Below are 135,495 nucleotides of genomic sequence, written 5' to 3'. Positions count from 1 at the left end.
TTAAAGGCAAATCTTGCCTAACAAATCTAATAGAATTTTTTGAAGAGGTGACTGCGAGGGTTGATGAGGGAAATGCGGTGGATGTTATTTACATGGATTTCAAAAAGGCTTTTGACACAGTACCGCATAAGAGATTAATAAAAAAATTAGAGGCCCACGGTATTAAGGGGACAGTGGCAGTTTGGATTAAGAACTGACTGAGTGACAGAAAGCAGAGGGTGGTGGTTAATGGGTGTTTCTCGAAATGGAAGGAGGTGTGCAGCGGTGTCCCCCAGGGATCGGTATTGGGACCACTGCTCTTTCTAATATATATTAATGATCTGGACTTGGGCATAGGGAGCACTATTTCCAAGTTTGCAGATGATACAAAGTTAGGTCGGGTAGTAAATAGTGAGGAGGACTGTAACCAACTGCAGGCAGACATACACAGAATGGTGGAATGGGCTGACATGTGGCAGATGGATTTCAATGTGGATAAGTGTGAGGTGATACACTTAGGTAGGAAAAATGATAGGAGGCAATATAGACTTGGTAGCTCAATCTTAAGGGGGGTGAACGTACAGAGAGATCTGGGTGTTCAAGTAAGCGAATCATTAAAGGTAGCGGGCAGGTAGATAAGGCAGTAAAAAAGGCATTTGGTGTACTGAGCTTTATTAGTAGGGGCATAGAGTATAAGAGTAGGGGTTATGGTTAATCTATACAAAACACTGGTTAGGCCTCAGCTGGAGTACTGCGTCCAGTTCTGGGCACCTTACTTCAGGAAGGACATTAAGGCACTGGAAAGGGTGCAGAGGAGATTCACGAGAATGATACCAGGAATGGGGAACCTTAGCTATGAGGACAGTGGAGAAGTTAGGACTTTTCCCATTAGAGCAGAGAAGGTTACGCGGGGACCTGATAGAGGTCTTCAAGATCATGAAAGGTTTCGACAGGCGAGATAGGGAAAAGCTGTTTCCGCTGGTAGGTGTGTCTGTGACCCGTGGTCACAGTCTTAAGATATCTACCAAAAGAAGCAGACGGGAGGTTAGAAGAATTTTTTCACTCAGCGAGTTGTTCGAATTTGGAATGATCTGCCTGAAAGGGTAGTGAAGTCCGATTCGATAACAGCTTTTAAGAGAGAACTGGATAGGTATCTGGGGAAGACGGGTTTGCAGGGTTATGGGGAGAAAGCTGGTGATTGGGGTTAGTGAAAGTGACTTGCTCTGTCAAAGAGCCGCACAGACTCGATGGGCCGAATGGCCTCCTCCTGTGCCGTAACATTCTATGAATCTATGAAAAATGTGGCCAAGTGTCAGCTGCACGACATGCTCAGAAGTTACTCGGAAAATGTCCAACCACCTCAAAAGGCGTGCCGAGGTGTGGTGAGATTCATATCTCCTGGTATTAGACACTTTGTAGTAACTGAAGGAGCTCGGTAATAGTCTGCGAAAGGCAATGACGGTCAAGGTACCATCACTGCAGTACAGGAGCGTGAAATGGAGAAGTCTGCTGACAGGATACTTAACAGTCTTTCTGTCTTCCTTACACTGAATGATTAATGAGAATGCTGCAAGGAGAAAGGAGACTGGTGGACAGCAAATTGACTGACTCTTTCCAAGTCTTCCCCACACCCTCACAAACCCCCCCCCCTCCCCCCGACTGGCCATTGCAGACATCTAATCTGTTCAAAGTGTCGCTTGTCCCGTTGCCTCTTTCTCCAACCTCTGACCAGTGGACTCATTAGAAATCTTGGGACTGGAGCAACTAAACAAGCAAAGGTGAAGGGTAAGATATCAGTGACTGGAATGATGGGAACTTTGTCAAATGCCTGAACCAGGGATGATGTGTGGGTTTCAATGAATGGGTGAACCGTGATGTACCACCCCATGCTTCTTTTGCAATCGATGCTCCTTGAATAGAAGTTTCAGCACCTTCTGTTGCTCCAGCTACTCTGCTGCCAACAGCCTCCAAAACGTGATCATATCTGCTGCTTCTTGTGATGTACTGTACATGCTGTTTACGTCCTCGCCCCAAAACGAGCCAATTGAACAAGTAACCCGCTCAGCTGGTGGCAGTAGGATAAGGAGATAATTGATTTGCTGCTAGGACAACAATAAAAAAAAATATTCAGAGGAATGTGATGTGTATATTTGCGTACACCTTACATATTTACTTTCAGTGCCTTGGGACGTGAAAGGCGCTTTACAAATGTAATTTGTGTTGTTGTTGTTACTCCCCAAATTACATGATTATCACATACCTGGGGGCACAACACAAAGCACACCGTTTGCTCCCATAAATCAGTATTTATGTAAAATATAACACTGCACAACATGACATGATGGAAACTGGCATCAGTAGGTTGTATGATGGTGTGTGTGATGAATCTGGTATTTGTTGCAGTAAAGGCTAGATATTCTTTTGACTACTTACTACTTTGACACAAACAATGAAATCAGTTAAGAATAAGAATGATAGCATCACCTGGGTTTAACTTGCTGTAACAAGTCAGTTCAATATTACAATATTGGTTTCAAAATCTTGAAACACATCATTGGTTCAGGATGATATAAGTAATAATAATAATAATAATCCTTGCATTTGATATAGCGCCTTATCACATCGTTGAGACGTCTCAAAGTATTTCGCAGGATATACTGCAAAATTAATTGACTGCGTATTTTGTGGGACAATATGCCTCGGACTCAAGATTACTGTACAAAAGTGACAAAATGAACCTTTTCAGTATTTACAGCGATGTTGTGATTGTACTCTTCAGTCTATGACCTGCACGTGAGAATAAAGATGTGCAATTCAGTCTGCCTCCTGCTGCGAGAGCTGATTCAGGTCTGTGGATCTGCTATAATTAAATAGCCCATTATCTTTTTTCATCCTGGATGAGAGCCATCTGCTTTCACTAATTTTTTGCCAACATCTTACATAGACTTGTGTTTATCGCCGTCTGCTCCATGGACTTTGATTACGATCTACACAAATTCATACAGTGCTGAAAACTGATGAAACAAACAAATATTCTACAGAGAATCTGCCCAATTTTCCAAACGCACAGAAGCAATCAGGACGTGGGAGGGCATTGTTGTCCATTTTGTTTCTGTACGCTGAACAGTGGGTATGTCAACCCCCAGCCCCCACGCACACCCATACACACACACACACACACACACACACAAACACATATATGTCCTTGTTAACTAACACATTGCATATTTGTCGATTTAAGACTTTCTTTGACCAGATTCCTAGAATCGTTTGTCAGGTTACTCCGATATCCTCTCCTAGCCCCTAGCAGAGAGGATGAAGCTGTTTGAGACATTCATTAATAATCCACATTTGGTACAGTGCCTTTTCACTTTGAAACATCTCAACATGAATCATGTTCTGATTTCACCCAGAACCTGTTATCCAGAAAGGTTCACATTTGCTTTGGAAGCAAGCTAGGCACCAGGGTATATGCCAGGCAGTACATCTAGAGTATATCTTGTGCCCTGCTGGGAGTGTTATGTTTTTACTGAACAGAATAGGATGGGAAGTTTATAATAATAATGCTTACATTTGATATAGCACCTTAATATGTCTTTGAGACGTCTCAAAGCGCTTCGCAGGATATACGTAGTGATTTGACTCTGTATTTTGTGGACGAACGCGAAGCAGTGTCCAACAAACAGTCGTGGATTGAGTGAAGAAATTATTATCTCAGAAAAGCGATCCGCCAATCAATTACCAACCAGATTCCTACTGACTGCTAGCTAAACAGAGGCTTGTGGACTAAGGAGACTTGCCCAACGTTTCGCCCTGCAGGGAATCAAACCCAGGTCCTCTTGCGTGCGAGGCGAGTGCTGTAACCACTGAGCTACAGGACTCGAAGTTTAGGAAGAATACTGAATTTCCGTGCAGCAGGTGGTAGAACATTAGCCATCTTACTGATCAGAACCAGAGACTGAGCCATTATATCAATCATTTCATACAAAGTAGTAGTAGCCGAGCCCCTGTTTGTTTCTCAAATGTACTCTTTTATTTTTTTTGTTTTAATTGAAACACTAGATGGAAGTAAACGTCAGCACAATGCCACAGTGAGACAGTCCGACTTTACAAAATGGCACATTTGCATCACCAGGATCTGTGTTGCAATATTAAATACTGGATTGTGTTTCATGCACAGAATATTCAATGCAGTTCTTGAAAAGCCCTTAGGATGACATACAGTATGTCAGACAATTTTGGTAACAGCACTTTTTGACCCAACTTCCAGCCCTTCGCTCTCACCTTTGAACCCATTAGATATATTGCTGCAGGTAGACTGTATGTTTTCATTTGTCATTTTTTTCCTGACCAATCTTAAACCCTTTCCCTCCACAGTTTCTGCCCGAATCCCCCCACTCCCCACAGCCTTAAAAATAACTAAAGCCAATGGGAGAATGAGTATTCATGTACAGTTTCCATATGTGGTAACTACGAGGCTCTTCTGTAATGAGATGAGAAGGAGTCAGTGTGAATGAGTCAGGATTCACAGCTGAGCTGCTGCAAACAAGGAGCATTCTTTGCAGCTCCCTGTTGTGGTACAAACAGCTATTTGAAATGATCGTGCAATTCCTGGACGTGTGTTGATTGAATCAGCCTGGAAGCCATCTGGAGTTTCTCTAATAGCAGAATTTCTGCGCAAGAGGACATTCGAATTCCAAGTGACAAACTTCCAATGTTTTGTTTTCGCTTCGAATACTGTGTGGGAATTTGATTTTCTTTTTGGGCCAGCCAGGTGTCTGACACATGCGGAAACCCATCACCGTACCTGAACGAGTATCCAAACCAAGCTGAGAATTCCATGCATCCCACTTACATGTGGAAATCCCCGAAATAGATTGTTGGAATTTATTGCACGAATGCAATTCCACAGACTCATGACAAAAACATTTCAAGCGTATCGTTGAGGTAATCTATCCAATCGGAAAATAAGGAAGGACAAGATATTGGATAGTCTGAAGATAATTATCTTCAGATTGACCAGTTCATAGAAAAATAGGAAGATGGGAATCTACAAGACTGAAAAATATTTTAGCCTCTTGGCCTAAGTTTTTTTTTAAAAAAGCCTCAATTTCTTGGTTGAAAACCTATCCACTTTCTTATTGAGTTTTCTGAACCAATCTGCATCTGTGGGTAGTCAATTGCACATATTCATCACTCTACGCATCATGTAGTTAAATCTACACTAGTTTTTTTTCTTCATTTACTCGTCAAAGTCTATGCTGTACTTGTGGACTCTTCGATCATGTTCAACATTATTAGAGTACAGTTTACCTATACCCTTTTGAGATCCAAATACTTCAACTATGTTCTCCTCAGCTGTATTTTCTATAGTGTGAACATCAACAGCTTCTATAGACTGTCTTGCAATACTCGAGTATCTACTTAGCTATTTATTTTGTTGTATGTTACATGGCTATTGGAATTGCATGATTTCTCCAGGTGGAGCAGCAGCAATGCTCTGTGCAACTTCAGTATAATGTTATGCGACGTGTACTTAAACCCTTCAGCTACTTTCCCCAGATCTCCTTTGGTCTCCCTACACTGTAATGGTGTTAGTGAGCCATCCACTGGTACATTCCAATCACTTCCCTGTGTTAAATTCTGTAATACAACTAGCCGTCAAGAATGTTTTAGCAGCAGATTGTTTACTCTTACTTGGAGGCTTTTTAATTTCAAACCTAATTCCTCGGCTTCTGTTCTGTCAGCCTGGTTATCATTGTAAAGACTTGGATCATGCCCTAATGAATTGCTGTCCCCAGTGGAAAAAAAGTTAAGCAAGTAGCTCCTAACTTTCTCCCAGTTGCTCCTTTTCAGTCAGTTACATTCACAGGGCTTTGGCTCACCGAGGAGTGAGTGTCTAGTACATTGCGGCTTCAGTTTATCTACAATCAGTGGTATTAGCAAGACAGGGATGTTCTCTTGTGGAGTTCACCCTGTCCATGTCGCTGCACAAGACATGGAAATTTTTTTTTGAATCTTATTAAACTCCTAATATATAAATATAAAGAAGACGCTATCCATTCTTGGGCTCGGTTACACTGGTGTCAGTCACTCTCACCTTGGTGATTGTTATCAAATGAACTTAGACATTGAATGTCAGCAGAGTTTTCAGCAGCTCTGCCTCAGGGACACTTACATCACTTGCTATCCAGTTTGGGATTAATTTACTCTTGTAGGTTGAAGATCGAATGGTGGACCTTCTGGTCAGTGTGACTCAATTCCACACCGGGCAGTGATGTTACCAAATTAGTTATTGGAATGTCGTCTGTCTCTAACGAGCCGGGATAGGCCAAAGTGTCTTGGGCATTTTGCTAAACTTGTTCGGTGAAGGAAGTACAGCCCATACAGTCTCAAGACTTTTACAATTGCACTTGCTGGGATCTAGGCGTGAGGTTTTAAGGGGCCCAGATCAGAAAGAAAGTACACACTCAGCTAAGGTTGGCTTTGTCGTGTCAACGTTTGGCGTTTTACTGTTTCCAGTACGCGGGTCGTAGAGCTCTCTACACACCCGACGAGCCCTTGCGAGCCACAGTCACTCAGGTTGGCACAGAAAGCGATGAGACGAGCGACCAAACAATACCACTGAGCTGAGCGAGTAGCAATACAGAATGACAGGCTGCTTATGAGGAGAGTCAGAAATGACTCACAGGTGTGCCAATCAACAACAAATGTGCACTCATGATGTATCTACTGCCTAACGTGGCTTTTCACAGTTTTTTGATATACTTTACCAGGATATACAGTAAAGAGAACAGCCAACGTATGTTGTCATATAAAAAAAAGTTAGAAAAGTGCAGTTTTTATATTTACAATCAGCCAATAGTGTAGGAGCGCCTGCTAAGACTCCAATCGATTGAGGACAGGTAAGAGACCAACACTTGCCATGTTGAGGAGAGGAGTATTCTCTCCGAACTGCATTCACAGAAAAGTATTCATGTTTATACACGTATTATAGTAAATAACAATCAACAGAGGAGCCAGCCGCTTGTCCTGTACATTTAAAAAGTTTTTTTTACACACTTAAAACATTTAGGTCAAGACGGCATTTACTGGGATTCTGTGTTTGTTTGATTAGGATATAAAGTGGTTGGGTTCACAGCTGCTTCTCAGCTCCTCAGTCAAACTGTCACCTTGAGGACTCCAGCGATCCATCGATTGACGGAGCGATAAATCACTTGGCCAGTGACGTCCGAGAGCGGTGGAACTCGTTTCAAATCAAACAGCGACCGTGGGTCCCTGGAGAGAAGAAGCAGGCTCAAGTTTATTTAGGGGAAAAGGAAACTCCCGCAGATTCCACACCAACACTTAACAGCTGAAAAGTTGGAAATATGGAAATAGTCGCCCACTGGGAGTGAAGCCGCAAAACAAATGTTATCATCCCCTCCTCCCCCATCCCCCCCAAAAAAAAATCCGTTAAAATATTATTAAACCCTGTGTCCCAAACAGCTCCCTCAATCTGCGATTTAGAGTCTTTCAACAAAGATTATCTCAGGACAAATCGTGAGGTGTTAGTGAACTTGTGTTTCCTCAGCCTCAGTCAAGATTAACTCCAAAATGAGCCTGGTAGCAGGCAGGAAGCCGAGTGGGGTATTAGCCCTGATGACAAACCCTTTTACATCCTGCAGCCCCACTGAGCAAACTGTTTATAAACACAAGCACAAAACCTGGTTTGCTAAGAATAGCAAAAGGTTCATTTCATCAGAGAGCCTGATCCTTTCCTCTTCCACGTACTCACTCTCCAGCAGGAGTGATTGAATAACGATTAGAAAACAAACTCTTATCTATTTGCTTTTCCCCCTTAGCTGAGTCTCAATCTTATAAGCGCACTTGCTGCCACTCTCGCTGAGAGTGGCTAACTTGCTGCTATAGATTGGGCTTCCAGTCTTGTGGCTCAATTTCACACTGGAGCCTCCAATCAATAATTCCTCATTGTAATAAAGTGTAAATAAGCTAAAAGGTCGCAACAACATTTTGCTCAGTTGAACCTCTTGATGTCACCTACTAAAGATAAGATAGAGATCCCTAAAGACATGAAAGATCTGGTAAGCTTAAGCTTTGCCTTTTCACATTTTAAGATATCTAGGTACAAGGTATTTAATTAATTCCTTGAACCATTGTCTCTTCAGTTTATTCTTAAGTCAATAGTTGGAAGCATTTAAAGACTCTGTCATCTTGTAGGACAATTGGTTGCCTTTATGTATGTGGTGTTAGTGACGGCCTCAATCAAATAATTACATTATAGTTACAGCAAATCATGTGTGTTCAGGTTTATTTTTAATGTTTGTATTTATAATGCAGGGATTACTGGAAGACACTTCCATATTGTATTAGAAGGTCCGATAAAGCATGTCAATCAACACCAGACACGGTGCGCTTTACAGAACTGTCTGTTGCCCTTAAACTAGTATGAGCTTTCAGCAGTAACTTGCCGTGAGCTCCGAATCAGCTGACAGCTATCTATTGGAACCGGTAATCTTAATAAAGTCCGATGAAGAAATGCTATCACACAGATACTGTGGAACGTTGATCAGACCAGTACGTGCTTGAGATCAGTTGGATCAATTCCAAGTTGGCTCATCCCAAGAGATTAAGAAAATGTGTGTCTGACCGCAATGTTGGTACATCATAGTCAAGAGATATGAAAAAAAAACACCTAAAATCACACAATTTATACTGCACCTTTAAAGAAAATATATCTTGCATGGTCTTAAAGGAGGACTGCAGTCCCAGGGTAAAAACAAATCCCTTTCATTATACCATCACATTGCTCTTTATTAACGTTAACATTTCTTAGCTCCTTATTTCATTTGGTCACCGCATTCTGAACACTTAGTGAGGCCATCTGGACTTCCATGACATCTTTTTCCTCTTGAGAATTAAAGGTACATGATGCCACCCATGATTCAATCCCTCATGACGTTGCTTCCTGGTTCATCACACTCTCGTTAGACAATTTACCTTTAAATATGCCTTTATTGCGTAATCTGAGCAGCAAATCTGCGCAAACCCTTTTTGCGGGGAGGATTACACAGAGAATACAAGTTTCGAGTTAAGTCAATTGCACATAATTCTCATCAGATGCCATAGGAGCCAGATAAACCTAAACGGTACATGTAACCAACAATAGGACCATCCACCCGTATCGGGCAACTGAAATAAGTGCACAATGTTATCTGATCCGAGAAACAGTCGAGAAAGAAATTGAAATGAAAGGATGTTCCCCCCCACCCCTCCCTTCCCAGTGCTGGTTTAGTTCTCCTTTAAGCCTCACTGAATCTATACCTCAGATTCCAGGCTGGAAACCCTTGCACAAGGTTTCCTCAGATAAGAAGAATTATCTATTGTTCTTGAAGATACAAGCTGGCGTTTTCCTCGGGTCCTTATCTGATGGCAGACCATCCTATTCCTGCCTGGTTGAGGCTCCCTGAAATCACTGTCCTCATATGTAGTCCTTTTTTCCAAGTACTTCATCATGAGGCCTTGCTCGCAAGCGAGATGGCCGGGCCTCGCCAGACAGCTGAACATTTCACTGGAATGTTTGTTCAGCTGCTGAGACTCCACATTGCGCTGCCAAATGTAGACGGGTGGGTTGGTGTATGGGTTGAGCCAGGAGTAGTGTCTGTGCACTACAGTGGAGGAGCGACGCAGTGCGGCTGAGCTTTGGAGACAGGCCTCGCTGTACGAGGGCAGCTTTGCAGACTGAGAGTGCTTGAGTCTATGTTGTGGGCCTGCGTGTCTGCAATCTGCATCCAAATGAATGTGGTCCTGTACATAGTTGTCTTGTGCTGTGTCTGAGGGTTGGCTGATGTTGTTTGCGATGGGGTCTAAGATCTCAGGGTTGGTTCTGGGAGCAGTTCTTGTTCTAGGGAATAAGTCTGGGATCTCCCCCTGGACCTTCAGCTTTTCGATGCTTCCACAAACATCTTGTAGCCTCGGTTTTCCTCTCTGCTCCCTTGTGGCTTTGACGTAAGAGGAGCGTCGGCCGAGCCTGTCCCTGCCTAGCAGTGGGATCTCTTCGGGCTCTGACTCGGTGTGGAACCTGAGGCAGGAGTTGCAGTTTGCGTCCATGTTCTGCAGTCGGTTGATGTGAGACATCGACGAGGAGTGATTTCCCAAATATCGCTTCTCGTTCAATCCAACGCAGGACTTGACTGCGTTCATGGTGTCCGCTCCACGCAAGTTGGTGCAATCGCCGAGAGAATAATGGGATAGTTTCCTGCTCCTGGCTAAACAAGGCGAGTGGAGCCTTCTTGGGAAGTACTTCCTGTTATAAATGTCGTGGTAGCACGATTCTTCTGAGCTAGCAAACGGAGTACTGGGGCTCTTGAAATCGTTTTCCCCATAAATCTTTCTGTCGTGCTGTGCACGCGAGTAGGTGATGTTAGTCGGGGTGCATGGGTGGGGATTGTGGATCACAGTAGACCCTGCAGGACATTTGGGGTCCTGGCATTTACCTGGGGAGTGGCTCTTGTATGTAATTATTGGGTGATCTGCCGTTATCCTCTGTGGCTCCATAAACTGCCGTCCAGGTCCCCTGTTCTGAAGAAGAGTCGGCGCTGTGTTTATTGTGCGGGGAATGCAATGGATGTGATTGCTGTTGGAGATGCATGGCACAAAGTGATGCTTGCTCGCAATGCCGCAGGCGTCTTCCATGGGCTGCGAAGTTCGATCGGGAAAACTGCCTCGTACGCTGTCTCCCGCGTGCGTCCAGTTTTCAATGGCCTTTGTGGCGTTTTCCAAAGAATGTTCCACATTGGCTGAAGAAACCATGTCCTTCGCCGTCTGCAGCATCTTCAACATGTTGGCGTGAGCGTAGGCTGTGGGCATCGCGGGAGGCACGATATGCATAGGACTCTCGGCTTCCTGCACGCCATTGAAACAGCTGTAGATCCCCTGAAACACCAGCAGCAGAAATGAAGATGGGTTAAAGAAAAAATGTACATATATTTACACTAGTTTTTTTTTCCTCTTTCTCTTTGGCTTCTATAGGATCTGTGTTCAAACACAGAACAGGGGAAAGAAATGAGAGGTCCTTCTTCTGTTCTGTTTTGGGGTTAGGGTCAGGTTGAGAAACATTTGTACTCAACAAAATGAAGGGAAGTTGGTGCTGGGAATGGAATGTTCTGACATCCAGTGTCTGCAGTGAACACCTCCAGTCAGATACGAAAAGCTCCTCTTCGCCAAGGTCGATCACATAAGATTCAACGGTTTCTGGCAATGTTTGATTTCCCCGCTTTGCTGCGGTTGAATTTGTAAGCACAAATAACGTTTGCTAGAGTTAGCAAACCAGTATTTGTGAAGACTTCACTGCCCCAGGGCAGTTGCAGGTTAAATACAGGATAGAGTTCCATGATACTTGAATTCAGCCTCAGAAAACTATCACAGCGTGACATTTCTATTTCTAACACCGACCTTCTGAATGACTCCTGAGACTAAAACGACGTTAATACACAAAGACTGCTCGCTGGGACCAGTGGAAGCTGCTGTGACAAAGTTGAGCGTGGAAGGTGTCACGGTTGAATAGAGTTCTGTTCATTTATCTTTGATTGATTTAGCAAAGCAGCACAAGAAAACTTCTAGCAGGAAACCAAGTGAATGATAATAATGATCCTTGCATTTGATATAACGCCTTATCGCGTCATCAAGATGCTTCACAAAATATGTTGTTCAGTGGAGTGACTGTGTTCTCTGGGCGAAACGCGGCAGCCAGTGGTTTGCGCACAGCGACGTCCCACAAGCAGGTGTGGAGCGAGTGTGTGAATTCGGGTGAGTATGTGCATGTGTGCTTGTGGTGGATAGGATGGGGAAGACATGTTAGAGAGGAGAGCAACGCAGTAGCTGTGCTCAACTGTGGAAGGAAAGGGTTTAAAGAGCTCAATGGCCTTTTCTTGTGCCAGGCTTTATGTTCTAATCCTCATGTGTGCGAGAACACTGTGAGCTTAAGCCGAGTTGATCTTTCTAACTGCGACATCTAGATAAGGAATGCAGATAGGAGCTTTGCGAGCCTCTCTTTGGGGGCAGGGGGGAGTGGGGGAAGGAATCTGTTAAATAAACAACAATTGATTAGAACGTGGAGATAATGAGGCTCGTTAATCTGCCGCTGAGGAAGATGTAGCCCCAGAAATGGGAATGAAAATCATCCCGATTTCTTCCAAATAAATGAAGGAGAGATGAACAGCTACAACCTATTGAGCCCCACAAGGCTGAATCTATGCACTGCAACATAAGACGCAAGTTCAGCCACTCATTTTATGAGTATGACACTAATATCATCACCCTGAAGGGATAATAATAATAATATTATCACCTGAAGGGGTGATAAACCTCTCCAAAAATAATAATAATAATAATCCCTCAAAAAAAACAATAATAATTTGGTCACTCGATCCACAACTGTTTGTGGGATACTGCTGTACTGCGTTTTGCGCACAAATTACACAGGAAATTCACTTTACAGTATATTCTATGAAGCGCTTTGAGACGTCTCGAAGACGCGTTAAGACATGATTGAGACATCTCGAAGATGTGATTGAGATGTCCTCCCGACGTGAAAGGCGCTATACAAATTAATTTGTATTGTATAAGGCGCTATATCAAATGCAAGAATTATTATTATTAGCATCTCCCTGACTTGCTCTGCTCAGGTACACGTCTCTTTCTCTCTCTCTCTCTCTCTCTCTGGACTGACTGGTCTGTGGTTATAGATTATTACCCTGCTAATTGCAAGAAGAAAATCCATTTTCTTTGATTTCCTCATGTGGTATCTCAGCTTCCAGTAGAAAAGATGCTCCCAGGCAAAAACTAGAAGGCTAAGTCCCATCGCGACCAGAAGCATGTAGAACACTCCGGCCATGTTATCGATGTCCAATTTGCTGCTCATCACTTCGTTCTTCTCATTCTCACAGATTCCAGTCAGCCAGACCGTCTGAAGCTTCTGAGTCTCTCCTGCAGTAGAATGACAACAGAGTACGAAGAAAGTGAAAGATCCATGAACTCATGACGTGCGATGATTGACTCATTTTATTTCATGTTTCAGTTCAGGCTGCGGTGTGTAATTGCATCTGCAGTCAGTGCTTGATCATTTCAAAAACTGCTGCCACTTGTCAGTTCTTGACGAAGATTCTCAGCTTTAGGACATTAGAAATTGTGTACAACTAACTAATCAATCGCAGGATCATTATTCCTAACGTTTAGAATTTTATAGATCCCCACCTCTGGGAATGGTCACTAGGAAGGGTGGTTGAGACTTTGGTTAAGAAAAAAAGGGTGTTTTTTTTTGGTTAAGAAAAAAAAGTATTCTCCAAGGATGAGAACAAAGGTGCCACAAAGGGCCCATTTTCAGCTGAATCTCTCGTGTTCCCTCACTGCTCACTTCTATTTCATTGATGTTATGGCCCGACAGGGTAACTTAATCAGTCTGAATCGCTCAGAGTAAATTGGAAACTGTTTTCTGTCTTTATTTTCTCAATGGGATTTAGAAATATCAATGAGGATGTAAAAACATTAATTGGCTTGATGGTTTAACTAATTGGTTTACCGCGGAAGATTTCTTTGCACAAATATAAGTGCAGAAGCCATTGAATCGTAGCAGAGTGAAGACTACGTTAGCGGAAGGTTTGGATGTTTATATTTAGGTTTGGGTTTCCGCAACTGCGGCAGGAATCTCAGGTGTTTTTCAGACTTTGTCAGCTTGGGACTCAGCGATTTGTGAATTTCACAATATAAATCTTGTAAACTGGACGTTGCAATTCATTTGGGTGGAAGAACAAAATGATCCGTATTCTCCAATCTCATTTACATAGAAATCTGCTTAGTGGAAACTTTACAGAAGCCAGAATGGTCCCTTGATTTTTTTTTAAAAAAAGGAACATTCAGTAAAATCTTTAGTGGGGAAATTAGTCAAAGGAATTGTATAAGATACTACTTGAGTGTTTAGCTAACCAGGTCATAAGGGGCAGGCTGTATGGATTTAGAAGCATTAGTTACACCTCATGAATCTAGTGAAATTGTTTTCGGAGAGAATTACGTTGGTGCAGGAGGAATGTTCAGTGAAAAGAATATACTCAAATGTTTCAAACAAGTTGTCATGTGTGTGAGGCTCCCCCCGTTAATCATATACACACTGAAAGATTTGCTATAAGTGGCAATGGATATGGTCCAATTGAGACTGAAGGACCTCGTCTATTTCCTTCCTCTCCTGTTGAGGCACGCCTCAAGACCCTTCTCTTTGACCGTCCCTTCAGCCACCCACCTACCCTCACTGCCTTCCACCCCTAACTGAGCCCACCCCTTCCCCACTCCCCGCTCAGGTCCTAATCCCTGACTGTTCAGCGCTTTGGGATGTCCTCCCAACATGAAAGGCGCTTTACAAATGTAATGTTGGCTGTACTGGTGGCTGAGAAGAGGCTTTGAACTTTGCAAGTACCTAAGGTTTGGGTTTAACTTAGCTGAGAATGCTGTTCATGCTCCATCCCCTACTCGAACAACAGTCCCAATGAAATGGACAGTAAGATTTACTGAGCACTAACCATCACCAAGGAACTGCAGCAGACCCAGATCTATGGGTCTCTTCCATTTAGACTCCTTCTGCATTGCTATTCCATAACCGGTGGTTGCAAACACCTTCCCACTACCAATTGTCACCAGTTTACACCCTTCATCCTTCCCGGCCATGTAGTTCAGCACAGCTGCATCATAAATAAAGGCATCCAGCTTCCTGAAAGAGAAGAGATAAGTGACTGGAAATGTTTCTAATGGGTTAACCATTCAGAGAAATGTTATTCCAGATCTATAATTAGTAGCGTGTACATAAAGAGACAACAACAGCACAAATTACACTTGCATAGCACCGTTCATATCGGAAAAACGTCCCAGTTCACTGAGCAGTGAGATGGGGCAAATACTCATCTCCATATCTAATGTGTAGTAGCTCCAATCATGGAGACTTGTTGTTTTGGCCCCGTCCTCTCCTGAAAGCATTGACTCATGCTGGAGCACATTTCACATTTCCTTGAGTATTTGTGTCTCTCTGGTTATTGTATGTTTAGACTGTGAATGCTGGCAGGTATTCAATGGAGAGCCCATCACAGTCGAGCCTGATTCAGTTCTTATTCAGTGCCCACACGTTGGCACTTCCAGTAGGGGAGACTGGTGATCAGAAGCGTAACCCTGACTAATTCTCCTCCCTCCCTGGCAGGGATCAGGCTATTGTGACACTGCCCCCACACCCCACAAGAAGCTCAGCTCAACCTCGGACCACCTGGCGTGCGAGACTCGACATCAAACCACGTGATGCACTTATCTGCTGGGTTGCCAAGCGAGCTCAGTGCAGTTAAAGAAACTGATCCAGAACCTGATCCCAGTCAGCTGTGCAAAGTGCTTTCAGGCACCCTCCCAAAGTGAAAGCTGCCATGTTAATATAGATTATTGCTGTGTTTGTCCCCCGCAGCTTACCCTGATTTAAGGCTGTTTAGTGCATCTTCCACGGAGCGCTGGTTGTACTTGGTCATGTGCGAGTGCATGTCCGGGTAGTTGTTTTTGATGTTCCTCTCAGTGCTTCCGTTGGGCACCGTGCCGAAACGGAACGGTGGGTAATGCTCCTGCGGCTTCTGAAACTGTTCACAGAAAGAGTGGCACGTTACGTTAGAAGATGAGAACGTTCGTTAAATATTTCATTCGTTCAACAGAATCAACCTGTAGCTCAGCCATGTAGCTCAGTGGTGAGAGCACTCGCCTCGCAAGCGAGAGGACCTGGGTTTGATTGCTGGGCCGGGCGAAATGTTGGGCAAGTTTCCTTACTCCACACGCCTCTGTTTACCCAGCAGTAAGTAGGAACCCGGTTGTTAGTCGATTGGTGGATCGCTTTTCCGGGGGTGGTAATCCCTTCAAAAAAAATGATAATAATAATTTGGTCACTCAATCCCCGACTGTTTGTGGGACACTGCTGTGCACAATAGGCTGCCGCGTTTCGTGCATAAATTATCTCGAAAGACGTCCATTTATCCTCATCGGTGTTTTCCTTGAGCAAACAACGCCCTCCAGTCAATATCACTGATGTCAGCTCTAATACCCTTAGTTTGCCTGATGAAAGGTGTTTGGATATTTGGTTAGTGATGGTTATTACCATTGACCCCCAGAGGTATATTTCTCCTGTTACAGACCTGTGCATTGTGAATCATGTAAGTTCAATGAAGTGCCCAAGCAATCCACATTTGTTCAATAAGGATTGATAGCCCACCTGTAAATTACAGATAATGCGATGCGTTTCCGGAATAGTTACATGAAATTACATAGACTGTTCAGGGCAGAAACAGGCCATTCAACCGACTACTCCATGCAAGTGTTTATACCAGCGTCTTGGGACGTGCTCCTGACGTGAAAGGTGCTATACAAATGTAATTTTGTATTGTATACTCCACAACAGACTCCAACCTTCTCCATTCCCTGTACCCTCGAACTGCTCTATTCCCTTTGCCCTCATGTGTGCAATTTGTCTCTAAGTTGGTTCTGAAAGGATTGCAGAGTGAACAGTGAAGTGATGATTGTTAACTGTGTAGTCTCTGTATTTAGAAGAGTGAAGGGTTGTTTTACACAAAGCATGTTCCTTGAAACTTCAGCGGTCAATGCCTCACCTTGTTGTCACTGAGACCCGAGACAGTATCAATGAACTGCTCCTGGATCATGAAAGCTGCCAGGTTTGCTGTATAGCTGGCAAGAAAGATCACAGCGAAGAAGGCCCAGATCAGCACCATGATTTTACTTGTCGTTCCTTTGGGATTTTCAATTGGGACAGAGTTGTTGAACACCAAAGCCCAGAGAAGCCACACAGATTTTCCTATCGTGAACGTTGGACCTCCTGGATCTGTGTAGAGAGTCAGTAAGGTTCAGGCACGTGCTCTCACTACCGTTATACATATTGCTTCAATCAGATTTTCTAACTTGCAAATACTTAGGTGACAAGTAGTGTGATTGACCACTACACGTTCAGCTCTAGTGTCCTGGGGTGGTCTCTTCATTCTGATAAACGAGAGGGGAGTACAATGAAGGAATTTCCTGGAACCAAGGATGGAATCCAGGTCTCACAGGTCAGTTGAAGATCTCCTATGTCTGACAATAAGCTGCTATAGTGGTTCAAAACTCTCCTTTCACCTCTCTGCCCTCTGGGCATTGGGTAGCACCATGTGTTAGAAGACTTTCTTTTCACCTCTGGGACCCAAGATTGAATGTAGATCATAAAAGTAGGATTCAATATTCTCTTTATCTGATAAGCGAGAGTAGGATAGTGTGTAGAACATTTTCACCTGCTGCAGTGAGGGAATTATATTAGGAATGAGGACTTTTCGGTTTCCATAGAGGAAATGAACAAACAATTGAAATAAAACTGTCAAATATAACCTCTCCCTATTTCACAGCTTCTATTCTGATTTTCTTTGGATACAGTGGCATGACTTAAACCGGGGAATTACAGACACAGACCCATGTATCTGACGAAAGGTCATCGTCCTGAAACATTAACTCATTTTCCTCTCTCCATAGATGCTGCCTGACCTGCTGCGTGTTCCCAGCGACTTCTGTTTTTATTACAGATCTATGTCTGATGGTTTCCTGGGAGCATCTCTTGAACTGGATAGTGGCTGCGAATTTAGCTGTCATTAAATTGTAAGATCAAAAATGTATGGAACAGGCTCCCTAGGGAGACAGTGGAAGCAGAAAATGTCTGTTTCAAGAACAAATTAGATAGGTTTCTGCTAGAAAATAATATCTACAGTGTATAGTTTGGGTCATGACATTACAAGCGATTGGCAGGATGGTGGAAGGCGAACTAAATGGACCTTGGTCTTCTTTCACCTAGCAAATGCTTCTGTTCTTAAAAACTCTGGACGACTGTCACTGTAACCTGCCTTGCAACTATCTTGTAACTACCCGATGTTACCAGGAAAGGCAATGAAGAAAATGTCATCTTTCATCCTAACAGTTCCAATACAAAAAAGGGATTTTTTTTCTCACTTTTTAATTTAATAGTACATATTCCTAACAACAACACTGGTGTTTATGGAGTTCTCTACCCCAGAAGGCTGTGGATACTTAGTCATTGAACATATTCAAGACTGAGATCGATAGATTTTTAAAAACTAAAGGGATAAGACAGGTAAATGGAATTAGGTGGAAGATCAGTCATGATCTTATTAATTGGCGGGGCAGGCTCGAGTGGCCGAATGGTCTACTTCTGCTCCTATTTCTTATGTTCTTATGTTTGAGTTCAGTTTGAGTTTGAGTGCTGATCAACTTACTTTTACCATCGTTCAGGTTTCTGTTATAGCCAACAGGACTGAAGTACTCGAAGATGAAGACTGTGATAGCCACAACAGTCAAACACATGACGAACATCATCACCCACACTGCAGGGCTGTACGGCTCTGAGAGAGAGAACAATAGAGAGTAATGAAGTGCATCGCTGACCGAAGGCCTCTGGTATATCAGAACAAGGTATTAATAGCTTCTCTGTCCAAATGATCATTTCGTGCAAAAATAGAAATACATTGAAATAAAATATACATCCTCCTATTATTACAGCTTCCTTGTTCAGGCAGAATTCTATATAAAAAGGTCTTACTATTATTATCATATTATTTAGCATCTATCCTAATTTCCTGCATTAGATTTGTAATCTTGTCCTCTGTGTTGCTAATTTCTTTTTCTATTATTTTTTGTCCACTTGCCGCCTAATACCTCCAAGAGCCGAATGGCTATTATTCATTTTCAGCCTGCAAGTGATTTATGTGGCATTGCGTGACCTCAGAACTGGAGCAAGGTCAACACATGTTGTGTGAGCTCCAGGACATTGACATTAGTGAGGCAGACGGTCCAAATAAATTGTTGGGGCTGAAAACCTATAAATCCCATGGGACAGATCAACCCTACCCCAGGTTACATTGCACGACTAGGGAGATTTGTCAAGTGCGTTCTGTCGTTGTGAAGAAATTTGTGAACGATGAGGAGGTTCCAACACATTTATAACGAGTAAATGTAGTTCCTATATCTGCCAACTTTGTCTGCTTTTACTTGTCTTTATAATTTACTCAGTTCTTGGGAGTGAAACAATAGCTTTTCATTTTTATTCTACTTGCAACTTCCTCCTTTGCAGTTTATTCTTCAATCTCCATATCTTTCTTCAGCGGTTCATTATTTTGATGTATTGCTTTACTCCCTGCCAAGCAATCAATGCTTGTCGGGGTCTGGCAACAGCCACTAGTTAATCCTTTGGTTGGTAAGCATTTTTNCTCTCTGCGGCGTCTTCATTGTACATTCTGTGCAAACCTGATCTCGTTCATGGAGTGCATGCAATGCGGCAGCTGCACAAGAGTTCTTGGAGTGAAAGACTGCTATCACATCATCTCAACTGTCGATCATCAATTACACGTGTTCATTTCCGAATTGTGGTTTCAATGTCAGAAGTGTGAGATCATTGACCAGACAGACACCGGTTCACTGTGATCAAATACTGTTCAGCCCTGAAAGACATTCAGTCTGTTTGAAATCTCTGAAACAAATCCATCACGGCTGCTGATTTGACTATCGTTTTCCAGTGTCTATTCCTTTCCTTTCTTTCTTACTCCCTCCCTCCCTCCCACCACCCCCCCACCCCTCCCAATTTCATTGTGTGTTTTTTTTCAATCGTCAATGTGCATTGTTCGATTCATTTCAGCTTCCTCTCTCCTGGGTCTTCTGCAAGCTGAGAGGATCAAAGCACTGAGCACTTGCTCCAGCACAGAGCAGAAGGTTCAAATTCCAATCTGCTCATCAGCTAATCTCGGCAGAGTCAGCAGTTGGGGTGATACGCTAAGCCACAGACAAGGGTGCCATTACTGATCACCATGCAGAAGCCCCTGCTGGAAGGTGTATGTAGGAGGACATCGGGTAAGGACGTAATCAGGCTCAGCTCGGATACTCCCCTTCAGTACAATGAAAGCCAAAGCTCACAGATAAATAATGCACACCCTGGGCGACGGCTTGGAGGATGACCCGTAAAAATGTACTCCAACAGAAGAAAATGGGAATCGAATGGTTTCACGAAAGGAGAGGGAGAGCAACAGGACCATCAACATCGATTACCCACCTCTCCAGAATGGGCAGCATCGTTCAGACTCCTGCACAGCTGTGCTCCTACCACTCTAGTGCTCTGAGTAAGGTCAAATTACTTCCAAGCAGTGTGACAAGGCAACCTTTTGCATTCTATATATGCTTTGGGAGAGGCAGTGTCCTCAGCTGAGTTAAAGATAAATATATCTCCTGAACCATGCCTGCAGTCAACACCTTTAACCGTCTTATTTCCTACTCACCACTGTGTCTGTGAAGGCTTAGCACAGCACTCCAACTGCTGCCTCTGCTGAGATAATGATAATAATAATCCTTGCATTTGATATAACGCCTTATCACGTCTTCGAGACGTCTCGAACCACTTCACAGAATATATTGTACAGTGAATTGACTGTATATTTTGTGAGCGAATTGCACACAGCAGTGTCCCACAAACAATCGGGGATTGAGTGACCAAATTATTATTATTATTTGTGAAGGAATTATTACCCCGGAAAAGCGATCCACCAATCGACTAACAATCGTTTCCTACATACTGCTAGGTAAACAGGGGCGTGTGGAGTAAGGAACCCTACATTTCGCCCTGCCCGGGGATCGAACCCAGGTCTCTCGCTTGCAGGGCAAGTGCTCTAACCACTGAGCTACAGGACTCCACAGCCATTTATTTGAAACATGAAATCAAGGTCCAATGTTCTTGACAAAGGGATGGTATTTACCTCGCATCACTCTAAATTAGATTAATTAATTAGTTAATTAATCAATTAATGGGGCACCCAATTATAGAAAGTATGTCAGAGTCAAGCAGAGGGTGCAATGCAGACTGACTTAAGTTGATACAATACAAATTAAATTTGTATAGCGCCTTTCACAACAGTATAGTTATGATGAAAGGCTTATATACTCCAGTAACTATATTCATTCGAGCAAAAAAAGGTTAAGAGGGGATCTAATACAAGTATTCAAAATTATGAAGGGATTTCAGAGGATAAATAATGAAAGATTATTTCCACTGGTTGGTGAATCAGAATCAAGGGACAAGATTATTACCAGAAGCATAAAGCGGGTGGTTAAAAGATTTTTTTTTACACAAATCTGTTTGATTGTAGAAAACCGAACTTCAAGTACTATTGAAACCAAGCCAATTATGTCATTTAAGGAATTTGATGAATACTTAAGAGTCTGGGGGGGAAAATGGGATGAGAGTAGATTGCAATGTCTCCAACTGAGCTTCACATGCCATACATTTTAGGATTCTATGTACTTTTATCTCTCTGGCACTTACTTTTCTAATCGTTGTTAGGGCAGGGGATGAGTTTGCTCTCTTCTACTTATACAATCTTCTCCAGCCCATATCCTCCATGTTTCCGACTCGGATGGACAGCTCACTCTACACCATGTTTGCAACACAAGAATAGCTGGGCTTTCAACCACTATGTCTTTGTCTCTTCCAAAACTTCACTGCCATCCTATCGCTCCCTAACCTACGAAGACCTCCTAAAATTTAACATTGCCTTCAGTCAACACCCTTAACTGTCTTATGTGCTACTCACCAGTGTGTCTGTGAAGCACGTTGAGACATTCTTGTATGTGAAAGATGCTATACATATGCAATACTGATGTTTTGATTTTTAACTCAGCTCGTGGTCACATGCAAAGAAACGGGTGTTTACAAATAAAGACTGAGCTGGTCACCTAGAAAAGCTGATGGTGAGACAGTCCCATTGCTCCTGGCGACCATCACGCTGATCCCGGTTTCTACAAACGGTACGGAGAAATCCACAATCTCGGAGCGTTCTTCGTTTATTGTGAGAGATCCAATGGCCATGTCAGCTCGCTTATAGAAGACCTGAAACCGGAAATACAGTCAATACGAGAACCTTCTGCAATGCCCAGCAGTGCTGCTAGCTTCCTCTCTGAATTTCTTCACTTTACGTTCTATTCTGTGAAGCGCTTTGAGACGTATAAAAAACGTGATAAGGTACTATATCAAATGCAAGGATTATTATTGTTAAAATTGGAACTGTTTGAACTGACAGCAAAAGTTAGAAAAGCTATAAATGCTGATGAATAAGAAAGTTCTTGACCAGAGGGACGTTTTTTTCCTAGCATCACTCCATGCATGATATGCTGCTCAAAACATTTCAATGGCATTGAGCCATTGTTTGGAGATTATCGTAGCTTTGGGACGAGGAAAAGTTACAGACAGTTTATTTTTGAGACTATTAGGGCCAGTTAGAGCAAAAAATCGAAGCGACAAGAAATTAATGAATACATTGAGACTAATTTGCCTCGTATAGAGAAGGAAAAACGTCACCTGTCAGCAGTGAAGCAGAAGGTCACCCTTCCTCACTACTCCTGTTTGCTATGGTTCTGGACATATGGTGTGTACAATGACCTCTTGTTTGATCAAGCGATGTTGATATAGAGGCAGCAGATGTGAATGACCACTTGATAATCGAGGATATGCACCAGCGCCACTTCAGCCGAAGAGACATGATGTGTGGGCTTACCACGCAAAGCCATTCAGCCTCTCATCCCCTGTTGATGTTGCTTTATATACTGTGTCACAAAAGCTAATACTCCAGCATGGAAGACGGAAGAGGCCTTGGGACATGCTCACTATTAACACAACCTGAGGATCTAGAAACGCTGTGATTCTGTAGGGACATGGGATTGTGTCTAATTTACCATTGGCCATGCAGGCAGCATTAAGCGTATATACAGGGTGACCAAAAACTTGTGTTACCATTACAATGTCTAATAAGTCTTAAAGAAATAATGATTTTTTTTTAGATAATAGAGTAGAAATCACGACCTTTTGATCACCCTGTATAAACGTATGAGTGTTTGTTTAATCTGTCAATGACTCTCATTAATAATAATAATAATCCTTGCATTTGATATAGCGCTTTTCACGTCGGGAGGACGTCCCAAAGCGCTTCACAGAACACACTGTAAAGTGAATTGACTGTATATTTGTGGGCGAACGCGGCAGCCAATTGCGCACAGCAATGTCCCACAAACAGTCATAGATTGAAAATGACCAATTTATTATTCTTTTTGGTTTTTGGAGGGATTATTATTAGGCTCTGTGTGGAGTAAGGAAACTTGCCCAAGGTTTGGCCCTCTGCCTGGAATTGAACTCAGGTCTCTCACTTGCAAAGCGAGTGCTCTAACCACTGAGCTACAGGACTCCTCATTGATGTGCACCCGAGTATAGTAATCTATGCAGATTGTTGCTTGCAAAGATTTGCAGCCAATGCAACAACCATTTGCAGACGCAGAAAAGCACGTCTGAATCAATCCAAGTTATTATGTCTATTATAATAAAATGCTTTTGTCTGGTGGTACTTTCTAAAATTGTAATCATTATGCTGAAACTCCAAATACATAATTGCGTTTGACCTTCATGCAATGAGGTTCCCATTTTTGTACCTGGCACAGCCTCTAATTATTTTAATATTTAATAAATATGGCAGACATAATCATCGCACTGAAATAAAGATGTAAACATTGCAGCACATGAATAGTCTAAAAAATAGCATCTAATATTAACCACTTGGGTACTGCACTGTACATATAATAATCCGTGCATTCGAGGGGATATGTTCAGCCATCTCTGCCCTGTCCACCGCAACCCTCACAACACCTCTCCCTCATGACCCAAACCCCATCCATCCCCTCTCCCCGTCTCTCTCCTCATCTCCCAGCTCCACCTTCTGGCCCCTCTCCTGTCCGAGGTCATCAACCTCTCCTTGCCAACCGGTTCAGTTCCCAACCCCCTAAAAGCAGCCTAATTATCACACCCATCCTGAAAAAAATCTTCCCTGGACCCCGACCGCCCCATCTCTAACCTCCCTTCCTCTCCAAGGTCCTGGAACGAGTCATCACTTCCCAGCTCCGCTCCTTTCTTTCTCGCCATTCCCTCCTTGAACCCTCCAATCTGGCTTCCGCGCTGCCCACAGCACGGAAATAGCCCTGGTCAAAGTCACTAATGACATGCTGAACATCTCAGATCAAGGCTCCCTCTGCCTCCTTGTCCTCCTCGACCTCTCTGCCACCTTCAACATTGTCAACCACTCCATTCTCATACACCACCTCTCCACTTTACTCAATCTTCACGGATCTGCCCTTGCCTGGTTCGATTCCTATCTAGCTCAACGTCTCCACTTTGTTGCCTCTAACGGTTTCTCCTCCAGCTCCCGCACTGTCACGTCTGGCGTCCCCCAGGGCTCTGTCCTTGGCTCTCGCCTCTTTAATATCTATATGCTCCCCTTTGGTGACATCATCCGCAGAATGGGGTCAACTTCCATATGTATGCGGATGACACCCAACTCTATCTTTCTGCCTCCACCCTCAACTCCAGGACCACTGCTGTCCTGACAGACTGCCTGTCGGACATCAAGTCCTGGATGAAGGCAAATTTCCTACAGTTCAATGGGAACAAGACTGAAGCCCTCCTGATTGGCTCACGCCAGCGCCTCGGCACCTCAGGCTCTGGCAGCATCAACCTCCATGTTGCACACTACAACTCACCAGCCAGTCAGGAACCTGGGTGTCTTGATTGACCCTCAACTGTCTTTTCTTCCCCACATCCAAGCCATGACCCGCTCTGCCTTCCTTCACCTCTGTAACATCGCCCGACTCTGCCACTCCTCACCCCTCAGGCCGCTGAAACTCTTGTTCATGCCGTCATCACCTCCAGGTTCGACTATGCAAATGTTAGCTTGTCAGCCTTCCCAACTCCTCCCTCCACAGGCTGCAGATAATGCAGAACTCTGCAGCTCGTGTCCTCTCCTGCACCAAACTCCGCGACACCATCTCCCCCATTCTCGCCTGACTCCATTGGCTCCCTATCCTTCAGAGGATCCAGTTCAAGATCCTGGTCCTCACCTACAAAGCCCTCCATGGCCTCGCCCCACCCTACCTCTGTGACCTCCTAACCCCCTACCAACCCGCCCGTTCCCTCCGCTCAGCCGGCTCTGACCTGCTTCACGTCCCCTGAGCCACCCGCCCCACCATTGGTGGGAGAGCCTTCAGCCACTCTGCCCACAACCTCTGGAATTCCAGGCCCCAATCACTCCGCCTCGCCCCCTCCTTAGCCTCCTTCAAGTCGTGCCTCAAAACCCTCCCCTTCGACCATGCCATCAGCCACCCCCCTTCCCCTCCCCTCCCTTCTCCCTCTCTAACCCCAGCTCGGGTGTGAAATGCTGTACACTGTCCAGCACCTTGGGACGTCCTCCCAACGTGAAAGGCGCTATACAAATGTAATCTTGTTGTTGCTATTGTTGCACTTGATATAGCACTTTATCAGGTTGTTGTAGCTTTCTGACTATGGTATTGCATTTATATAGCACCTTGGGGACATCCTCCCGATGTGAAAGGCGCTATATAAATGCAATTTGTTGTTGTTGTTACACTGGACATGTGCAGCTCTCTGACTGTGGTATTACACTGCATTTGTGCAGTTCTTTGACTCTGATATTATTCTGTACATGTATTGCAAGCAGTCCTGCATATTGCAGTCGCTAAAGTTGGACCTTTGAGGTTCAAGTGGCTTAGTTACAAACCGCGCAAAGTCTTCATCAGTTGAGCCGGGTGCCGTCTTTCATTTTTACGGTTTCTCTGTGCCAAGTGTGGCATTAACCCAAACCGGAAAGGATAAATCAGGTAAATGATGTTGACCATACCTCACCGATCATTCCATTCCAGATTCCTCGAACCTTCTTTCCGTGTTTTCCATTTGTCACGAGGTAAAGGTCGTAGGAGAACTTCACAGTTTTGGACAGTTTTTTCAGGATGTCGATGCAAAACCCTTTACAGCACAGCTTGGTGTATGGGTCAACGATACTCGTTGCGCTGAAATCCACAAGAAAAGAGGTGATGAGAGAAGATGGGCTACACACTGAAGCAACGCTCTCCCTTTAAAACTTGCTCACAATCTGGACGAGGTGCAGTGTCCACAAAAGTGCTAGAAATACTGGCTCGGTTTCAGTTGGATCTGAAAGAGGCCCTAGACCCCAAGTGCAGGCCCACGCTCTGCTCTATTTGAGCGGAATCGAACACCTCTCGTCTCCCAGTGGATTAGTGACGTATTGATTCCAGTGTCTGACAAGAGAAGCTGACACAACACTCTCTGAAACATTCCTGTCTTTGACTTACCAGTCTGCGTCCGATTCCCTATGTGAATTTCCTACGAGGCAATCCCCAGAATCTGTAGCTCCACCTGAATTTGAGCTCAGTCTAAGTTGCCACTTTAATGCAGTGCGAGGGCAGAGCTGCATTGTCAGAGGTGCCATCTTCTGGATGAGACGTTAAACCAAGATCCTGTTTCTGTGTTCAGTAACAAGGGGATCAGCTGGGGATGATCACTGGAGAGTTTTGGGGAATTCAGAAGAATCTTTTTCACACAGAGAGTTCTTAGGAAATTAAATACAACTTAGCTACAAGTGGCTATTGTGGCTGAAACCATAACATTGAACACACTCGTGTTCAAATCCCTTCACTCTCTGGCACCTCCCTTCCTCTCCGACCTCCTGACTCCCCAATCCACCTCCCCAATCCACCCTCGCACCCTCCACCCCACCATCGGACGTCACGCTTTCAGTGCTACGCCACAAACACTCTCCCTCAATCCCTCCAGCTTGCTCCCTCTCTCCCCTTTTTCAAGTTCCGCCTGAAAACCTTCCTCTTCGACCGTGCTTACGGCCACCTTCCCCCCTCCCCCCGGCTCGGAGTCAGGCTCCGCCACTGTTAAGCGCTCTGAGACGCTGCCCTGGGTGGAGGACGCTATACAAGTGCAAGTTGTTGAAAAAACAGTAAATGTGTGATAAAGTCTAATAACATAAGGTATAATGTTCAAAGAGGATTGATTTAAGTCCCTATGTGAGTCTGTTCACAACAATGAAATTAGGGTCTTCACAAGATCAAAAGAGAGGTTTGATGAAGAAGGTCCTTCACCCAATTTGATCTCTGACATATAAATAGAACTATCCAATGCCATTTCCCTAATGTATAGGGTGCAGTCATCCGGCATTGTGCTATGAGGCATTGAATACCCTTGGCCCTCCTCTGTACCTCCAGAGCCTGAGTAGCCCCCTTATAAGGGACCAAAACATTATGTGGTACTCCAGGTGCAGTCTTATCAGACCACTGTACAACTTAAGCATAACATCTAGGGATCTGAACTCAAATGATTTGGCAATATAGTCCAGCATCCTGTTTACCGTGTTTATCACTGCTTCACACTGATTTGGAGATGTTGACCAATGAGCCAACTAACACCCTAAAGTCTTATTCATCTTGTTCCCTTGTGGAACATGCACTTCCTATTGACATTTCCTATACACAAAGCTGTACTTCCATTCACATTCGCCTGAAATGAACTTCATTTGCCAGCGATCAGCTCGGCGGCAAAATATCCCTCTAAAGCTTGGTCAATCTCCTCTCTCATCTCTCTGACTGCCCTGGAGGTACTAGTATTTCATCATAATTAATCTGTTAACTTTTAAAACTTACCCAAAGCCCCTGCCTTGCTCAGGTCAAAATCTGGAGCGCACAACACCTTCCCTTGAAATTGTATTTTACAACATAAAGGAAGACAGTGGTACCTGTGGAACCACCTTATGAGGAACCGAGCAGGAGGGAAGGTTTGAGAGAGGAGGTTGAGGGGGAGAAAACCCTCTGATTCATGTTAAAAGTTGCAGCTGAAATATGCGGCAACGCTGAGCCGAGTGTATTTGTTCAGATGCTGACAGTTGCAGACAGTATTGCCGTGTGTGTGTGTGTGTGTGTGTGTGCGCTGCTCACCTTTCACTGTGGTTGGCTTGCTTCCTACAGGGCACCGTGTTCCTCACACAGCCACCGGTCATGGGCTCCACCGCCTCCACGATCACAAAGGGCCTTTCCTCCAGCGTGGCCACAGTCAAGTGGTGGCTGTCAGACACGGGCTGTAGAGAGGTCCCGTACCTTGGCCACACGGGATATTTCATTCTTATCAGACTGTTCTCCCATTTGCCAACCTGTGTGACAGGGTAGAGAGGTCTACGTAAGGCATATGTTTAGTGTCGGTTTTTCAGTCACCTCCACATCAAAAGTATCTTGCACTAACGGTTAATGAGCACTGATACACTTCTCCAATACTCAACCTGGAAACTCCCAGGAACAGCTATTCCCTCCATTATTGAGCCCTGATAATAGTAATAATAATAATAATCCTTGCATTTGATATAGCGCCTTATTATGTCGTTGAGACTCAACGCTTCACAGGATATGCTGTAAAGTGGAGTCAATGTGTATTTTGTGGGCGAAACGCGGCAGCTAATTGCCCACAAACAGCCACGGAGTGAGTGACCAATTTTATTTGGGGGATTGAAACTCCCACCTCTTTTCGAATAGTGTGGTGGGATCTTTAACAGCCTCCTGATGCGGAGTATAATGTAGAATAATATCGTGAGTTTTGATACTGAGGCTGTTTCTGGATCTCTCTGTTACACCTTAGCACTCACATGGTTATAAGATTGGTTTGGATGAAGAATGCCCTGCCCCTTGTGCTCTCATTCATCCACCATATCCACCTTTTAAATGTCTCCAAAGCCTTATCCTTAACCATCCTTCCTGGTAACCTGTTCCTGTCATTAATTACCCTCTGGTTAAAGAAATACTTCCTTGTGCCTTTCCTGAAATTGCCCTTTGCAACCCTGAACATGGACCCTCTTGTTCTGCTGTCTCGATGCATTCAAAGCTATTGTGCTAAGTTTACTTTCTCAAACCTATTTAAAATCTTGTATACCTGTGTAACGTACCCTTTGAGACATCTTGTTTCAAAGCTGAAGACCCCTAGCTTGTCTAATTGTTACTTGTAACTCAGTCCTGTAACACTGGAGATTATCCCTGCAACTCTCTGTTGCTTCACTGATTGATCCTTCACAGTAACAGCCCCACGTGGGACTCTCGCTCTTATCGAGCTCCTATTTTATATACGAGCAGCCTCTCTGAAGCCTTCCGCCTGCATAAAACTGTACTTTTGTTGTCCAAATATTCTTTTCAGCATATTTATTTCATAGACCGTGGATTTTAATAACACATGGCATTTCTATGTAAATCGTTTTCCTCTTGAGTGGAAACAATAATTGATTGCTACAGGATTGCCTTCTGTCTGGTTTCTGTCTAGCAGATTTTTTTTTGTCCCCCAATGATTCAGCCGACGATAGAGTGCGTGTTTGTTTTAGAAACCCTAATACTGACTGACTGACTGTACAAGCCCAGTGCAGTGCAGACTCAGATGTTGTAATTATTGCTGTCTTTGTTCAGTCACACCTAGCTCAGCTCGTAGATTATGATGAAGAGTTGCATCCAAAAGGTTGAGCTATATTTTCTTTTGAGTTGCTGAACAAGGGCGTTTCGTCCACAAAATACACAGTCAATTCACTTTGCAGTACATTCTGTGAAGCGCTTTGAGATGTCGAGAAGACGTGATAAGGCGCTGTATCAAATGCAAGGATTATTATTTATTATTATATGTGAATTCCATGTCTGGTGTATTTTGCTTTACGTCTCGAACGGGTTTGCTGACTGACAAAGTGATCGCAAAAGACCTTAAGGATAGAGAGCACTTACCATTTCCCAATACCTTCCTCTGTTCAGTGTCATCACCACCATGATAGGTCTCACCAAATAGCCGTCCTCATTGAAGGAGAAATCTTTTCCTTCCCAGCTCACGTTCAGCATGTACCTATCAAACATATTGCAACAGGTAGTGACCATCATTCAGTACGTGCATTCCCCTGCAACCTGTCTGTGTTGCCTGTAAATTCTTTCAACACTAGCAGTGCGAGTCCTGGCTCCTGTTAGGACAGCATGCAATGTTAGCAAAAGCTTCTAGTAGGAAAGGAGATTAGGCCATTCTGGGATTCTTATGTGAGCTGTCACTGTGTGAATGTATGTGAATTATGTGGATTGTGCTACGACTGGATGTCAGGGGAAGCTGAGCCAAGGGAAACTTTGCAAAAAAAAAATACACATTGATCTTGTTTCCAACCACTGAGTCAGTCACCTAGAGAGAGGCAAAAGATTCAAGAGAATTAACCCTCCCCCCAAAAAAATGTCACAGAGGCAAATATCCACAAATTAATTTTTTACTCGCTTAAACATAAATTCTGGTCAAAGGCAGATGGGAGCAGTCAATTTGTACAGAATTGCCCGGCCCTGACATCAGGAATGGAGCCCTTGGTAGTTGTAATGGCATCGACCTAATGCAATGAAAAGAAATTACCCCAAAAGTGTGTATGTGTTCGTGTGTGTGAGTGTGAGAGAGGGAACAATAGGAACATTCTATTAAATCATGGCTGATCTGTAGCTCAACAACAATTTCAATTGGAATTCTCTATGCCCACTGGCTATTACTGTCCTCTTGCCCCCAGTCATATTCACTGAGCTTCTCAATTGCCTGCTTTGGGTGTCACATATTGCTGTCACCAGCCTGCACTTACCTGACTCGCCAATCGTTTCCTTCCTTCTAATTAATAATAATCCTTGCATTTCATACAGCGCCTGACGTCTCAAAGCCCTTCATAAAAATGTACTGTGAAGTGCAGTGACTGCGTATTTTGCGGGCGAAACGCGGCGGCCAATCGCGCACAGCAATGTCCCACAAACCGTCGCAGTGACCAAATTATCATTTTTTTAAAAAAAAGGGATCATTACCCCCGGAAAGCGATCTTTCAATCGACTAACAACCGGGTTCCTACTTACTGCTGGATAAACAGAGGCGTGTGCGTGAAGTAAGGAAACTTGCCCAACGTTTCCATGTGCAGTGGGGCCCCATACCGACACATGCGCTTGAGCTCATAGCTCCCAAAAAGCCATTACCTGTAAAAGGCGTTGTTGTAGAGGCCTCCCAGGCTCCTGCAGTCGGAGCTCAGGTCAGGGATGTATCCATGTTCACTGAAGAAGCTGTCCACGCCTTTCGCGACTATGGCCACACCGTCCCGCACCCTCTGTCGCAAATTTGTGTTCCATCGGTCGGTCATGATCCCGATTAACCCCACGGGGAAGCTCTTCGCCACCTGTTCCGTGTTGCCCACCGTGACGCTGGGCACAATCCAGATATAGCCAGGCCCCACCAGCCCAGCCTCCTCAGCCTCTTCGAAGAGGTACTCCGCTTCCTCCCGCGAGCAGTAAAGAAGCAGGACTTGAGCGTCGATCTGCTTCAGGAGCCTCTGGGTTTTGGAATTGTTCTCGTCTCGCGTCATCTCGAAGGTAAGGGTCTGTTCGATTTCCCACCCAAAGTAGCTGGTGCCGGTGAACAACTTGATGTAGTCGATAAACTCCTGGTACCCGGGGAAGAGGCTGGTGATGATGGCAAAGGAATTCCAGTCATATTCTTCCAAGACTTTGAAAATGACGCTGATCTGTTGTTCTATTGAAGCCCCCAGCTGCAGGAATGCAGAGTGTTGCTCCTAGAAGTGAGAGGAAATTAATTTACCCATGGACTGAAAAGGCACACACCACAAATGTTACAGTACATGGCTTGGGGCGCGGGGGAGGGGGTTGGGGTTGGGGGTAGCTGGGATTCCTGCTGAGAAAAGTGGGGCTGCAATGCTGCAGATGTGTGTGTGGTGGAGGGGTGGGGGGGCTCTCGATAAGGAAGGTGGGGTCTTGCTGAAGTGGGGGACAGAGAGGCAGAGACTAGACAGGGAGGTAGAGTCTGGCTGTGAGAGGTGGAGTCTGGCTGTGAGAGATACAGTGCAGGGTAGATAAACAACAACAAATGACATTTGCATAGCACCTTTCACGCCAGGAGGACGTCCCAAGGCGCTGTATTCAACCTTTTGTGATCATAAACGGTTACGTACGATCACAAACGGTTGAATACTGGGGTTAGTTGCATTCAAGTCACTAGCTTATCTCTATGGCACCCCGGACTGATACTGTGAACATCAGTCAAGCTGTAAAAATATCACATAAAGGAGTTACGTGGGGAAAGATGCCAATTCAAACCCATTCAATTGCTGTTGTCCTTCACCCCTGAGGCTTAAAGGTTCACACTGCATCTGATTGCCACGGCATCTCCGGGTTTACTACCTAAACAAATATCTGTTTTATTGCTGCAAGGTTGCAGAGTTTTAAATGTTACAGCTGCTTGGTTTGTAGTTAATAACCCAGATCAATAGGAAAGTTCTGTTCTCACTTTGGCTCGGACAGGAAACCATTAACAACAGATCTCTCACAACAGTGCCCTCTACTGCTGGCATCTCGGGGGTGGATCGAGACAGGGGAGAGGGGCAGAAAATAAGAGCTGCCACACAATAGGCAGTGACTGACGGGGCAAAGTTTGTGGCTCTGGATCAGTCGCAGGGAAGACAACTTGATCCGTAGTGTTCAATCAAAGGAACATTCATAATTTCATATATATATATATATATAATATATATTTTTTGTACTTCTACATGTTTCACTGTTAAACAAGCACTGTAGCAAAGATTATTATAATCCTTGCACTTGATTTAAGGTGTATGACATTGCTATGTTGAGAAGTGCTTCACAAGGAATTACTTTCAATTATACAATCATAGAGTGTTTCAGCACAGAAGGACGCCAATAGGCCCATCGTGCCTATGCCGGCTCTTTGAAAGACCTACCAACTAGTCTCGCTGCACCGTTATAGAATTGTAGTGACTGTGTTTGTATCCAAATGCAGCAGTCACTTTTCCTCCAGCAAGGTCCCACAAATAGCTATGAGGTAAATAACTGATTAATCCGAAATTTAACAGGCGGTTCTGCTGTCTCTTTGCTGATGTTTCTTATTGCACATTTCTAAGTAGCACTGCATGTTTTGTGAATCTTAACCTTAGCCATCTACTACCGTTCGAGAATCCACAACTTGTAACAATTCTGCATCAGTTTTACTGATGTGCACATGATATATCTGTGTGGCAATGCCGGGTGTATGTGTGATGGCATCCCGTGTCTCTGCACAAGGACCGCTCTTTGACTGTGTGATTTGTGAGTCTGCTTCTGGCAGGACTTGGCCCTTGTTAGGCTGTGTGATGCTGGAACAGGAAGGAGATGGAGTGATTTAACCAGTTCTGTGAAAGCCACAGTACAATGGTAGACGACCCTTTGTGGGACACTGCCACGTTTTGCCACACAAAATACGCAGTCACTCCACTTTGCAGTATATTCTGTGAAGTGCTTTGAGACTTCTGGCGTTGTATCAAATGCAAGGATTATTTATATTCTAAATACAATCAGGAACAAATCCTAGTAGGTAGGGAGATTATCTACACCCCTTGTGTCCCCCGACATGGATTATAAGTGAACTACGTACGTACTAACTGTGCAAAATTGTTAGGATTACGTAGCCAGGTTCATAGCATCTCTGGAAATCTTACGAGCAACTTTTCACACAACAGTTTTTTTTCCCCCCAATATCATCCCAAACCAAGCCCAGGGTCAATTCCTGCTTCAGAGACCATGAGGATAAAAGGACATGTGGATAAACGGCATTTTACTGTACGCTGAAACAATTTCATCCCCAAAATGCTAATGATTTGTCCTTTATGATTGCAGTATGTTGGGAGAAAATAAGAGAGAAAGAAACCTAGGAGATAGTGCTATGTGCATTCATACGTTTAGTGCACAAAGGGCCCAAAATTCAGCCTAGTCTTTGCCTGCAGGACCATTTTAATTTAAATTTTAAAATCGCGCAGAACTGTGGAAAATTCCTAAATTTCGCCTTCAATTGGAAATCGGTTTTCCACAGTTCTTAAAAACTGGCTTCCGAATTAAGACACTCTTGAAGAATTTTCCACAAATCTGCTCAGTTGCATTTTAGGACAAAATCATTTTTACAACAACAACGATAACAACTTGCATTTATATAGTGCCTGTAAGTCTCGGAGCACTTAAGTCTTACGAGCTAAGCCACGGAGAAATTTCAGGCCTCGATAAACACAGAATTCTGAAAATGCAATGAAAGCCGTCGCTTGCCTCCTTCAAAACCAGTCTCAAGACCCTCTTCTTCGACTGTGCCTTTGGTCACTCTCCTTCCCACCCTGCACCCCCCCACCCTGCCCTCCACACTCCCGATCGCGCTGATTGTCCAGCGCCTTGGGACGTCCTCCCGACGTGAAAGGCGCTGTACAAATGTAATGTTGTTGGCCCCCGCATTCTGTAGTGTGACTGACCTTTGGAGCGAGGACAGCGGCAGAGCCTCCACTGATTCCTATGATCGGAATCAAAGTTTGTGCGGAGATAAAGTCCAGGATTTGTGCCACGGCGTCTGACTCAATATTATCCTCAAAGATCACACCGTGGATGCTTGAGCTGGACAGCACCCCGCAGATCTGAGTCAGCAGGCTGCTGGGGTTGGTGTTGTTGACCACCTCGATGATCGGGTTGATTTGCAGAGGAAGGCCTTGAAAGACGTCTCGGCTGAATTGTCCCTTGATCTCCAAACTGTACCAAGAGCCTCCGAGCACAACGGCGACGCTAATGGCGGGACGGCTGGGGTCCCTGGAGAAGGCGCACTCCACCGCAGAAACGACAAAGAAGATCTTGAGGATTCTCTCCATGGTTGTCGGTTTGCTTGAGAGCTCGCTCGCTGAGGAAAGGCAAGCAAGGGGCAGCCAATTACCACAATTCTTCTTTAACCCTCACGCCGCTGGTTTGTAAACCATCGTTGCATTAGGACCCAAAACACCATCATCGACAACAACAACAACAACAACAGCTTGCTTCTACATTGCTTCCTGCATGCATGGTGGCATCTAGGAGTATTTAAGAACGGTGCAGTTAGCTGTTGTAAGAGATGTCCTCGGTGTGAAAGCTGCCGTACCAAATGCAAACGCTATTATAAAGATTACTATTGTGTTGAAATGTCTCAAAGAGCTTTAGAGGTAATTGCTGACAGGGCTTGCGGTCCATTGAACAACAAGTAGTGAGTAAGCTAAAGCCCGCACACTGGTTCCCGCTGACACCCCAGAAGGTTGGATTAAACCTGTGTGTTCTTTGTACGATTCGGTTGTCACATTTAGTCAAGAAAAAAGAACTCGCAATTTTAAAGTGCCTTATGTGTCAAACCATCTCACAGCACATCAATAATTTCCATCCACTTTAGTGATTATTGTAGTGCAGGCTTTATGTGAACCGCCAAATCATACAAACAACACGAGGAGGATGAGAATGACCAATTATTCTAGGTGTTTGCTGGCCACTCGCTTTCATACCGCTCCGAACATTTGAAATAATTGGAGGCGATTTCCTGTAGAATACCAACTATTACTGGAGTCTCAGCTCATGTAATGCAGGAATTTAGGCTGTAATCCTCCCGGCTATTGGGAGACCACAGAACCAAAGAGGTGAGATCATTTGGCCCATCTGGTTGTTTGAACAGTTCTATCCCATAATCCTTCCGCCTCACTCCCTGCCTTGCCTCCTTCAAGGTCCATCCTCAAGACCTGCCTCTTTCACTGCACCTTCTGACACTCTCCTACCCCCATCCTCCCTGCCCTCCACCCTTCCTGATTCCAACCCCCAGCTCAGGTGCAAATCCTTGATTGTCCAGCGCCTTGGGACGTCCTCCCGACTTGAAAGGTGCTATACAAATGTAATTTGTCGTTGTTTCATTGTCCTGCTTTCCCCAAAATTATTCTTTTTCAGATACTGATCTAATTCCCTCTTAAAAACTATCATGGATTCTCCCTCCACCTCCATTCTGGGTAAGGCATTCCACTTACCCTCTGTTTAAAAAAAATCCTAACCTCTCCCCTTGGCTCTTTTAGTGTTTCCTTAAATCTATCTCCTCTACTTATTACGTTACTTATTCACTGACCAGTGGAAATAATCTCCCCCCCATTTAGTTTATTAAGAACACTTTAAAAGCTTTCCTGTCAACCTTTTCTGATCTAGCAAAAACTAGACACCAACTGCAACCTAATTCATGATTTGTACAAGTTTCGCATTACCCCTCTGGTTTTACATCCTGTAAGATTTTGAATAATTAAATAGCTGAGTGTTCAGAATTGGCATGAGGCTTGCAGGTCTGCCATTTGACAGCTTGTCCAAGCCACTAACTTAAGGATCTGAGTCACATTTGCTAACTTCAATCCTTTTGGATTCATTCCGCATCAGGAAATATTCTGAGGAGCTCCAGGAAAATGAGCATCCAGGAAGTATCGCTCAGTGAGATGACTCACTGTCAACAGCGTCAATTTCCTTGGAACTTTGGGATGAACATTGCTAGATCGCAAGCCTAATCTACCTCAGTACCTGCAACCTTCTCAATAAATCCGCTCTTGAGAAGTTAAAAGTTTTACGTCTACACTCACCTTGAAACTGTATCCCGCCGAGAGGGGTTATTCCATTCCCATCTACACAGAATGGGGGAAGAATAAACTCCTGTACCAGGGATCGCGAGACTGGCTTGAATTGTCCATTTAGCAGCAGGAGTTAAAGCCAGACTGGACTGGAATCTGTGTTAAAAGAACAAACTGGTTTCTTATTAGCACAAATGCACAATGATGTCAATGTTAAATACAGAAGGAAAGAGAGAGAGAGACAGAAAGAGAGAGAAAGAGAGAGACCGACAGAAAGATTACGTACAGTAAATGGTTTACATCAATGAATCACCAAGAAATCAACATCACTGCACAGATGGGTAGACAGAATACATGGAGGTAGATGAGGATTGAGAGAGGTAGAGCAACGGAGGGAAGGAGCTGAAGAAGGGACATGAACCCACTTCAATATGTTTGAACTCAGTTGGGACTTTGCTCCTCGATTCCCGATTTGCTCTCAGACGTCAACGATAAAAGCAACGCACGGGCTTCCAGCAGCAAAATGTGAAATGCATAGTTTTGAAACAAACGCCAAGCTGTTCACAGCCTGATCTCAGGAAAACATGGCTTGGGTCCAGCCAGATCAAGCCAACCAAATTGGGATTAACTACGTTTTATTTTTGATCTGTCTCTCTGCCCACACTAAAACCAGCCTGTTGTATAATCTTTCGAAATGAAAGCTGGAAGTGTCCCGGGTCTGAGAGATGACAACAAGAACTTGCATTTATATCGCGCCCTTCATGTTGGACGGCGTCTCGAAGCGCTTGACAAACTCAGATTCAGATCAACTTAAACCTGCTCACACACACAAGGTGCAGAGGAAACCAGAGACTGCCCTGCTTTTGGGGAAAAGATTTAGAATTCACAGCCCAAGTGATCAACATGTATTTGGGGGCATCCTCCTCAGCTCCCGTTAACCTTGCCAGCCCAAGCCCTAACGGGTAGGGTGGTCCTAACTGGACACGTTGCGGGAAAGCTTGCCAGACAGCGATGTCAATGGCAACCTGCGCCTAATACTTTCCGGAATTAGGTAAGCAGGGTGCGTCCCTCCAGGGGGAGAGAGCGCATTCCATGACTCTATCTCTGGAATTTCCATGTGTTGGTGGGATGCATGCAATTCTCAGCTTGGTGTGGATACTCTTAAGCAAAGTGATGGGTTTTCGCACTTGTCAGACACCCCTCCACCCCCCCCACCCCCACCACCAAAAGGATTTGAAACATATCAAATTGCCGTGAAAAATTAAAATGCATGGAGCTCCAAATTTTTTTTTGCCATTGTATGACTCCTTCAACAAATCAGGCTGAGGGCGAGAGAGAAAGAGAGAGCAAAAGTGAAGTTGTATTTGTTTGAAACGTCTCGAAGAGCTTCACAAAATAAATACAGTCAAAGTACAGCGGCTATTTTTGTAGGCAATTGTGACAGCCATTGGTCCAGAAAGTATACACGAGCAGCTGTGATGTGTGACTGTCCAATTACTGTAATTGGAAGGCTTGTTGGCCAAGGCATTGGAATAAACTCTTTCTTTTTGAATGCCATCGTGGGATCGTTTTAATGCCCACAATAAGATCAGGCAGGTGTTGGTTTATTGTCTTAGCCCTCCATGGAATCACTCTCCATCTCATGGAGCCAATCCGGAACCTCGACATCCCGTTTGACCCCCAACTGTCCTTTATACCCCACATCCATGCCATGACCCACTCCGCCTTTCCCCACTTCCGCAACATCGCCTGGCTCTGCCACTGTCTCACACCGCAGGCCGCCGAGACCCTCATCCACGCATTCATAACATCCAGGGTCGACTATGCAAACTCATTGCTTATCGGCCTCCCGAATTCCTCCCTCCACAGGCTGCAGATCATCTAGAACTCTGCAGCCCGTGTCCTCTCCTGCACCAGGCTCTGTGACCCTATCACCCCCATCCTTGCCCGACTCCACTGGCTTCCCATCACACAAAGGATACAGTTCAAGATCCTGGTCCTCACTTCCAAAGCACTCCATGGCCTTACTCCCCTCTGCCTCTGCCACTTCCTAATCCCCTACCAACCTGCCTTCTCCCGCCACTCAGCAGGCTCCGGCCAGCTTCACCTCACCACCATTGGCGGACGGGCCTTCAGCCACTCTGCCCCACCCTCTGGAACTCCATCCCGCAATCCCTCTTCCTCACTTCCTCCGTTGCCTCCTTCAAGACCGGTCTCAAGACCCTCCTCTTCGGCCGTGCCTTCGGTCACCCTCCTTCCTCCACTGCCCACCACCCTCCTCAATTCCAATCCCCAATTCAGGTCTGAAACACTAATTGTCCAGCGCCTTGGGATGTCCTCCCGACGTGAAAGGCACTATACAAATGTAATTTTGTTGATGTTGTTGTTGCTAGTAGGGTACCAAGAGATTTTTATTCGGTAGCTAGTCCTTTCTGGACAGATATTATCTGTGCCCTGTGCTCTAACTGACACTGTGAGGCAAGGCATGTTTAACAATTGTTAGCCCTTGCCTGGGACTCCATCCTGTGCTGAAGATGTTGTCACTAAACAGATCCCATTTTATTGAGTTTAAAGATTATTAAACACATCCTCTCCCTGAACCTCAGCCAAACCGACCTCCACAGGCTATGGCCACCACACAGAGCTGTTCCACGCCAAATTAAAGAAATGATTTGCCAAACGTTTGGTGCTGAGAAGATGAGCGCTGATTGTTTATTTCATTTGGCCAACAAAATATACGGTCAATTCGCTTTACAGTGTATCCTTTGAAGCGCTTTGAGACGTCTCAGAGATGTGATAAGGCACTATATATAATGCAAGGATTATTATCGTTATTATTATTATTAGATTCTGTTGCTTGGATACAACAGACTGCTTGGACCAACGAGCGATTCTAATCTCTGAGCCCTGATGCGTAGCAAGCAATCACAGCTCACAGAGATTGATACTCCAATTATAATAATCCTTGCATTTATTATAGCACCTTATCACGTCGTTGAGATTCCTCAAAGCGCTTCACAGAATGTACTGTAAAGTGAATTGACTTGAATTGGCCAAATTAATCAGCAGTGAAGTATCTGAATAACATCCACCCTCCCAATTGTTCTGAGCTTTAATCCCTTTATTTCCAGAGGTTTTAATTCTTCGGGGGGGGGGGGGGGGGGGGGGGGAGGGGAATGGGGTCCGATGGGGCTATCGGGATTCTTGGATTGAATGCAGGTTTTCACCCTCCTTATCCGAGTTCAGTTGCAAGACTCTAATCGTTGCCTCGGCTGAGACCAGCGAACAGCACAAGCCAAGGATGATATTCTTGATCTGTAATCGCTCCGAGACACCATCTTGGAGGGCGCTATATAAATGCAAGTTGTTGTTGCTATTCTTGTTGTAGTTCAGTATTGCAGTGCACGGTGAATCTTGTTCACTGAGCAATCAGGGCAGCTATTTTAAGATGCATAACCAAATCCGTAAGCTGGCACTGAAGTAATTGGTGTGGTGTGTCTGATACCATCTCTGTGCCGCACACTCATGCCACGGGAGGTTTGACTTCTGCTACAGTAGCAAATCTCCTTCCCTTAACAGCGAGCATGTGGCAGTGTTCCTAGCAGGACCTGCCAACTGCTCCAGTGATGCGGTGGCCATGAAAGCTCCTCCGCCAGGTGACAGAAGACGCTTTAATGAGAGAAAGCAGTGCAGGATTGACCGGTCACACATAGCCTTCATTACCACCTCAGCTCCCTGTCCGTCTGTGCTCCTGCGAAGCAGCCTCCATGCGCATTTCAATATTTCTGGATATTTTTACAGGTCGATTGCAAAATAATTCAGACATTAATAAATGCAGAAGTTTCACCTCTTTAAAACTGGTTCAATTGGAGATCAATTGACTTCTTCCCATCAGCTATTTTCTGACTTTATTTTGATTAAAACATTCGGAATTTTAAGCATTGCCTATGTCCCAGTTAAAGACAGTCACATTTTTGCCGAGGTCTTTAATGATAGCTTGCTGCAACCTCTTTTAACAGTACCCAGGGGTAGGGGAAGAAATTCAGTCTGGGTCTAGCTTTAGACTTTTTTCCGTTAGCCTTTGGGCCATGCATATTTTGAAAAGATCTTAAATTCAATCTTCGTTTGCCAGTCAGTCTTTAGGTTCTTTTTAAGAAGTACAGAATGAGGGCTGAGGATTTCCGGCTGAATTCAAGAACATTCAAAATTTTGCTCTGAAAAGCTGAGAAGAGAAAGTCTTAACCTTAGATCCAGAAGGAATTTTATCTCCTTGGTCTTCACCACAGGCCAGGTTTATCTCTTTTCTTTGCCCCTCTATGAACAAACCACAATCTCTCTTTAAGGTACCAAAAGGGGAAAAACCTTTCAAGTTTTCTTACTCCACACACCTCTGTTTTACCTGGCAGTAAGTTTGTTAGTCAATTGGTGAATCGCTTTTTCCAGGGATAATAATCCTTTCAAAAAAAATAATAATTTGGTCACTCAATCCACGACTCATTGTGGGACATTCCTATGCGCAATTGGCTGCCGCATTTCGCCCACAAAATATACGATCAATTCACTTTACAGTACATTCTGTGAAGCGCTTTCAGACATCTCAAAGACGTGATTAGGCACTATATCAAATGCAAGTATTATTATTATTATTATTATTATTAAGGTGCAGGGGTAGCAGTTAGAACATTATAATTGACCTGGGCTGTGGGTTGGGGAAAAATCAGCGAAAATCCTCTTCCTAATTACTACCCAGTGAACCCTGTTGGAAAGTTCACATGTTTGCATTTCACATGAGGACCGACCGGATGGCTTCAGCTATGATGCCACCACATAATAATCTTTGCATTTGATATAGCGCCTTATCATGTCGTTGAGACTGTCCAAAATGCTTCACAGGATATACCGTAAAGTGTAGTGACTGTATTTTGTGGGCAAAATGCGGCATTATGGTTGAGTGTAGCAAATTCCCACAAACAAATTATGGAGTGAGTGATTGTTGGCCGGGAAACTGGAGAACCTCCCTTCCCTTTTCGAACAATGCCAGGGGATCTTTAGTAAACACCTGAACAGGCAGACGGGACCTCCGTTTAGCATCGCAGACAAAGGACGGCACCTCCTACGATGCAGCACCCTGCATGCACTGCATTGGAGCGTCAGCTTAGACTATGTGATTCCAACTCCCAACATGGGGGCTTGAACCCACAACTTTCTGACTTGGAGGCGCAAGAGAGATAGAGCGCTACCACTGAGCCAGGCTCACACACCATGGATTAAACACCGAGTGATTACTCACTGCCCAGCTCGCACATTACGAATGACCAGTTCGAGGAAAGAGGCGAGAGGGAGGGAAGCACACGAGGAAAGAGACAAAACTGATACAAAAACAAGCTAACATCATGACCACTTAAAAGCACATGTTACTTTAATGTTGTGTGTCTGACAGATGACAAAGGCAAACTCCTCATGTAGTGCTCTATGGTTGTTAGTTGATTGGCAGATCACCTTGCGGGGTTAATGATATTTCCGAAAATAAGCGTAATAATAATAATAATAATAAATTGATCACTCAACTCATGACTGTTTTGTGGGACACTGCTGTGCGCAATTGGCAGCTGAGTTTCGCTCACAAAACAGTCATTACACTTTACAGTACATTCTGTGAAGCTCTTTGAGACGTCTCGACGACGTGATAAGGCGCTATATCAAATACAATGATTATTATTATTATTATTATTAGGGCTTTGAGTTGCTGTTAACTAGCTCAGGGTTAAACAGTTCTATCAACCATCTGAAAGTGGGAATGGGATCAATGTTCCAACAGGCTGATCTGGCAGCACATCAAAACCACATCGATGACTGATATGGCTGCAAAAGTGTTAAAAAAGAACTCAGCCAGTTTAAAGTCTCGCTCGCTCGCTCCAGTGTCTCATTTCTGCACCGAAAAAAACACTCACTCGAAACGTGGAAAGAAGACAAAAAAAAAAACACACACACTTACTCTCGTCCCAAACTCACAAGCCCGGCGTGGATTCTTATTCCGCTTCCTCGGGTTAACGTCCGGCTGCCCAGATTTTCATCGCTGGCTTTCCGTCGTGCCAGGCGGCGAACTCAAGCCGCCCTCTGTGTGCATCGAATGGAAGAAGAAGAAGGAGAAAAACATCCCGCTGTGCTTTTTCCTTGCTCCATGCAAAAAAAAAAAAAAATCTCAGCTCCCCCCTGGGGTCAGACACAGCCAGTGCTGATGGGACTGTGACTGGTGCTGGGTTTGAGTAGTGTTGGGTGGGGGTGGGTGAGAGGGTGGGGGGGGAGAGCCTTAGACAGAAGACACAGGGTGGCTGTGGGGTGTCATCATGTTCTGTGACTGCAACTCTTCATCCGGATCTCTGGCTGACATATCCTTCAGGAGGGAGAGCAGGAAAGGTGCCCACACCAGGCTGGCAAACCAGTCTTTCAAAATAAAGAGCTGGGAAAAGATTGCACTCTAGTTTCGTTGGTTTTTTTTTGGGGGTGGGTGGGTGGGTGGGGGTGTGGAGTGGGGAGAGGGGTTTGGCAAGGCAGGTTGTTTCTATTTTGGATGAGTTTACAGGTGTCCCCTCTTCTCTCTGTCTCCTCTCTCTGTGTCTCCTCTCTCTCTATCTCTCTGTGTCTCTTCTCTCTCTCTCTCTGTGTCTCCTCTCTCTCTCTCTCTCTTTCCCTCTGGTCCTGGCTGGAGCTCTTGCTGTGGATTTGGGTTGGGATGATTACAAAAAAGACAGAAACTCACTCTCTTTCTATTTCCCTCTCTCTTTCTCTCTCTCTATCTCTCTCTTGTCCTACTGGATAGAGAGAAGTAGCTCTGGATACCCAGATCCATCTCCCAGATCAGCTCTTGGCAGACAGACAGACAGACACACAGACAGAGAGAGAGAGACAGAGAGAAAACACCTTTTGCTTTGCCAGATTTCCTCTTTCAGTGAGTATCTTTGTTGAGCAAAGTCGTTTTTTTTTAAAAAAAGACTATTAATTCAACAAATGAAGACGTGTGAGTGAGTGTGAGAGTGAGTGAGTGTGAGAGTGTGTGAGAATGAGTGTGAGAGTGTTGGTGTGAGTGTGAGAGTGAGTGAGTGTGAGAGTGAGTGAGTGTGAGAGTGTGAGAATGAGTGTGAGAGTGTTGGTGTGAGTGAGTGAGTGAGTGAGTGTGAGTGTGCAAGAGTATGTGTGAGTGTGTGAGTGAGTGTGCAACATGGGCTTTACTGTTACCTGATGCTTCTTGGCTTGGAGTGAAGTCTAGTGCTGTTCCCTTGTTGTAGCTCTCCTCACTCTCTCTGCCTCACTCTCTCTCTCTCTCTCTTATTTGCTGTCAAACTCTTCCCACAAGAGGCGAAAAATGTGTCTCAATGCCTTGCCTCTTGCCTTCCTGGTGATTTTTTTTTCTTACTATTTCTTTTTTCGTGGTTGTTAATGTAACTCCACCGTTTGTCAAAGTCCAGTTGGATTGTCCTCTTTCCTGGGGGCAAGTCTTTACAGAAGATTTTCTGGTTGCACAAAGCAAAGCATCTCTCTCTCTCTCTCTCTCTCTCCCTCTCTCCTCTGTCTTACAAGGTAGACAATGTACATCAATTCCCACCCCACCCCCCAAAGAAGGAGCTAAGATTTCTTTGGCATATGTGATCCCATTTATCTGCCAACTGTCCCCATCGATTGCCTTAAATCTCTTTAGGTTTCTCTGTACCTTTTTTCACTTGCTCTTTGGTTCTGGGTCTCGTTTTTCATTGATGCTCCAGGTTTTCACACCCAAGTTCTTCTTCTCTCTCAGTCTCAATCTGTCCATAAAACCTTTTTTTTTTTGGTTGGGGGGGGGATGATAATCCAGATCTTCCTTCCAAGGGCATCTACTTCTGGCCAGTTTCACAGTTTAACCTCCTCTTCTCCTCCAGCCTCAAGGACACTCAGCTCCATCAGTCACTCTGCCTGTGAATGAGTGAGTCAGTGAGTGGGTTTCATTCACAGGATGGATTGCAATGGCTCGAGTAGCAGAACTCCCTCTCTGTCCTTTCCTTTTTCTCTCCCTTAAGAAAACCAGAAGCTGCTCAGCAGGAAAGGGGTCCTGGTCAGACACGACTGATCAAAACATTGAGAGGTGAGACGAGAGAAAGAGAAAGAGAGAGAGAGAGAGAGAGATGGGGAGAGGACAGAGGTTTGCTGTTTGCCTTTCAGCTGTTGCTTATCTGCTCTGCTACTGTCTCCAATCAGTTGCACGACAGTTCCCAGTGATGGACACTGTCTGATGCTCAGGGCTTCCTGGAGGCTAATTACATTAAAGCAGGAATGGCTTTTCAGATCAGATGTAAGGTCACCTCTCTCTGACTGAGCCAGTGTTTTTTTCCCCCCCAGTGTCTGGGGTAGAACATTTTTTGCATTATATCTATGTTTAAAACCCAGAACATCATCTTATTCAATGAGACAAGGAAAAAAATAACTGGGATGCACAGGCTGCACTGTCCAGCTGATAGCATCCCTTCAGGAATGAGCTAAAGGACAAGTGATTTCAGAGGATAACATTACCTCTTTAAATGTTTTGACTGTTCTTTGATTTTACATCGGTAGTTTTAGGGGTTTCTGGTGCTGATCAAGTTGGGGGCTGTTAGTGTTTGGGGTAGAATATTTTTTGCGTTATATCACATTCATTGCATTTGCCTTTGATATGGTGTCTATTTGGTGAATTAGCAATTTATTGTGTCAGCATGCCTTCGACGTAGCGCCTTATTACAACGTCTCCGAGACGTCTCAAAGCGCTTCACATGATATACTGTAAAGTGAATTGACTGTATATTTTGTGGGCAATTGTAATCAGTGGTGTGTTTTGTCAAGTGTCCGGGTTTGCATATGGAATCTAATTTACGAGATGTGTAAATTCCGTGTGCAAACGTATGTCTGGAGGGAATTATGGATGCCCCTTAATTATGTAATTAACAGTCAATGATAAGGGTGACACGTGATCCTGCAATCCATTACATTATTTTTAATTACCTATCTGAGGCAATCTGTGATTCCCTCTTTGTACGTAATAGGGATTTGCAGATCAGACCGCAATATCTTACATTGAACGTCAATATCAACTGGAGTGACAGTTTTTTTGTTAACATCAAAAGCTTTGGGGGTGGAGAGCCTTGTCTTGTATACGCACGCTGTTATTTGGTTTCCCAGGGCAAATGCCATGACTTTCATCAGTAGAAAATTCTCTCAATGTTCAAGCTTTCATCGCGTCCAGGCTCGACTATATTAACTCCCTGCTCGCCGGGCTTCCCAAGTCTTCCCTTTCGCAGGCTGCAGGAATTCAACTAAATTACAGCTCTTCAGAACTCTGCAGCTCATGTCCTCTCCGGCAGCAAGCTCTGTGAGTCGATCACGCCCACCCTCGCCCAGTTTCACTGGCTCCCCATCCTCCAGAAGATCCAGTTTAAGAAGATCCTCATCCTTACTTTCAAAGCCCTCCGCAGCCTTGCTCCTCCCTACCTCTGAGACCTACAAACACCTTACCAACCTTCACGTTCCCTCTAATCAGCAGGCACTGGCCTGATCAATGTCCCCCAACCATTGGCAGTTGGACCTTCAGTCTTTATGCCCTCACCCTGTACACTCTGTCCCAGAATCCCTCCACCTCACCCCCTTGTTTGCCTCCTACAAGGCCCATCTCAAGATCTTCCTCATTGACTGTGCCTCTGGTCATCCACACCCCACCCCCCACCATCTCCCTTGTGCCCACACCCCTCTTGATTCCAACTCCCAGGTGCAAACCCTTGACTGGCCAGTACCTTGGGATGTCCTCCTGATGTGAAAGGAGCTATATAAATGTAATTTTGTTGTTGTTGATGTATATAAATGCTATTTGTTGTGGTTTGACCACAATAAGTGAGTTCATCTCAATGCTGAATATCCAAGCAGGAGTTACAATGCCTTCACCCTGCAGATCCCAGCTATGTCTCGTTGAGCACCTTGTCTGTTTGTCCTGAGATCTGGAGTATCCTTCAGTCACCTTAGTTGATGACAACTGCTGTTAATCAATGTGTGTTTTCAGATCATTTCTTTAATGGGGACCTCCTTCCAGGACCAGGGTTTACATTAAGCAGACATTTGGCTGTCTAACGCCAAGACTCAGTCTGTTACATGGCTGTTTTCTTTGAGTGTTTTACTCCAACACACCCCTCTCCCCCACCACCCCCCTCCTTTCCCAGTCGTCTAGAATAAAGACAAAATGAGGGAAATGGTGGAGTGGGGGAAGGTTCTGATGAAGAACGAAAAGTCAGCTGCAGAATGTCTGATAGGTACACAGAAAGCATTAGATGGTAATTTAAAAAAAAACATAGTACTTTGGTCCCTGTAATGAATCCATGCAGACAGCCAAGTGTCACTCCATTAAATAAATTCTTAAGAACTGGAGGAGGCCATTCTGCCTGTTCCGCCTTTTTCGCTGGGTTTTAGACCAAAGGGAGGCATATACTGTATTCTAAAACTCCTTTTCTGCTGTCACACGCAGCACATTAAGCTCTGAATCATTGAAACAACCAAGTCTAAGGCAGTGGTAGTGGGCCTGGCTCTGTGCCAGGCTGCTGTGTGCTAAGCCTCAGCTTTGCTGCAGATCAGAGGAGATGGTTTAGCATGTTGGCCTGTTAGTAACACGAGGAACAATGCACAGTGCAATTCATTTTATTGTGCCAACTAAATGGACGTTAATGTTAGGGTTCACAGTCTTAAAAGCCCCATCCACTTGGATCAGCAGAGAAAGAGGGCTCTGAGACTCTAGCAGTTGTATTATTTACAACCATCTGCATCATTTTGCTAATCCATTAAGAGCCTTTGTATTGCACAAAGTACTCGTACTCGTACAGTTCAAACCGTATCTGGGGAAGGTCTTCTGGCAATTCTTCATTCCTTCTGGACTAAACACAAGAAAATGTTCCTGAACTCACCTCTGTCTTACGTCTTCCTTTCTTTTTCCTCCATTGTGACCTTCCTTCTCAGCTTCACTGATATTATTTGTTGTTCCCTTAAATTTTTCTCCATCGGTAATCCCAGGACCCTGAGCATTCTCTTCCCCTATATCTTAGAAACATAGAAACAGGAGTAGGCCATTCAACCCCTCGAGCCTGTTCTACCTTTCTATAAGATCACAGCTGACCTGTATCTCAAGTCTAATTACCGCTTTTGCCCCCTATTGCTTAAAACCCTGCCTAACAAAATATCTCTTCATTTACTGTTGTCACTGAGCTGTAATGGTAGTCTATGATGCTGGCAGTGGTGATGGAATTGGACTTGGCATTGTTGGTGTTTGGCATTGAGACCAGTGGCAGGATTTGACGTTGGTGGGTGGGGGCGCGGTTAGAAGTGGTCTTGGTATTGACCGCTGGCTTTACTGGTGGCCTGTGCTGTGCTATGGTGTTGGGTGGAGGCACGGCCACTGCATGTGGTTCTGGATGGTGGTGCCATTGCTATTGGTTGGTGATATTAATGGTAGTGGTGTTGGCTGTGGGCATTAGCTATAGGCCTTGGTTGTGTACATGGTGCACTGGTAATCACAAGCTGGTGATGTTGGTGGGAATGCTGAGGTTTGGCATTGGGGGATAATAACAATGATAATAATAATAATCTTTGCATTTGATATTGCGCCTTATCACATCTTTGAGACGTCTCAAAGTGCTTCACAGATTATACTGTAAAGTGGATTGACTGTGTATTTTGTGGGCGAAACGCGGCAGCCAATTGCGCACAGCAGTGTCCCACAAACAGTCGTGGATTGAGTGACCAATTTATTATTATTATTATTTTTTGAAGCAATTATTATTACCCTCGGAAAAGCGATCCGCCAATCGACTAACAACCTGGTTCCTACTTACTGCTAGATAAACAGAGGCGTGTGGGGTAAGGAAACCTGCCCAATGATTTATCCTGCCAGGAATCGAACCCAGGTCTCTCGTTTAGTACATTTAATACATTTTATTGCTTGAGTCTCAAGACTGTGGAACTCCTTCCTTCCACACTCAAGCACACCCCTCACGACACACATGCACGCACAACGACTTGCATTTACATAGCGTCTCGGAACACAATGCACACAACACACACGCACAAACACAAGATGCACGTAGAGGAGAAATAAGGCAGAATCTCGTGCAACAACCAGGGTACAGTTTAATGTGCAGCCTCTGCCAATGCACAACTCCCTATGAAAAGGTTCCGAGTCAAATCAAGCTTGTTCAGCTCAGGGAACATCTCTCGTAAAACCAGTTTAAAATATTGATGCGCAGTCACAATTCAGAACTAAATGAATAACAACCCTAAGAGCGCAGAAGAGTTCCCTGTGAAACTCTGCTACACTCGCTGAAGTGCCTGTGTCTGGACAGAGGAGGAAACAGCGCCGAAATGCATGCTAAGTGAATTGCGTGTGTGTAGCAATAATATATATTACGCAGAAGGTAAATATTTATGATGCAAAAAACACACAATGCAGGTTTGCGGTGCAGTGATATTCCCAGTGAGATAATAACAGGTACAGCATTGCCACCTGCTGTTCTACAAAGAAATGGCAAGTGCACACTTGCTGCCGGCGGCTGATGAGTATGTATTATTTCAGAGATGTCAGTGTTAAACTCTCCAATTAAGAGCACTGGAGAGACTCATTATTCCTTTCCAGCACGTACGTCAGTGACAGAATCCTTCTCTGCCGCGAGAATTGGCGTCCTTGTAAATTTGCTCTGAATTTCTTCCTTCTCTCGTCCAATTATTCCACGATTTGGGCCAGTGACAGGTGGCTCATGCAGCAGAGGGTTTAATCTGCCGAAATGTAAAAGTATCTTTAGTGAAAAATCATATTAAAAATGACTGCGCTAACCCTTAAAGGGATGAAATTCCATCTCCTGTTGCTGTTAAAGGCATTGTCTTGCCTTAACCGGTGAAACATATACCATTTGAAACATTTCGCCCACAAAAATACACAGTCACTACACTTTACAGTATATGATGTGAAGCGCTTTGAGGCAACTTGAAGACGTGATAAAGCACTGTATCAAATGCAAGAAATATTATTATGCCATTAATATGTGGGATTTTGATTTGGGGTAATTGTCCCATTTATTATTTTAAGCAAATGTTAAAAGTAACTATAATATATAATAATCTTTGCGTTTGATATAGCGCCTTATCATGACTTTGAGGTCTTTTGGGTCTTCTGAGAATATACTGTAAAGTGATTGATTTTATATTTTGTGGGCAAAACGTGGCAGCCAATTGCGCACAGCAACGTCCCACAAACAGTCAGATTAAAAAAAAATTGTGAGGCCATGGAACCAAATCATTGGAGATTAAAACTGCATGGAAAGCTCACTAACTTTTTTTTATTTGGTCAAGATTCCATAGGAATGGAAAAGTGAAATTAAAAGGGATAGTGCGAATATTTATGTTGGCTGTTGATTATACAGTTAAGGACACCAATAATTTCCTCTGTGTACATGTCTCGTAAATTAAACCCCTTTATGAAAATACTTCAAAGGGAATAACTATTTGAAGAGGAACATTAGAGAAAGGATTCGGAAAAATGTCGGGAATTGGGTTTAGAGTGGATAACTCCATTGGGGAAAACTTAATCCCAGTATACGTTCAATGAGCAGAATGACTTTCCTTTTACACTGCGTGTTCTCTGATTCTATGATATCTGAAGAGCTGCTGGAGGAACAAAGAGTGGATCCATAGAGGACTGCATCATGCAGCTATTTAACAGATATACATACAGTACAGGATTCCTTTGGTGATGAAATACAGTCAGTTTTAGGAACACTCCTGTTTTCAGACTAGAGGAGAGGTTACCATTCCAGATCCTGTCTGATGCACACAACCCCCCCCCCCCCCCCCGCCCCTTAGCCTAAACTGGGGTTGAGATTCCATGGCAGTAGCTAATAGAAACAGAGTCTGTTGCTGTTTCGTTCTCTTGGCTATTGCAATAGAACACACTCCCCACCCAACCGCCCCCCCCCCAACTTTTGAGGTGAGGAGAAACAGAGAGAGGGGGAGAATTGACCTCTTTATGACTGGCTGTCACTGGTAGATGCAGAGATTGTGAAACACTTGTCAATTTATGACCGATTTTTACTACTCTATCCCAAATCCAAGGCATTGTAGATAAATTTAATGGCGGTGGAATTTCAATACCCCACCAACCCCGCAACCCCAACCCCCACCTATAATATTTCGCCCACAAAAAAAACAGTCAATTCACTTTACAGTACATTCTGTGAAGTGCTTTGAGACGTCTCGAAGACTTGATAAGGCGCTATATCAAATGCAAGGATCAAGTGAATTATAAAGTGAATTGACTGTGTGTTTTGTGGGCGTAACTGGGTAATGCTAAACTAACACCTTATAGCTTCAAGCAGAATAAAAGTAAAATATCCCACTGCACTTTGAACAGCCAGTGTCTCCTGTAATGTATATAGCTGTATTGCTTGAGCTGTACCATTCAAGGGCAGGGTGGAAGATTTTTGCACTTGGTCTCAATAAACGTTGACCGTTTACTTTTAAAAAGCACAGAAAAACAGTACCAAACCCAAAGGTCGAACATCACAAGTAATGCTGGAATAAAATAGGATGAAGAATTTTAATTATCCAAGTTTGAGTGATAGCTGTTTGGTTTCCCTTGGCTGCCGTTGCTGAGTTGGGTAAAACCAACAATGCCCTAACTTCATCTGATTAGGAAAGGTGTGTACTAATTCATAGTTGTTCTGCAGACAGCATTTGGACTCTGCTTTCAGGAGCACGAGTCGCTTGCAGTTCAATGAAAGGCTTTATTTGATGCACCTTAAGATCACTGTGCTGTGTCACTCTGCTTCTCCTCGCTGAACATAGGAGAAGTAGCATAACCTGCTCACGAGAAGCGTAATTTCTGCAGCTTAAGAGACAACCATGAAGAAGGCACCTTGTTCAGGTGAGTGCCTGCGAGCTTTTAACCAGTGACGCTCTTCTCTCTCTCTCTCTCTCTCTCCCTTTCTCTCTCTGTTTCTCTGTATTGTGTGCTCGGTAGGTGAATTGTAATTCAAACCAGTGATGTATTGTTTTATTAAGTTGTCTGGCAACAAAGCGAGAGCAGGAATGTTCTTGTACTGTACGTGGTTAGTTTAAACGAAAAACACCTGAGACAGCAAACTTTCTTGTAGTCCATAAATGCTACAGCTGAGTGGACCTCATCTTCCAGGTGGGAGAGTCTGTTAAACTTTAACTGCAGAAAGGTAATGGCTAAACATCCATATCAGTGTTCTGTTTGACCTTTGCATTTAAAGTCGGTAAACGTTTCTGAAACCCATCCCAATCTGAACATGGAGCTGCTTTGAACTGACTAACCAGTCAGATACTGTATTGTAGGATCTTGTTTTACGCCCAAATCTATTCTTCTGTTGACAGTAACTTTTTTTTTAATTTGTTAAAGGAAACAACGTGGCACTTATGTACTTTAGTAGATAATAAGTCTCATCAGTTGCACATTTCTTGGCAGTTCTTTCTGGGTTCTCTGTCCCCTGTGGTTTGTGGAGGCCTAAAGCTGTGTGTTGTAGCAATAGATTTTTTTAAACAAAAATTAATCTATTCCAGACAGATTTCTTTAAGAATGTGTAACACAAAACATTTACTCTTCATTTGGTGTTTTTTCAAAAAAATTAAATGAGCTTTTACACTGAAGTATTCCAATTTCTTTCTGATCTATGACTTTAAAAATATTTTTGTCTCGATTTTGTTTTATTCATTTTAATTGGAAAATGCAATATTATTAATGTTATCTTGTCACTATTAAGCTGCCATTTCTGAATCCATATATGAAAACAGCTTTTAAAATAGACGCATCTTGTGGGAGGTTGAATCATTTATTAAAACTGTGAATCTAATACAAAGATATAATTTTGCAAAAATGCCTAAATAATAATTTTTGCATTTGATAGACCACCTTATCACATCTTACAGCACAGCACGGAGGCCCCAACTACATGCTTCTGATTCTCCAAAAGTCCCTTACAGGATTTGTACTAAGGTCTAATTTGTGCCATTTCTTAAAAGATTTCTTAATTAGTGGGACATATGTAATCATCGAGTTTGTAAGACATTGAGTGTGTGGGCAAATGCATTCTTCAGCATATTTGCTGTTTCAGAAATGTTAGAATGCCATATTTCTGGTAAGAAATACTGCAAATTAGACCCCACTGCTTTGAAAGGCTTTGCTTTCTTGTACCCTGTGAGACAGCAATTGGCTTTTGTTACCCCATCATATAAATGCAAGTTGCTGTAGTGTCTTAGGCTGCGAGGGAAATGTGATAATGTAGTTTAATACAAGTGCTAAACAGACGTGTGTGCTTGTGTTAGTCGTGTATGCACTGTTGCGATTAATAGAAGCCCAGTGTTGGAGGGACCAGTAATGCACTTCTCCGAGAATTATTCAACATATTAGATTGTGTATGTGAAATGTCAAGCATGTGGTAGTGTTTTTTCTCTGCTATAACAGTCTGCGGCCAGACACCATTAATATTCCGTCTGTCGTCTTCAGAAACCCATTCACTGCTTTACAGTTTCCAACTGGAACAAACTCTCACTTACCTTCTCTCCTTACACTGTGACATTCCAGCGCTGTAGAAGTGAACTAATAAAACAATTACCTTTGCTCCAGGAGGCATTTTACCGTACAATTTTCTTGTCCCATTTTACTTCACATATATTAACTCTGATTCCGAGTGATTTATCTTTGTGTTGTCTGTGCCAGAGGTTCAGGGTAATGTTGGCAGAGTCTTGCCGTCGACCAACATATACATTCAGCGTCTATGAAGTCATGCCTTCCGCAAGAGGCGACATTGAAGAGATGCTCTCTGTTCTTTGCAATATGTGGGCCACATTTGAATACCTTATAAGCTGATGCTCAATGCAGTTCTTTTTCACTCAGTCCAGCTGCCTCACAAATTGAAGACATCAAATCAAATCATATTGAAGTAAAGATTAACTACAATGCTCTCTTTTCCCCCCGCCACCGCCGTCAACAACAACAACAACAAGATTCCATTTATAAAGCGCCTTTCACGTCAGGAGGACGTCCTCTCTTCGAAACACCGACTCACGTTAGGGAAAGGTTCCGCTGTTTATTCCAAATTTCAATAGTTTAGCAAAGGGCAGGACTCCAGGATCTCGCCCAAGTTGCAGGTCTTGATTTAAGAACTCAGAAAGTGACTATTCCATCAGCGAAGGTACCAATAAAGGCTTGGAATGATAAAAAAAACAGTAATAGTAACAATCCTTGCATTTGGTATTGGTGCCTTTCATGTCAGGAGGATGTCCCAGAGTGCCCAGGCTCGTCCTGTAAATCCATTTTGTCTTAAAACTTAAGATGGTGCAGAATTGTGGAACATTCTTCAATTTTAGCCTTAATTTGGAAGCCAGGGTTTTATCCGAACTGTGAAAAATCAGCCACCGAAATAAAACCACATTTTGGTTTTATTTTGGTGGCTGACAACAGGTCCTCTACAATTCTACACAATCTTAAACTTAAATCGAAAATGGTCTCAAGTGACCTTAGATACATCACTTCCATTTCCTCATTAGTCTGTTTTACTGCCCAGTACGTAAACTGGTACTTGGCTGTTAAACTGCTTGGGATTTACTGAAGTGTCTAAAAGGTTAGGGTTGGAGGCATTTGATATAGTACCTTATCGTGTGGTTGAGATGTCTCAAAGCACTTCACAGAATATAATGTAAAGTGAATTGAAATATTTTGTGAGTGAAATCGACAGCCAATTGCGCACAGCAGTGTCCCACAGACAATTGCGGATTGAGTGACCAAATTATCATTTTTTTGGAGGGATTATTATCCCTGGAGAGCGATCTGCCAATCGACTAACAATCAGGTTCCTATTTACTGGCAAGTAAACAGAGGCGTGTGGAGTAAGGAAACATGCCTAAGATTTCGCCTTGCCTGGGAATTGAACCCGGGTCCTCGCGCTTGCAAGGCAAGTGCTCTAACCAATATGCTATAGGATTATTATTAGATTAATAACTAAGTAAAAAGTGTGTACAGAAGACCGAAATGTTTGCTTTTCAGACTTGGGTCAAGAGGTGTGAAGGCTACCAGCTGATGTTTAATCCCAGCTATCTACTCGTTATACAAGGATTGGCACTTGCTATTGGAAATAAACCTTGCAAAAAATTGGGCTACATTATACAAAAAATCATTTGCATTCTATAATGCTCTGAGGCAGATATAACACTCTCACTTCTCCCCCAACTCTCTCTTTCTCTTCCTCCCCTCCCCAGGAGAATGTCAGCCTAGATTATGACTTTCAAGTCTTTAAGTCACAAACCACTGTGCCCCGAGTCAGATATTGTATCAGCTGAGCCAAACTGACATAAAACAAATCGCAAGGGCAATTTCAAGTGCGTCATGTGTAGTCTAAATTATTTTATTTCTACAGCACCGGGGGTGGGGCCAGGGGGGAGGGGGGGGAAGTGTTTATAATACATATATATAATATTTGCTTTTGATATTATTCCTTATCACATTGGAATGTCTCAAAGTTATTCACAGTTTTATTGTTGACGGTTTTTGGAGGGGAATGTGGCAGCCAGTGTGCTCCCAGCTACTTATTACAACAGCCAGGAGGTGAATTAATAATTTATCTGGAGGATTGTTGGCCAAGACAGTAGGATAAACTTCATTCTTCTCAAATGATGACATCCGCTGGCACTTGCCTTGACTCGATGGGCAGAATGGCTCTCTTGTGCTATTTATGGTTCCTGAGCCAGGTGGGTCCGCAGTATTCCAGGGCATTGCTGATGACAGCACAGCCAGCTTGGCTCATCAGCAGGACCTGGAAGGGCAGACCAGTCACAGGGAATTATCCCACTCAACTCCTGTTAACCCTGCAAGCCAAAGCCCTAACGAGCAGGGTTGTCCTAGCTGGACAAGCAGCGGGAAGGCTTGCCGGTCAGCAATATCGATGACAAGCCATGCGGTTTTAGATGATTAGACTCCAGCAGTTTCCCCAACGCACACTCCGGGGTCTCCCGAGCCTTGGCTCTTGCCAAACCTGCACCTAATACTTTCCGGAATTGGGTAAGCAGGATGGGTCCCTCCATGGAGAGAGGGCGCATTCCATTCCAACAATCCCTCTCTGGGATTTCCACGTGTAGGTGGGATGCATGGAAACCTCAGCTTAGTATGGATACTCTTAAGCCTGGTGATGGTGCTTAAGAGTATCCAAACATGTGTCAGACACTAGGCTGAGCAAAGTATTTTTTTTCTCAAATGTTGCGTATGACTTTCCCCTCTTGTGTTGTTAATTTAAAATGGTTTTAAAAATGAATGTTGGGCAGAAGATGTACATGTGCATTCCTTTTCAACTCTATGGTCTGTGTTCAGTGGCGAATTAAATGTTTTTTTTAATCCGCAGAGACTTCAGTAAGAGGTTTGAATCATGTCATTTTTTCCAACTGGCCTGCCAATCCCGTCAGACCAATTTACTATTCAATCCCCTTTGACCTCGCCAATTTATTGTTGTGTTTTTTTTTGCCTTTTCACCAAATATGGACTGATAGTTAAAGCAAATACAAGATGGGGATCACTGAATTAAAGGCTAAACTGTAGTCCAGATGTACAAAAATCTAAGGCAGCAAAGTCACTGGACAGATTGTCAGTTTGCAGATTTTGGCAGCGGGACTTGATATTCAGATTACAGTCCAAGACATCAATATCCGTTTGGATATTGGAAGCATGATTTTCTTAACCAAAATCATTCTGGGTTTTGGACGAGCTGAAAATAATGGGCTTTTGAAACTCTTTTCTCAAACATACCCTTCCTACTTCCTCACGTCCTGAATCAATGCTCAGATACAATGTACTTACCTTTGCAAAACAAAGCAAAATAAAGCGGTCAACCTTTTTCAACTTAGAGGGAAAATGGAAAAAGCAAACAAGTTAAAATTGCAGGCTCATTAAAATTTGCAGTAAACCATCTTCTTTACGCCAATAAAATTGGATAGTTTTTTTTAAATCTCCTTTCAGATCACTGGCTGATGTATCGAAGGCAGACACAGCCATCTGGGTTGTAGCCGCTGGCAATAGAAGCCAGACGATTGGAGATGTGCAATAGTTGGCTGAGACCCATCTATTCTATTTACCTGTCTTCTCAGATAGATGCTTGGATGCCACAGAGACCTTCATGCAGGGGACTGATAGGGAGCAATAATAATTAATCCACGAGGACCTGTGAGTTTGAATACAAACTGAGGCAACAATTTAACCTCCAGGCTCTTTGTTGTTGAGCGTCAGCCCAGTGTCCTTCGGAGCCATTGTTACTGGCTCATCTCATTTTGGATGTATTTTACTTAAAAAAAAGTAATTGAGTGTTGCTCCTCTATCTTCCACTTTCATCTGGGACAACTATACTATAGGAACGTTTCCATGATGTTCAACAGATGCCCGATGGATACAGTCATACCATTTTCAGTGGAATAAAACCCGACCCTTTATCTAGTGAAAGATAGAGAATTGAGTTACACCCGTGACCAAAGTTAGAGAGAAAAGTTAACTTGCTTTCAACCTTTCTGCTCAGAAACGTTCACCCACAAAGCACTTAAAATGTCTCCTGTGAAGCGCTTTCGGACATCCTCCTGACGTGAATAGCGCTGTACCGTATGCAACGATTATTATTGAAAAACGAATGTTACTGTGCGCGGTGTATTTAAAAAACAGACCCCACACTGGACTTGAGCAAACTGCATTGGATTTGCATTTCGCCCGCAAAAATATTGTCAATTTACTTTACAGTATGTCCTGTGAAGCACTTCGAGTCATCTCGATGACGTGATAAAGCTCTATATCAAATGCGAGGATTATTTATCATCACAGAAACATGGAGTTGTACTGATTGCCTTAACTCTCCCTTTACTTTAGCTTAAGAGGAGGGTGAGGTATCATTCGGGTTAGGCTCATTATCACAGCGATATACCGCGTGATATACATTAATAGCAAAGATTGGTCCTGCTCTGGCCTTCTTGGTCCGACCACTAGGAGGTGTGGAACAATAGCTTAAGAGCGAGTCTTGTCTAACTAAAGACTTGTGAGATAGATAACTGGCCTCGCTTGCACCACTTCTCCGAAACAGAAAGGATCTGGTTACAGCTTGGATTGTCCTGCAGCATTTGCCTCGATCGGCTGCAAGTTTTCACATTGATTTTGAAGAATCGAGCAAATTCAACGACCAGAACAAATAAAGAAAAATGCGACACAACACGAACAACTACTTGCATGCACTTTGCTCCTTTCGTGCAGGACAACGTTTCGGAGGCCGTGGATCACCAAAGATCCAGAAAAAAAACAACTTTCAAAATATTGTTGCAAAGATCCAAAATGGATCTTTTTTTAGTTGCTTAGGGAATTGTGGAAGATTGAGAAGATCTTCAGATCTTACCAGTCCAATTAAATATCTGTATAATCCAAGCCATTCGCCACAGTGTGCCACATACTTGGGATTCCTGAGAAAATACACAGGGTTTCCCTCTCCCACCCCCAAAAATCTCTGTAACTTTTTAAATGGGATTGAAAAAGAAAACTGCGAACGATACTTCCAGATGCACTCGGATGGTAGAACAAGAGGACACTGGTTTAGAGTTGTAAAGGGCGATTTCAGGACATACCAGGATGTATTTCTTTACCCAGGGAGTATTTAACTATCGGAACAGTTTGCAGGACAGAGTGGTTGAGACCAGGTCACTGAACTTATTTTTTTTTAAAAACACACAGCTTGAAGCTGTAATGGAAGCATGAGATCGGAATGGGCCAAAGGGCCTTCTTTATCCAAACCAATTCCTGTGATGATCTGTGATCATGTTGCTATGAGATCGTTATTGCTGTTGGGGGAAAAACAAACAATTGCTATGCCCTTAAGAATGTGTGAAACTAGTCATTTCCTAAACTACAAAAGGGTTTGTGAATTTCCGTTAACTGTACGTTGCTGGAGAAATGCTCTAAAATAGTTTGTGTTCTGTGGGGAGTCAGCAGTGCAGATTTATTCCACAAGCAGTGCACGTTTCAGACTACACCAACCAAGAAATAGTCCCATGCTCCGCCAACGAGTCCTTCGGCAAGCAAGGGCCCAACATTTAGACGGCTCGGGAAAACCTTTGAGGTTTCGGAAGCACAGGAAGCTGGAGAGCAGAGGCTTTAAGTATTCTTTCCAAACATGGTGGAGTATATATCGATGCCCCATGAGATAATAATATTAATCTTTGCATTTGATACAGCGACTTAGCACGTCATCAAAACGGGGCAAAGCGTTTCGCAGGATGTGGTAGGTCTGTTCAGACTTCCCGTCGATATCAGGAACCGTGGCAAAAGTTTGGTGTTTTTATTCATTGTACAAACCCGCCTTCTAATTTCAAGATTAACGAAATGAGGGGTATTTAATTCCATTGGATCTTCTACCTACATTCTAGTGCAGGAGACACGTGTGCTTTGCTTTGCTCCTACTCCTCAGGCCACTGTGAAGTACAACTGTGAATGGAATTAGTTCTCTTATCTGCTCAACTCCTTCAGAGAACAGCTGCGGTGACTCATATCTGAAGGAGTTACCCTGTGTGCATTGTAGTCTCAATCTCTGAGCTTCTTGGAAGGCGCTCAAATGTTTCCATATGCTTCGCTTCTTCATTCTTCTTAAAAGACTCGCTCCCTCCCAGTAACTGCTGTCCATTTTGTAATTTTAGGTCTGGGAACTGAAGCCTCTTTATGCCAGGCTGCACCTGCCATAAACCACACATGGCTTTCTGGCCTGTCCAGAATTCACAGAGTCGACGTGTGCCGTTCACTATTAGCTGCAAAATCGCAAAGCTGAATCCTGCAACACGTGGCTGTGTCTCGATCGGTTTGACCGGAGGTCGATCCGATCCAGCTCTGCTCAATCTGCTCCAGCAGCTGGCAGGAGATCATCAACAACAACAACAACTTACATTTATATAGCACCAGGGTAGCGTCTCGGAGGGCTTGGCTCAATAGACCAGTGTCAATGGCTGGCAGCCTGCAGGTTCCTATAGGAATCATTAGTTGAAAAAAAATCTTTGTTTGACATTTTTCAGGGCCCACTCACCAAAAGTAATCGTCCTAAAAGCAAATTTCCGGTCAATATTGTGGCTTCTGGTTTGCCGTCTGTGCAATGAGTTTGATGCAGTGGTGGGAGGACAATAGTGGTGGGAGGACAGTAGTGGTTGAGGACAGTAGTGGTTGAGGACAGTAGTGGTGGGAGGACAGTAGTGGTGGGAGGACAGCAGGGTGCAAATTCTGGACGACATCAGATGAGATCAAACAGCTGAAGGGCCTTCTCAATCCAAATCTACCTTGTGAACAGGTCGCCTAAAACCTTGCAAATGGCACCGTTTACAGCAAGAAGTGAGTGTGCAGACGTAGCGAATAAAAGAAAAAGAATCAGACACAACAACAAATTGCATTTATATGGTTTCTTTCATGTTGGGAGGACGTCCCAAGGCGCTGGACAGTGAAAGGTTTGCACCCGAGCTAGGGGTTGGGAACCAGAGGGGTGGAGGGTAAGGGGAGGTGAGGGTGGCAAGATGATCGGAGGGATGGTCAAACAGGAAGATCTTGAGACGGGCCTTGAAGGAGGCAAGGGAGGGGGCAAGGCGAAGGGATTCCGGGATCTAGTTACAAAGGGTGGGGAGCCAGTGAAGCCGGGCGAGCGTGGGGGTGATGGGCAGCCTCAGATTGGTATGGGAGAGGACACGAGCTGCAGAGTTTTGAATAGTCTTCAGTTTATGGAAGGAAAACCAGAATCTAAAGATTTAAAGGGGGAATTGTCCTCTGGAATAAAGATCTGGCAAAACCTTTTAGTGTTGGCGGAGAAGAACCAGTGGCATTTTTTGTGACAAATGAGGTTGTGTTGTGTTTGCAAACGTTTCCCAAACATTGTTTTTGTAAGGACAGGACAGCGTCCCCTTAAGTAAAAACGAGTTCCGTCTTTAAGTTGAGTTGACATTTAATGCTTCAATACATGTGGCTGTTTGAGATCTGTGTAACAGAGAAAGGTTTGTTCTGTTCCTGTCAGCTGATATCATTACAAGAATGGCCAAATGCCAAAAGGCTTGTTCTGAAAACCCTTTCCTGTCAGATGATGCAAAAAGCCACACAGCAAAAAAATAGGAGAGCTGAATGGAGTCTAATGGGAGATCTAAACGGTTATTGCAACAGTTAAAACACATGAAAGTTTGCTGGGAAAAAAAGTAGAACGTTTTATACAACAACAAATTACATTTGTACAGCGCCTTTCACCCCGGGAGGATGTCCCATGACGCTGGACAGCCAGGGGTGTGGACCCGAGCAGGGGATTGGGAGATCGGGAGGGGTGGAGGGCAGGGAGAGGAGGGGTAGGAAGTGACCGAGGGTGCGGTCGAAGGGGAGGGTCTTGAGCTACTTATAAAATGATCAGTAAAAGTGTGTCGAGAGGGTGATGTATTCTTATGGTTCAGATTACAGGTCTGAAATTCCACCTAGTTTTAGCCAATAAAACCGTTTTGCTTTGAATCTTAAGATTGTGCAAAATTGTAGAAAATGCTTAATCTAATGGAAGTTGTGGTTTTAAAACGACGGAAGATCGACTTCCAAATTACGACTGTGCTTAAGAATTTCCCCCAAATCTGCAAAATCTTCAAATGTTTCAGACACGGCGAACACTAGGTAGAATTTCACACCTTGTGTTCTTCAGTCACTTGCGCAGCACTAAATGCAAGGATTATTATTATTGTTATGATGATTGAATTGAACTCTAAATATATTTTAAGTGTCTATCTCCAAAAAGATTGTTCGATTCAGCTGCTCTCTGGAACTGGCTGCCACGTTTCGCCCACCAAAAATACAGTCACTCCACTTTTCACTACATCCTGTGAAGCACTTTGAGACGTCTCGACGATGTGAAAAGGTGCTATAATCAAATGCAAGGATTATTATTATTATTAATTCCATCCCGGAGACCCTCCGAGTTGCTCCCTCCCCTCATTCAAGGCCAGTCTCAAGATGTGCCTCCTCTGACTGTGCTTTCGGTAATCTTTCCCCACCCGCTACCCGTGTCCCCAGCCAGCAGTGTCAAGAGCATTGAGACGTGCTCGTCGTGTGAAAGGCACTATAATAAATCTAAATTGTATTATTTTTCAGTGAATGCATGTGAGGTCTGAACATTGAAGTTGAACAGATTCATTCAGGCACCGATGTCTGGTTTAATGACATGCACATGACGACGAGAAGCTGTGAGGAATCAAGAGAGGTGCTAGTGAGGGAGCTAGAGGGGAGTTTTTGCCAGGGGTAGAGGATGATGGTGATTCATAATGTCTCAGCTGGTGATTATGACCTTGGAGGTGGTGAAGCCTCATGTTACAAACAGGTTGTGGTGGCGACTGTAGATGTTATTGGGAGAGTTTCGGCGGAGAGCGAGATTGAGGGCGGAAAAGAGAACCTGAGAGAATCTGAAGAAGATTTAAATTGGACCTTGAAGTGGTCAAGGAAGCAGAGTTGCTCTGTGCAATGCTTGAGTCAAGAGAGGAAAGCGAAAAGCACCAGATGTTTTGGGGAGGGAAGCTGCCAGTATGTAATAAAGAAAGGTGTTGGAGGATGAGTTGCTGAAAGGTAGAGAAAGTGCTGGAGGAGATCTGATATTGAATGTCCCATCACCACAACAACAATTTGGAGGAGGACATGATAGAACATGTAACTGGGGAAGTAGCCTTGGTGAGAGTGATTAAATGGATGTTGGTGACCAGGTTTTCAGTGCAGTTTCAGTGCAGAATTAGAGAACCATGTTCTGCAAAGGTAGAGAGTTTTACAGGATGGTATGGAGAGGATGGGAAATCAGAGATCAAACTGAGGGGTGAGAAGGGTATGGGGAATAAAGAGGAGGCAGAAATGAGGTAAGAGAAATTTACTGTTGAGGAGTGAAATGGATGGGTTACCTGTGCGATATATGTGCGATGGGGAGTATGATAAGGAGTTCAACTGCTCTGAAGATACCTAGTAGTAGGTGCCATGGTTGACTTGTTGGAGGATGGTCACGTGAGAGCAAAAGCTACAGTATTTACTCTTAACGATCAGTCGCGTTGGCACCGTCTGTGCAATCAACCGCAACAATAAATTACATGTGTAAAGCACCTTTCATGTCAGGAGGACGTCCCAAGGCACTGGACAGTCAGGGATTTGGACCCATGCAGGTGGGATAATAGTCTGAGATGGGTCAAGATGACCATGTGAACAGCTTGATCTGAGGTTCTTGACATCATCTGATCCCCTTCAGTATGGAACAGCCGGTGAACCCGATGGCAACCATTCACTGCGCAATGTAATAAGGCAATTTGATTGTCCTCCAGTAAATTCTCTCTTCCTGTCATGTGATAACGCTAACAACATGGAGAGCACAGTACTTTGCTCTACTGCTTCTAAATCCTTCCATTCTGTCACACCACCTACGTAAGGACTCTTCCAATAAATGTGCCTTTGTTGCACTCTCATCTGCTGAGGCTCCGAGGAAAAGGGTTGAAACAGTAAGGATTCAGTGGGGCAATCTTAACACAGCTTCCGCTGCATTTATAAATTGCTTTGGGTTTGCACACTCTTGTGCTCCCAAGTTGTCATGAGTTCTCTTCCAGCCTGTTGGAGGATTCTAAACGTATTCCCACTGGCTTTTATTCTGCATAAAACACTCTTATTCCGCCGTGAGACTGCTTGATGGTAGCGTATAAACAAAACTTTCCTCCAAGGTAAACAGTGTTAGGATTCATGCTGAGCTAATGTGGTTTGCAGCTCTGGTCTATCAATGTAATTGAATTTGGAATTTTCAGCATTTAACTTTTTTTTAAAAAAAATCAGTAGCATTTGCCACCATCCAGATGCAAATTTAGGAAATAGTCTTCTTCTTCTGGTAGGTTATTTTAAGCTTATGAATATAGTCACGTGAACAGTATCAGTCATAAGCTGACAATGCTGGTTCAGTGTGTGGTACAAAACATCTGATCAGCACATGGTAATGGGGTAATTTGGTGCATTATGATTGCACAGATTGAAGAAGTTATACAGGACAGAGACTTGTGGAAAGCCACATCTTGAGACAACAAACCATATTAGTTTGGACACTACTGTAAATGCTGTTGTGCTCATGGACAGGCTACGAATTTCAGGTAGGTGATAAAAAACGTTCGGTTTAGAATGATTTTAAGGTACTCGTCGCTGCTTGCTGTCAGGCATTGCTGGCCAAAATTCCTTTGCCAAGCAGACAGTGTCTGTCTTTCATTTTGGCTTTCCAACTGGAGCTATGACAGAAAGAGTCTACAAAAAAATTGCATGCAGCCTGCAGGTATAATGAAGCTTTTCATAAATGTTTTATCAGTTTAGTAAAAGCCGATCTTTACGCAGATTTTTTTGTAGTTGCATCAATAAAAAAAGTTATTTGCTCAAGTTTTTTTTTAAAAAAAAGCGAGATTGCAATGTCTTAAACCCTAAACCATACATACCGAACAAAGTGAGTCCTGGACTTACTGCCAAACATCCAGTCCTGCAGTTTGTAGACTTGAATAATGTTCCTGTAAGAAATAATGGAGCTGGAATATGTTCTTTTGCTTGTGTTCTGTGATTTATGCTAGGTGTACAAAAGTTAACGATACAGTTTATTTCACTTTCATTTGCAATTGAAATGATGTTCCAAATGAGCAAGCTGAATGAACACAGTCACTCTGTGAAAATCCAACTTAAACAAGTTGGAAAAATGCACTTATCGTTGGCTTCCATTATGCCATCTTCAATCGATTGCTCTCGTTTTGAAATAACATAACGTCTTCTGACTTTTATCAATGAACGAGAAATGTCTTCGCTTGGCAAGGAGGCTCTGACTGAAGTGTAACGTCTTTTGCGGGTTCTAACGGTGGCAAACAATTTATTTATTCAATGTGTCAGGGTCTCAATTCTGAGTTTTTTTTCAACAGGATACCTCGTTAAGAAAAAACCTATTGTTTCATTCTTTATTAGGGAATCCCATTAAAGTTCCTGTTGGCTTGAGGCAACCCGCTCAAGATGTGGGTTGCATCGGAACAGAAATCCAGCGTAAAACATTTTGGGTACCAGAAGGAGTCCTCATTTGCGTGGCTCATACCTTAATAAGCAATGCTTTTAAGAAATACCGCAAATTAGATCAATTATTTCTTTGATGCTGTGAACCTAATTAAAGCATCAGTTGTTTTATAATAGGGATTAATCGAAACTGCGATGGTGCTATTACTATAATTATTACCGCATTTGATTTGAAAATGATTAATTTGTGAAATATTTTACTCAGTAAATTAATAATCGCTTGGGATGAAACTAATTCTTTCTTCAAAGTAAAGGCATTCAATAGAGCTTAATATTTCTCTGGAAGTATAAAAGGTCATAATAAATTCAAAAAGTTTTGATTAAACTGAGGAATTAAGTTAATACATTAGTTAAAAGCTCGAGATTGTATTACAGACAATATTGCTGGACATTTGCATATCATGATTTATATCAGTTCCATTGGTGATCTCTGAGATTGAGTAATCAACATTTCTCTTTAGATACCACTTGATACCACCATTCCTATGTCATGGTAATTTCTTCCTATTTTCAAGGCTTGCCCCACTTATAGAAATGATTTGGAGAAAAATAAATCATATGGACATTTGATAGAAAGAATTAATTAACTGGAAATTAATAGATCATGTTTCAGCCTGACATTTGTATGTGATTATATATATATATATTATGTTATGTATATATCATTATCCTATTTAATAAAACATTGCTATAATGTGTATGGAATATAATATCTTCATTCAGCTAACTATGTGCAAATTATCGGTCAATAAGGATGCAATAATTATGTGGTGTAAGGAATCTGAATCATGTCATGCTGACTCATTGAAGTTTTTTCCTGGTGTCCTGGCCAACAATCCCTCAAATAAAATTGCTCATTCATTCCCCAGATGTTTGTGGGAGATTGCTGAGCACAAACTGGCTGCAGTGTTCACCACCAAAATCCACACAGTCACTACACTTTACAGTGAAGGGCTTTGAGACATCTCGATGACATGATAAGGCGCTGTATCAAATGCAAGGATGATTATTATTTATTATAATTATGCTTCAACACAGTGGAAAGGGGTGGGGGGTCCCAGAAAGGCAATGTGATGCACTTCTGGTTACTGGAAGGAGTGCCCCCCCACTCCAATTCCATATTAAAGAATCCTATTAGAACTCACCAGATATTGGACCCCATTGCAGAAACCTAACCAGACAGGTTTTGTGAATTCAGTGGAACTTGCAATGTTATTATTGCCACACCCGTATTTGATGTTTTTCGCCATAAACACCATGACATCTGAAGTCTGTTGTACAAGGTCCTTGTCGTATCTTTAGATGTTACAATGGTGATCTGATCATTGATGCTAAAAACACATAAATTGATTCGAAGACCCCGATTATCAAAGGTAAGGACCGTAGTTTAGTCTTTACTTTAACAATGTTAGCCCCTGATTTTAGTTGTCCCAGAGATTTATGTACTCGGGAAGAGTTAAATAAATAATAAAATACTAAAAAGAATAAAGCATTTTTGTAGGGCCTTTCATGTCAGGAGGACCTCCCAAAGTGCTCCAAAAGATATACTGTAAAGTTTAGTGACTGTGTTTTGTGGGCAAGACGTTAAGAATCACGTTAGGACTACAGACCAACAGGTTAGACTATAGTAAGTTGGCCTCTATTGATGCAATGTTTTATGATCCCTCTGTCACAGCTCTGCTAACCAGGGCTTCCCAGAGTTGCCGGGAAAACGGGGAAAAATATCATCTACCCCCCCTTACTACAGCAACAACAACTTGCATTTATATAGTACCCTTCACGGCGTCTCGGAGCGCTTGAACTGCCAAACAGCTCCCATTGCCAGAACCAGGACTGATGTTAAAAATTCCAGGGATGTTTACAAAGTGAATGCCCTGCCTCTGATTGCAATGTCATTTTGACTTGCTATATTTTATGCTTCTAATAACTGTGCCTTTGATGCAGACAATTCACAGACAATTCGGAATGCGTGTTGTTCGTATTTGTTGTACTAGTGTTTCCTGACTTTTGCTGGGACCTGAATGAATATAGGTTTAGGAATTACACTGAGTGCCATTTTTTTTAAAAAAAGGATTTTTTTTTTGACCCTAGCAAGAAAGGCTTAGGTTTTATTAGTGTTCTCTGTCCTTGGCACTCTATTTATTTTGACAGTGGGCATGTTATTTGTGTTAAGTGCTTTGTGTGAGTTTTCCACTGGTGTGTGTACTCTACATACCGCAATCTCCTGACAATGATTTGCCCAGCTCTGACATTTCTGAAATGATGGATAAATTTTCAGCCAGAGCAGGCTGATCGGATGCTGTATCTTATTATCCGAGGTTCTCTGTACATTGTGTTGTTCTGGGCTTGTGGTTGAGTGTGTACGTGTGCCAGCAAAAATAGCACTGAGGTGGAACTTAACCATTTACATTGTCGCCTCTCCACCGCCACCTCCCCCGCCGACTCGCTGTGCTCGGAGGTGTTTGTAGGAAGGAGGTGCAGTGCAATGTAACATGCTCTACAACTCCCCATTTGTTTTCTAGCCATCGCTCAGGTAACCAGAGCATGCCTGTGGTTCCACGGCCTTGATTGTACTTGCTCTATAAAATTGGATGGATTACGAATTAACCCCATGATGTTTGGTGAGAGACGCACTCTTTCTGTGAGGAAACCAAAAAAGTGTTGATTGCACGTGAAGTGTGAATGGGGTGTTGTGTAGCGTCTCTCCTTAGCGAAGAAACTAGAGCTCCCAAGCAGTTCAGAGCATGTCACGGGTATGAGGCCAGTGATTTTGCTTGAACCTTTCAGCAACTGAAAGGTTCAAGCAAATTTACAATAAAACAGAACTTTTCTGTAGTCACTGACTTTGGGTTTTGTTTACATGTCTAGAATTTGATTTCTCTCCTCTATAATAAAACAATACTTTTGGTGTGGCAGCTTTCACGTAAGGAGGATGTCCCAAAGCGCTCCACAGGATACACTGTAAAGTGCAGTGCCTGGGTTTTATGTACCTAGCTTCTAGTTGTTAAATGATCTCTAACCAGCATTCGTGACATATTCATTTCACATGAATTTGACTAATGGGTTATTGTGTGAGAGGCAGTGGTGCATTTTTGAAGTGGATATCGAAAGCAATTCAGACACAACCATGTTTGCCAATGGAGGTTATGATAAATATAGAAAAGTAAAGATTACAATTCCCTTACTGTTCTAGGTCACGGATCGATTCAAACAGTTATCCTGTACATTTCATTACAACTAACCTGCTGGGGGGTGGGTGGGGGGAGATTCAGCTTCAAAAGCGATGTCTTGTACAACAACAGGAACAAATTTTATATAGTTGCATTTATATAGCACCCTTCAGGTATTCTTATGGGAGTATATAAAGTTCTAAAGAGAATAAAGAACAATAAATACTTTCAGATGTATCAAGGCAGCAGCACAGGAGTGCACAGGTTCCAGTTTGCGAAGGGTAGTTTGAGGATTGCGCAAAGAAGATTCTTTACACAGAGAGCGATTAACAGTTGCAACGGGTTCCCGGGAAGGTGGCAGAAGTCAGCAAGATGCTGGGCTCATATTAACAAAACTCGCTCAATACCGTAATACCAAGATGTTTGGCTGAGGTTAAGGTGAGGCCAAGTGGGTCGATGGACATTCTTCATCCAAACTTCTCTTGTGCTCTTGCATGTTAACTTGAAATGCAAATCGTGGAATCATTAAACAAGTCACTTTCTCATGATCAGTTCCAGAGCTCTGTTTGACCGGCAGCTGTCTGGTGATAATTTGCACAGTAGGATTTTAATTTCACTCATGTGAATTGTTACTTGGTTGGGTGTCTACATCCATGGATGGATTAAATAGATATACAGTGAGATTCTCCTCATTTAATTTTTCCAATTGTAGTGTGACGAGTTTGGAAAGGCTTGAAACCTTTTGGAATAATACATCATCTATCTCTATGCCCCCGCATCAGGTTTTGCAATGTAGAATTTTCTTTTTACCCCAGCATTGGGCACCCATCTCTTTCAGTTTACCCTGTTGTGCTGGAATGCATTGACACACACTTAAAAGTGAAAAATAAGCGATTTGTGCAGTCAGTTTCGTTGCACTTCCCACCCAAACTGTGCCCCAGCGTAAACTGGAAGTAGTATTTTGAGAACGTGTTCCTTTTTTTCATTATCGCTGAAACAAACAAAAAAACATTTTAAAAATAATAATAATTTGGTCACTCGATCCAAGACTGTTTGTGGGAATACTGCTGCGCGCAATTGGCTGCCGTGTTTCGCCCACGAAATAGGCAGTCAATTCGCCTCACAATATAGCCTGCAAAACGCATCGAGATGTCTCAAATGCAAGGACTATTATTATAACAGTTGTTTTTGAACGGTAAAAAGATCTCACAATTTCACCTCACCGCCAGGCGCGCCTACACTGACGGTAATTCAGAATTCATCCACTGCTCCCCTCGCTGTGTAGTAAATTGTAAAATGCAATGGTCACAGAACGCTTCACGAGAGGGAGTTTTACAGTCTGCCTCTTTTAGCACAGAAAAGTTAACTTAACATTAAAATCCTGTTGTAGACATTAAAATGATGCAATACTGTTGGCAGGAATATGGCATTCCTAACCGGCAGTGCTCCAGCTATTAAACATTGATTCATTTTGCAAAGACTAAAGTGACCCTCTATGTAGACGTTTCTGCGAGCCAGCAAATGACTAATATCCACCAATATCTGTCAAGTTTTCTTCAAAGACCCCGGTGTCAATCTTAAGCCCTCTTGATGTAGGCGTAAAAAAGACCCTTTGGTTTCAAAATGGTTTAGGAAACCCGGGGCTGCAGAAGCTATTATTCCAAACTAAATGTAAGGAAAAGGAATGGTAACAACGCATTTTGGAGTTTATATAATAATAATATAACAATATGTAATCACATAGCAATACTGTACTCTATTTATAACTTGGTTTCACAAACACTCAGATGTGTGCGTGTGTCTGTGTGTGTCTGTGTGTGCTATTTATACCATGTAAGAGTATCTTCAGCTCTTAAAACTCTACTTTTATGTCACTCGGAAGGATAGTATAGCGCACATGTATGACTGGCAGGGTAGTCTTGTTCATGATGTAGAGGGATCGCAGAGGAAATGGGGTGCACGTTGGTTCTTTGGTGTGCAGGGTAATGCTCTGGGACTCTACCCTGCGTGAGGAGCGCTATATAAATGCAAATTGTCGTTGTTGCTGTAGTATAGTAATATCTAGATCAAGAAACCTGGGTATTTCAAGCCGTGCTGCTGTCTCTCACTACTGTTCCATTACTTAAACTAGCACCAAACTAACGTAACCTACTGGCTAGTTAAACTATTGTGTTCCACCAACAGGCTTACATTATCGCTGACATGACAATAACCCCTGCATTTGATATACTGCCTTTCATAAGGAAGTCTCGGAGCACTTCATGTGGCTGAAACACTGGTCCACGCCTTTATCACCTCAAGCCTGGACTATGGGAACTCTCTCCTCGTCGGCCTTCCCGGCCCTCCCTCCACGCTCGTGTACTGTCCCGCACTAGGCTTCGGGACCACATCACTCCCACCCTCGCCCTCTCTCGCCTCCACTGGCTCCCCATCCCCCAGAGGATCGAACTCAAGATCCTCATCCTCACCTACAAGGCCATTCATGGCCTTGCTCCCTCCTACCTCTCCGACCTACTATCCCCCTACTTACCTGCCTGTACCCTCCGTTCCTCTGGCTCCGGTCTGCTCCACATCCCCCGCCCCAACCGCCCTACCATCGGTGGCCGGGCCTTCAGCCTCTCAGCCCTTAGGCTCTGGAACTCCATCCCCCATTGCCTTCACCGCCTCCTCCCTTTCCTCCTTCAAGGCCAGTCTCACGGAGGGTCCCGACCGGGATGTAGGCGGATATAGCGCTTTTCACATCGGGAGGATGTCCCAAAGCCATGATGTGGCCACTGTAACGTGAATTGACTGTATATTTGTGGGCGAACGCGGCAGCCAATTGCGCACAGCAATGAAGTGAGTGACCAATATTACCTAGAACATTGAAACAATAACAGAAGTCGGTGGGAACACTCAGCGGGTCAGGCAACATCTATGGAGAAAGGAAAGTGGGTGAATGTTCCGGGTCCACAACCCTTCGTCAGAACTGGGGCATGTTGGAAGGGAGAGGCTTTTAAGGGCTAACAGAGAGGGGGGAGACAGGGCAAGGAAGACAAAGGAGAGAATGGAGTAGAGGACAGGGGATGATGGGTTAAAGAGGTGTTAATAATACAAAACTAAGTTTTCAGCATCTGAGGGATTTTGAGTTTTGTTTACCTGGAACATTGTTGGCCAGGATCCGAGAAGAATCCCTTCTTGCTACACTATGGCCCCACATATTTGAGCTCCAATATTGACCCACCCAGATTCCATTTCTGCAGCCATCTCTGATGTAACTCATCTAATAAGGTAACCGCTTAGGCATCTCCGTGCTTTTAGTGTATACGGTATTAATTGTCTTCTAAATCCTGCATCCAATGGTCCAAATGCCTGAGATGGATTTAATGTGCTGCATTGAAATAAAGCCTGGTACATCTGCGAGCTGAGAAAGGCGGCATCATTTCAATCTCCACTAGATGGCATTTTGACATAAGCTGTTAATTCTGCCAGCCCTGAAAAGCCTACAGTGCCTACAGCTGGGAAATTCTCCAAAGGAGATGGTTGTCATTGCTGATAAAGCACAGAAATGTTCCCTCAGATGAAAAAAACATTTTGGATGAAGAATGCGCAATATTAAATCCGAGGAGATTTATAAGTGTTTAACTTCTCAACGAATAAAACCAGCAAAACGCCCTCTTTTGATTTCACTGAAAGGTAGAGTCCCAGGGATGCTTTCCATTGCACCTTGCCGATGGATTATTTAACGCTGTTTACATTGCGGCCCTACTTCTTGTTAAGATAACAAGCGGTAATCCTTGCATCTGATCGAGCACCTCATCATGCAGTCAAAACGTCTCAAAGCGCTTCGCAGGATTTTTATGATGATGCGCAGTGACTATTTTGCAACCAATTTGTGCGCAGCTGTGTCCCATAAGCAGCTGTGATGTTTAACACCCACCTAAATAGGCAGATAGGCTCTGGTTAACCCTCTCCATCTTCAGCTCCCGCCTAAAGACCTTCCTTTTCGATCGTGCTTACGGTCACCTATGCCCTCCCTCTGCCCCTGGGTCAGACTCTGCCTCTGAGAAGCACTCTGGGACCCTAACCTGCGTGAAGATCGCTGTATAAATGCAAGATGTTGTTGTTGTAGTCTCCTCTGAAGGACAGCACCTCAAACAGTGCAGCGCTCCACCAGTGCTGCGTTGGGATGCCAGTCCAGCTTGTGAGCTCAAAAGTTCCGACGCGGGGTTTGAACCCACCAACTTCTCGAGAGGGCTACCAACAGAGCCACGCTGACAGCTGTACCAGTGCTCGTGTAATGTATGAATGGATTATTGCAAATATTGCGCGATCTGTAGCACTCTATTCTATTCTGTTAAATTCTTACTCATCTGCATGGTGTATGAATGTGTGTGGTACATCATTTACCGAATTATTAAGTCTAAGTAAATTACAAACGTTTGCGTATGAAATACATATTCATTACACTTTACAGTACATCCTTGTGAGGCACTTTGGGATGGCCTCCCGATGTGATGGTTAAAGGGGTTATATCAGCGTAAGGATTTTTGTTGGTGTAAAAGAAAAGCCTTTCACCAAATAAATAATCTACGTGACTATTGTTCTTTTGCAGTTAGTTCTTTGTAAGTCACTGTGGTTTCTCTTGCGTTGATACCAAAGACACTTTGATTATTTTTAAAAGTTTCCTAGCGGAACTTGCAGCATAAGACGGCACATAGCTTGAAATGTGAAGCCCACAGGATTTTGTAGGCCCCGAAAACACTTCCTTAAACATATGGAAATCATTTCACTGGGACTGTAGCGGTTGCCAACTTCTTAAAATGGGAATCATGCGATGCATAAGCCAAAAGGATCATAGTTTGTGAGTATCCAGTGGGTTTTGTAACAACTGAATAACTTTGCTCGATGAACCGAAAATCCCAAAGGTTGGGGGCTGATTGTTTGCTTATTTAGAATTGCACATTCTCAAAAAAACAATTAATAAAAAGAATAATTCAGTAGCTTCTTTTTTACACAAGACGATCTGCATCTTCCTTCGCTGCTTCAGCATGGTGGTCTCCGTTTTGGCTCTGGTCATCTTTGCTGGGGAGGAGAAGGCTGGATAGAGCACCGGTGGCCAAACAACATTTGTATAATGCCTTTCGCGTCAGAAAGACGTCCCAAGACGCTGAAAGTGTACAACAAAGGTCGATGAATCATACTCAACTCCCACAGACAACAACAGAGGTCTGCAATTCAGTGCATCAGTTTTATAATAACAATAATCCTTGCATTTGATACAGAGTCTTATCACATCTTCGAGACGTCTCAAAGCGCTGCACAGAATATGTAAAGTGAACTGACTGTGTATTTTGTGGGAGGAACACAGCAGGCAATTGCACACAGCAGTGTCCCACAAACATTTGTGGATTGAAGTGACCATTTTGTCATTATTATTAGTCTTTTGAAGGGATTATTACTCCCGTAAAAGCAATCCGCCAATCGACTAACAACTGGGTTCTTACTTACTGCTGGTGAACAGAGGCGGGTGGAGTGAGGAGACTTGCCCAATGTTTCGCCCTGATCGGGAATTGAACCCAGGTCCTCTCGCTTGCAGGCGTGTGCTCTAACCACCGAGTTACAGGACTCCACATTTCATGGTTATAGCAGGAGGTTTTGCTAATCAAGAGATAAATAGGTGGAGCAGCCTGAGCGGCTGGTGTCGAGCTGTTAGAGGAGAACGGCACCTCAATGGCAACCAACGTAGTCGGATGTCACGAGGGCTGCACAAAGATATGCTAGAAGATGACTGTATGTTTATTGATAAAATATAGTCACTACACTTGACAATCATTAAAGAATGAAGGAATATGAGTGAAGAGGCTGGTAATGGGGACTAATGTAAAAGGGGGTGATTTATACAGGACTGGCACCAATGGCCAAATGTCCCCCTCCTATGCAGAAAATATCTCTTGTTTCTACCACAGAGACATTTTGATGTGATAGGTTCTATATCGAATGCAACAAATTAACTATTATTACTGAACACATGCAACAATATCTGAGGGTGTTGAGGAAGCCCAAGGAGGCTTCCTTATGTTTTACCAAAACAAGGGGGGGGGGCATAGTCTTATAATTAGTGCCAGGCCATTTAAGAGTGAAATCAGGAAGCATTCATTCACTCAATAGGTCGTAGAAATCTGGAATTCTCGCCCACAAAAGGCCGTGGATGCTGGATCCATCCACACCTTCCAGAGTGAAGTTGGTAGATTTTTGGCAAGTCAGGGTATAAGTGATAGGGGAGAAAGTGGGAAATTGGAATTGAAAATATCAGTTGAGGTACAGATCAGCCATGATCTAATTAAATGGCGGAACAGGCTCGAAGGGCTGAATGGCCTCCTCCTGTTCCTATGTTCCTATGTAGGAGGCAATAATGCGGCATGTGTTCTTGTCAGGCCTCAACTGGTGCTGTTAGTACAGCCTTGTCCATTGAGGTCACAGTGACAGTGGCGCTGATTGTTTTGTTTATGCCTCTGGCTCCTGTCAAAGTCCCATCAGGGACATTGGAAGTGTAGGCCGACCAATGTGTGATCACCAATCAATCGAGCAAAGTGCCGTATAGAGAGGTGTCCGAGATATAACATTCAGTTACAGATAATAGTAGCCGGTGGAGCTGCAATTTGTTTTAGATTGTTTGCTTCCGACAGTCCAAGATGTTGTTGACTGGACACACCTTGCAGCTGGAGCATCGACAGCGTCCTGTCTAACCACCCAAGTAACGAGGGCTGCCTCATTCCAAACCGTAAGGGCACAAGCTACAATGAGGCAGACAAATGGTTAAAACAGATTGCTACGTATTAGACAGATCCGCAACAAATTACTCCCAGTGATTATTTAGCTCTGATGATGTGCAATTGAATGACAATTTCTGTAAAATGGCGTCATTATGATTTCATCGTGTTCCACTTGATCTCGGTTTAATCCTGTTGATTCCGCAATGGGAAGAAGGTGAAGTATTCTGAGAAGACAACAACAATAATAATAATAATCTTTGCATTTGATTTAGAGCCTTATCACGTCTTCGAGATGTCTCAAAGCGCTTCACGGAATATACTATGGAGTGAATTGACTGAGTATTTTGTGGGCAAAATGCGCCCACAAAAGATGGGATCCATTGGGTCTTCTTCATCCCTGTTTCTCTTGTTGTACATCGAGACGAGCAAAAGAAAATGATAATGAAGACTGAATGAGGCGGAAATAATGGTAGAATTAAAGTTTTTCTGAACACCAATTGAACGGTAAATTGAAACTACTGTTCCCCTTTTTTTGGAACCATTTCCTTACTCCCCTTTTTTGACCCACCCCGACAACTCCCTTTCCTTCCCCTCCTCCGAAACACTGAGTGTCAGCGGCTTGCGATGTGAAAGGCGCTATGCAAATGTAACGTGGTCGTTGTTGTTGTTGTTGTTGTACGAGGAACACAATCGTCAGCTAAGACGGTGAAAGAGGAACCTGCTGCAATGGCTCTGATTTCGACCTCCAGCAGAAGAGCAAGAGCTGCTTAAGGCTGACTCAACCTCTGCTTCTCACTCCCCGCCCCAGGCAAAGCACAAGGCTTTTTTTTATGCTTAGGCAGCAGATGTTTCATCTGAAGGGGTTTTGAATTGAGCCGACTTGTCCTTAAAAATAACAGATGACCGGTCACAGCAAGTTTCGAGAAGCTTCATGTGATGAATCTCCATATAATTACTGACAGATCCATATATTCATTCATTTGGCTTTGGCTTTCGTTGAAAGGACGGGCGGTGGGGAAATGTATTTTTTTTTAACGAAAAAAAAACTAAATACTTTTCTGGATGGGCTCGGGTCCGCATCTCGTTCCAACTCCCACAGCAGAGTGTTTGTTTCTAGCAAAGAAAAGAAAAAAAAAGTTCAAAAATAGTTTCACGCTGCAGGAAATTGCCGGACTGGGTGTTAGTAACCACACCTTTGGCACAGCAATCCCAGCTGCGTTGGCTAGTGTAAACGTGCACCACGCAGCAGATCAGCAGGAATTATTTTTCAACGGACGGAAAATTAGAATTTAAACGTGTGTCATGCAGAACATATGGCCCCGAAGAATAAGGATATCTTTGTGGTCTCTCTCTGTCTAACGCTCCCCATTTGAACGTGCCAAAAGTGCATTCGGCCAGAAATATGAGTCGAGTTGTGCATCAAATCCAGATCTTAAAGACTACAGGATGTATTTTAAGGGAGGAAGGGAGGTGCGGGCTTGGGCTCCCCTTTGTATTGTTGCTACTGAGATCAGTGTAGATTGTATATTTACTTTTAGGTTACTCCCCTTCCTATAGCTGATCACCATCATTGCCGTGAACCTGCGAGATGGAGTTGAACAGCTTCATTGATTGTAGTTTGTACATTATCAGTCAAGGTTTTGAGTCACCAGTGCAGTTCTGGGGATGTACTGCATTGTCAGAGATCTGTCCTTTGGATGAGATGTTAAACTTGTTAAGTGCCTTGGAATCACATAGTTTAAGCAGATATGGAGTGTTGCATTGCCGGAGGTGCCAATCCTGTGGATGAGACGTTAAACCGAATTCCCGTCTGCTCGTTCAAGTGGATGGCACAATTCGAAAAGAAAAGGGAGTTTTCCCGGTGTCCTGGCCAACAGTCTCCTAAGTAAAATTGTTCACTCACTCCATAGCTGTTTGTGGGACATTGTTGTGCGCAAACTGTCTGCTGCGTTTCACCCACAAAATACACAGTCAATCCCATTTACAGTATATTTTGTAAAACCCTTTGAGATGTTTCGATAATGTGATAAAGCGCTGTATCAAATACAAGCATTATTATTATTATATTATTATTATTATGTGGTAAAATGCTATATGAAATGCAAGGATTATAATTAGTCACAGAGTATGAGACAAAGCTAGTGCAGAGGATCAGCACATTATAGTTTGACAATGAGAGAACGTGCTTTTGCTCCACGTGATGAGTTTCCAGCCAAGTTGTCAACTGTCAGAAGGTCGAGGCTGGTCACTTTTCTATAGGAGGGAAGGGAAATTGGCAGACAAGCAAAGACAGCCTTCTCTGGTATAAACTGGTCACAAAGTACGTGTGCGATGCACGTTTGCTCTCTTGCCCAGAAAATGTTGCATGATACGAGGAACGTAGAGTCAAAGGGGGATACAATAACATCCGGACAGGTCAGTTGGTTGAGCTGAGTGGGACAGAGGATCTAGGTTCAATTATGCAACCCTTGACCCTTTCAAGGTTGACAAAATGGGCCACTTGCCTTTTTTTAAAAAAAAACTATCCTCTTGGGGATGTGTAAGAATAAATGGCAGGATCTCCCTGGGGTCGTGGCGAGTTTTCAAATATATTTTTAATGACACAATCTTTATCTTTTCCAGTTTCTCTCAGAATTTAACAACCGAGAGAAGCTGCCAAGTATTGAGAAGCCTCGTAGACTTTAACGTCGGAGCCAGAAGAGAGTTTGTACTGAGTAATATATACAGTTATCAGTAAACAGTTGCTGGGAATGTTTAGCTGCATTTAATGTGGTGTTTGGTGGCTGTTTACTTTGCTGCTTGGAACTTTCTAAATCCTGACTTTTTCTGGATATTCAGACTAAGGGCACACACAGCACAAGTCTTTTTGCTGATCTTCACACAGGAAGAAACAAACTGAGGGAAAGGGAAAGGCACCTTATAATAATACTGATGAGATAATTTAATAATAATAAGTGCCCTGAGCCCCTCCAGGGTGTATATAAATGCAAGTTGTTGTAATCCTTGTATTTGGTATAGTGCCTTTCATATCAGGAGGATGTCTCAAAGTGCTTCACAGGATTTTGCTGTCAAGTGTAGTGACTGTGTGTTTGTAGGCAAAACGTGACTGGCCACTTGCGCACAGCAAATTTTATCCGGCTGGATTGTTGGCGAGGAAAGACTGGGGGAAACTCCTTTCTCCTTTACGTACTTTGTATAATACAGAACAGCTGTGGTGTCACACGGGTAAGACACAGCGACACACAGATTCCTAACAGGGTTGGAAATCCTCAATCTGGAGAATGTTAAAAATGAAGACGAAGAAGCAGAAACGTACAGAGATTATATAAAGCAACTTTGCACCTTCAAACACATACACTCACAATAACACCGTCAATATTGAAGGTGCAGCCCCATATACGAGGTTTACACTGATTTTGAGAACTGCTCAGAAGAGTGGTACTTGGCCTACATTTCCTTGTTTTCCAAGCCTCATGCCAAATGCCTGTACTTGTTATTTTAATCACGGACATGGGTGTTTATATCAGCCCAAGAGACCAACTTTTATGGATTTTGACATTGCATGTACTTTGCGATCAGCTGGCATTGCTCTATAGTTACAGCCGGAACAAAGGACATGCAGTTTTTACCCTGAGGAAGTTAGCGCCATAGAATTAGTATTTTAGATATCGATTGAAGCTAAGTGAACAGATTTATCTCCACCAAGAGTTGAACATACTAAGAGTTGCGTTCTGTGTTTATAGTGCGCTTGTGTATATTATTCGAGTGCCCTCCCCCCATCCCACCCCCAATTGAATCAGGCACTTGACAACTGAACATTAACTGCAGATTTGCCACATTAAGATGCCATTAAAGTATCGTTCAGTAACTAGGATCAAGACACTATTAATCTGTTGTGTTTATAACGGCTAACGTAAACCTTTCGGACGTGGTTGTCAGCATTCGAGGCCGGAATGTTAGACTATTTTATAGGACTTTTAGAAAAGTGGCTCGAGTCCAACTCTGAAAATGTTTCACTTTTTTAAAAAAGATTCTTGCATTTGATGTAGCGCCTTTCACGTCGGTAGGATGTCTCAAAGGGCTTTACAAGGATTTATTGTAAAGTTCTGTACAGTTTCCTGTGTATTCTGTGGGTAAGCACAGCAGCCAATCTGCACACAGAGTTTCGGTATCAGATCGAGAAATTAGATTTTTTTTTGCAATAAAAATCCAAATTCTTTATTTGCTTTCTGAGGCAGAAGAGGTTAAATTGTGCAACACTGAAAGAGCGGATGTCATTTATCATTTTTTAGGGTCATAATATAAGAAGGCACGGAGGATGTGACTAACGTGGATAAATATAATTCAGTGTTTATAACTAACTAAGAACTGTATGCTCAACGCACCTTTCAGATGATGCCTGTGCTCTTCTACAGAAAATGTCACAAAGTGAAAGCTAATGCTTAGCAGATGCAAACTATTTTGACAACCATAATGTACATTTTTAAAGTAGGGGGGAAAAAAAACACTGTACTTTTTCTCTCTGAGTAAAGTTACCGCAGGGAGAAGACTGGTTAGGTTTTGGATTTACATTGACACAAACAGAAACTCTCAAAAGAGCAAGCCTGAGTTAGGTAGTTCTTAAAATGTATTCAGTATTTTTTTCAAGGAAGAATTGAGCTCAATGACTTTGCAGCTACACTGTGCTGCCCTCAAGCTGTCTTCCGTTCAGCGGTGAATCACAATTCACAGCAGAACAGAAAGCCTTTTGATAGGCGTCTCGTTCAGCCAGTTAAACTGCTGACCATTTCATTGATTGCCTCTGTAAGGAGCGTGGGCTGTGTCCATTCATCGTGCTTGCCTCTGCCTCTGCTTGGCTTTGCGTAGTTCAGTGCAGTCAACCCTCACTAAGGTCCAAAAGTTGTTTTAGTAAGTACTAAAGAGAAGGGGAAAAAAAAGCATTCTCACAGCTCCGAAGAGCTGGTGAGATCGCGTCGGCAACTGGTTTCTGATTTGTATCTGAAGGAAGAGGTACCTAAGGGTCAGAATCTATTTGGGGGAAGATGTCTGACGTATCAGTAAGTGATCATTTGGAGGGAATTATATCAGATTTTGAAGGTTTGTAACTCTATTCTGATTATTGCTTGTGATTGTTTTTCTACCTGGTATTTGCGTAGTGGGTATGTGGGCGATAAGGAATGAATGCAATGTTTTTGTTCTGTGGATGACTCTTGTAATGAATTCTACAGCTCTGCTGTGTAGCTACATTGACAACAATGTACTGTATATATATATATTGTATATATTATGTGTACCTTTGTGTAAAGGCAGACTAGCACTTTGATTGGAACTAAAGGCGAAGCTGCACAAAAAAACACTCCAATCTGACATTTAACTTTAAGCCACAGCTATCATCTGCTCCGAGTTGCTGCCTGACATTCCTGTGAAAAACATCAAGCAGTGGGGAGTAACTTTCCTGCAGAAGAATATTCTTGGCTTTAATTCTTCAGGATTATGCTCACGGTCTGATTATTTTTCCAAATGCAAACTTCCCTTCAGGATGCTCCAACTAACAGATAATTATTGCATGTGGCCTTTACTTCCTTTCTCTCCAATATGCCATGCAATCTATTTTAAAGCACAGGAAATGGATATTTTATCAACAGTTCCTGAACGTGCTGTATTTCCCCCTCAGACCTGCAAATAACAGAGAATTCCCTGCAGCACATCCCGACATGGAATCAGATTTGATGGAAAACATACCAGGCTGTCGGTTTGCAGGCATTTTTAAAAAAAACTGGAAAATCTCTGAGCTTTGTTGAAACAGTGTCAAGCAATTGCATGTCTTTGTGATTCCAAATCCAGAGTAAACTGTTAAAGCAATCAATGAATGCTGGATTCTTGGCAGAAGATAAGATTTTTCAAGGAGATGGTGCAAATGTCTACAGGAGTCGTAACACTTAATGTTGAAGCTGTAACAGTTCTATTGCGAGAGGCACGTACCAAGCAGACCATTTTGAGGTGGAAATAAATAGAGAATATGTCATTAAGTGACCTTTCATTGTGTACTGGCAGATGTGTCAATCAGTAAAACAGCATGAAATTTCTCAGTCAGACACACACTTGAGGTTACAGAGTGTGAGCTAGGCTCAGGCTAGGTTTTCATTATTCTTGTGAAGCACTTTGGCATGTCCTCCTGATGTGAAAGGCGCTATAACAATTGCAAGAATTATTATAATAATTATTATTATCAGCATTATCAATATTATTCTCCGCGTTAACTTTTGAGTCTAAACTCTTCACCTATTTGATGTACTTCACAATGCAGGAAAATAAGTTACTGGCTCCCTGTGTCTTTCCAGCACCTTCAAGCGAGCTGATGTCAACGCTGGAAATCTTTGTTGCCACTTGGTAATTACTGTAATTAGGGAATGTAAGGTCAAAACAGAAAGGGTTATAAGTCAGTGTCAGAGGTGTTACTTTCACTGTGTGTCAAAGAATGTGTCAAAAGTACCCGTAATATTATTTGAATCAATCCCAATAACTCACAAGTTGCTGGTCAAGTGTACGCACGCTAACTGCAGAATAAGGATTTGTTTTAACCCAGTAACAGTTATGGCAGTAGTTAACTATCAATAATAACAATCGTTGCATTTTGATTGAGTGCCTTTGATGTCGTTGACGTCTCAAAGTGCTTCACAGGATATAGTGTAAAGTTAGATTGACTGTGTATCCCTCTAGCCATCTAGTCCACCCATTCGAATTTTCTCGCGATTCCTTTGTGTCGATGTCTAAACCGAAGCCTTTTTAATGGAAAACAACTTGCCCGGTAGTTTTGAAATCCTTTGCGGTTTCTTCTTTCCACCTGAAATGTGGTCACTAAGGCCATCATTGCAATTTGAAATGACTTTGCTTTGAGTTCTCAGTGAAGGGTTAAACTTGCAAAGAATACATCGACAGGAAATCTCTCCTTGGTCAACTCACTGGATGAGTGAGTGGTTGACAAATAATATTTTTTGATAAATTCTGCGAGGTCAATGATAGTTTTTGTCAAGTCTAACTGACACATGCAGGAACCTTTTGCAAACCAGAGTTTCTTTGTCATTCATTGAGTGAGCAATCTCTTGGGATGGGAGTGTGTGTGTGGGGGGGGGGGGTTGTGGTTGGAGGAGAAAGGGGGAGGGGAAGGAAGTGAGGTGGGGAAGCACGTCAAGCTTGAGAGTGCAGTTTGGCAGAAGCCAGGGGTTTGGCAATGCTAAGCGCATATTGAAACACTGCAATTAAACCAATTATAAATGCACAAGTCACAAGCAAGGCGTACATCCTGTCTCTAGACTCCTAGAGATCAGATACAACCAACCGCAAGACTACTGGGTGTTAGATACAAGTCTCGCCATCAAACACCAAGGTACCAAGTATTAAATGCACATCTGAATTCTAAATAACTCACTGTCAGGGCTAACAAGTCAGGGGCTGCTGCATTGCTTTGTAAATTGGTAGTCTTCAAAATACACAGGCACTGCATGTTACAGTAAATCCTATAAAGTGCTTTGAGACGTTTCAAAGACTTAATGAAGCATTATATCAAATTAGGATTATTATTATTATAACTAATTGCGCCAGTTTGAAAGGCCATTGATTCAGTAGAATAACGTTTCATGTAAAACTGTGCCACTTTGGACAGTGTGGTATGATCCTAAGCTAATGTTGGCTTTGAACTCTCCAGTCTACCCAGAATAGCTAACCAAAGCTTCTGCACAGAGAACAAAGCTTCTCTTCTCGGAATGGTACAAGGCACAGAGACATTCAGAAAAAAGGGAAAAAATCAAAACAAAAAGATAATAGAAAATGATTATTTAAAGCACTCCTTGCTTATGGCAATTTATCTTTGAGAAACAGATAGCAGAAACCAATGGTGGGGCACATGCAGTTACACTCATGGATTATTAAGGGGCATTTTACAAAGTGGAACATCTACAAAGAGAGCTAACACTTCATTAATAGGTCTAAAATGTCTCTTGTTAATCACAGGTTCTATAAATTCAGTGGCCAATGATTAATATAATCCTGTTTTGTTCTTCCCTTTTACCCTGCTCTCCTTCTTTACTATCTGTTTTCCTTCTTGTGTTTGATGATGTTCTCACTGAAACTCGTTTTCCCAGCCACATCTCTTTCCTCAGTAACTGCCTTAAACTGCAACCTTGAAGAACTTCCAATAAAAGCCTTGTGTTTGATGTACTGCTGCATCTTACTGTGTCCTCCTTTGGGACGTCCTCCCGACGTGAAAGGCACTATACAGATGTGATTTTGTTGCTGTTTTTGTGTCAGGCGAGATGGCTCAAAGCACGTCACAGGATTTTACTGTAAGATGTTGTGACTGTGCATTTGCAGTCAAACACAGCAGTCAATTTGTACACACGAAATGACTGTGCAAAGTCGCAAACAACCTTGAAGTAAATGACAAAATGCATCAATAACAACAGCTTGCATTTATATAGCGCCCCTCACACAGGATAGCGTCACAGAGTGTATCTGGAGGTTTGTTGATGAGGACACCGGGACAATTTATTTTTGAATAATGCAATACAGGTTCTCATCAGAAGGATGGCACCTCTGCCAGTGCACTGCTCCCCCCAGCACTGCATTGGAGTGGCAGCATAGACTATGAACTCTGTGCCTCCAATCCTGTCTAATTAGGTTGAAAATGCAGTGGTTCTTCGACTGCAACACTTGACAGTAGCAACTCTGGGAAGTTGCCAGAAGGAGAGACCAGGAAGTTCATCCCACTGATCCATTTAAACTTCGCTCCAGAAGTAGATTGCAACAAGTGGACTTCCAGGGGATTAGTGGGGTATATTTCCCGTTATGGACTATTTGTGAATCTAGGTAGCGAATACTAAAGAATGACCAAAACGTTGCCCTAATAAGTCTTAAAGAAATTATGACTTTTTTTATAGGGTAGATATCACAACTTTTTGGTCCCCTATATATATATATATAACTGGCTTCATCCAACTAACCCCAAATAGGACAGATACCTGTTGTCAGAATCATTTCAACATAGAACGCCTGAAAGACGCTGAAATAGTGTATCCAGAGTAATCAGATCCAAGGACAGCATAACCATTAGGTATATAGAAAGGGACGACAAGAACAAATTACATTCGTATAGGCCTTTCACGTCAAGAGGACGTCCCCAAGGTGTTGGCAGTATTTATTGTCCCAAGGGACAATAGGTATTGGGAGAGTTTTTTGTAAGTTAAGGATGAAGAGCAAGGTTGTTTTGAAGTGACTTTGCTAGAGTTAGCTGAGATTTAGCTCAGTCGTCATTTCAATTCATGGCTAATGAGTCTTCCAGACAGGGCCTTGTTCTAAGTCATGGCCCTGGGCAGAATGGCCACCCATGGTGCAGATAAGTCCTCAGATCATTTCCTGCCAGTGTTTTCTATGTGTTTTCATCCCCCCACCAACCCTGCCTTTTATGCTGCTGATGAACGACTAGAACAGGAATGCTGCTGGTAATGTTATAATGTTTGGCAATGATGCCAAAGAGCGTGGCTGGTTCACAAACATAAGGGAGAAATTCAAAGCGAAAGAGAACCTATTAAGCAATTGGACTTGATTAGCAGATGCAAATACAGATAAACATAAGGTAGTGCATATTGGAACAGGAAACTGCAAACATATGTACATGATCTAAGACTGTTCATCAGCAAAGGTGAAGAAGGAAAAGAATCGGAGTGTGACTTGTCTGAGTCTTATCACTGTCTGTGTTAACACAGCTAGTCAAATAATAAGTTGCAACTCAAAGGCATTCACTCAAACTCAAAGGATGATTATTATCAGGCGTGTGGATAATACTCCCTCAAGAAAAAAAGAAATAATAATTTGCTCACTCAATCCACGACTGTTTGTGGGACGCTGCTGTACGCAATTGGCTGCTGCGTTTCGCCCACAAATATACAGTTAATTCACTTTACGGTATATAATCCTTGAGACGTCTGAAAGACGTGATAAGGCACCATATCAAATGCAAGGATTATTATTATTATTATTCCAAGAGTTCAGGGCTGCAATTTATGAGGAGAGACCAGCAGAGGTGAACTTGTTTTCATTTGGGAAAAGTATTTGAGAAGAGACACCATTCAGGTCCTTTAAGAGGCCGAGATGAATCAATGGAAGTGGGCTGGTTGACCTGTACTGTCAGATTAATTAACTTGTGAGGTTCGAGGGTCATTCCTGAGCAGGTTGTTATTGCACAACGGTAACATCGTTAGTGCTAAACTGATGCGAATGGTAAAGAGATGTGGCAGCTATTGTGTTAACTGAAGCGCGGCGAATGCTGGCGGTAGATTCAGAAGTTACAGAAGTCCTGCTCCTATTGCTCATTAGAAAAATCAAATGGTTGTTGAAGCACCGATCTGTCCAATGCTTAGAAATCAAGTGCTCTGGGACGCTACCCTGTGTGAGGGGCGCTATATCAATGCATGCTGTTGTTGTTGTTGGTGTAGCTAAACTCCACCCTTGCAAGGGAGGACTCAGCTCAAGCTGGGGCCAGTGGAGCCCAAGGCGAGTACAATCCCCACCTTAATCTGACCAAGATGAGAGTCTAACCTCCAGGCTAAGATTAGCGCAAGAATAATAATAATAATAATCCTTGTTAACTTGTAGTTGATACAACGCCTTATCACATCTTTGAGACGTCTCAAAGCGCTTCACAGAATATACTGTAAAGTGAATTGACTCTTATGTTTTGTACCCCGTGCAGTAACCTGTACAAAGTCTCTTACATTTGACCTTCATGGAATTTACCATGAAGTGTCGGCACTGTTTATTTTGTAGGTGACGTTTGTGTACTGTTGGCAGGTTATTCGTATACACGTTTTTTTATATGTAAGTTGTGGCTATTATAGCTGTTGACTTGATAAGATTCTAGACTCAGAACTCAGCCTCTTCCCCCTTTGTGAGTCGTGGATTTTCTGTTATTTTATGAAAAATGAAAACCCAACAGTTTTTTTTAAAAAAAACAAAAACAAAATCTCCTGAAATTGATTTTTTTTTCACAAAAGGTTTGTGCGGGGTAATCAACCTTTTAAAAAAAGATATTTGGCACATTTAACTGGTGCGATGGTGGTTAATACACTTTGAGCTGGAGGTTTTACGACCGCCAGGAATGAGGGAGTTTTCCACCTGTTTAGTCGGGGGTTAAGTCAAAAAGAAATTCACGTAAGAACATGACAGCCAATAAAGAAAAGAAGGCTTGCTTCTCATCAATGTCGATTCAGCCCCCCAGATTCCAGAGGTAAAGAGGCTTTGTGTTAATTGTTAACCTGCCCCATTCAGTCCCTGCTGAATATCTAAATTAATCTTTCAAACTTGATTGTGCTGGACACTTTTAACACATAGCACGATGCTGTGATGGCTGGGGTGAGATTCTAGAAGGATGAGATCAAATGGGCCAAAGTGCCTTCTTCATCCAAACCCAATCTTGCGAGTTCTTTGGAACTAACCAAGGACTTTTGCTGACGTATCGATTCTAATGCAACGTTAAAGGCCAGACCTTGATTTGTCCTGTTAATGTGCCCTCATTCTTGTGTTTCAGCTTTGAAAAGATCATTTGAGGTGGAGGAAGTGGACCAGCCGCCAAATCCCTCCGTTCCGACGAGGCGGATACCGACTCCTCTCCTGAGATCAAGTCCGTCACCTGGGCACAAATATCAGGATTTGGTGGGAAAACCTTCAGATCTACCTTCAAAACAAGCGGAAACGTCTAACACTAAATCTCCCAAATCATCTGTCAAGAGAATTGAGATTGCGGGAACTAAGCTCCCAGAAGCCGTGTCTAGAAGAACGGAAATTTCTATTGACCTTTCTTCAAAGCAAGTGGAAACCGCAAGCCATGTTGCGCCAAAGATCAGCCTTAAAAGAGCAGAACTGCTAGGCCATAAACCTCCCGAAGTAATCCCAAGGAGGACAGATATTTCGGGACCCAAACTCCAGGAACCCACTTTAAGAAGATTGGAAACAGTGGGCTCAAAGCTCCCAGAGTCGATCGCGAGAAGAACAGAGACTCCTACACCTTCGTTGACGGAGATATCTCCAAAACGGGTAGAAATTCAAATACCGAAGCATCAAGAACCCCCGACTAAACAGTTAGAAAATTCAGTCTCTCCCCACATCAATTACCACCCACCACAGGAAGCACAGCCAGACAAAGCCGTTACTGAAGTCAGAGTGAAAAGCGAGAGCAGTAAGTATACATTTAATGAGTTTTACTGTTCAGGGATGTTCGATGCTTCTGAGATGTGAGTTTCTTTATTTTAGGGACTATTTCCTCACTGCAAGCTATCGTGTAAGAAGGTAAATACATTGAAAAGATTTGATTAGATTTAGTTTCAGTGAGCTTTGTGTGAGATGTGGATCAGATGTATGTTAAGGTAAGCGTGGGGGTGAAGCATATTTATGGGGTTAGTGTACTTTGTGTCTATGATGTTTCTTTCTTGTTCGACCCTCAGTACCAAAGCTGCACTGCCCCAAAGTCTAACAGTCTAAACTGGTGACGATTTTATTACTTTAAAACTAAGCTAATTTATTTTCAAAGGCATTTTGTGTTTATTCATTGACAAGTGATCATTGACACAACAGTCATATCAAACTCTGAAAGGTATTGTGCAAGTTTTATGGTGGGAAAAGTTTAATTCTTTTGCAATCATTTGAAAATCCCTGTAACTGTGATGTATGCTCCCTTGAACAGTCATCCCTTTGGATACTCTCTTAAGAGTGGTGATGGGGTTCCCCAGGTGTCAGACGCCTGGCTGACCCCCAAAAAAATCCAGAGAACTTTAAGCTAATATCACTTATGATGCTACTGCCCTGAAAGAACTCAAAAGACCCTGAACAGTTACAGATGAGGTTGAATGCTTTTCAATTCGCGTTGATGGACCTTAGTTCGAGTGTTTTTTTGAGGGTGAGATTTTAAAAAGATTAGTTCCTGACAAAGTGGGCCATATTGCTCATACAGAAGGAATGATTAAAGCCTCACTAGTGAAACAGGCGGGTTCTTTTTTTTGGTTAATGTTGCGTGTGTTACCGTCTCCTTGTTAAATCTTTACGTACCGTATGAATCACGGTGCAGTGCGAGAGCGATGTCAATAATGAGAACAAACCCATTAACTTTGTCGCCTATCAGAAATGCAAGGGTTATTATTATTATTATTACTTTACACTTGTCTCAAACTGAAAATGATTTCCTTTTTGTACATGAACGTTCTCCATTGTGCATGTCGAAGGCAGCCGAGTATAAAGATTAGCAGAATATGATGCGATAACCTTTCTGGGCACCAGTTTGTGGCACAGGAAGTGGAGGAACTGGCACTGCTGAAATGTACTATAACATGAAGCCACAAAAGCCACAGTATTAACTGATTTTACAGAATTGTCTGTCTGTGAAATAGCTAAACCAGCCATTCCTTTTCTTCTGCCTTCATTTTGTCAAACTTATTCTGGGTCTTGGTTCAGCAGAAGATATGAAATGGAAGCAGCAAATCCATTGTAAAATGCTCTGATGTACTTAACACACAGTCAGTGTTCAGACCTTTAACCGTGTACAGGAGACGTTTGCAGTCTGAAAAGGAACAGAATAATCTTATCGGTTATTTTCATCATTAACAGCCTCAAAGTTTTGGCTTGTGGATGATTCAGTAGTTAGAAGCTTTCAAGCAGAACCTCATGCAGAGCACTTCTGATGTAGTGCCTTACCATGTCGTTGAAACTCAGTGCAAAGTGACTGCGTATGGGTAGCAGTCTCCTGGCACTGTTGGTGCTCTAGTGCATGATGCCAGAGGTTGATGGATTCTCCATGTGGTGAGTTGCTGATCATTGCTGAGAGGCAGGAGATTGAGATGTCTCTGCTTTTCGTCTCCAATTTCAAAGTTGAGAGGCTCCCTTTCCAGCTTGTCGATCGTTAGATTGCGAATTATCCCATTACCCTTTTTGTTGACAACTATATCACATACTGTAGTGCATCCTTACAACGATATATTAAAGAAAAAATTGGTCACTCAATCCACGACTGTTTGTGGGACACTGCTGTGCGCAATTGGCTGTCGCTTTTCGTCCACAAAACTATATAGGCAGTTCACTTTACAGTGTATTTTTATCACGTCGTTGAGACGTCTCAAAGTGCTTCACTGTGAAGTGAATTGACTATACGTCTGGCAAATACACAAAACAGTCAAAAAAAGGTGGATATGGGTTTTCTGCTGCTATGAAATTCCTTAGTTTTTTTTCCCTGTGGGCAACCAGCAATTTTAAATACACGAAGGAAGCGAGGGAAATACGACCTGTGATAATTATCACAACATAAGTCACAGTTTTGGTGTCTCTACTCCCAGTCTCTACTCCCAATAGCTTCAACTGTTTTGCAAACAGAAACGTAATCTATTGTGATTAATGATGCAACCCGCCCCCCCCCCCACATTGATGTAGTTCATTCACTTCATGTCTATCCATGGGACATTGCTGTGTGAAAAATGGCTGCCATGTTTGCCTACAAATACACAGTCACTACATTTTAAGAAGCTTTGCCTTTAGAGGCAAACCCAACAAAATGCAATGATTATCTATGCAATACCACCCTGCTCAGTTGGGTCTCTGTGAAGTACTTTGAGTCAGGTAACTGTGAAAGACAAGATAATAATAATAATAATCCTTGCTTTTCATATAGCGCTTTTCACGTCGTCTCGACGTCTCAAAGCGCTTCACAGAATATATTGTAAAGTGAATTGACTGTATATTTGTTTTAATATAATTTTTATATAAATACCAAGTTGCTGTGGTAGAGATGGACGCATTTACTGCACTTCTGAGCCTTTGAAGTGGGTTCTCCTAGACCTGAGCTTGGATGAAAATTCTCTCCGTAACAAAGTGCTGGCCATCTCAAAGACAGGAGCTCGCGTTAATTTCTGGTGTGTAGAAGAGCGAAGCTGCTTTGCTGTGAATAGTACAGCCACGTGGCTCTGACTCATACTTGCCATTCCACATGATTTTCAATCAGACTGGAAACTCAAAGCACCCAGTTTTGGGTTGTGCGGCTGCACGCACACAGTGCAGGATGTGCAGAACACCAAAATGGGACGTTTGTTTTTAATGATATCAGCTCTTAAATGTTACAATTAATTCAATCAGATCTGAACAGAGCAAGCAGCAAGCTCAATGAGACAGGCAACTGCTGTGTTTATGCTGCAGGGGAACATCTCATCTCAGGATTTGCTCCTCTCATTTCCGCTGTGCTTTTGGTGGCGAGACAGTGCTCAAATCACTGCGATTCACCATGAGACATGCAGCATCAATAATAATAATCCTTGCATTTGCATCTTCGAGATGTCTCAAAGAGCTTCACAGAATATACTGTAAAGTGAATTGACTGTATATTTTGCGGGTGAAACGCGGTAGCCAATTGCGCACAGCAGTGTCCCACAAACAGTCGTGGATTAAATGCATCCAATGAAGGTGCAATGCAGCCCATAATGAATTAACGTACCTCATAATAATACAAAGTCTTCAATTACTTTTAACCTTGGGCTGTGTTTTCGGTTGAACGATTTCTGAAAAAAAACTGCTGATTTCTTTGTCTATAAAACGAAGCAATACGGAATATATTTAATGTCCTTATGTTTTACATTTATGAACACATAGCGCATATCTTGAGTCTTGGCTGTAGTAAGTGTATTATCATCCAAACCTCTGCCAAAATAATGTAAAAATAACTAACATCATATATTTTCCTTGGCTACAAAAAGCTATTCTTCCAAATTCTGTAGACTTAAAGCTGTTAAAATACTGACTACAGTGAAACTGTTTTTTAAGCTTGGAAATGTATTGGAATTAAACGCTGAAGGAGATAACAAAGTTACCGAGTGCTGGAGTTCTCCATTTAAAAAAAAGATAACTCGTTTTATGGGAATTTGCATAATTGTGGAGTCAGCAATGCATCGTTTGGTATGATAAGTATCATTGATGATAGCACTTAGCTGAATATCTGCTCATCTTGTGAAGATACCTCCTCGAACTTGTCACAAGTGGTTGGTGGCTACCATGGACCCATTTGACCACAGCCTTTCACCGTCTATTCCGCTGGATCCCGTTTTAACTCAACATTAAAGGTTTCAAAGGCACACAAAGGCTGGCCACTCACTGCTATCAAATTCCTGAATTCTCTTGCAAGCAGCAATTTTAAATACTTCAGTCTCTGCGCAGCTGACTTTACACACTGCAGGGCTCGCATACTTGGTGGCGCTGTCAGTGCTCCATTGCTAGTTTGCTTGGCCACAAGGTATTACTTTTATCCTTTGTAATATAAACACCTGAAAATTTCTCTGGCGCCTTGCCTGTCATAGGGAGGGTAGGTGTCCAGCATCTTTTGTAAGTAGAAAGTGATGTAATTCAGCTACAAAAACAGCGATAAAAGTCCCTTTTGAACAGCCTACAGTCAAAACAAGAGGAACACCAGGATCCAGGGAATTCAACTTGTCCTTTGAGGAACTTTCTGATTCATCCCATGAAATGTGATGGTGGGTCCTGACCATTGGGACTCATTAGAGCAGCAATGCTGAAAATAATGATAATAATAATAATCTTTGCATTTGATATAGCGCTTTTCACGTCTTCTAGACGTCCCAAAGCGCTTCACAGAATATACTGTTAAGTGAATTGATCGTATATTTAGGGGCGAACGCAGCAGCCAATTGCGTACAGCAGCATCCCACAAACAGTCGTGGATTGAAAATGACCAATTTATTATTGTTTTGTTTTTTGCAAGGATTATTATTAGGTGTGTGGAGTAAGGAAACTTGCCTAAGGTTTCGCCCTCTGCCTGGAATTGAACCCAGGTCTCTCGCTTCTTTTCTCTACTTTGCTGTTGGGTGGCAAGCCACAAGATTGTACTATACCATCATTACTGCGGACGAAACTCATGGTTTCGTTGGAGAAAACTATTTTTAGACCAAATGTTTGGCATTTTGCAAAATGTTTTTCTGGAAATGGAATAGATTTTTGAGTCCAAATGAACGCACTAAACGTTGAATACCATAAAGGGAAAAGAATAAGCAGGCATAAAATGTCATCCAGTGCAGTATATATGCAGGGTACAGAGTATCCAGATCCTTGGCAGATCACAGCTTTTACTCCTTGAAAAATAATTCTCGCACTTAATTTAAATGGGAGACCTTTAAATGAAGTTAAAAATACTAATCCTTGCATTTGATACGGCGCCTCATCACGTCTTCGAGACGTCTCAAAGCGCTTTCACGGAATATGCTGCAAAGTGAATTGACTGTGTATTTTGTGGGTGAAACATGGCAACCAATTGCGCACAGCGGCGTCCCACAAATAGTTGTGGATTGAATGACCAAATTATTATTTGTTTATTAATTTTTTTGAAGAGATTATAACCCCCGGAAAAGTGATCCGCCAAACGACTAACACGCGGGTTCCTACTTACTGCTGAGTAAACAGGTGTGTGGATTAAGGAAACTTGCCCAACGTTCTACATGGTGTAGCACTAGTCCATCTTCACAGGCTGAATGCATGGAGTCTGGGCATTGCATTTGAACTCAACATTAGGCCAGGCTGGGAGGGTGCTTACACTTGTTGGTGTGTGTGTGTGTTTATGTGTTGTCTGTGTGTGTGTGTTTATGTGTTGTGTGTGTGGGTATGTTTATGTGTTGTGTGTGTGTGTGTGTGTGTTTATGCATTGTGTGTGTGGGTGTGTGTGTGTTTATGTGTTGTGTGTGTGGGTGTGTTTATGTGTTGTGTGTGTGGGTGTGTTTATGTGTTGTGTGTGTGGGTGTGTGTGTTTGTGTGTGTGTGTGTGTGTTTATGTGTGGTGTGTGTGTTTATGTGGTGTGTGTGGGTGTGTGTGTGTTTATGTGTTGTGTGTGTTTATGTGTTGTGTGGGTGTGTTTATGTGTTGTGTGTGTTTATGTGTTGTGTGTGTGGGTGTGTTTATGTGTTGTGTGTGTTTATGTGTTATGTGGGTGTGTGTGTTTGTGTGTGTGTGTGTTTATGTGTTGTGTGTGTGGTGGTGTGATGTATTGGGTGTGTGTGTGTGTGTGTGCACCTCAGGCTTGAACAAGAATCGATTTGGCTGTGACGACTTCCACAGCCAACTAACCTGCCAACATTCAGTGCCTGAGATCAACCATTGAAGAATGACCACTTTGGCTGAGGCACGTGCCACGTTTTTGTGAATCCTTACCCCAAAGGGAATCTTTGCCTTCAGGACGGGAGAGAAATGAAGAGAAAACTGTCACGAAACCAAACGTTTGAGATGTGCTCTGATCAGCGTTATCTTTTTGTTCTTTGCTGTCACGTAAGATTGATTTAGGGATTGCTCAAGTAAAAAGAAACTTCCTTCCTGGGGGCTAACGTTTTTAACCGTCGTTCAACAATCCTCCCCCAAAAATTGGTCATTCACTTCCTGGCTGTTTGTGGGACATTGCTGCGCGAAAAATTGGTTGCTGGATGCGTCCACGAAACACAGCTGCTACACTTTACAGTATATTTACAAGCACTCCAGGACGCTACTCCATGTGAAGGGTGTTCGAGAAATGCAAGTTGTTGGTGTTATATCCTCTGAAGCACTTTGGGACAAACCTATAAGGATTATTACTATTATCACCACAATAATCTACAGATGACTCAGTGTTATACATTTAGATGTCAGCCTGGCTCGTTTGGGAGCAATTATTGCTCATTTGGGAGCAAAAATCATTATTATATTATTATCTTGCTCCTGGGTTAGAAGATTAACCCAGTCCTGTTGCTCAGTGGTTAGAGCACTTGCTTTGCAAGTGAGAGACCTGAGTTCAATTCCAGGCAGAGGGCGAAACCTTGGGCAAGTTTCCTTACTCCACACAGAGCCTAATAATAATCCCTCCAAAAACCAAAACCAATAATAAATTGGTCATTTTCAATCTACGACTGTTTGTGGGACATTGCTGTGCGCAATTGGCTGCCGCGTTCGCCCACAAATATACAGTCAATTCACTTTACAGTGTGTTCTGTGAAGCGCTTTGGGACGTCCTCCCGACGTGAAAAGCGCTATATCAAATGCAAGGATTATTATTATTATTATTATTATGGGTTTAAACCTCACATTAGAACTTTGGGATTCCTAGTCTATGCTGACACCCCAGTGCAGCAGAGCGACAGTGTCTGAGGTGCCGGCCTTCGGCTGAGAGTTGAATCTGGTCCTGCCTTAAAGATCCCACAGCGCTTGAAAGGACAAGGGCGTTCCTCCTGGTTTTGTGGCCAACAATACTCCAGGTAGGATTGGCCATGGCAGTTTCTGGAACTTTGCGGTGTGCAAAATGACTGCAAAGTTCCAGAAACTGCCATGGCCAATGCGAGCGCTCTGAGATGCCGCCCGGCGTGGAGGGCGCTATATAAGTGCAAAGGTATGCAGTGTGCCTTAGTGTGGGTTGTGTAATATACCTTTAGCGCACTGCATCCATCACTCATTAAAATCGAAGGGGATTTTATTCCACTCGGTGCAGAGAGTTTGTTGCTATGGATTAAACACGGTTCTGCTCCATTCAGTAAGTGCACTCTTGTCATGTAATGCAATTTTAGATCAACGTAATATAATTTTAAGAGTATAATTTAATTTTACATCTAGGACATCATGGTACTTATCATTTAAAATCGCATTCAAAGTACACAGAGCGACATGGGCTACACTTTACTAACGCTTCTGGATGGCGCTCATCTTTGAATTGGCTTGCTGTGTACCAAAGAGGTTGGTCTGTGCTAAATTATTCTGCCTTAAGTGTTCGACGCTAACCATTTGGTTGAAGTTAAAAGGTCTAAGGAAAGCCTGCCGGTAATAATAAAATAATAAAGTTTGCATTTGATGTATCGTTGAAATATCTCAAAGTGCTTCTCAGGATTGTACTGTTAAAGTGCAGTGACTTTGCAGGCAAACACAGGAGCCAAACTGTACGCTTGAACGTCTCACAAATAGCCATGAGTGAATGACCACCTTTATCTGGGAGGATCTGTTGTCCAGGACATCGGGAGAGAAACTCCCTTATTTTTTCGAGTCGTGTCATGGGATCATTAACATCCACCTGAACACGCAGGCAGGACCTGGATTTAATCTCATCCGAAGGACAAGATCTCTGGCAACGCAGCACATCCCAGCACTGCCATCGGAGTGTCAGCCTAGACTGTGAGCAAAGCACCCACTCCATTCCACTCACAGGGAAATTTTCAAGTGTAAGCGGCATACATATGTGGAACTCTCTGTCTCGTTTGGATGTGCTTCTAAGCACGGTGAAGAGTTTCCGCTTGTGTCAAACACTCGACTGACCAAAAAAAAACATTTCAATGAGCTTTACAAACAACTTTGTGGTTCGTTCTCTGCTGTGCATTAGAACCCACAGAAGCATTCACGGCTATAGTGGAATGTGGTTAATTGACGTATGAAAATGGTGTTTCTTTTTTTAAATGACATGCAATGTAATGTATAGGCACATATTCCTCCAGGGCTCCAGCTATCTATCTGTCCATCCCTCAATCACTCTGCATTGGCCCCTCCTTAGCCTCCTTCACTCGTGCTTCCAGACCCTCCTCTTCGATCATGCCATCGGCCACCCCCCTTCCCCTCCCCTCCCCTCTCCCCCCTGACCCCAGCTCGGGTCTGAAATGCTGTACTCTGTCCAGCACCTTGGGACGTCCTCCCGACGTGAAAGGCGTTATACAAAGGTAATGTTGTTGTTGTTGTTGTGGTCAGTAGCTGGTCCATTGACACAAAGACACTTGATAAGGTGACTATTATTTTTTCTCCTCTTTTTCCTTCCTTTTTTATGTAGAAATTACTATTGAAAACTGTCCATGTGAACCCAAAAGATGAAATGAAACGTTATAGGATAGCATTTCTCCGCGAACTGGAATTTTAGTGCCCTAAGTAATATAATAATATAATAATCCTTGCATATGATATAGATCTTCATCACGTCGTCGAGACGTCTCAAACACTTCACAGGATATACGGTAACATGGATTGACTGTAATTTTGTGAGAAAAACTGAAGTCCTTACATGGCAGCAAATACAGTAACCACAATGATGCCATACAATTTATATTTATGTAGTTCTTTTCATGCTGGGAAGATGTTTCAAAGCACTTTGCGATGCTAGTGTTCTGTTCAATCTCTGTTGATTGATAGAGTTATTGTGTTTTTCTCTGGAAAAACTGCAGGAATTAGTCTCTCAAACCTCAGAGGTGCAAAAGTTGAAAAGTTTCTGCGTTCCTTTTTTTAAAAGAAAGAACAAATGAATCAAATTCTTTGGTTAAAGGAAAGTCGGCAGGGAGTTTTTGAATCCCCTTAGGACTCTGCAGTGTGAATGAATTTTCGCTACTGTAAACGGTTTTCATACACAGTGGCTAAATTACTCACCAAATGGCTGTGAATTACATAGTCGCACTGTACTGAGCTGAGCATCAAGTGATGAAGAACCGGTAGCTGTTTCCTCCATTTGAACCGCTCATTGTCTGATGTCATTATGCACTTGTTTTGCTATCGACTTTTGAGTGATTCTTGCTGTTTACAGGCCTAAGCCAGGCAAGGCTTCCATTTTAGGACTTGTAAAGCCTGAGTAACATAAAACAACAACAACAACTTGCATTTATATAGCGGCCTTCACGTGGTGTAGGGTCTCAGAGTGCCAATATCTCCCTACATTGTAACATGGACCTATGTCAAGGACCAGAGTAACGTGGACACTTGAAAAGGAATGTAAAAGACATTCTAAATCATTTAGAAATTACTTCATTGTCATAAAAGGAAATGCAAAAAAGTTCCAAATTTGCGTTGCCCGCTACAGATAGGGTAACTATATTTTATAAACCAAGTTCCGGGGACACATATAAAAATTATTGAACTCGCCACAATCCCAGATGCTGGCAGTACAATCCTGGAGTAGATTGTTGGGTTATGGCTGTGTTTCTCCGAGGAATGTATCTGTTTTCAAATCTTATTTTTCCTGCGCAGTTTGTTACTGAACTTAAGATGGGGTTAATTTGGCCCCAGGGATACAATAGCTCATCCAGGGATAGTCACCGGAAATCGGGGGCATGTGGTCACCCTAATCTACAGAAACCTACAAGAAACTAACGAAAGGCTAGATATCAGAAAAGTATATCATCATCCGTCAATTCTTGTAATGTTGGTGAGAGCTTTTACTCTCCAGCACAACATAATAATATAATAATAATAATCCTTGCATTTGATATAGCTCCTTATCACGTCTTTGAGGAGTCTCAAAGCGCTTCACAGAATATACTGTAAAGTGCAGCGACTTATCATTTTAAAACACAAACCTTAACCAGAATTAGTGAGAACATTTCCTGCTGTAAGTCAAAATATCCTGCGTCTATTGCAGATGCAAAAAAAAAGATAGAAAGGAGGTTGAGCCACATTGTAGAGTGTAATCTGATCCAGTGCCTCAAGTGACTGATGTAAATCGCTTGTACAGTACACCGTTGTTATTGGTAACTTTTTACGACCTCTTTGACTCCCGATTCAGGGAATCTGCTGAACAGATTGTACTTCCTGAATCAAAGTATATGTGCCTATGAGTCATACTAAAGAACAATAACAAAATGCACTAAAACGGAGCATATTAATTGTCCCAAAATACAGCACAACTACCCAGAGGATTTTCACATCAACATCATGTGCTCCTAGCAACTATCTTTTAACAATTGGTATAATGAACCAGAGCCTGGTAGAGCCATTTGGATATAAGGGGAAGTTTTAAATCCTATAGTTTAATTGAAAAGCATGGCATTACCTTAGCAAACTAGTTCAGTTTAGAGTTGGAGCCAGCTTGATTTTAGTGGTGTCGTTATTAGGTTGGAAAAAAAGAGAACAACATTCTGATGAACGGCAATGTCAGCCTCTCTCCCACTTCAAACACAACTTGACCTGTTGTGCATTTCTCTTTTTATTGCAGATATGAGTGGTTGTTTCAATTTTATAACATTTACAGATTAAAAAATCGCTTAAAAGAAATTTCCTGGCTAAGTATATCTAAAATCTGACTTGGCTGACCATATTGCTATGCAAACTGACATAAAGCAGGTTATGTAGACACTTTACTTTTGCTATTCTTTTGCTCATGGACACCAGCATAAAGTGAACAAGCCTTCAGCAAAAGTAGCAAAGGGAGTATTTTTCTTCCCACGGACGATTGAATAGAGTTCGTGGAGTAAATTCCCAGTTAATTAACTAAAAAACAATTAATTCTACATTACTTTAACAATTTTAAAACTAGATAAACATCTACAAGGATAGAATTGCAGATTAAAATGATTAGTATAGATGGAGATAAAGATCCGTTCTATAGCACAGAGTGGTTCTGTTCTGTGGGAATACTATCTATGGAGAACAAACTGGTCAAGGTTCAATAACTTAGAATGAAGGGCAGGCTGATATCCTAAGTTTTCCTCTAATTGCTTCATGGAGCATGGAGATTTTGCAGGACTTTCCCCAGAAGATGAAATAAGTTGGATAGAGTACACAATATGGTTAATACATAGTCTTCAGAGAAGGAATGAACTTGATGGACTGAATAGTGTTTTCTTCCATTCTTTCTTATTAAGTTCTAACATTACATTGTATTTTAAGGTGGAAGCCAGGAATATGAGCGGATTTGATCTGATATAATCAACACTTTGACCTAGATTTGTGATTAAGTTATTACGCGCCAATCGCAATCCTCTAAATGGAAATGAGTTCTTTTTTATGTCCCTACCCTTACAGCTTTGATTGACTGCTCACCTTAGGAAGTAAGACTACTCTTAAGTGTAACATAACAGCAACTTGCATTTATATAGTGCCCTTCATGTAGAGAGGCAATTGCGAGCAGTAATTCCAATAGCAATAACTTGAGGCACCTCAGATGGTATTTTATATTAATTGATGGACCACATGCTGATATTCTACCAGGGCTTCTGCAGAAACACACCAAACAAAAGGAAATAAGTCCAGAGAAGTGAGTGAATAAAGTGCTCAGATGCAACAAGGAAATTGCCTTTGTTGTGGAAAGATCTCTCACACGATCACAAGATTGGATCAGAAGTAGAAGGTCCTCTGGTACACTTGATCTCATCCTTCCACCCTACTCTGTCTTCCCATTGCAGCACCAAGCGTATATATATTTTAATGTATTGCGCTTCCTGCCCTCAACGACCCTTCCTGAGATTCTTTTCAACTCTGCAAATCAGCTCTGCTAATGTTTTTTGGAAGAGGCGCTGAACTTTTTATAAAAATGAATCTGCTGCACAGATTTATCCACATTTACTATAGATTGATCCATCGAATGACCTTTCCAGAACTGGTGATATAATTCCATTGAATATTTTCACCTGTTACTACAAGGTAAGTCAGTTAAAGCTGATATGACACCACACAAATATCCAGGGTAAAGTCCAAACCTCTACCACAAGATCAATGAAAAAACAGAAATGAAAGATATTAATTCCAAATCAAATTTTTTTACAAAAAAAGTACTGACATTGAAACTTGTTCTGTGACATTTTGTGCAATTTTTTTCAGCAGCAAAACAGTATTGACCTGTAGAATAGCAGGAGTTATGTCACCAGATTGGGTTATAAAACAGATTGAAACTTCATGGAAAATCAAGTCTTGATGGGAAATGCCTCAGTCACTGCTGCTTACGGCTTTCTTTGGAGCAGCCATCATCTCTCAAGATTTATTGACCTCTATGGACATCCTCAGTTCCCTGGACAACTTTGTAGCAAATTGATTATCACCAGATGAACTTTGAACCCTCAAATAAAATCACATTTATTTTGTGCAGGGAGATTAGTGATTATCTTCCCTTCAAGATGTTATGGTTGCTTTCCCAGCTTTCAATACTGCTGTCGCAAACCAAGTTTCCCAAATTGAAAGGGGCCTAAGATAGTTTAGCAACAAGAGTGTAGGCCTAGAAATAACTAGATTTGGATCCCGGGACCATGTATTTTAATTCTGGCCAGTAAACAACCTGTGTAATTGTACTGTGGCTTGTTTAGTTGAAGATGGTGTGTTTTAATAAACTTTGGCTGAACCCTTGTCTTCAGAGAGTAGTTAACAAACTTTGACTCCGCAGATGATAAAACACATATGCCTGAAGCCATCGTCCACAGATAAGCTCCGTGTTTGATTTGTCAATTCTTGACTGTTCTAGTGAGGGTCTGGCTAAATAAGGTCTGCTTTTGTTCTTTCCGTGTTGCAGTGTGACATTTATCAGAATCCCTGCTGGCTTGAATAGTCAACAGCATTACGTGAAAATCCTTGAATTTGATCTTAATTTGGAAGTAGTTTTTTTCCCCAAAAAACAACAAAAAAGTCCTGGATAAATATGTCTTTCAATTTTGGCTTAAATCCACAATGCTGCAGAGTCTTCTGTTTTGAAACAAAATTGAGGACAAAGTGGGATTTCAGGGCTTTGCGTTGTGGTATTTGGCGAGGGCACATTACTTTTGTTTGACGAGCAAGGGAGATTTAGGCATTAGAGCGAGCTGCATGTGCGCTGAAGCTAACACACCTTTAGTTTCTTGCTTCCTTAATGAGATTTGCTTGTTTATAACCGTAGACCAAAAAACGACTAGACTTCAAACCAAACTTGAGAACATTTGCTTGCAAGAAGCGTCAATGTTCAAATTATGTGGATCAATAATCTTTTTTTACACAAATAATTGGGCATCATTTTTGTACATCGGGTGAAACCCAGGTGCAGTTTCAATTTCCAGCTCAGCAAATAGTAGTTTGAATAGCAATCTTCAGGGTAGATTTCATTCATCAGCAAGAAAAAGAAATAACACTGTACTTTCTTTCACTATTCTTTATTATTCTTATTCAACGTGTTGTTTTTATAGAACTGTATATTTTACTATTTGGTACTCTCTAAATAAATCCCAAAATTCAATTACACACCGCCCCATCTAAGAGCTGGCTGGATAAATAGAGGGCATTTAGTCACAAGCAGCTTAACAGGATAGAGTTGTAAGTGTGGTCAGGTCACTAGTTAAGAAAAGAAATCTTCATATCTTGTTCTTAGAAATATGATGTTATACCATTAAACTGCTGAGAAGCAGTAACACTTCTGTGCTATCCAATGCTGCATATGGATACTGCACCTTTAGCAACACACCAACTCGAGTTTGATCAAAGTACACATTGGGAGGCAAGGAGTTCAATCCAACAACGTGAATTCTTCTGGAACTTTGACTCCACCTGATTCAAGGAGTTGGACTAATCGAGTGGCTGAGGCCTCAGCTCATTCTTATATATCAAAGGATTCTGCCTCTCACCTACCCTCCCTCCCTCCCTTCCCCCCACCCACACCGCCTACCCACAAAAAACATCATTTCAAATCAATCCTAGTCGCTGCTGTCCAATTTTGTGCCAACAGCTTAGCTCCATCCTTCCTATAAAAATTTCATTTTGAAAAGGTTCCTGATTTAATTTCATACCATCTACCTACAACAGCAAAAAGATACTTGCATTTATATAGCGCCCTTCACACGGGGTAGTGTCCCGGAGCACTTGACAGTGGCGGAGTCTAATCCCGAACCAGGGGGAGAGAGAGGGGGGTGGAGGTGACCGTAAGCACGATCAAAAAGGAAGGTCTTTAGGTGGGACCTGAAAGTGGGGAGGGAGGGAATGAGTTTCAGAATTTTGGGGCGTAGTGGATGAAGGCACAGCCACCGATGGTGGAGGGGAGGGGGCGAGGGACGAGCAGAAAGCCAGAGCCAGCCAAGCGGAGACAGCGGGTGAGGCCAGCGGCCAGTCATTCAAGTCAAATAGGCTGCTGCTTTTGTCCATACTCCTACTGGAAGCCAACCAAGCTAGCACTCGGAGTGCTGATGCGAACAATATAGAGGTCAAGGCCTATTCTGTGTTAAATGTTGGACTCACGTTGAAGTTAGGGCACCAGTCTTGGAAACTTTTCCAATGTTAAGGAGGAATACGATAACCTTTGTTGTGTACTTTGCACTATTGTTGATTGAAAGCCAAAGTATCAAAGGCGTCATTGTCTAAACACAATAAGAACCGATACTGTCTAAGAGTTCTTCAATTCACAAATCATTATTGTTTCCAATGAGGTCAGGTTCCAAACTTCTATTGCATGTGTTTTGGCCTTTTTTAAAAAAAAATGTTTTCTTCATTTTTAGTTGCTGAAACGGACAAAATAGAAGCAACGAACGTTGTTAACAGTTAAATTGTGGAGTCCTGTAGCTCAGTGGTTAGAGCACTCGCCTCGCAAAGCGAGAGACCTGTGTTCGATTCCTTGGCAGGGCAAAATGTTGGGCAAGTTTCCTTACTCCAGACGCCTCTATTTGCCTAGCAGTAAATAGGAACCTGGTTGTTAGTCAATTGGTGGATCACTTTTCTGGAGGTAATAATTTCTTCAAAAAAAACAATTGGTCACTTCAATCCATGACTGTTTGTGGGACGCTGCTGTGCACAATCGACTGCCGCATTTTGCCCACAAAATATACAGTTAATTCACTTTACAGTATATTCTGTGAAGCGTTTGAGACGTTTTGAGGACGTGATAAGGCGCTATATCAAATGCAAGGATTATTCTTATTATTATCATTATTATTATTATTATTATTATTATTATTATGTGCCTCCAGCCATGGAAGGCAACCTGATGGTGTTCCACTGTCGGTAACCGAATTCCATTAATTGACTGCGAAGCCTTGCCCGAAATGTTCCCACCGCTCCGAGAGCAAGTCGTTTCACCCGAGCCGGGCAGCAGACGGTGAAAGAAAAAAAACAAGTTTCCCAGGATTCTTTCAATAATAATTTTAAAAGCAGAGACTTCACATAAATGCATTTCCTGATTTTGAACCTAAAACAACAGCAGTATTTATTGTTATTCCTCGGAGGGGGACTAACTGCTATGTGAGGAGCGGTGCTGGTAACCTAAAGAGGTCATGACATCGGGACGTCATGTCTGACTTTTGTAAGTAGTGGTTTAGGATTTCAAGTCCAAATTCCTGCTGGTATAGGCCAGGTAATTGGTACAGCATGAGAGTGAAAATCCCATACAAGATAGACTAACCTTTCTTTTTTTGTCCTTGCCAATTAACTTCTAAAGAATAGCTACGGGATACCTTGTGTGCGCCTCATACACAAATACTGTAGTGCTGTTGTATATTTAAATAAGATTTGATTCCCCCCTTTGGTAGCTCTCTTAAGACTGTCCTCAGCTTGAAGTGTCACACAAGAGTCTTCACAAAAAAAGTTGCATGAATTATTATTATTGTTTGCAGATGAGGTACAGCTACATGGGAATGGGGGGGTCACCCCGGAAACCAAGAGGCATTTTATTATCCCCATGGAACAACTTTGCCAAAGTTTACTTGATATCAGCTCAAACCCTTGTGTTAATACTCCTAAATGAAGAGTAGGCTGCAATAGTCCAGAGCCGAATACAGGGTGACCAAAAAGTTGTGTTACCATTACAATGTCTAATAAAAAGAATAATTAAAGAAATGATGAAGAAATAAAGTAATTGTTATTAAAATGAATGGTATCGTGACTTTTTGGTCACCCATTTCTAGTGCATGTAAACTGTGAATAAAGTCGGTCACTCACTTCCTGCCTGTTTATGGCTTGTTGCTGGGTGTAAACTTGCTGCCACATTCGGCCACAAAACACACAGTTTGAGACGTCCTCTCACCGTGAAAGGCGCTGTACCAAACGTGAGGATTTAAAAACAATATTTATGCTTTGTTCTGCACTTTAATGGTTGAAGGAGAGGCGGGAGAGGAAATTGACGACAATTCTGAAAGATACATGTGTGGAAAAAAAAGTACTCATGTGGATACAAAAATTAGTGGGAACGTGGAACATGCTGCCACAAGGAGTTGTGGAGGCAAATAGCATAGACGTATTTAAGGGAAAGCTCGATAGGTACATGAGGGAGAAAGATATAGAAGGTTATGTTGAAGGTTTAGTTGAGGAAGGGCAGGAGGAGGCTCATGTGGAGCGTAAACACCGGCCTAGACCAGTTGGGCCGAATGGCCTGTTTCTGTGCTGTATATTCTAATGGATTCTAATGTATTACAAGTCAAGGGACGAATGACATAGTTCATTTTATTTTCGAACATCATTATAATGAAGTCCACGTGTCTACGTTTAAAGCCCCTTCCTCATTGCTATTGTCAGACTCTTCTAACAAGAAACTAAATATGGATTTGGCTGCCACCACCATCTGTTGCGTGTTGTGAATTCATATTTGGAATTCAGACAAACGCCATTCATTTGCTGAACAGAGTTTAATGTCAACACGGCCAGGTTTCTGCAGTCTGGCAGCGGGCTGGGGGGGCTTTTGGTTCATTAAATAAATTGAAAGACAGAAAAATAATCAGTCTGGGTCTGTGAGCACGTTGTGCTCTCTTCTTGCAGTGCACGGAGGTCTGCTTCTCTGAAATATTCTTCAAGGAACCCCAAACAACAGCTGTTCCAACTTGTCCTCCAGAAAATTAGTACGCGTGGCCCGTAGTATTGTTTCTCTGATACTCAAGCTTTCAGTTTGTTTTGGCCTGTGCGAGATCTCCTACAGTACTTTACTTGGAGATCAATGTTACCCACTCAGTTCACAGGCTGTTCATAATGTTTTTCTCTGTTTGTTCCAGGATCCAGTGATTTCATTTGTAATCCAGTTGAAGCAAACGATTTGTTTCAAAAATAAAGGCCGTAGTTATTTTCAACGGGTGTAATATTTTCCAGAACAGTAATTGTTAGCTTGGCATTATTTCGTTATTGTTGTTGGTGTTGTTGAAAAAATAGATTATCCTTTGTTGAAAGGAAGGCAATCAAACTTTTTTTCTGCTGCTCACATGAATACATTTTCAGCAGTTAACTGGTGAACGTGGTTTTTGTAGCACTGAACTGAGAAGGAAACTTTGTTTTTGTGAAATGTGTTAGATTTCTGATGGTCCATATGAACCGGATATATCTTTGAAGATCAGCTACACAAGATTTTTTTTAATCTCAGCTGGATCTCACACAGGCGGAAACCCATTGTCATGAAAAGAGCCTTGAAAAGAGTGGTCTTATAGAGAAGAGACATGTACGATATTAAATGGAATTGAGAAAGTAAACCCAAAACACTATTTATAATAAAAAAATAATCCTTGCATTTGATATAACGCTTTTCACATCTTCCAGACGTCTCATAGCGCTTCACAGAGTATTCTGTAAAGTGAATTGACTGTATATTTTGTGGGCGAACTGCGGCAGCCAATTACGCACAGCAGCGTCCCACAAATAGTCACGGATTAAAGCGACCAATTTTATTATTGTTTTTTTAAGTAGTTTCAGGGTTGCAAAGGGCCATTTCAGGACAGTCACCAAGATGTCTTGTTTTATTCGGAGGGTAAATAACCTTGTGAAACAGCTTACCACAAAAAAGTGTTTGAGGTCAGGACTTGTTAAAGAGACAGATGGATACTGTAATGGGAGGATGCAATTGAATAGTCAAATGGATCTTCTTCATCTTAAAAGTCTTGTGATTTTGTGAAGTCTGCCTTGGATTACTGGTTTACTAGCTTTATCTCTTGTGAGTCAGTTCAACCCAGGGAAACCATTTGAATTTATTGTGGGGGGGGGGAGGAGGAAAAATTACAAGTTAGCCTTGAAAGACTGAACTGGAATTTGAATTCAGACCAAATCTAAGCCCAAATCCACTGCTCAACGGCTGAACTATTTGTTTGTATATTTAAAAAGAACAATAAACTTTTCATGAGAATATAGGGATTTTCTCATTTTTAAATAAAAGATTAGCATCAATAAATTCTACCAAAGAAAAAAAATATTCAGCTGAAATGTTTAAACAAGTATTTTTGAACGTTAACATTTTTCAACAATAAAGTATCAAGCTTTGAGTGGAGATCTTTTTCAGTTGATACCCACTGCTACATAGATCTTCAGAGATACATGGTCTACAGCAGGAAAGGGGATTTTGATGATGATCTCAAGGGTATATCAGTGATACAAAATTCTCCTTAAAGTCTATTCAAATTGAAAGTATTTTATTTAAAGTGTTAATATTTCACCCACCAAATACACAGCCGATTTACTTTATAGTATCTTCAGTGAAGCGCTTTGAGGTGTCTCGAAGACGTGATAAGGCGCTATATCAAATGCAAGGATTATTGTTATTATTAATATCCTCACATGTATTGTGTAAACGTCCACATAATTTGGAGAAACTTTGATGATAATAATAATCCTTGTATTTGATAATAGCGCCTTATCATGTCTTCGATCCTAAGTTGTCAATTAAGACTCTTACGTACAATTAACCAATTCCTATTGTGCGTCCCTTAATAGTAACTACACCATGCAATATTATATAGTTTGGTCAGCCGGGTATCTGACACACACAGCGACCCATCACCACGCTTAAAAGTCTCCAAAACCGAACTATTCAGAGTTTCACATATGTATGCAATCTCACCAATTACTGAGATGTCCAGCCGCAGTGGAAAGCTATTTTCTCCAGGGCAGATTTTTTGACGCGAAAGTGTACTACTTAATAAATATTTTTTCTGATGTTTTCGAATGGATTCAAATACACTAGTTCAAATGGAGGAGGGGGGAAAAAAGAACAGGGTGGATCAAAACTCCAAGGTAGGAAGAGATTTCTGTGTTAAATGTGAAACTAAAGCAAAACCTTCATAAACAAATAAAACCTTGGAACTTTTCCATATCCCAACAAAACGTTTGGCAACTTGACTTGTTCATTTCTTGTGTCGCTAAGAAACATACCAAACCATATTAAGCCTCCAAAAATGTTGACTCATTGTACATTGTAGAGTGCAGATCAAACAGTTTTTTTTCCCCTCCCTCCTTCTCTCCCTCCATCCAATTGATTATTTATTTTTATTCCTGAATTTGCAAAGAAGAGGATTTGTGGAGTCCTGTAGCTCAGTGGTTAAAGCACTCGCCTCGCGAGCGAGAGACTTGGGTTTGGTTCCTGGGCAGGGAGAAACCTTGTGCAAGTTTCCTTATGCCACACAATCGCCTGATAATAGTCCCCGAAGATAAAAAAAATCATAAAAAATTGGTGACTTCGATCCACGACTGTTTGTGGGACACTGCTGTGTGCAATTGGCTACTGCGTTTGGTTGGGGGAAATAACATCAACAGCAACAGCTTGGATTTATATAGTGCCCTCCACACCGGATGGCGTCTCAGTGCTTCACAGTAACGGATCCCGGGGCTGAGCCGGGGGGAGGGAGAGGAAGGTGACCAAAGGCGCGGTCGAAAAGAAAGGTCTTCAGCAGAGGCGTGAAAATAGGAAGAGAGGGGACGAGGCGAAGGGAGTGAGGAAGCGAGTTCCAGAGCCTCGGGGCACAGTGGCTGAAGGCACGGCCGCCGAGGGTGGAGCGGAGGACTCGGGGGACGAGGAGGAGGCCAGACCCGGAGAAACAAAGGCAACGGGTACTGTTTTGAGGAGAGAGGAGGCAGAGAGGTCGGGGGGTGCAGAGGAGTGGAGGGATTTGAAGACAAGGGTGAGATCTTGAAGTGGATCCTCTCTGGGACAGGCGGCCAGTGCAGTCTGGCCAGGACTATTAATAAGTAATCCTACATTTGATACATCGCTTTATCACGTCATCAAGACGTCTCAAAGCGCTTCACAGGACGTACTGTAAAGTGTAGTGACTGTGTGTTTTGTTTGTTATTTATATTTAGTGCGCTATAAAGAACACAGCAAATGTAAATAACAACAGATCTTCGTGGGCTGCGGCTGAAGTCACTTGAGTACCAGTGGATGAGGACAAGAGCAGAGAGAGAGAGATAAAAAAAACCAGAATGAGTGAGGGAGGGAGGGAGGGAGGAGGCTCAAGAGAGGCTGCAGAGAGGAGCAGAGGAAAGAGACAGTGTGGAGAGGGAGGGGAAGATGGAGAGAATAAAGAGCAGTTCCAGAATCCACTCCTCCCCCAAGATTTCTCTCCCTCTCTCCAACTCTCTCACCCTCTCTCTCCTACTCCTCTCCCCACACACTGCCCCCCCCCCGCCCACACTGACCCCCCACCACACTGACGCCCACCCGGGACCCCCTCACTGCTCCCCCCACACTGCATCCCCCCCCACACTGCCCCCGCCCCACACACCCCCCACACTGTCCCCCTCTCACTGCACCCCCCCCACACTGACCCCCCCTCACTGCCCCACCCCCACACTGACCCCCTCACTGCCCCCCACCCCACACTGCCCCCGCCCCACACCCCCCCCACACTGTCCCCCTCTCACTGCATCCCCCCCACACTGACCCCCCCTCACTGCCCCACCCCCACACTAACACCCCTCCCCACACTGACCCCCCCCACACTGGCCCCCTCCCACACTAACCCCCACCCCACACACTGACCCCTCCCCACACTGAGCCCCCACCTCCACACTGCCCCCCCACCACACCGACCCCCCCCACACCGACACCCCCCACACCGACACCCCCCACACCGACACCCCCCACACACTGAACACCCCACAAACAAACACTAAGCCAGCGCACACACACACGCACACAGTGATCTCCCACATTCACAAATAACCTGCCACTTGCCCCTCTCCCTCGCTCTCCCCCCTCCTCCATCTTTCCCCCCTCTCCCCCCCCACCTCCCACCACACACCAGTACTTGTGTGTATTGACCGACTTGATGAAGTAGCATACGGCACAGACACGAACGCTGGGCCCCCTTTTGTGCAGAACATATTCCCTGTGTATCTGGTTCACTCTTCCTCAAATCCTGTGCATTGGACCCAGCCTCAGGGTCATGGACAGACAGACCACGTAAAAGCTATTCTATTTCCTCCCCCCCCCCCCACCACTCCCAGCCGACATGTTTGAAAGAAGATATGAAGGCAGCAACATCCCCCGTCACGGGGTTGGTTGCTAAGACTTTCCATGCTACGTGTCAGATTGTTGAAGCTTCAACGCATACAGAAATCACCATCTCCTTCTAGTATTTCTTACCCCACTCCCCCACTTCACTCGCCCACTCTGCTCCCCCACTCCCCCACTTCACTCCCCCACTCCGTTCCCCCGCCCTGCCCCGCTCCTCTTCCAGTCTCTCTTAATGTCGTTGCACGCTGCAAGATTTGAGGGGAAACTGTTTCACTTTGAGAGAAAAAAATCAAAATGAGAGAGAAAGGAAGAAATTCTTCGGTTTGGTGGATGAACCCAGATGGAAAAACTTTTTTTTTCATTTCTTTTTAAGTGTTATCATGTGTACGAAAAAGTACAACTGGGATTAATCGGGTTCCTCTTAAACGATCCTATTCTATATGCCAAGCAAACCGTCCGGCAGACTGTTGGATTTTTGTTTCTGTTTGTTTTGCTTCTCTTGCTGTTTTGCCCACACTGCATTACCGTCCTCTCTCTCAGCAAACAGAGCAGGAAACCAAACTGGAAACAGCTGAATTTGAATAATTGAATCATCCGACCTCCTTTGCCCCCTCCCTCCACCGTGCTGTTAAATCCTGAGTGCGTTGTAAAGGATGTGTCACAAGTTAAATATTTCTCTGTTTTCTGTGGTTTCCAACTGGATATCCTTTTCCATATCAGCGCAAGTCCACGCGCTTGGTGATGTAGGTATTTTTAGAATGGCTCGACACAATGTGCGGAGGGGGGTTGTGTTTGTGTGTGGATAATGGCGTGTTTTCTTACCCGTGCGCAGTGCCGATTGTTGGACTGGTGCAGTCTCTGCGCCCGTGAGATCCCATGTCGTGTTTGTATTACCGAACGCGAAGTGGCTTTGCTTTCGCGAGCGCAGCAGTGTGGACCAGGAAGGTGGGTTTACACTTTTCACTCTGCGCAAAATTATAATAACCCTTGCGTTTGATACAGCACCTTAGCGCATCCTTGGGCGGTCTCAGAAAAGTGCTTCACAGAACATACTGTAAAGTGGAGTGACTGTGGGCGAAACACGCATTGAATTGGGCGAAAGAAACACAGCATCTGATTTTGGCACTTTGTGAATGTGCACCTTGGCAGTGTGGATTAGCTCATTGAGTAGGTACGGATTGAAATAGGTGGGATGGTTCCATCTGGGCAATGAGTGTGTCAGTGTTAGCGGGGGGTAAGCTATGTGTTTTAACCGGTTAAACTCCAGCAGTTCCGTACCTCGAAAACACGCCCTGGGATTCCCAAACCCTGGCTTTTGGCAAACCTGCACCTAAATTCTCTGAGCTTTAGGTAAACAGGGCATTCCCTCCACATCAGACAAGCTGAAACTTTACCTCTATGGAAGGCTCCCTAGTTTGGTTAGTTGACCTAAGCACGGTGACGGTTTTCTACCTGTGTCAGATGAACGGACGGCCAAAAAAAAAACAAAATAGTTTAAATGATGCTTACTTTAAGAGCTCTGGGACGCCTAGCCTGGAAGAGGGAAGCTATATAACTGCAAGTTGTTGTTGTACTAGTACTTGGGCCCCAGTTGGACATCGGTATTATAGCATTGTGTTCTGAGTCGTAATGAACTGGACATTGTGGCAATACAAAGTGATGGGTTTCATTAACACTGCTACACACTCGTGGCTGCTTATTGAAGCAAACAAATAACAGTCTGCTGCAGGTCTTTTCAGCGTAGTGGGATCCTGTAAAATGTTTTAGGAAGTCGCACATTAACTTTGCGAAGGCTAGCTTATAAGAGTAAAGAAGGATAGTCTAAAGGACGTTACTTGCACTTTTTAAAAAGTATCTTCAATGAAAGCTGAAGAACCACTGTAACCTAATTACTGTACCATGCCTTCGTGGGCTTGGAGTTTCTTCATTGGGATTCAGTTTCCTTGCAGTTGGGAATTTAGAGGTCAGAGGTGTGCATCAGTATATAAACACTGCAGATTTCAGAATGGTAACTGAATCACTCTAGGTACCAACGTAAACATGCCAAGAGATGTGCCAGTGAAGTTCCTTTGTAATAGTCTTTTTGACGCAATGCAGAAATGCCTTTACGTAGATCGTTCCTGTCAGGTTTACTATCGTCCTAATCTTTATTTATTCAATGCCACTGTATTTAACCAGGAGCCTGGAACTTCTAGGATCTGAATCTCACAGCAGAAAGCCACAGTCTAACTGCTGTGAAAGCTTCCCAGTCTCCAAAATCTAAGGAAAGCGATTTGCAAAGCATCTTGATGATGGATTCAATGCATCACATGGCATTTTGTTTCCCACAGTAACAACCTGTATCTCTGAGTGAGATGGACTTAATTATTGCCTATTCACAAGTAGTTTTGTGCAGTGCATTTGTGTTTCCACAATAGCTGGGCAAAGTCAATTAATAATAAATAATAATAATCCTTGCATTTGATGTAGCGGCTTATCACGTCTTCGAGACGTCTCAAAGTGCTTTACTGTAAAGTGAATTGGCTCTATATTTTGTGGGTGAAAAATTTGTGGATTCAAAGTTCTTTCACCTTATCACTCCGTGTTGGCTTCAAACCCAGATGCCTGTAAGCGAAAGGAGAATGATGTCGCCGTAGCCAATGCATGACCCACCTACTCCCAATTAAAGAAAATGTCCCTTTATTTCCCTAGCGTGCCTGGTTTGCTCAGGCTGAATTATAAATATTTGGGATAATTCTGCACGATCTTAAATTTTAATAACAAAATAGCCTTGCAGGCTATGATTAGGGGGAGTTTCAGATCCATGGTCTCTTGATTGATGGTCTGTATTGTGAAGTGGGCAACAATTACTTGGCCTCAATGCCTTTTTTGTTCGTTTGTTTGTTGGAACTTCACACATGACTCACAGAATAAGTGGGTGTGGTTTATATTTTTCATCACCAGAGCTTTAAGAGGAATCCAGCGATTCTAGGATTTGGTACGTACAGCCTAGTTTAAGAATTTGTTCTGTTTTCAATTCTTTGCGATAGATCTGTGCATCAAGACGGGGTTACTCTCTGAAAGGTTCCCCGCAGAGTGGATAAATGTCTCGTCATGTAAAGCTGTGTCGTTTGTTACACACTGAGGTCTGGGGCTCTTGTTTTAAGCTGGAATTCACAGTTAGTTTTGGGGGTTTGATAAGTCGCCCTGAAAATGTCCCTTCTCGCCTGTTATTTGCTCGACTGTAACTTTGCGATGGCTAATGGGCTACCCATAAACTGGTACAAAATCTTAAGTCTTTTTGCTCATTTTCTGGCCCTGCATTCAAAGCAATAGATTCGACAGGAAGTTCTGTTTTAAAATGTCTGTATTGACGCTGATATTGTTCATATTTTGGGAATCGTTAGTAAAATTGTCATGAAGGCTGCTGATCCACAATCGCTTGCCCAGACGAGGAACTTTACCGTCACATTTTTAGAAAGTTTTTGCACAAGTCAAGCATTTGGATAGAAAACTCCACATCGGACAGGTGCAGGTGAAACCACTGCTCTCCCTGCAGACCACCTGTCCCTTTAAAACCTAGGGCTGGCCAAAAAAAAACTCGACGGTCAATGTGTATCACATAGAACAATGCTGATGAGCAAATTGGACCAGACCTGGTCGGTAGTTCATTTAAAACCTCAGGTAAAGGCATGGCAATTATTGGAGTCCTGTAGCTCAGTGGTTAGAGCACTCGCCTCGCAAGCGAGAGACCTGGGTTCGATTCCTGGCAGGGCAAAATGTTGGGCAAGTTTCCTTACTCCACACACCTCTGTTCACCTATCAGTAAGTATGAACCCGGTTGTTAGTTAATTGGCGGATCACTTTTCCGGTGGGTAATAATTCCTTCAAAAAAAACTAATAATAGATTGGTCGTTTCAATCTACGACTGTTTGTGGGACGCTGCTGTGCGCAATTGGCTGCCGCGTTTCGCCCACAAAATATACAGTCAGTTCACTTTACAGTCTGTTCCATGAAGTGCTTTTGAGACGTCTCAAAGACGTGATAAGCCACTATATCAAATGCAAGGATTTTTATTCTTATTGATCACACTAATAAAAACAATAGAGTGAAGAGCTTGATGTACATTAATGGGATGCTGTAAAGCAGATTTTAAGTTACCTTGCACCCAGCACACATTTCTTGTGAAAGAATGTACTTATTCAGTTATTAAGGTCAGTGCGTAGAGTGAAACTGAGCTATACAGATCGGGAAGGTTCCAGGCTCAATTCCCCCGTCCGTATTGAGTCACGTTAATACGAGCTGCAATATTGGCCCTCACTCAACCTGTGCTAGAGAAATAGAAAAAGAGGTGAGAGTTACTACTTTTGATCAGTGTTCAGTGAGCTTACTGGGAAGTGCATGGGTGTAGAGGTTCAATCACAATAGAATTGGTTTCAGTTATGGTGCGTCTGAAGTCCAATTGCCTTTTAGCATTTAACGCTGATGCTCAAACTTGAAGAATGTCCGCTTGGCACGATACTGGAGGGATGCTGATGGCCACGGAGCCGTAAACCAGAACGAGTCAACAGAATGGAAGTTTTACTCTAACTTTATCACAACGTCAGCGAGGCACTCTAGGTTTTGGAAAGGATTTTGTGTGATGTTATTCCCCTCAGACATGCAATGTTGAGTTGCTGTGAATGGCGTATGAACAAGTCAGCTCCACTAGTGTTGAAAGAGTGACGGTTTACTTCACTGGGACAAGCCAGAAGTGCAGAGCGCCAAAGGAGCGGTTGTCTTTGTGGTCGTGGTTATGAATGCTGGATTATTGCATAGTCAGGATATTTGTTATTTTTTTCCCCCTTATAAAGATGTTTGAGATGAAAACAAGCCATAAAGCAAAGGGGTGCATTACACTCATTTTCAGAAATGTAATTTTTATGATGTATGTTTGAAATCTAAATTCAGTGAGACTTTGTGGCAAGAGAAAAAAGAAAGATCATAAGAAAGGCTTTGGACAGAGAAGGCACTTAAAGCCATTTGATTTCATCCTTCCACATTACCAAACCATAAGAGTATCAAGATGTTTTGTTTTTTAAGCTAGTCCAGTGCTCTGGCTTCAACTATCCTTCCTACTAACCAATTTCCAATGGATTACCCTGAGGTAAAGAAATACTTCCTGGTATCTCTCCTAAAATTGCTTTCACATCTCAAATCCTGTGACCTCATGCCTTCAGCATGTCTGAAAGTATCTGTTTACATTCTGTATCCCACTTAGCATTTTTTATAGCTCTCTTTTCATACCTCAGATTAGTTAAATATTCCTTTCCTGGGGATCAGCCTTGTTGATCTTCTCTGCACTTTATGTTGCAGTGCTCAGAATTGCACATGGTACTGCAGATGTGGCCTGATTAGAGGACCATACAGCTTGACCATGACTTTGTTTATTGGTCTGAACTCAACCGCTTCAGTTATTTTATTGCAGAAGGTTGGACTGCATGTGGTACTGTAAATCCAACTTTATTGTTTCCTTCTGTCTGTAGGAGGATGTTAAAAGAACCCACGGCAGAATTGAAAAGGAGAAGAGAGTTTCTCCTGGTGTCCTGACTAACAAGGCTACAGATGAATTCGGTCATTTTTTCCCCCATCCCCAGCTGGGGTGCAAACCCTGAACTGCCCAGCGCCTTGGGACGTCATCCTGACGTGAAAAGCGCGATAGAAATGTAAATTTGCTGTTGAATTGAACATTCACTTCCTGCCTATTTGTGGATTGCAGTGCACAAATTCTGTTTGTGGTGAACAGCAGCCAGTCTACATTTAACAACAATTACTGGAAAAACCCTTTGAGATGTTTTAACATTGCAGGTGCAATATCAATTGCAGGAACTATTGTCATTATTAAACAAAGTGCACTGTTACTTACAATAATTGTTGTATTTTTATTTGGCAATCTGCAAGAAATGACCAGATAATAGTTAATTATTGCATCTCATTGTATGTGTGATTCACTGGAATTTTATAACCGTTTTTATGAACCAAGTGTAAATTAGAGGGTTTCTCTGTATTCTAGGTGCAGAAACTCTCCCGAGCAAACCCAGTAACATGTCTGAGCCTCCTCGAACCCTGTCTGAACGTTCCCGCGATGTGAGTTTGAAGCCGTCCGTGCAGCCTGAGAAGACGGAATCTGAGCAGTTCGGATATGTGGGCATTGATTCCATCCTTGAGCAGATGAGGAGAAAAGCTATGAAGCAAGGATTCGAATTCAACATCATGGTTGTCGGTAAGTGACCGAGAACGGAAACGTTTAATATTTAACCAGGTTTTCTTGTGAATATTTGGCAGGTTCATTACTTAATGTGTAATGAGGCCAGGGCAAAGGGGAGATTTCAAAGAGGCCTTTGATTTAAGATGCCTTTCACTGACGATCCCATTACATACGATCGACTGCGAAAGCACTTCTGCTGGATTACTTTGGAGTCGATTTGAGAAATATTTTCCAGTTCAGGCCTACCAGAACATAAGACTTGCTAGATTGCGAAGGAGGCTGTGAGTCTAAAGTCCAAGAGTATCATTTCTCTGGAGCAGTGTATTCCCAGATTGAAGTTGCTCCAATGTGTGGACGGATTTGACAGCTCAGGACTTGGCTGCATTTGCCTGTGGTCGGCGATGCTTCCGTGTCGCAAATCCATTCACCTGCTTTACTCTTGGATCCTGCCAGGTGTCATCTGGAGAACGAGGCAGCCGTCCTTTGGTAAATACGTTAGGACAAGGAAGCAGTGTCATGTTTCACATTGGGATATTGGGTCTGTACAATGACAAACTGCAACTGGTGAGGCAGATAATGTTTTACAACAGGGGCGGGAAATGCTCAATTTACAGAGTACCATAGACTGTTTCAATGTAAGCAGTCAAGCTTCCTATATTAATCTAATTGCCTGATGGGACTAGAAAGGAATTACATTCCCTTAAAAGTGCAGATGTCCAATATTACAGAAATCTCTTGCTTTTTAATGCCAATTGCTCTGTTTCATACTGCCTTCATCCTCTGTATGTTGTTTCCTCTGGGATTTAATCATTCTACTGGGACAGCCAATGCACTTTAGCTTGAAATCATGAGCTTGATGTGTAGGTAATATTAATGGCCATTTCTTCTTCTCCCGCACCTCCACTCCATAACCAGTTGTTACCTCCTCCATTAATTCTTGCCTTTATCCTCTTAACTCACCCATTGCCACAGTTCAGTGTGAGCAATACCCAATCTTTCTCTGACCCCCTACAACTACTAGATTTTCTTGATTCTCTTCCCTTCAAGTGACTCAATTGAGAGGTGTGGTGCAAATCCAGAAATAGAAGCAAAGCTTAGAATAAAACTGCAGTAAATATAGACCGTTAGTAGCAATTTAACTTTTGAAGGAATACTTCACCAAATGGTGCTGTGAAAATCCTAGGAAGACATCGATCTGAATTGACTTATTTTGTTGCAAGACTGAAACCCTCTCTTTTCCACCCTCAGGTCAGAGTGGTTTGGGAAAAGCCACTCTAATAAACACGTTGTTTAAGTCCAAAGTTAGTCGTAAATCTATCGCAGGAACTGAGGAGCAGATTCCCCTAATGGTGGAAATGAAATCAATCAGCCACGGTGAGTACATCAGTCATTGTGTTGATGGACATCAGTATTTGTGTGCATGCACATAAGTTCACACAATCTCTTATATAAACACAGTATTATAAATACATGGTCAGACTCCGCCACTGTGAAGCTCTCCAGGATGCTACTTTGTGTGAAGGGCACTTTATAAATGCAAGTTGTTGTTGTTATTCTAACATACTATTGATGTATACATGTAAACACATTATTGGAGTTAACATTGTTTTGGTTCCTACATAAGCCTAGCTTCTTAGGTCCAAGTACCAATGCAAATAATTTCTTCTGTTCACTTACTGTACGCAACCACATTTAATTCCCATTTACAGTCGGATGGAGTGGCTTCGGCAGAACTGGAGAGTATCACTGTTACATTTCTAAGCCTAATTGGATATGCATCTCATCCATGGACTAATAACAAAGCTCTGGAGAATGATGCAATTCTTATTCAACCAGGGAATGAATATTACTATGCAGCTGAAATGTTAAAATGGGAGCAGTTACCGGAAGTTTACAAAATATCTACTGATATCAACTAAATTAGCACTTGTGTTCTTTCATAACAGGACCACTTAGCCGTGGTGCTTTCAATGTGATACCTTAATTCCGTAGTTTTGCTTGATTAACCTTTTTACTGTGCGAAAACTCCTGTTTTTAACTTTAGATATGTGTTCTCTTTTCTTACTGACTATTTCCTTGCTGACAAAGTATTCAATGACAGTTTCCCCACTGACTTAATTTGTAGAGAAACCAACATGTCAGTAATGTACGCTCTCCCAGTCATCGCGGGGAACGCATTATAGAAAAGCTAATTATAATGATTGGAATAATAATTTAGAGAGTTATACACGGGAGAAATATTAATTGTTAAAGACCAGAGGGCAACAGGTTTGAGCGCTAGTCTTTGCTGAACTAGTTGATATCATCCAGAGCAGCAATAAGCAGTGCTATAATTGACCTCAGTGCCCAATGGACTAAGGAGACATACGTCAGCCAGAGCTTGCGACCCTGCTTTTTGCAGACGCTGCTTCTGTAAAGTCTTTGGTTGTGATGTATTTAGACTGCTGCTGCGCACTGTCTAGAGCTACACATCAAGAGTGGCCACTTGGTTGAGTTTCCGAAGGACGAACCCACAAGTTTACAAAACCTTTGCCCACAAAATATACAGTCAATTCACTTTGCAGTATGTTGTGTGAAGCGCTTTGAGGCGTCTCAAAGACGTGATAAGGCTCTATATCAAATGCAATGGATTATTATTATAAACTGATCCCCATGGAGACATCACAAGTCAACCATTTCAGAAGAGAAAGAAGTCAGGGCAAAGTTTTTTTTTAAAAAAAATGTTTTTGTAAAACAATGAGAATATTATTCTAGGAACTGAATATATCGGCACGCGTTTGCCTGATTTTAAAACAGGTGACAAGTTAGCGTTCACTTTGATGTGTGGAACTTAGAACTTAAAAGCAGATCATGTCTTATGGAAAAGTATAAAATTGCGTGGTCTTGATTGACTTTCTCCCCCCCACTGCTCTCAATTTGTTTCAGAGATCGAGGAGAAAGGAGTCCGCATGAAATTAACAGTAATCGATACCCCCGGATTTGGGGATCAGGTGAACAATGAGAATTGGTAAGCAATTGTTCAAAAGAGTCACCTAATCAGGATTTTACTCGTATTTAAATATCTCGCTGCCAAACCTAGTCCTATTTGTCATCTGTCCAAAGTGTTGTGTTCCTCACAGTATCTTTTGTTTAAGATTGCATTCGATTTGACTGTGCGTTCCTTTTCCCTCCCTTCTCAATAATATTTTGGTGTAATCGAAAGAGGCAGTACTTTACTTTGAAATTACCTTCCAAAAGAAACGTTAAAGAATGCAGCATCTTTCACACGTTTAATTAAAAAAAAAGTCCAAGATTGTACCAGAGGTGCAATGGTTAAAAACCCTAGACAGGAACCTGGTGTTGCAAAAGCTAATGTTAAGCATTTTATGATCATCAAGTATTAATGGAGCATCAGGGGGACAACAGCACTTGCATCAAAGCGTTTGGTGGGTTTGGAAGCCAGGCCTTGAGCACTGCCTTCTCAATCATCCCAGTGGTGTTTTAGCGCCTTGATAACCTTTTGCTGTAAATTTTACGTCCGCTTCATCAGTTATGGTGAAGGAGTATGACTTAATTTTTAATTCTCCCTCCAGCTGGCAGCCCATCATGAAGTTTATTAACAATCAGTATGAGACATACCTCAAAGAAGAGCTCACTGTCAACAGGAAGAAGCGGATCCCAGACACGAGAGTCCACTGTTGTATATATTTCATCGCCCCGACTGGACACTCGTACGTATTTCAGGGCCTACCAATCGTTTTCATCATTGTATTGTGCCTTCTGTGCGAGACTGCCCTAAGAGAGAATAAATGCCATTGGTTTAACTTTCATATATCCTGCTCAAATGACTTCAGGGAAATTCTAAAATGGCATTAGCTGAAGACTGACCCACCCATTAACCAGATGCCTGTGGTTTTTCTTTCTTAAATATTTTGAGCCCAACCCCAGGCAGCGGTTGATACCAGACCACGGTTAGGATGTCTCAACTTGGTTGTAACCTGGTCAGTTTTGAGTTATGCCAACTCCCTGAAATACAAGATGAAAGTGGTTTCGCCCACAAAACATACAAGGCAATTCACTTTACAGTGTATTCTGTGAAGTGCTTTGAGGTTGTCTCGAAGATGTGATAAGGCGCTATATCAAATGCAGGGATTATTATTTTATTATTATTATCTAATGAATCCTGCTTCATAAACTCCATTCCTTCAATGCTTGGCACTACTAAATCTAGGATCCTAACAAGTCATGAATTGATTTCAACTCTTAGTAACTTTTTTGTAGAAACAGAATCCACAATGGGGGTCAATCCACACTTGAGTGTGGCCCATTTTTCCCCCATTTTAAGAACTTCAAGTATGTGAGTCGTAACTGGGTATTTTGAAAGGTGGGTATTTTGGTGTAAACCTACTGGAAATTCCCAACTGTTGAAAGATTGTTGTGTTAGCTGTCACAGTGGCTGATAAACCTGAAGAAACCTAAGCAGGCTCTGTTGATATAGAAAATATGATTAAAGCTAAAAATAAGTAACGCGTAAAACCACAAATTTAACTGCAAAATGTTGAACGGCTAAAATTCACAGCTTTGCATTGAATTGTTTTTATAATCTGCAACCGAAATGATCCAGCAACAACAACAACAAAATTACATTTGTATAGTGCCTTTCACGTCGGGAGAACGTCCTAAGGCCCTGCAAGCTCCACGTACGTGAACTGAAAGTCTAACCACACTCAATTAAAGGAATGTTACAATAGAATTAAAAGGCGAGTCAGAGCGAGATTTGAGTTGAGTGTAGACGCTGCTAGTGGAAAACTATGTGCGATTACTCCTGAAAAGCAGCAAAGAGGAAACCAAGATACAAGTAGTGGCTTCCCCCTGAACTTAGTTTCAAGGGCAGCTTGAGGAAGGACCAAATAAATTGAGAGGCCGACTAACTTGAGCAAAATTCCCCATCAGATATTTTACTGACCTAGTTAAATGCTCCCAAACCATCCAGCCTCGTCTCAATACAGATTTGATAGTTTTTTTTTTAATAATGAGTGTCAAATCTGAACAGCTGCCTATTGACCCTCAAATGATGTATATGGGCGGGAAACCCAGAATTGCATTTAACTGCAAGCGTCTGCAGTTCATCAGGTCAGCAGTTGAGTCCTTGAGGGCAGTGTATTTAAGATTGTATCCAGCAGTTTATATATTGTGGATAATGTGCCCTGTGAAGGTCAGTCACGAAGCATTCAGTTTTCTTTTGAAAGTGGCTAACTCTGCTGCTTTGTTTCAACTGTCGGAAACCTATTGTTTCAGTTGTTCAGAAACTCTTTCCCGTTGGCTGTGCATGTTACGTCCAGGAAGTTCAGAGGGTTGGACAGTAAATCCTTTAATTGCTGCCCTTAGGATTTTGTTTTTCGGGGGGAGGGATGGGGAGGAAAGAAAGGAAAAGAGCAAGGTTCAGTTTTTGTAATGCTGGTACAAGTGTAATTTCCCCTCGTTTCTTTTTATGAACTCTTTGGGCCTTGCAATACTAGGATATATGTCCTAGTTTATATAGCAAACACTATAAAATGTTATCACTGCTCATTTTCCCTTCGCTCAGTATCCTTAACATACAGGAGGCTCAAACTCCACCTTTATATTCTTTTCTAAAGGGGGGAAACCTTTCCAAAGTGGCCAAACCCCTTCCTGAAGCTTTAGGAGCCATCCGTCCTTCCTGGATGCGGTTTCCGTCTTCAGGAGCCTGGATAAAGAGAGGTTGTTGCCATCCCCAGCAGTTAATTTTTTTTTACACAGCGACAAATCTAAACAACAACAAACAAAATGACATTTATAGAGCGCCTTTCACGTCGGGAGGACGTCCCAAAGCGCTGAACAGTCAGGTGTCGGGGCTCGAGCATGGGGGAAGGGTGGTGTAGGGGTGGGGGAAGGCAGAGAGGTGGAGAGGTCAACCAAAGGCACGATCAAAGAGAAGGGTCTTGAGACCGGCCTTGAAGGAGGTGAGGGAGGAAGCGAGGCAAAGGGACCATGGGATGGAGTTTCAAAGCGTGGGGGCAGAGAACCTGAAACACAACCAAAGACGGGACACTCAACTCAGTACCAAATAAGAATACCGAGGGGATGGTAGAAGAAACAAGCTACCTCATTAGCTTTCCATTTTGAACCAGGATCAGCATCTATGACTTTCTTTCAGCTGCCTATCAAACCTGAATTATCCCGTGTTCTGAGATGCTTTAGTCCGGAGATATAGTTTCCACCCCCCCACCCCCCCCGACCACCCATTTTATAGCAGCCTTGATTTTCTTTGCTCATCATAGTCAGTGTTCAGGAGCTCGCCACAGATGAGGACTACTCTTGTCCATTTCCAGCTCATTGCAGGTCCGGCACTCTGTGGGAATTGGATACTAACTGGATGCCAATTATCTTGTCTAACTCCCATGTTCGCACTCAGTCTCAATTTTCTAGCCTGACAGTGCTACATCTCTGTTCAGTGTCTATGTAAATTACACCGCGACAATCCCACGGAAATGCTTCGCAAGCTCACAAGACGAGAGGAATTTTAGAAGAACTGTTTTGCTTTTTGACAGCATTGAACTACCGAGCTACGTTTTTTTAAAAACAAAAAAAATAAGAAAGATACTACCAGCTGCCAAAGGGTACATGTATATTTATCAAAGACTATGTTCACACCAAGAAACTGGCACATCCCCAAATCCTCGTCTTTGAAGTGACTGAAGGCGCAGAGTAAAACGCTTTCTAAACAAAACTAGGATTTTCTCTCCAGTATTTAGGTGCATAATCGTACGTCGTGCGAATTAGTCCCTGTAATGAAAGACTTTCAGGCTTACAAATGCATGAAAACGCACAAATGCATTCCAACTCATTGCCATTTGTTTTGCAGCCTTCGACCTTTAGATATCGAGTTCATGAGGCGGCTGAGCAAAGTGGTGAACATTGTCCCCGTCATCGCCAAAGCGGACACCCTAACACTGGAGGAGAGAGATTTTTTCAAGCAGAAGGTAAGCGAGCGACGCTGAATTGTCATCTGCTTGGCACACGGCCATTTTCACGTGGGCCCCGTTTCCTGCCCAGGTGATTTCTCTTTCCCGAAGGGAGAAGCGTTTCAAACCAAACAACCTCCTCTGTTGTTTTTGGAACCCCGTCGGCAGGCAGGGAATTGGGAGTGTTTTTTTGGCGTTCGCAGTGATTTTTTTTTTCTCTGTTTTTTTAAAAATAAAATAAGGTGTGACCCGCGTGCGCCATAGTCAGCTGTAAGGTACACACACCAGCAGCACTCGCCCTAACTGGGGTGGGTGGGGGGGGGGGGGGAATGAGATGTTTTAAAACAGAAACACGTGGAGTATTCTACTGCCCACTTCCTTGATCATCCATTTCTAACCATTCATTCAAAATGTGCTGCACTCATTCCCTGAGTCACCACAAAGCTCGCTGTATAACCTGGGATTGTCGGCAGTACAACTGGGACTGGCTCCCTGCTGTAGAGACTGCACTGCCGTCCCCGGTGTCAATCCTTCCTGGCTCTCCTTCCTAAAGGCTTCTTGTAATGTTTTTGGGTGGTCCCAACGGGTGCTCAAGGGACCTCCGAGAAACTGGGTTAAATGTCCCATGACAGGGGTTCTTATTTTTTTATATAAAAAATCAATCAATAAATTTTAATTCAAAAATTAAGAATGTGATTTGGAACAAAGAAGGAGTACAAGTCAGACTTTCTCTCCCACATTGCACTGTTGTCTGAAGCGATATAACTGCAATTATTCATGTATTTTGTAAAGTCTGAAGTCCCACACTTTGATTCAATGCCTCATCCTGTGTACCGACCGGTACAACACAGAATCCCAAAGGCCCTTTCAATGTGCACGCCCATCTTTTAAAGATATATGTATCTGCACCCCTAGATAACTGTTCATCAACCCGTACACCTCACAAATCTGGACTGACTCCCTGTCAGTTTGGCTCAACTCAGCTGCTAGTGACAAATGGTTTTAAAAGACTTAAGGAGCAGGACAGCTTCGAGCTTCCTAGACTTTCCACTAGCCAACAACAACAACAAAATTCCATTTATAGAGTGCCTTTCACGTCGGGAGGACGTCCCAAAGCGCTGAAAGGCGTTGAAAGAGAACTGTTTGAATGGTGATCACTTAAATCAAGGTGTTTTATTATAGATCAGAGAAGACCTTCAGAAACATGACATTAACGTGTATCCTCAAAGGCAATTTGACGAAGATAAAGAGGATCAAATAATGAATGATAAAATTAGGGTAAGTAGAATTTCTTGCTTCTGATCTCAAAATGCAATAATAATGTGAATTGATTTAGCTCAGATAACCTTGCTTCAAAGAGGAAGGCATCGAGGGAGACTGCCTATAACGTTAAGCATCCCTAGGCACCTCTGTAAAGTTTATTGACCGTTTGTAGGCAAACACGGTGCCAATTTGCACTCAACAATGTCCTACAAACAGCAGTGAAGTGAATAACCTATTTTACCTGGACAATTATTGGCCTGGACACCAGAAGAAAGAAACTCCATTTTCTTTTCAAATAGCATATTTCGCACACAAAATATACAGTCAATTCACTTTACAGTGTATTCTGTGAAGCTCTTTGAGACGTCTCGAAGACGCGATAAGACGCTATATCACAATGCAAGGATTATTTAATATTATTCTTTATGAAGTGATCTCTGAAGTCTGCCTGAACAGGCAATGAGTTAATACTACGTCTGATTTTGGAGACTGCTTGTGAGTTTACTCATCCTGTGGCAGCTCTTCCAAGTTTCATGTATTAATATTTCTCAGATGTTCTGTTCATATCGGGTGGTTTATCTCGGACGAGCTGGGTGGTGGGTACCAAAAAGAAGCCAGTGGTCAGGTTAGATGGGAAATAATGTAAAAACGTGTCTAAAGTTTAAAATAATGAAAACTGAGGTGAGAGGGAGATTGGGTTGCAAATGAGATGTATCAAACAGGAGAAAAATGTGTGAATGTTATGGCCAGTTTGCCCACATCGCACTTGATGGTAATTACTTGTGAATTGCTTTCAGACATGACAAGTTCTACAAAATTGCAAGTCCTTCAGTTAATATCAACATTCTGCTGTTGTGCGATCTGCAAGAACTGTGGCTTTTGGGGGCAAATGTCTCTTTGAAAAAAAATGTCTAGACGAAATAACAGAGATTTTATTGAACCAATGATAGGTCTATATAGTAAATTGCTTGCTTAAATAAACTGTAAATCATCCAGAACTCTGCAGCCCGTGTCCTCTCCCACACCAGGCTCCGTGACCCTATCACCCCCATCCTTGCCTGACTCCACTGGCTTCCCTTGCCTCCTTCAAGACCCATCTCAACACCCTCCTCTTTGACTGTGCGTTTAATCACCCTCCTTCCACCCCCCCACCACCCCACCCCACCCTCCCTCCACCCTCCCCGATGCCGACCCCCAGTTCAGGTATGAAACACTGATTGAAACACTAAAATTCCACCTACTATCCCCCTATTTACCTGCCCGTACCCTCCGTTCCTCTGGCTCCGGTCTGCTCCACACCCCCCGCCCCAACCGTCCTACCATCCGGTGGCCGGACCTTCAGCCTCTCAGCCCCGAGGCTCTGGAACTCCATCCCCCAGTGCCTTCGCCGCTTCCTCCTTTTCCTCCTTCAAGGCCGGTCTCAAGACCTTTCTCTTTGACCTTCAGCCTTCAGCTCCCCTCTCGACTCTCTACCCCCTCCTCGCTCCCTCCCTTCCCTCCCCTCCCCCTGACCATGTCCTCCCTGCTCGGGTCCTGACCCAACTGTACAGCACCTTGGGACGTCCTCCCGACATGAAAGGCGCTCTATAAATGAAATCTTGTTGTTGTTGTTGTTGTTGCAAGCCTGTAAGGTGATTGTATTATAAAATTTAAGATCACACAGAATTGTGTAAAATTCTTAAACTCAGAACTGCAGAAAAACGGCTTGCAACTGAATTCAAGAATTTGTACCGTTCTGTACGGTATTGAACTTAATGATAAAAACGCTTTTAACGGGTTAAGTTTAGGTGGAGTTTTAAGCCCCTGAAGTCCATTATACAGAATGACAAGTGGAAGAAAGAATTCTTTTTGACTCTACTTTGCACAGGAAGTAGTTTAAAAATAGGCAACGTAGGTGGTTTGTTGATTTCATTGCATTTGCCTTGAACGACAGGTTATCGGAAATGTGGACCTTTGTGGGTGTTTGACCAAATGTCTTAAAGTGACTGAAAGCAAGGAGCAAAAAAAATTTTTTCTGATTGTGTGAAAGGTTTAGGAAAAGCGTGTTCTGAGAGGACCTGATGTGAAACTTGTAAACCTGGATGTCTCTGTCTGTTTGTGGGCAATGCAAACGTTTCATTATTGGTTGGCAGTGTTTAGCTGTTGCTGGATCCCTACTTGACTCGCTGATAGTTATTCTAATAGTCGTTTTATATTGAAGATCGTTCAACTGTTTCTTTCTGCCTATTCTTTCCTGGACAAGATGAGTTTTCTGATTGTTACGCACTACACTCCATAATAATAATAATAATAATAAATTGGTCACTTCAATCCACGACTGTTTGTGGGACACTGCTGTGCGCTGCGTTTCATCCACAAAATACACAGTCACTTTACAGTATATTCTGTAAAGCTCTTTGAGTTGTCTCAAAGGTGTGATAAGGTGCTATATCAAATGCAAGTATTATTATTATTGCACTCCAGTCAACAGTCCAAAGACAACAGGAACCAGCTGAAGGAAAATGTAGTGAGGTGTGCACTCTCCTAGATTTATTGAAGTTTGAGTTCGGAATAAGGTAGTGGATGGCGCGAGATTGAGTTGCAAAGGAAAGAAACAAAGACGCACAAGAATAAATAGAAGTGGGAGGGAGAAGGAAAAAAACGTCTGGAATAAAGTAAGTTGGTCAATCGTGAATAAATGTTAGACAGAGTGAAAATGTTCCAGCACGATTCCAAAAACGGACACAAAAAAAATGCAACTTGTACGTTTTTCGAAGAGCAGCAATGATCGATGCTGATAGGAAATGAAGGTCGTTCGGAGGTGGACAGATTGTCCTCGATAAGGTCTGATAGCTTTCTGCAGAAAATTATATGTGGTGCAATTCGCACTCAGTTATTGGCAGGAAGTAGGCCAGGTGCTGAAACTAGCACACAGGCAAAAAGTTCTGAACAAAAATTCATTGCTAATATCTGTTGCTCTTTCTGTTGTTAGGAAATGGTGCCTTTTGCAGTGGTTGGAAGTAACCTAGAGTATCAGGTGAACGGAAGGAGAATCCTTGGACGAAAAACAAAGTGGGGAACGGTCGAAGGTAATTGCAAACACAGGAGCTCTGACGATAAGAGGACATGAATTCAAGATTGTGACTAGGGGAGTGAGAGGGCTTCAGGAAAACTTCTTCCAGTAACCTGTCAGAGCGTGGAATTATTTACCAAGGTTTACAGTAGGATCGATTTGAGCGATTTAAGAGAATTCGATTGACACTTGCAGGGAAAGTTCATTAAGAGGGAACGATGAAGGAGCAGGGAATTGGGATGTTTTTCGCGCTATCAGCCACTACACCCTTAATCTGTGGAACACTCTCCCTCAATCCGTCCGCCTTGTCCCCTCTCTCCCCTTTTTCAAGCCCCGTCTGAAAACCTTTTTGACCGTGCTTTACGGTCACCTCCCCCACCGGCTCGGAGTCAGGCTCAGCCACTGTTAAGCGCTCCGAGACGCTACCCTGTGTGGAGAGTGCTATATAAGTACAAGTTGTTGTTGTCTTGGGGGAGCAAACAGCAACATGAAAAACTGGGCCGAATGGACTCGTGCCATGTAGTACATTGCTACGGTTCTGTATTTGGTTGTTACTGGAAGCGCTAAAAGGGTTCATTTGCTGACCAGCTGTTTCTTATTACTGGGAGGCTCCACAAAATCTAGAAAGGTTCCCAGTTTCTTGTTTGTAAAATTGTTGACTTTGTTTCTCAGTGCGCTCGATCCAAACCCAAGTGCAAAAAGATGGGTTGTTTTCCAAAACATGGTAAAAGCTTCCTTGGAAGCAGAATTGCTTGCAGCCTGAAGAACGGCTGAAAAATGTACATATCACAAGTTGTTCTTCAGCCAATTTCAAAGTTGAAACCGTGATCTACTTTCAGGGAAACGGTTTAAATTGTCGTTCAAGCTAACAAATTGTTCCCAAAGCTGTTCAGCTCGTAAATAGACTTGCAGGTAATCGCAGTTTGCCTGATTGATTACTGTGAACATTTGTTCATCTTGGCCTGCCCAGGTTATAAACAGTAAAAGCGATTCAGTAACAATACTTTCTTATTGTAAACGCTTCCTTTCCTGAAAGTTTTATCATGCTTAATCAATAGCAACCTCTCGAATTGCTACTGTTGACTTAATTCTGTTGACAGTTGAATTGAAATCTATTTAAGGGGATATAATTAGTCTTAAATTCAAGAGTTTCCTATAAATAAATATTTCCTGCGTTTCCTTTTGAATCGACGACAATTTAGTGACCATTACAATACATGTAATACAGCAGATTGCGTACACAAATTGAGGCCGGATAAGTAAACTGCAGATAATTGGACATCACATAAAATTCAAATTGGCTACTGGGCCAGCTATAAACATTGGAGTTTTACAATTATTGCAATGCAAAAACAACAACGAAATGACATTTGTATAGCGCCTTTCCCATCGGGAGGACGTCCCAAGGCGCTGGACAATCAGCGTTTCGGACCCAGGCTTTCTCTCGCTCTGATTCCTTGTCTCTTTCAGTCTGCCTTTCTCTTCATTCTGCTTTTCTCACTCTTTGTGACAACGAAATCCAGTTCTGCGCACGTTTTTCCCTTGTTGCATGTTTCCGATCTCCACACATGCATTCATTCAGGAGACGCCTCACTCGAAGAGAGGACAAACCAGTGCCTCCTGCTCTCATACCAGCTATTACAAGTATTCCTGTGTTGCTGAAGCCAAGCACAGTGTACTTACCCAGAAGCTTTGTCAGGGCTTGGCTTGTGCTGTGTCAGGGGTGGTAGCTTACAAATCAAGAGGAGAAGGAAGGTAAAAAGAGGAATTAATATATGTCGGATTAAAGTGGTTTTGTCTCGAAAAGGTTATGTGCAAATCACAATTTCATAAGATTGGTTTGGATGAAGAAGGCCCTTCAGCCCACTTGATCTCATCCTTCCAGAATACCCATCTGCCCATCACAGTATCAAGCTGTGATTGTTTTAACCAAGTGCAGCATCCAAAAGTTTTCAAACTGGTGCACCATCAAGGTCATTTCCGGTTGATTACCCTTAGTGCAAGCACCATTTTACCTGAAACTTGAAACAGGTTTTTTTTAAAACGTCCTCTTTTCGTAAAGAGTCAATGAAGACTTAACAGATTGACTGCAATAAATGAATGAACAATGCGACCAACTTTGAACTTTTATGGTACCAGTTTTAAGAACTGTATGAAGGAAATAATTAAATTGATGTAAACCATATCACAATAAAATATAGGTTGCGCTCCATCAGCAAAGACCTGCAGAGGGAAGCAGAATATCCTTTCCGTGGAACCTCTGAATGCTTGTACTTTAAAGACACTCAAAGCAGAGCAATGAATAATATCTGTAGGATATTTTCCTGAACTGTGTTCCCAATGGACAACAGTGACTAACGACCTGATTCTTGGAAAAACTTACAAAGTCTTTTTATTAGCAGCTCCATAGCACGGACACATCTGCACTTATAATTGGGGAGCCCAAAGGCTCTTTCTCTCTTCATGCAGTTAACAGCAAACCACACGCTCCAGCAACTTTACAGGGTTTTCTTTTAGGTTTTACAATTTCTAAGACCATTTCACTCCATATTCTTGTCCTCCTACATTTTGCTGCATTCATTCGCGGTCTTAATTAATTCGGTTCGTTTTTGTATGTATCCCAAACTCCCTGACTCTCCAGTGCCTTGGGACGTCCTCCCGACATGAAGGACGCATATACAAATGTAATTTGTTGTTTGTTTTATGCATCTCTTTTTTAAACATATAATGTAGGCGTGTAAGGCATTGCAGTCCAATACGAAATGCATTTTCTTCGAATTCTTAGCACATGTTCTTCTTGGGAACACACATGTCAGATGAGAGAATTTGCCGTCACTCTGGAGAAATACGTCCTTCAGTTTTATAGCTAACTTGGGTAGAAATTCCACCTGGCTCCAGGTTTACTCTGATCTTCTTAGCACTTCAGAACATCCAGAAATGGATAAATCTTTCATCTTTAAATACCGCCTTCATTTCGAAGCTGTTTTTCTGTAAGTTTTGTTTAAGAAATCCAGCAATAAATCAACACCGTTGAGCCCGAAACTCAACGATTTGCCGAACTGCCACAAGCTCACTCTGCAAAGCTAGGAAAATGGAGTGAATCCTGACCCAAGTGGAAATTCGGCCCCCGTTTTTGTATTGGAAATGTTTCACATAGCAATTTGCCTTAACTATCCTTAATTGTGACCGTGCAATGCAGGAACAACTGGAACTTAGATAGCCTGGAATCTTTACATTATCTGATGGCAAGGCTGGACTGCGCTGTGTCTGGAGATATCGCAGTCTGATAGGACTGGAATCAGCTGTTCTCCCTCCAGTTATATGGACCATTGTTAGAATGGACCATGCTCTTCCGCCCTCTCGTGGTCATTTAACAGCAGGAGATTTTAATCTCTATATCCAAGGCCATTTGTTAGACTCCAACACAGAAGGAGGCCATTCGGCCCATCGTGTCTGTGCTGGCTCTTTGACAAGAGCTATCCAATTCAATCCCACTCCCCCGCGCTCTCCCCATAGTCCTGCAAACTTGTCCTCCCCAAATAATTATCTATCTAGATCAGTGCTTTTGGATAATGAAATGATCGCAGACATGGTCTCAACACAAGTATCTCAGTGCCTAGGAGAAATCCCACTCCTATCAGCAATAGTAAAAACGGTACTGAATATATAAGATCCTCATTGGATGTACCTATAAATAACTTGAATAACTTTATGGTCATTGTAGTAACCCTCAGCTCAAAACCAGGTAATTTTGTACAGCTGTGTTCTCTTGTGCTTAGAATACAAAGTGTTAGCTGAATTGTAATGGATCCTATTTCATTTCTAATGTCTTTTCCAGTGGAAAATATTACTCACTGCGAATTTGCCTACTTGCGTGATCTCCTGATAAGGTTAGTATACAGTATAGACTATACTGTAGATATCTATTATGAAGGCTCAATTTTCTCTTTACATTGATATTGTAGCTTAATACCCTGTAATGCATGTTTTTTTAACAATTGAACTGTCCAAGGTCTTATTTGCAGCAAGATATTTCATCAACCCAGTGTTAGTTTTTTTTAAAAACTCAACGATTGTGAATTATAATGTTGAATATAATTCCTACACTGAGGCCGAGCATAACAGAGATGCAGGAACAACGTTTTAGAGTGTGTTTAGCGCGACAGTCAGGTTACAATTGCCTTGAAAACCCTCGGACACGACTGGAATGTGAAGTGACGCACTCGATTAAAAACACTTGATTTTCCACTTTTCCACTCTCTGAGACTCTGCCCCGTATGAAGGGCGCTATTTTGGTGGGGTGGGGTGGGGGCAGTCGTGTGTCTTGACACACACGGAAACCCATCACCGTGCTTAAGAATCACATGAGCCGCGCACACAGTACTTGTCTCCCACAACATACACAGTCAATTCGCTTTACGGTATATTCTGAGAAGCGTTTTGAGACGTCTCGAAGACGTGATGAGGAGCCCCATCGAACGCCAGGATTATTATTTAATACTTAAAGAGTATTCAAACCAAGCTGAGATTTCCATGCGTCCCACCGGCACGTGGAAGTCCCAGAGATAGATTGTTGGAATGGAATATAAATGCAAGTTGTCGTTGTTGTTGATCACCACGTACCTCTGTACCTCTCAGGACTCACATGCAGAATCTGAAAGACGTGACCAGCAACATCCACTATGAAGCGTACAGGGTCCAACGGCTGAGTGAGGGGAACGGGTTGTCTGAGGGAGAAACAGTGAAGGATTTAAACAGCAACGTGTGAAGAAACGACGTGTTGCCATTTTCCACTCGTTTGATCAACCGGGAGCTGAGAATTGTCGGAAAAGTTCACCAACCCATCATTCTGTAAGGCCCTTTGCTGGTCTTGAGCTAATTTATTCCACAGCTTGGTATTCTGTTCACAAACGCACGATTATTTGTTCTGAAACCGAACGCTGCACATTTGCCGTATTTTTGTATTGTTTTATTTCGTTGGCTTTTCAAAATACCAAAGGGCAATATTGAGGAATGTTTTTTGATGCAAACATAGATTTTGAGTGTGTGTGTGTGTGTGTGTGGATGAGGTATATATTTTTAATACAAAATTAACTGTTTGGTAAAACGTTTAAGAAAATTGCATCCATTTGTGAACAGAATGGTTTGGTGGATTAAAAAAAAAGTACGCTTTTAATATTACTGCAGTGGATAAAACTAAGCCAGTGTTCTGCCGGAGGTAGGGGAAAGAAAAAAAATAATTGGATTAATCATTACTGCTCTATTTATTTAGAATATATTACCAGCATGTTTCACTATATCGAAACGAAATACAGTCAGCCGACATGTATTTAAGAAAGTCCCAAATCCTTGTGTGTTGAGGCTTCCCAACTTTGCTTTGATTGGAAGTAAGACCAAGCTTATCGATGTCTCATTTAACTTAAAAGAAACTGGTGAGGTGACTATTGTTTTAAAAAAAAAGACAAGCTCTTTAGTGATGTGACAATGTTAATGATGGCTAGGACAACTGCTTTTTTTTTACCAAAGAAATGTCTTGTCAACACAAAAATGTTTAAAAAAAAGAAAAAGCGTTTTCTTCCTTAAAACCAGGCACTCCTTGGAATGTTTAATCCATCTAATCAAATGTATTAAAACGTAGCACATTAAATTGCTCAGTATTGGAAATGTAATTATATTGAATGTTAAATTGAAGCTTATCTTCTGGCTTTCATTGCATGACCTTTTTATGTGCATTTTTTTGGTTTTCATGCATTGTCGAATTGGACTTTATGTATAAAATAAAAATGTGTGTGTTTGATATATATTTCCTAAAATAAACATTGCAAACTTAAGAGTTTTTTTTTTGTTCAGCTCTTTGGATGGATTTTTCGTACCTGGTGTAGGAGGGGAATTGGTGAAACTCCAGTTGATAATCTTGTAGTGATTATTTCGTTCAGATGTGCATAGAATTTGTATTGACAATAAACCTGGTGCTATTTAGGTGATGCAAATTTGCAATGGCAGATTGTTAAAGCAGCTGAGAGTGTGAGAAAGTCAATTGGCCATTGTAATTGAATGAAGGATTTACTGACTCCTACAGAAGGATCGGGCATAATGGGCCAAATGGCCTTTTCCCATTCCGAGCTTTCTTTTATTTACTTTACAACAACAAATTACATTTGTATAACACCTTTCACGTCAGGAGAACGTCCCAAGGCCTTTGACAATCAGGTATTTGAACTCCGAGCAGCGGTTTGGGATCAAGGGGAGGCTGGGATCAGGGTTGGTGGGTTCAGTGGGGGTGGAAAGCAGGGAGAGTAGGAGGGTGGCCAAATGTGCGGTCGAAGAGGAGGGTCTTGAGACGTGCCTTGAAGGAGGCGAGGGAGGGAGCAAGTCGAAGGGTCTGTGGGATGGAGTTCCAAAGGGTGGGAACAGAGAAGCTGAAGGCCCGACCCCCGATGGTGGGGCGAGCCATCGTGGGATGTAGAGCAGGTCGGAGCTTGCTGAGCAGAGGGAGCGGACAGGTTAATATGGGGATAGCAGGTCCCCCCCAAAAAAACTGAATTGGCCATTCATCTCTCCATTGCTGCTGCATGTAGGTTACTGGAGCTGTTGCGTTTGCCTAAATACCAATTGATACAATTCAGAATAATTTGCGGGGCGACGCACTTTAGCATTTGTATGTGGCAAGGCGCTCTGTTAATTGCAAGTATTATTATCCGTTGGCGCTCAAGGGAAGAACTACATGAGCTGTACACTCAGTATATTATGCTGCAGGGCATTGAAAATATTCAGAGCCATTTATAAATACAGTACCACACCTACAAACCATAATATGCTTTATAGTCACCATTATGATTGTGTTTGCATTGCATGCAGCCTGTGAAGTTAGCACCGATGTGAATTGCTCATTGTAAGCACAAAGGACAGACCTTCCCACAGAGAGCATTGTGTATTCACGAGTGCCTGTGTTAACAACTGCCTATATAATTAACTGGATCATTCAGTAAATATGTCTTATTTTAAAAGAAACAGAACAAAATTGACTATTTCCTGTAATCACCTGGAAAAAAACCTGTTAAATAGTTCAGTGCAAAATATTCTACTCCTACTTTTGGTTAGTTTTATTTATCTGAAAACCAACTTCAAAAGTGTTAAGACGTTTAAAAATCCTGTTTAACCTTGGCACCATGTGTTACAGATCTTATAGGCTGTGGGAGGTCTTTTTTGAATCTATTTACAGTTCCCCAAGTGGGTTCCAACTTCAGGTGAGACATTAAACTGAGGTCTCATCATTCCACCTTCCAGCTGTTTTGTTGAACGTTGCTGTGAGAGGAAACTCAACTTATACATGAGGAAGACGTACACAGAGGTGTAGGTGAGGGAAAGAGTCTCGAGAGTATAAACACTGGCATGAACCTATTGGTCCCAATGACCTATTTCTGTGCTGTAATTCTATGTAGACAGACTGTTGCATTTGCCTACAAATACACAGTCATTACACTTAACAGTAATTATTGTGAGGTGGTTCGAACATTTCAATATAATAAAGGCTCTATATCAAATGCAAGGATTATTATTATTAATAATAAGTTCAAGACCTTTTTAACAATTCTTTCAATGGTACTAATGCCTGAATGATTTTATCAGAGATGCAGATTAAGTTATCATATTATCAGTGACTAATAATTCCAGCGTCAATCCTCAAAATAGATCACACAGCAACTGACGTAATGTTATGTTTAAACACAATTGGGAGGATTTTGGCTGCTGAGATTTGGGGATTGGATGCCACAGGGTGTTAGCTTTCATCTCAGATTTAATATTTAAATTGGCTGGATTAAAATCTGTTTTCTCTGCCATTTGTGCGTCACAAAGTGATATTAGTTTGGACAAAAGCACAAAACCGCTTCAGAGATTAGTAACAGATTGGCAGTTCCGCCCAGTCGGTTTAGGAACTTGAAAATAACTCTTGATGCCTTTCTAAGGTGCAATTCTGAATTAATAATAATAATAATTGCATTTGATATAGAGCTTTGTCATGTCGTTGAGACGTCTCAAAGCGCTTCACAGAATATACTGTAAAGTGTAGTGACTGTATTTTGTGGGTGAAATTTTGAATTGTGGGGAAAAAGGAAAATTAAGAATGAGCTTTACAATGTATGTGTTCATTGCTTCAGGTACAATAACAAAATTAAATTTGTACAGCGTCTTTCACGTTGGGAGGACATCCCAAGGCACTGGACAGTGTGTTTTGGACCTGAGCTGGGGGTCAGGATTGGGGAGGGGGGAGGGCAGGGAGGAAGGCACGGTCAAAGAGGAGAGTCTTGAGATGGGTCTCGAAGGAGGCAAGGGAGGGGTTGAGGCGGAGGGACTGCAGGATGGAGTTCCAGAGGGTGGGGGCAGAGTGGCTCAAGGCTCACCCGCCAATGGTGGGACAGGCAAGGCAGGGGATGTGAAGCAGGAGTCCTGTAGCTCAGTGGTTAGAGCACTCGCTTTGCAAGTGAGAGACCTGAGTTCAATTCCAGGCAGAAGGCGAAACCTTGGGCAAGTTTCCTTACTCCACACAGAGCCTAATAATAATCCCTCCAAAACCCAAAACAATAATAAATTGGTCATTTTCAATCTATGACTGTTTGTGGGACATTGCTGTGCGCAATTGGCTGCAGCACAAATATACAGTCAATTCACTTTACAGTGTGTTCTCTGAAAAAAAATGCAAGAACTGCAAGGCCGGAGCCTGCTGAGTGGAGTAAGTGGGCCGATTGGTAAGGGGTTAGGAGGTTGCAGATGTAAGGGGAGCAAGGCCATGGAGGGCTTTGAAGGTGAGGACCAGGATCTTGAACTGTATCCTCTATGCGATGGGAAAACCAGTGGATTCGGGCGAGGATGAGGGTGATAGGGTCACGGAGCACTGGTGTGGGAGAGGACATGGACTGCAGAGTTCTGAATGATCTGCATCCTGTGGAGGGAGAAGTTGGGGTAGTCGACAAGCAGGGAGTTTGCATAGTCAAGCCTGGGTATGAGGGTCTCGGTGGCCTGCGGTGTCCTTTAGTTATTCTTTGGTCTGTGAAAAAAAATTAAACTTGCCCCCGAAGAAAGCAAGTTGCGTTCCAGTTTTAAATATAATTTGTGTGTCATAGAAAATTGTAGAGCTGTTTCTTCAGAGGACAGCAATTTACCAGGCGTGTCATTGGTACATCTCATAAAGCAAATGACTAAGTTACAGTTATCCAATTAAGTAAATAAACAATACTTCATTTCTGAGATTTCCTTTTTTGGCTTTGGTTGTCCTGACTAATAATAACTTGGAACAGAACACATCCTCCATTTTGTTCCTTTAAGGGAAAAGTTTTTTTTCTTTTGAGTCAGAGGTCGCTCTTTTGGCAAGTGATGAGAAACAAATTGTTTTCCAGATGTTAGCTTTCCCGATTGTGACTTTATCTGATGTGTAAAACCATCTGTTACCAAGAAACACAATGCATTGTATGCATAGAGCTGGCCTGAAAGATGGGCTAATTTTAATTGCTTTGCCTAAAAATTATTATGATGCAGTGGCAATTATGGAG

At 42.8% G+C, this 135,495-nt stretch overlaps 2 protein-coding genes across 5 annotated transcripts; one reads left to right on the top strand and one right to left on the bottom strand.

Moving 5' to 3' along the window:
• Positions 1-9,297: 9,297 nt before the first annotated feature.
• grin2cb (glutamate receptor, ionotropic, N-methyl D-aspartate 2Cb) lies at positions 9,298-34,664 on the bottom strand (the record flags this gene model as incomplete). Its single annotated transcript, XM_007888897.2, has 12 exons — positions 9,298-10,914; positions 12,734-12,966; positions 14,550-14,737; positions 15,475-15,635; positions 16,653-16,882; positions 18,312-18,437; positions 21,811-21,964; positions 25,809-25,977; positions 27,928-28,139; positions 29,737-29,851; positions 30,988-31,577; positions 34,308-34,664. Coding segments are annotated over 12 exons (4,152 nt in total), but the record flags the coding sequence as incomplete, so codon positions are not given.
• Positions 34,665-51,186: 16,522 nt separating this feature from the next.
• On the top strand, positions 51,187-131,782 carry septin9 (septin-9). Of its 4 annotated transcripts, none has more exons than XM_007888500.2 (11): positions 51,187-51,387; positions 86,100-86,747; positions 114,473-114,682; positions 115,916-116,041; positions 117,593-117,674; positions 118,240-118,377; positions 121,533-121,650; positions 122,815-122,910; positions 125,867-125,963; positions 129,786-129,837; positions 130,586-131,781. In XM_007888500.2, exons 1-11 carry the CDS (start codon positions 51,366-51,368, stop codon positions 130,713-130,715), a joined length of 1,719 nt encoding a protein of 572 aa, XP_007886691.1. In that variant the 5' UTR covers positions 51,187-51,365; the 3' UTR covers positions 130,716-131,781. The 4 variants fall into 4 exon arrangements, with proteins under 4 accessions (XP_007886691.1, XP_007886692.1, XP_007886690.1 ...); XM_007888501.2 differs by lacking the exon at positions 51,187-51,387 and adding an exon at positions 63,480-63,647; XM_007888499.2 differs by lacking the exon at positions 51,187-51,387 and adding an exon at positions 79,367-79,615 and having other exon boundaries at positions 130,586-131,782.
• The last annotated feature ends 3,713 nt before the right edge of the window (positions 131,783-135,495 follow it).

The sequence above is a fragment of the Callorhinchus milii genome, unplaced genomic scaffold (assembly GCF_018977255.1).
Source record: "Callorhinchus milii isolate IMCB2004 unplaced genomic scaffold, IMCB_Cmil_1.0 Scaffold20, whole genome shotgun sequence".
Lineage (NCBI taxonomy): Eukaryota > Metazoa > Chordata > Chondrichthyes > Chimaeriformes > Callorhinchidae > Callorhinchus > Callorhinchus milii.
Note: the sequence above shows the minus strand (reverse complement) of the source record. Positions and strands in the feature narration are given on the sequence as shown.

Coding starts and splice junctions, on each gene's coding strand:
- septin9 (XM_007888499.2), top strand. CDS start 79,561: ATGTCTGACGTATCAGTAAGTGATCATTTGGAGGGAATTATATCAGAT. Junction 79,616..86,099: donor AATTATATCAGATTTTGAAG/GTTTGTAACTCT, acceptor CTTGTGTTTCAG/CTTTGAAAAGATCATTTGAG. Junction 121,651..122,814: donor GAGATTTTTTCAAGCAGAAG/GTAAGCGAGCGA, acceptor GTTTTATTATAG/ATCAGAGAAGACCTTCAGAA.